Source organism: Cibotium barometz, chromosome 23 (assembly GCF_041138505.1).
Source record: "Cibotium barometz isolate CiBa-2024 chromosome 23, ASM4113850v1, whole genome shotgun sequence".
Taxonomy (NCBI): domain Eukaryota; kingdom Viridiplantae; phylum Streptophyta; class Polypodiopsida; order Cyatheales; family Cibotiaceae; genus Cibotium; species Cibotium barometz.
This window is the reverse complement of record NC_141068.1, coordinates 1,986,277-2,130,455: the sequence shown is the minus strand read 5'-3', so window position 1 is coordinate 2,130,455 and position 144,179 is coordinate 1,986,277. Positions and strand designations below refer to the sequence as shown.

The 144,179-nt window shown below is 44.0% G+C and overlaps 1 protein-coding gene across 1 annotated transcript; it reads right to left on the bottom strand.

The window, feature by feature from the left end:
- Positions 1 to 57,043: 57,043 nt before the first annotated feature.
- LOC147625536 (golgin family A protein) lies at positions 57,044 to 131,833 on the bottom strand. Its single transcript, XM_086817038.1, has 6 exons — positions 131,429 to 131,833; positions 120,692 to 120,814; positions 120,331 to 120,519; positions 120,147 to 120,228; positions 119,996 to 120,060; positions 57,044 to 57,564 (listed from the first exon to the last, which is right to left on the bottom strand). The coding sequence occupies exons 1-6, from the start codon at positions 131,720 to 131,722 to the stop codon at positions 57,172 to 57,174; spliced, it is 1,146 nt and encodes a 381-aa protein (XP_086673164.1). The 5' UTR covers positions 131,723 to 131,833; the 3' UTR covers positions 57,044 to 57,171.
- Between the last annotated feature and the right edge of the window lie 12,346 nt (positions 131,834 to 144,179).

The window sequence follows — 144,179 nt, the reverse complement described above, 5'->3', positions numbered from 1 at the left end:
TTCTCAGGTCCACCCGACCATCCCTTTTCGGTGTTTAATCCTTTTCTACTTCGATCAGGCTCAACCAAGCCTCATCCAATCGCATGGGTCTAGCTTGCCACCCTCCGCTAGACCTATGGAGTTGGTGTGAAGTCGTACACCCATAATTAAACTTGCCACTTTACTCACATTCCACTTATAGAAAATATAAGAGTTCACATATACACTCCTTTATGAAAACAATCATTTTTTAAAAAAAATATAGTTCACATTTAAATATCTTTTCAAAATTATGTGTATATATAAAATATATCATCACATAAGTATCACATCAATGTTACCTAAACCAACATAAATCTCCTTACACACATGATCCTTAAACCAAGACGATATGCACCAATGAGCCTCAGTACTCTAGCAGTTGCTTCTATTGGTCATCACCTATCCCAAAAGCATGAACACTCTATGTACCAGTATTAGACGTCCTATAATGTCAAGTACCAGCACACATACTCAGTCCTGTTTCACTCCGGAGCTACTTCATGTTTTCACACCAACTGTACTAAGAGCATATCCACGTTTGAGCGATCGAGAGGGATCAAGGTCTCATATGAGTAAACCATCATAAGCTCCACGAGAAATCACAACTCTCTAGTCAAAACTCTAAACAAGTTGAATTCCTTCCATAACCTCACGCGGTCTTCCCTTCTAAGGGATTTTTCCAATCTTAACCAATCTTTAGATAAGGTCTTCCTAATACAAAGGTGGTCATTTTAAACTCTTATAATCTAAACCTTCTCATATATCAAGAATTCTTTAGTGAGTCTTGAGGATTTTAAGGACATTCACTCTTTAAGAGTCCCTTTTCATGTTTCTTATGGAACATGTCATTTTTAATCTGGCATAACAATCTTCAAAAGATTGATTTCGGGGTATGACACACTTGCTTTAGAGATACACCTTTTTCCTTGATTAGAATGTTCCCGACTTTAAAAGTTTAAGGAGATATCTAGGGATTTCTCTCTCTAAAAATATTCCTTTTTTAGACTTAATCCTAGATCAACCATACTTCTTTGCGCTAATCCTTGTCTAACCTTAACCTTAGTCTCTCTTTGTAAGTTCCATTCTTCTCTCTCTAGAATTCTACTTCAAGAATTATTTTTTATCTAAAATTCTTTATACTAATGTTCAATACATATCACTAATCAAATTTGATTGATCTAAGGCTTTCCGATCTACCTAAAAACTACTTCCTCACTCTAAAATCTTAATTCTATCTCTATGGATAGGCCTTTTCCAAAAATGATTTCTTTTTCAAGGATTCTACTTTCTTAATGATTAATAATCTTTGAAAGCAATTTCCTTTGCAAGGTCCATTTGTACACATTTGTGCAATATGTTCATATTTATGTGTAGCCCTAAGGCATACACATATGTAAAATGTTAAAGAATTAATCCCTAAAAATCAAGACTTTTATTTCCATTCTACCCTAGGTTTATCCCCATAATTCAAGAGCAATTTCTCTACTTATTGAGATCTTATTCTTGCCTAGATTTCAAACCTAAGGCTTAACTTAATCAAAATCTAGAGCATAGTTTTTCAATTCACGAGTTCCTAAATGCACATTCACTTGTATTATTAAGCTATATGCCCAGCTGTAGTCTGGTTCCAAAAATTAATCCAATATTGTTAACCTTGGGATATATTAATCAATTTATATCATGTGCCTTTAATAGATAGGTTACTATAAATAAACCAAAGGGTATAAATGATAAAGGTCCACTTCTAAGGTTAAATAGTCTTAATAGATACACTTGATTTGATGACATTCTATTCCCAAAATTTAGTTCTTTTTCTTAGTAAATTCTCTAAGAATTTTATTCGAGACTAAATTAATCTAAATAAATAAATCTAAGCCTTATTTCATTTAATATTCAACTAAGGACAACTTAAAATTCAAAAGAGACATAAAATCAACTAATTGATTATTATTTTTTATTTGTTAATGAGAATTTAAATACAAGAAAACAATTTAAATTTCAACTAATTCAATTCAACATGGAGGGAAATACTAGTTGTACTTTCAAAAATTTTAACTAATTCAATTCACAATGGAGGAAAGTACATATTGTACTTCAAAAAAGTGTAATTTTGGCTTAAGAGATAATAACCAATCTTGATACGTGCTTGAATGTATTAACTGAGGATTGTAAGGAGTTGTTGCACACCTCTCCATTAGCTTGAAAGCCCATGAGTTTTTCTCCTTGATTTTGGTGTTCAAAGTAGTCTAATTTCGTAATAACTATGCAAATTGTCAAGTTTCCAAGTACCAATCATTGTACCCAATGCTCACACTAGCTAGCCTAAAATGATAAAATCATAGCATAATGCTCCTAGAGGCAGGCATGGAAAAAATGAGAGAGAAGAGGGGTATTTATGCTTGATTGGGGCCCTCCAAGGCATGCACCAACCAACTGCGAAGTGTCAAGTTAGCCCACAACTTCTTTTTCACTTAACTAGTTGCATAAAATTGACCTTAACTAGTTCTCAACTCCACTCAACTCAAGCACAGATTTATTATCTCTTATATCCCTTATTTTTAATCCTTTAAATTTTGACCTTTATATCCCTTATTTTTTAATCCTTTAAATTTTGACCCTTAGTCCTAGACCATTCACAAGGTTCATTTAATAAATTTCTAAGACTTTATACTCAACCTTTGCGATATCTTTAAAAGATATACATCAATTTAATTTCTCCAACCCTAACACAAATTAATGTCCACAATATAAATTATTCACTAGACTTAGATTAATCCAATATGGGTACATGAGTTCATATAGGTAGGTTTCACATGGAGATATTAATTCTTGATCATTTTCAAATCCTCAATTTCATAATCTCTATTAAATCTTTCCTTGACACCCAGAGTCTTGGAAGTGTATTTATCCACATGTGCACATACACACCACATGTACATTTCTTGAACATATTAATTTGCAAGGATTAATCTTTAAAACTCCCAATAATATTTTTATACACATCAACCATAATTTATTATATTCTTAATAATTCCATATCATCTAATCAAAGTCAAGCTTTCAGGTTCAAATACACGCATGTACACCCTATGTGCACCTATCCATATTTTTTACAATTGCTTTATTTCAATTCACTCTTGCTTTCTAAAATTATTTTTATTAATAATTATAAGAACTTTAGATTACTTCCATTTTATTTTATTTGACAAAAATTTTAGAAATGAAATCTTTTCTCATTAGAATCTCACTAGAATAAACTAGCTTTCCACATACCCATGTAAAACTGGATGTACAGGGGGAGGGATCTTAAATTGTCCCCCACTTGAAAATATGAGATGTCCTTATCGCACAAATTGAAATAATCTCTTACTATATCTTCTTCCTTTCCCTATATAGCATCTTCAACAAACTGGGAAGAACATTCATTTAACCAGATAGTCTTTTAACATTCTATTCTTGAGGAGCTTTTCTTTGGACATCTAGAACCACTTCATGTTCCAATTTCACTTGGCTTGAGCGGGAAAGGCAACCTCCTCTCATCATCCAATATATGACTTGAATCCGGTATATACTTCCTAATAAGCTTACATGAAAGACATTGTGGAACTTTAAGTATGGAGGAAGCTAAAGCTCATAAGCTTGATATACAATTCTCCTTGTAATTACTGTAATATCCAAGTGATAGCTTCTTGTACTTTCCCAAAGGAAAGAGAACTCCTCTTGGGTCCTACTCCAATAAAAACCATATCACCTTCCTCAAATTCTCTAGAAGTATGCTTCAGATCGGTATATTGCTTTATTTGTCCTGGAGCAACTTTGATATGTTTGTTATTGACTGCATCTAACAATCCATTTTATTTTACATGCTTCGATACTTCTACTCTAATCAGTGGGTTGGATTAATTCACACCCCATTTCGTGAACTATGACCTTCTCTCTCTCTCTCTCTCTCTCTCTCTCTCTCTCTCTCTCTCTCTCTCTCTCTCTCTCTCTCTCTCTCTCTCGTTAATGGATGTGGTACATATATGGAAACTAACAAGTAAGATGTAAAAAGTCTCAGAATGTTACACTTATAAGCTACAAAGAAGGTAGAACAATGTGCTAACAAATCAATGAACTAGAGCTGCACCTCCACAGCAACTAGAAGGCATTAAGAAGTACCTCAACTATGCCAAAATTCCTCTTGTATGTTGGCAAATTTGGTTTGCTCTTTTTATCCCTTTTCACTACTAGGAATCCCCATCTTTTACTCTTTTTTTTTCAAGCTACACATGCAACTACATAATCCCAACTCTTATGTCAAACCCTCTCATTACTTTTATGACCAGGTTTGTGTCCCCACTCCTATATTTGGCACTCCTCTCACTAGATTCTTGTCCGTGTCTTCTTGTAATCTCCCTAAAGATACTAGATTCACATTTTCTCCTTGTACATGAGTTAGCTCCATTCTCTATATACTATTCCTATAGACATCTATGTTACGGGTAGTAGTGTGTGAACCTTCTAGGACTAGCTGGGGTACTTTTTCCCTCCTTAGAAAGTTTTCCCCCCGTGCATGTGAACACCCTTATCATTTAGGAGTGTACTTATCCTTTGTACCTTGTACCACTCATTCTACTCTGTGATCATCATCGAGTTGTGTGCGTCTCACTCTCTTGCTTTGTTTGAGCTCTATTGTGAGTGTCTCTTTGCTTGCTAACCCCAATGTTAGAACCAGCGTAGCTACGATGCGTACGGAGGAGGAGTAGAGCTTTGGATCACCACCCAGTTTGAGAGGGAATGAGGAAAGCTATATCCTCATTGTTGCAGGGACATATGTGGGCTTGCTTGCCCACATATGTCCGACCTCGCATAGGACTTTATCTTGGGCACCCTCACCCCTGAACCCTGGTAGCACTCACTGGCCTGCGCTCCAACATGCGATCTCGTCGATTAACTGATGGAGCTCCATCCCGATATGAGAACCCACGTATTCATTACAGATTAAGTGGCATTACTCTTCCCTTAAGAAGAGTTTTTGTTTATGAAAACAAACTCTGGAAAGTTTTTGGTAAGCGTACTCAAGTGTTCCCATGTGGACGCTTCATCCTCTTTATCCTTCCACTTAGTGCCTTGTGGTACATAGTATGATTGGTCTTTTGTTCTCTAAATTCAAGAATCTTCTCGGGTTCATGTGGAAGAGATGGTATTCAACAAGTTCCACCAAAACATTAGGAGTAACTACCTTCTCCTTATGGTTAATAGTTTTTTCGAGTCTATTGACATGATAAATAGGATGTACTCGAGAGCTCTCCAACAACTCAAGTTTGTATGCTATGCGACCAATCTTCTTAAGGATTTTAAACGAGCTGCAATATCTAGTAGAAAGCTTTTGACACCTTCTTGTCTTGAGAGTCTCCGACTTCATAGGGACTTTTAAGAAAATAAAGTCACCTTCTTCAAAGTTCACTTCTCTGCAGCTCTTTTCAGCATACGTTTTTGCATGACCTTGTGTACTACGAATGCTATCTCAGTTGAAAACCATAAATTAACATGAATGGACTAAATCTAGTCGCATAATGTTTCAAATTATTATAAGCAAACTCCAAATGTGGCAGGTCCTCCCAATTGGATTGCTTTTTATTGACATAATCTCAAAGCATGTCCTCTAACACTTGGTTGACTCTCTTGGTTTGACCATCAGATTGCGGATGATCAGCCGTACTCATACTCATAATAGTGTCCAACTTTTTGAAGACTTCCCTCCAAAAGTGACTATTGAATTTTCTATCCCTATTAGACACTATATGTGCGGGTAGGCCATATAGCTTGTAGAGACGCTCGATAAACAACCTAGCTAACTCAAGAGTTTTCACCTCCTTTTTAATAAGTATAAATTTGACCATCTGGGTCAATCTGCCAACAACCACTACCTAAACCAAATCATTCCCTCAAGTCGTTTTTTAGGTAAACTCGTGATAAAATCCATGAAAATACTCTTCCATTTTCCTTTGGGAATATCCAATGGATGTAGTAGACCTCCAAACGTGAGGCACTCATGTTTATTGACTTAAAACATTTTGCATTTCAGCACAAAATCCTAGACGTCCTTAAATAAACTTAGCCAAAAAATTATCTTTTAACTAGTGCATAGGTCTTATGTATGTCGAGATGACCAGCGCTCGGGCTATCGTGACTTTCAATAAGAACTTGGTGCCGAAAGTCACCGATACTTTTGGTACACAAACTTTACCCTTGTAGAGTAGGTACTCATCATTAATGGAATAGTGTTTACACTTTTCCCCTTGACGAACTTTTTCACCCCCAAATGAGCCAATGTCAAGTGGTCATGGGAAGGGTCCACTCTCGAGCTCTCCGTCTTGGTACACAACCCAAAAGACATGCCTAGTCTTCAGACTAGTTTCTCACTCTCCTTCTCATCGTTCGAAACCTCAACTAATCTCTCTCAATTGGCACTCCTTTCGAATGAGGAAGGTGTAGGATGTTGACTAGTGTGTCTGCGTACAACAAGGTATACCTTTGAAAAGACTTGATCATGCTCACACATACCACATAGTGAATCCAATAATTTATTCTTGATTGTGCTGAAACTTAACTTGTTCACCATTGGTATGCAGCTCAGCGCATCCACCACTACGTTAAATTTACCTTTCTAACAGAGCTGCAGGTCAAACTCTTGTAGGATCTCTGCCCACTGAGCTTTTCTACCTTTTAACTTAATTTTACTAGAAATCTATTTCAAACTTTCTTGGTCTGTCCGGACCTCAAAAGTAGTGCCATACAAATAATGTCGCCACTTTTTTAGAGCATGAATAATAGCTAGTAACTCTCGCTTATAGGCCGCAGGGCGCAGTCAAGCTTTTTGCTATCAAATACAACAACACATCCCCTTTACATTAAAACCGCCCCTATGACCTCCCCACTTGCATTTGTCTCCCCCTATACTCAAAACAGGTGCTGTAGCTATGACCCTCTTGAGTTTTTCAAAACTTTTTTGTTGGTTATCTTCCAAACGAATAGTTTTATCCTTTGTCATTTAAGAAAACTACAATCTTTGTATAGTCCTTAACATACTCTCGATAAAACCCCGACAAGCTTGCAATTCTTCTAGGTTCTTTGGCTCTAGCCATTTGATAATAGATTCAACCTTCTCAAGGTCCATCCATGTTCCCTCTACATATATAATAATACCCAAATATTGATTTTTCTTAGCAAAAAAATGTGCATTTACTTTCCTTCGCAAATAACTTATTTTTCCTAAGTAATTTGAACACCAAGTGCAAATGTTGTAAGTGTTTCTTTCTGGGCTTAGTGTAAACCAATATGTTACCCAAGAAAACTACTACAGATTTTCCTAAATATGGACGTAACACATTGTTCATCAGTGTCATAAATGTCGTTGTGCATTCATCAAGCCGAATGGCATGACTAGGAACTCATAATATCCAAAACGATTCCTAACTGCGGTCTTGGGAATACCTTGTTCCCTTATCTTGGTGATACTCCGATCTTAGATCAATATTAGAAAAGTATTGCGCACCATTAAGTTGGTCAAACAACTCGTCAATGCCTGGCATTGGGTATTTGTTCTGAATCGTAATCAGATTAAGAGCAAAGTAGTTTATACACATCCACATAGATGGGGCATAGACCCATCTTTCTTTTTTTATACCAAAAGAATAGGTAATGCCCATGGTGAAGAGCCTGGTCTTATGAGTTCTTTCTTCACACGTACTTGGCTAACTGCCATTCCACTTCATGTGCTTTGGAGTGGCAAATTCTATAAGCAGACTTGTTTACAAGTTTCACACGAGGGAGCACCTCAATGCTATGGTTAATATCCCTAGATGGTGGAGCACCATCTGGCACATTATCGAAAAAAAACATCCTTAAACCCTTGAATTAAGGAATTAACATAACTGCGTACTTGTTAGCTTTTATTATCTCGATTTCTACCTTGTATTTTTGGTTTTGTTCACAAGATGACAAAATAATGTTTAACAAACATGGGTCTCTTTCAAGGCTATTTAAGTTCTCATTACTTAAACTAGTTTCAACTATGGAAGTATTAACTTTAACGTCGTCAAATCGATGGCACAACAACTCTAGGGACGAAATAAGGGGTGCAACTGGTTCCTCACGCTCACCCTGTAGCCTCACTAATCTCTCCAATTGCATGAGTAGGGCCTAGGTTATATAACCACTTCCTGCCTAGATAAATATCAGCTCTAGCCAAATGCATGACCTAAAAATTTAATGAAGTCTCGTAGTCCTACATAGCTAGTGACACTTTTAAGATCATCGTGTTTCAAACAGTACTATCGTGACCATTAGCTAACGAGATTGTATACTTATGGTCACTCTTAGTCTCAAGTAATCGCAACTTTTTAACCAATGCTTAGTTAAGGAACTTGTGTGTGACACCATCGGCAATCATGACAGTGACTCCACGACCACCTATCTTGCCATATAATCGAACCAAATTATGTGGTTTGAATGATGGTTGCCACATAAACTGTGTCACACAACAAGCATGGGCACTATTCGTATGATAAACAGTGACCTCTCTGAACTCTGCAGAATGAAGAGGTAATCGTTGGATAGTATCAACCTGTCTCGAGGATTTTCCATCTTTTTTGGCATCACTCCCTCTAGTGCCCAACTTAGGGCATGTTATCTTGTTATGTCCCGCCTTAAAGCAATTAAAGCACAGATTTCCTTCCTGGGTCTTTCATATTGTTGCTGCTTTTGGATCTTCGCTTGGTTTTTCTCTCTAGTATGGCATGGTTCTTCGACCAAGGCCCACTATTTTCCCTCTTATCACTGTAACTCCCTTGCCTCTTGTCACTTCGAAACAACTTTCTTTTAAAATTACCACCCTTCTCGTCAATTATCTTACTAAGATTAGATTTGGATCGACGTAAAATGTCATCACAAATCTGGGCATATTTAATTGCTTCATTGAAATCTTTGGGTTGCTTAAGCTCAACATAAGCCTCGTAATTAGGAGATAAACCTCTCATGAACCCACATAAAGTTTGGAATTCATCGATTCCCTTTAATTTCAATATGATCTCGTTGTAGCTAGAGAAGTATTGGGCGAGGGAGATGCCCTATATCGAGTACTTATCCCACTCTCGTCACTTATGATTTGTCACTCTCGTCACTTACTAGCACAAATTCCTTTCGAAACATCATCCACCACTTGTATGCCTAATCTATCAATGACAAGTTGGCCTTTATGGGCCTCACCTCATCTAGTAATTGTCTGAGGTTATATGAACATCTGACCACTTCTGTAGGAATATATTCACCGCATCCTTGTTGCACTTTCTCTTCCCCCCCAAAGGTTGGCATCTTTAGATCCTTGAGGAAATTAGCAGATGCTACGGATTGCTTTGCAAGCGCTGTGCCCTCCTTACTCGCACGACATCCTACGTTCTCTTTAGAAGGAAATTGCACCCTCCTCTACACAAAATTGTGCGTAATAGTGCTACTCATGGGCGTGGCCGGGTGGCATCCAAAAGAGTGTGAATGCTTCTAAGCATGGTTATGATCTCACCCTCATTTTTCTCTAAAGCCTTGGTCCTAGCCAAATAAGTTGGCAAGGGACTCATGCGAGATTTCCATCTCGTCAATGTCTATACAAAGAGAATCATATCCATACTTATCCTCATCAAGGAGATCATCATTACCGTTGCCAGCCTATACGGATTGGTTGTAATTTAACGATGTGTCATCCATTGCTATGGATGCACCGACATGATCGTTAACGAAAAAGGTATGTGGAAGTGGATCCACTAACTTACGTGAAATTGACCGGAAGGCGAACCCCATTAGTATGGCGGACTGCTACAGCTTAGCACATATGCCCAAGCTTGGCCTGAGAGGCTGAAAATAGGACACAGGAGCCTAGAAAATCCACCCGAAGTATGTGGAAGTGGATCCACTAACTTACGTGAAATTGATCGGAAGGCGAACCCCATTAGTATGGCGGACTGCTACAACTTAGCACATATGCCCAAGCTTGGCCTGAGAGGCTGAAAATAGGACACAGGAGCCTAGAAAATCCACCCGAAGTCCTTATCAAATGGACTACCCCCATTGGATGTCATTTAGAGCTTTTTTTTAATAATTTACTTTTTAAAAAAAATATATTTTGAATATATGAAAATAGATATTTAGAGCAAAGATAAATAAATAAAGTAATGCAAGGGCGAGAATTGGAACTAGCCACTAATCCCTAGGTGTGCCAGTCGAGTCGATGACCCGTCACAAAATTGCATCGTGACTCGCTATGCTCACTGATATGGACATCGTGCGAATGCCTAGGAAACTGTCAAAAGGCTCCTCGAAGCATGTGAATGCCCACACAGACGCCCCTATATTTTTTTGTGTGTCGGTGTCGGGCGGCCCAGTTAATGTTGCTACACTTGGTTGGCCCCTTATCTGGCTAGTCTACCCTGGCTGGCTTTGATTAGAGTGGTCAAGCTTGCCGCTTGGCTTCGTCAAGCTAGCCGCCTGGCCCCACTGCTGTGTGTGTGTGTGTGTGTGTGTGTGTGTGTGTGTGTGAGAGAGAGAGAGAGAGAGAGAGAGAGAGAGAGAGAGAGAGAGAGAGAGAGAGAGAGAGAGAGAGAGAGAGAGAGAGAGAGAGAGAGAGAGAGAGAGCTGCCCATGCAAGCAAAATTAAGAGAGAGAGCTTGGTGACTTTTGCCCCCAGTCATCTAGCCTAACCACCTTCCTCCCACCTCCTGAGGGATGAAACCCTGAGGTTGCATGTGCTTCTTCTGGTCAAGTGCAGTGCTTCAGGCCAATCTCTCAATGGTGACCAATGAAGCACTGCACTACTAGAAGAAGCACATGCAACCTTAGGCTTTCATCCCTCAGGAGGTGGGAGGAAGGTGGTTAGGCTAGACGACTAGGGGCAGAAGTCGCCAAGCTCTCTCTCTTCATTTTGCTTGCATGGGCAGCAACAACTGCTCTCTCTCTCTCTCTCTCTCTCTCTCTCTCTCTCTCTCTTCTTTGACATTCTCATTAGCATGTGTTTATGTGATGCTTACTGGTGACCCTTGAGTACATTCCATTGCTCATTGCCATTGCTCATTGGTCACATCTCATCTCTATCTACATGGTTGCATGTGTTGCTCTATTGGTGTGATAACCATCTCCATTGTGTGATGATTTAATCATTGTTAAGCTTAAGCTCACACCATGTCTTTTAATAATCTCATTAACTTGTCGCTCCATCTCGATACAGGAACCCTAACCTACATGTTCCAACATTTGGCATCAGAGCTTTTCGTTGATTTTGCCTTAAAAGCGGTAGCGCCCTGTCCATACATTCTCCACCACTGTACAATCCATAAATGCATGACACCTACACCCGTTCGTACACATGTGACATTCGTACCTATCCATACATCCCCGCGGGACATCTCGCTAGTTAGGCAACAGCTAGCTGCTCCTACTACTACAGGCAGCACAGCTACTTCATGATCGTCTGTGGTTTAGGCACCCACACCTTCTATAGTGGATAAGTGATGGCTGGATGCCAGGGATGCACAAGCCTATGCACTCACTACCCTCTCAGTGAAGAGGAGCTTCATTCCTCGTATACACTCATGTGTCATTGTGATGTTAGCGTGGGACGCCCTTTGTAGCACTTTATCATGTGCGCAATGAGGCACGTGTCCCCTACTCAAAGAAGTAGTTAGACACGTTAAATATGAATGAGAATGACTCTCTAACGAAGGTGAAAGACCTTCGAGAGAAGTTTGCAAACATTTATGATATTATACCAAATACTTCTCTTGTCTAATCTATCCTCAATGCATTACCTTAATCATATTAAGGTTTTTCCACGACACTCACGTTGCTTATGAAGGGCAACCCCAACATGTTCTCTTTTGATGAGTTGGTGTCCTTACTCTTACAAGAGGAGCAATCTAGAGTGAACAGGTCTAACGTAAGGACTAGAGATCATGCTTTTGCTGCCTATGGCAACGATAAAGGCAAAGCATCTGGTGATAGTGGCTATAAGTCAGAAGGTGGATTAGCCACCTCTTCTAGCAAAGATGCAAACATTGGGGATAATTAGAAGCCAAGGAAGAAGGGAAAATGCAATTACTGCCACAAGCGAGGTCATTACATCAATGAATGTAGGAAGAGGCTTGCTAAGGAAAAGGAGAAGAAAGACTCTAGATTGTCTATGGTTGAGGCATCAACACCTAGTGTTGAAAAGAAGGAACAACTAACTATGCTCAAGACGATTGGGCATTCCAAGTTCAATGTAGATATGACCCTTGTTTAGATGATGCATGCTTATCAGCGGCACAATCTCATGTATGGTGCTTTGACAATGGTACTAGCAAGAACATTACATCACAACGCCATTTATTTACCTCATTAGGAGATGCACCCAAGGGGGTAGTGTTACATGTGCTCACAACTCTTATGCTATGGTAGTTGGGAAAATTGTGCCTCACTGCCACCAATGGCGGGACAATCATGCTCTCAAATGCATTGTATGTGCCAAGGATGAAGAATAATTCTCCTGTCAATTTCGATAAATGCTACATTCAGCCTAGTGTCCATTTTGATGATGATAGATGCACTATACATGATTGTAGTGATGGAAATATCATAGTCACATCTAGTACTTTATGTCATGGTGTCTAGAGGCTTGATGTATATGAGAGAGCTTCACATGATGTACTTGCAGTTGCTACCACATCCAGGATGACAGATACTAAGCTAGGACGTGCTCAGTTTGATAACCTAAACCAATGAGCCTTGTACAATTCAATCTAACCTCTTGGGCTCAACTAGAACAACTTATGTAGAAAGTTCCTCAAGTTCATTTGGATGTGGCCGTCAAGGTGAATCAAGCAAAGACTCTGGCCGCTCTTTGCTCCATATGCCCAGAGTGGATGTTTGCACTACATCTCTCAAGCAACAAGTGGTCTCCTAGGATCTCCAAGTGGGTACCCGACATTAATGTGGTGGATAACACGTCCAATCATTTCCTTGCCATGCTAGCCAATGCTTATGTCACATCCCATGCCATGGCAATGTAGGTCCACGCTCTAATGGCAATGGGGGCTAAGTAACATGACCAATATTGGTCTTGCAGCTTCTCATGATGAGGAGGACATGGCTATTGGCTAATGTGGGGGAGCTTTGCAAGAGAACATGCACAAACACACACAGTTGAGGTCAGAGAAAAAACGTGAGACTCATGATGGAAAATGTACTTGATTATATGGAATGAAAGTCCAAAGTACTAAATACTATGGCTCAAGGCCCAACACACAAGGGTGTGTTCCCATGGAGAAAAAGCCTCTTTCCAGCTAGAGTAAAAAGTGGCGATGGGTAGAGGTGTTCACACTAGGACTTCTCGAAGGCCAAATGGCTGACAAATCCCCCTGAAGAGTGAATGGTGTAAACGTGTACAAGGTGTAGCATACTACACCTTAGTAGAGGTAATAAGTTTAAAGCTTTGCAGAAAGCTTCAAACTTCTCTCTCGAAAGAGACTTGGTAAACCCATCTGCCACATTGGCCTGTGTAAGCATGTAGGTCAAGGCTATCTCTTATGTATGGAGACTCTCCTTGACATAATGATAATGCACCTCAATGTGCTTTGTATGCCCATGAAAAACTAGATTCTACGCCACTACAAATGCACTATGGCTATCATTGAAAATGGTGGTAGAAGACGGTTGTCTAATACCAAGATCTGCCAATAGAAAGTGGAGCCATACACACTCCAAAGTAGTTATGAATGTTGCCCTGTACTTAGCCTCACAAATAGAAGTGGCCACTGTTGTTGCTTCTTTATTGAACCATGAAATGCATGGACTTCCTTAAAGGAAATAGTTACCACTGGCTAGTGTCATAACATCCTGCCCAATCACTATCAGTGTATGCGGTCAAGCATAAAGAAGACACATTTCCATAAAACAACACAAAGTTCTGAGTGCCTTCAAGGTAATGAAAGACACGCTTCACTGCTTGCCATTGCCTAGTGCCAAGGCAATGCATAAATTTTCGCAATTGTGACACTGCATACTCATATCAAGATGGGTAGTGCATAGGTAAATAATATATCCCACAGCCCACTGATAGGTGGCAACATCAAATGGCTCAAAAGAGTCCTCAAGTGATAGTTGTAAGCCTAAAAATGGTGGTAGAAGACGGTTGTCTAATACCAAGATCTGCCAATAGACAGCGGAGCCATACACACTCCAAAGTAGCTATCAATGCTACCCTCCTGCACTCTCTCTCACAACTAGAACTGGCCAATGTCGCTGCTTCTTCCTGAGCCATGAAATGCATGAACTTCCAAGAAGGAAATAGTTACCACTGGTTGACACCCTAGTGTCATAACATCTTGCCCCAATCACTATCAGTGTATGCGGTTAAGCATAAAGAAGATGCATTGCCATAAAACAATACAAAGTCCTGAGTGCCTTTAAGGTAATGAAAGACACGCTTCACTGCTTGTTTGCCATTGCCTAGTGCCAAGGCAATGCATAAATCTGCTCAATTGTGACACTGCAGACTCATATCAAGATGGGTAGTACATAGGTAAATAATACATCCCACAACCCACTAATAGGTGGCAACATCAAAATGCTCAAAAGAGTCCTCAAGTGATAGTCGTAAGCCTGGTTCCATACGAGTAGAAATAGGTTTGCAATCTGCCTTTTTTACCTTTCTAAGAGCTGCTCAATACATCAATTGCATGTTGTAACTTAGCTCCTACGAAAGCTAAAATTTTATCCTCATCAGGGCCACTCACAAGTAAATGATCCATATAAAGATTCAGGATTATGAAATCATCCCCTTGTTTGCAAACATAAAGAGTACTCTAAGTAGGATCATTCTTAAAAATATGAGAGATCAAGTACGCATGAATCGTTTAATACCAAGCACGAGGGGCCTATTTAAATCCATAAAGTGATTTACGCAATATGCACCTTTATCCTCTGCACCTTTGAACAAAGCGAGGAGGCTTTGATACATAAACCTCCTCCTCTAATTAACCATTTAGAAAAACAGTATTGACATCCAACTAATGCACATTCCAACCTTTATGCATAGCCAATGCAACAATAGTGCGTATGGTAGTCGTATGTAAAGTAGGTGCAAAAGTCTCCTCATAGTCAATGCCCTCTCACTAGGCATACCTTTTGGCGACTATATGAGCATTATCGTGATCAATCGAGTCATCAGGCTTGCGTTTCAATTTATACCCCCACTTTGTGCCGATGGCATGCTTGCCTCCTTCAGAGTCAAGTCACATAACTCCCACATAGCATTCTTTTCAATGGAGGACAACTCCAAATGCATGGCTGTAACTCAATTATCATTCTCTAATGCATCAAAATGAGAAATTGGCTCCTCATTACATGCGGTAACAATAAGAGATATGTCAACAAAATGAGATGCATGTTGAGAGGTAGTGCGTGTACGACCTAGCATAAGTGTAGGCAGCTTGCTCTCACACATGGTGTCAATGAGGCACTGGGGAACTCTTTGTGAGTCACAAATGGCTGCATCCTCTTCAACAAATGCATCACCCATGGCATCCTGATCAAAGTGTGGCAGATCTAGAGCAATATGGGGATGTTGGGCTACTGGCTTTGGTTATTTTCACGAGTTAATAGGGGGCTGATTTGCAGCCAAAGCACGCTCAACAGGTTCAGCACCTGTACTAAATAACGACAGCAAATGTATTAAAGACATCTGGGGAATCAAGTGATGGTTGTAGCCTACATGATGAAAGCATGCATTGAGATGTATCTCCATCAAAGATGACACCTTTGGACACAATAATCTTCCTGGTGGAAGGTACATAAAACACGTATCCCTTGCTCTCATTGCTATAACCCACCAAAATACATTACAATGCTTTTTCTTCAAGTTTATGTCTCTACTATCCGAGCACATGCATGTAAGCCACACACCCAAAAACATGCATATGAGTAATTATAGGAATTCTGCCATTCCAAGCTTTATAAGCTATCATAGACTTCAATGCTTTAATGGGATAGCGATTCAGCACATAGTTAGCACAAATGACTACCTCAAGCCAAAATCTAGATAGCAAATCCTTGCTTTTAAGCATACATCTAGCCATGTCCATAAGTGTACAATTATGATGCTTAACCACACGATTCTGTTGTGGTGTATGAGGAGTAGTACATTGATGAGAAATACCACATGACTACATAAAAGCTGTAAACTCATGTGACAAATATCCCCCCCCATCTGTACACAATGTCATGAGCTTATGTGGCTGCAAGCATTTTTAGCCATAGGAGAAACTGTTGAAAAGCTGAAAATGCATCTGATTTAGCTTTCAATCCATACACCCAACAAAAACAAGTGTAATCGTCGTCAATAAAAGTCAAAGTACAGATGTCCTCAAAAAAATGGTGGTCTCATAGGGCCACATAGATCACTATGTATGACCTGTAATTACCGAGTAGCTCGCACAGTGCCATCCTTTTTGGAAAGAACTGGCGATGCATCTTTCCCAATATACATCCCTCTCATACATGCTTGTGTGGTAGCTGCATAGGTGGCAACTCATGAACCACAGACTAATGCTGTAAACACATAAGAGAAGGGAAATTAAGGTGACCAAACTGAGCATACCATAACTCAGTGTCATGCATAACCTATGATGTGGAAGCAACCATAGCATCATCATGAGAATCACTACTCCTGTCATACATATCAAGCCTGTAAAGGTCATTGCTCAATGTACTAGAGAGCATAACTATATCAGAATCTATTATGCCATAAATGGAGCCGCAATGATCGAAAAATTGGATTTTGAGACCATCTTTTGCAAGTGCTGAGATAGAAACAATATTCTAGCAAATTCTAGGTACATACAAAGTATCTACAAGTAGAAGTGTCTCCACTGCATTACATCAACTCCACATTGCCAATGCCTTTAATGGCATATGATGCATTATTAGCACACATAATTGTACCACTTGATGTTGCATCTCTCAAGGTAGAAAACAACTTCTTGCACGAAGTGATCTCTTTTGTAGCACTTGAATCAAAATACCAAGCACCATCCGACAATGATAAACAAGAGGTAGGCAAATCACTACATGTGACTGTTATGGCATAGCCATCATGTGCAAAATTTTCCTTCTCGGCACTATCACTTGTAGTTGCAGCAAGACCTTATTGTTGCTTCTTTTTCTTCTTCTTTTGAGTCTTCTCCTCTTTAGACTTAGGAGGATCTGAATGGGCTTGTGCTCATATGCTCCAAGTCAAGTTTTTTTCGAAGATATGCTACACGAGCTTCATTGCAAATCTGATATAAAGAGGCAAGTATATCCCATACACTTTTAGAAGAAGCACATGAATAGATATGAGGCATGACTTGCTGTTTACATGAAAGAGCACTCAAGGCATGAGCCTGCATAGCATCCAATCTGAGTTGTTCTTATGTAGAAGGAGCAGGTGCAAGCGATGGACTTTCACTCAAACTAGAATCACTCGTTCCAATAGTGCATCCCCCTTACATGCTAGCTGTAGATGCAGGACCAACAGGCCTTAACTGAGCACCAAATACATATACCCACAAATTCTCTGCAAAGAGATTACCTGGTGAACCGCAACTGTCGTGAGGATCTTTCCAATGGCCGAGCTCGTAACCCTTGAGGACCCCAAGGTCTACAACTCCTTGAGAAGCAATTCCACCATGTCTCTTGCGAGCGTTGTCACACCGCCGCGTTGCACTATGGGTCCTCGTCCCTCCTCTCATCTCATTTCACTCACACACACTCACACTAGCATGCATTAGGGAGAGAGATTAGCAAGAGGATTAGCAAGAGCAAGACTCAATTGCACAATGGGAGAGTATATTGTATTATGAGAGAAATTCACTTATATTACAATGACTACTCTCATAATATATCCATGAAGTACATCACTTAGGACTTCATCCTAACTTGCTCTATCGTACGCTCTTGAAGCGGGAATCGCCATAAATACTACATCATACCATTACGGGCGCCCGTCCAAGTTGTAGCTTTGGACACTATTGCCTCATATCTTGAATGTATGACCCTTTGGTGTATCCACCATGACTTCTTGATGTAAGATAATGGCGGTAGCTCTTGTTAATCCTAGAATTGGATTAACATTCCCCCCTTCCTGATGACGATCACGTCTGCGTAATCGTGTTAAAGACCTTTGTTTGGGGAGAATAAACAAGCTTTGTCGATGGCTTTGATGTTGAATGACGTTCAATGGTCTTTGTTCCTCTAGAAGGAATAAGAAAAGCTAATTAATGAATAAAGAGGTTAGTGGTGTATTGGAAATTCCTAACGAGGTGGGGAGGCTTTTGCGAATGATTGCATTTTTTATATTTGTGTGAGTTTTTTTTTTTTGGCTCACTTTGTTTTTGGCAATCATCGGTAAGGTTACATGTAATTTTTGTTAGTAGGGACACTAAGAGATGTTAATAATGGGAGAGAAGAGAGAGAAGGTTCCAGAGGAACGTAGACTTAATCATCAGAATGAGATGATGACTCTTATATTCTCATTTGATTCATTGAAACGACATTCATCATTTGAAGTAATTGGCTTGTAATGATGTCCCTTTGTGTGGTTGGATTCTTGTCAAATGTTGTTGCATAGGACCTGATCCTATCTTCTTTTGTCCATGTGCTTTTTATGTTTTTATGCATATTTAAGTGCTCTTAAAAGCAAATTTTTGTGAAGTACAAGAACTAAGTCATATAGACTCTTATTGAACTGCTCTGTGTTGAAGTAGCCACTTGTTGGGGAGGATTGATAGAATTACATCAACTTACGAGGCTAATATAGATATCTTTACTAAGGATTAAAGATCATTGATTTGTGAAGTTGGTGGTGTCATTTGGAGAGGTTTGTAATTTGAACGAAAATTTCAAGCGATGGGTTGTACCATTGACTAGGCTTTCGCCCACCATGGCCCCTCCATCCAGAGATGTACCTGGAAGTTGTCGATGGTGAGGCTTTGGTGCAAATGTTCTCTAGTGCATGAGTATGGATACGTACTCATGGAGTAACTGCTACATTAATTGAGCTAAAAGAATAGTAAGCAATAAGCTTAACAAATATAAGTGGCTATTGCATGATATGGCTTAATTCGTTGATGAGGCATAAATCGTGAAAGTGTAGGTTCTTTAGCCATGAGATGGAACTCCTTGAATTGTAATGCTGTGAATTTGCATATTTTGACCCCCTTTTTTAATTTTATTTTATAGGTTATCTAGGTTTGAGTTCCTTGTTGTTAGAGATAGATGGTTTGGCTATGGGAACCTCTTCACGAATAGCTGTTGATTGCGAGGTTTTGGCATCGAACTTCGTAGGTGAGGATGGGGTTGAAGGAGTAGAGGAGTTATCGGAGTCGTTTGTTGATGCAGATGGTAGAGGGAATTTTGTGGAAGAGGCATTTATCCTTTTGCATTCAGCATCATAGATATCCATTAAAGTTGGATCCGCTTCGTTGTTACAGTATGGTATTGTTAACTTTTTGTTGTTGAACATCATGACTCTATTGCTAGCAAAGCACAGTGGTGCTTGGGCAGCAATAGTCCATTTATGCCCCAAGATTAAATCTACTTCCAACACATAACCATAAAAAAACTTGCAAGTGAGGGAGTTAGTTTCAATGTACATTGTATGTTCAAAGTACCCCAAACATGGCATGTTCAAGTCTTGTGTAAAGTTTATTCTTTCATGATGTGCCGTGAGTGTTGGTTGACCTAACAAATCCCATAGCTCGAGGGTCATGAGATTGTGTTCTCGTTGTTGGATAAAGGTGTGCTTGAGCTATGGTGATTTTAGTTGAAATTTCCAATCCCACCAAAATCCTAGGAATCTTTTCAGTAAGATATGTTGGAAGTTCCAGCTCCTCCTGCAAGGTTTCTTCCTCCCGTAATAGCAATTATACATTGCCTGCGGGAGTGTGCAAGAGGTGACTATTTGCATGGATTCATCTAGTGAATACAATGATTCACTTATCCAAGGTCCACCAAAGATGACATCATACTCAAGGGAATCTAGGGTAACATGAAATGTAAATTCCATATGTTATGGCTCACCCTAACCCTCCTTGAAACACATCCAAAAAGAGATTACTTGGTGAACTGTAACTGTCGTGAGGATCTTTCCAATGGTCGAGCTCATAACCCTTGAGGTCTCCAAGCTCTATAACTCCTTGAGAAGCTATTCCACCGCGTCTCCCCACGAGCGTTGTCACACCGCCGTGTTGCACTACGTGTCCTCGTCCCTCCTCTCACCTCACTTCACTCACACACACTCACTAGCATGCATTAGGGAGATAGATTAGCAAGAGCAAGACTCAATTGCACAATTGGAGAGTATGTAGTATTATGAGAGAAATTCACTTATATATATGGCCATAAGTGTTCACACTCACTTAAATTATAGCCGACCGGGCACTTTAGGCTCATAAGAAACCTAATGCTATTATAACAACTACTCTCATAATATATCCATGAAGTACATCACTTAGGACTTCATCCTAACTTGCTACCACATGCTCTTGAAGCGAGAATCGCCATAAATACTCCGTCACACCATTACGAGCACCCGTCCAAGTTGTAGCTTTGGACACTATTGCTTTATATCTTAAATGTATGAACCTTTGGTGTATCTACCATGACTCCTTGATGTAAGATAATGGTAGTAGCTCTTGTTAATCCTAGAATTGGATTAACATTCCCCCCTTCTTGATGACGATCGTGTCCGTGTGATCGCGTTGAAGACCTTTGTGTGGGGAGAATGAACAAGCTTTGTCGATGGCTTTGATGTTGAATGACGTTCAATGGTCTTTGTTCCTCTGGAAGAAATAAGAAAAGCTAGTTAATGAATAAAGAGGTTAGTTGTGTATTGGGAATCCCTAATGGGGTGGGGGGTTTTTATGAATGATTGCATTTTTTTTTTGTGTGAGTCCTCTTTTTTTTGGACCCACTTTGTTTTTGGCAATCATCGACAAAGTTACATGTGATTTTTGTTAGTGGGGACACTAAGAGATGTTAATAATGGGAGAGAAGAGAGAGAAGTATCTAGAGGAACGTAGACTTAATCATCAGAACGAGATGGTGATTCTCAGTTTCTCATTTGATTCATTGAAGTGACATTCATCATTTGAAGTAATTGGCTTGTGATGATGTCCCTTTGTGTGTGGCACGATTCTTGTCAAATATTATTGATTAGTTTGAGACTCATTGGCATTGTTTTGATGATGAGGTTAGAGTCTTTTGTGGAGTGGCTGTCGATGACGAGGCCTTTGAGCATGTGGTTGTCTCCTTTGGTGAGGTTTATTGATGAAGATGCATAGGAGCCAGGGCCTTTCCTTTGAGTTTCTTATTAGAGTTAGATGGTTGGGCTCTGGGAACTTCTTCAGGAATAGCTACTAATTTGCGAGGTTTTGGCATCAAACTTCATAGGTGAGGATGGGGTTAAAGGAGTAGAGGCTTTATCGGAGTTGGATACTGACACAAATTGTAGGTCAATGTGTAGAGGGGCTTTTGTGGAAGAGGCTTGTATCCTTTTGCGTTCAACATCATAGATATCCATTAAAGTTGGATCCTCTTTCTAGCAGTATGGTATTGTTAACTTTTTGTTGTTGATCGACATGATGACTCTATCGCTAGAGCAAAGCACAGTGGTGCTTGGGCAGCAACAACAGTCCATTTATGCCCCAAGATCAAATCTCCTTTCAACACATACTCAACCACAAAAAACTTGCAAGTGAGGGGGTTAGTTTCAATATACATTGTATGTTCAAAGTACCCCAAACATGGCATGTTCAAGTATTGTGTAAAGGTAATCCTTTCAGGATGTGCCGTGAGTGTTGATTGACCTAATAAATCCCATAGCTCGAGAGTCATGAGATTGTGTTCTCGTGTTGGATAAAGCTGTGCTTGAGCTGTGGTGATTTTATTAATTAATGCGCGTTTACGTTGAACATCATTGCCTATAGGGAAATCTAACCATACCATGATAGAATCTTCCAAAGGAACCATGGGTATTTCGGTTATTGTTTTAGCTTTTGATCCTGTGTCTGTTTTTTAATCCTCTGTTTGGGTCTCAGCTTTTTCAAGAGTACTCGTACAATGGCACACTTGGCCCTCTAACAATTCTTAATGAGGGATGTTTGGAAACTTGCAAATCTTGACATTCCTGTTTTATGTAGTTCATTATGTCCTTGTATAACTCAGGTTGAGTCATTAATAAAGGTGCAAGTGTTGATGTGATGCTGGCTTTATTATGAGAGAATAGCATTCCTCCGAATGAGGTTTTGAGAGACTGTTTTAATCTTGTAAGGGAATTATCGAATTCCTCACGTGCTTTCTCAAGCCTATAGTTCGTACAGTCTGTTTCAAATGACTCTTCTGTACAGAGTATGTCTTCCTCTCTTGAAAGGGAAAGTGGTACTTCTCTAGGCTTTGTATTTTGGTTGCTATTTTAGGTTTGGCATTATGAGGTTCAATCACAATCGGTGACCCTGTAAGACATTCAACCAAGCTAAGCATGCTCTCTTGAGCTTGATTTTTGCATTTTGCATATGTCATATGATCATTATTATCCATTTGGGGTGGTTGGGTGGGTTCTAGTTTCTTGCTTGGTCTATGTGATGCACTGAACAAAGAGTAAGAACTTGTTTCCTCCTCACTTAATGATGTACTAGAACTTGAATCAGTCTCTACTTTTCTTTGGTTTTTCAAATTTTCATTATGTTTACCCATGCGACGAGATCGAATTTTCTTTTGGGTTTTTGTATCTTGTGTCGTATATATGCGTGTTGTGGTTTTTGAGGTGGATGCTTCTGCATCATGTATAGCTTTTGGCTCTTTCGTGTTTATGTTCCTTTTTGGGCTTATATCCTCTACAGGCTCCTTTTCTCTGTCTTTTAACTCGACCTTGGTTTTGACAATTTGTTGTCTTTTGTTTTTCTTGGGTTTAGAAGGTTTTGTTTTCTCTTTTGGGTTCTATTTTAAAGCATGTTCTTCTACCCATGTTGAGGTATTGTCTTTTACGTTCTTTTTGACTGTTTGTCATGCCTTGGCTTGTAAGCATGTAAGGGCATCATTGGACAATTGCCTGTTTTGTACACTTAAGATGTTAAGAGTTGTATTTTGTGAGACAAGTTGCATTGAAGCAACTCGTCTTGGGCAATCTTAGAACATGTGATTAATACCACATCGTTCACACATTGGTCGGTGTTAGTGACTATGGGCATGGAAGTATTCCAAACTGTGCAGTCTGCCACCTTGTGAGGTCCACGATAATAGAAATACTGAAGTGTCCGATTAACTACTTCCTGAGCAGTTTCTACCCATTGGACTGTTTTTTGTTTGGTGCACGGGAGATGGAAGTTTTGAGTCCATTGTGGATGAAGCGAGACACTTTTTACTACCATGGTCAAAGGTTTTACAATATATACAGTATAGAAGAACAGGTGCCTTGTATGCACAATGAGGATTGGGATGGTCGTATTGATTGCATTCAATACAAGGCATTTTGCTCCTCACTATTAGAGGCATTAAGGATGTCTGGTTTTGAAGGTTTTCATCCTGTCTTATAGATGCCTGCTATAATGTTTTAAGCAAGGTTGCATAAAATTCTGGGAATATCAATTCCGAGATCGATTTTTCTTTTGCCATTGCTTCACTTGGTTTAGATGAGGAACACCTCGTAGCATGATCATCTTCTAGCATGTTGTCATCTAAACGTATTGCTTCTTTACAACATTGATCGAATGCTTCCGGATTGGAAACAATGATCAAGTTGTGTAAGCTGTTATTCTTTAAGCCCATCATGAAACATCTCCTCAATTGAACATCGTTTAATTTTTTCCATGACTTACAACAACGCGAGTCCAAGAGTTTAATCCGAAGGATAAAATCTCTAATGGATTCATTGGGTTGATGTTTAATTGAATAGAGTTCTGTTGTTACACTCCACACCGATCACCTTGTCTGGAAAAGCCATGTATAAAGGTTGATTTCTAGGTTTTGAAGTTGGTCTTGATCGCCGGCATTAATGATGCGATGAACCATCGACTAGCTTTTTCCTCTAAGCATAAGTTCAACGCATGTACCTTAGTGGGGTAGTTGGGATTTCCAAAGGCTTCACATCTCTGTTCAAACATTTGAATGAATTGAATAGGGTCTGTTATTCCGTCGTATTTGCCCATAATTTTAGAAATTTGTACGGTCGTATTTCTTTATGAGTCACTGAGGCCGTATGTGAGTGTTCTTGTTGGAAGACACTCAGTGAGTCCTTGGGCCACCCCCCTTCCTAGACTAGTTAGTATGTCCAAGGTGTGGGCATCCAGGAAAGGGTTGGTACTTATAGGACTCGCCGGGAATGTTAGGCAAGAGACTAAAGCCCAATGAAATCGAAGTGACAGGGGGTGTAAAACCCGATGACACGCTTGTTATAGGCATGGCCAATGGCATTGGGAGGTGAATTTGCGGCATAGATCTCAATGGCTCGAAGATGTCAGCCATTGGGTTCGGTCCTTGTGTGATCGCTGGCAATCCCTCTATCGTGGTCATATTAGAGTGTGCCTAAATGCTTCTTAATGAGCAAACAAAAAAAAAACTTTTTATACTTTCCCACAGCCCGTTACAGCCTCAAAAGGCTTGGCGTACCTATTTGTTGGATCAAACCGGTGTCCGTTCACCCAAAATAGCTTAGGCACTATACGCACATGAACGACCTCTGAGATATTTTTTCAGAAAAAGCGTATGCTAGGAACTTCCCAGATGAAAGAGGAGGTTCTAAAACCTATTCTCCATCACTGTCTCAAGATGAAAAAAAATTTTGAGAATTTTTTTCTTGTTTCGCAACATGTTTTTGAGGGTGTTCCAAAAGGAATTTTGAAAAACTTTGTATGAGGGAGTTGTAGTAATCTTGGAGTACTATAAATTTTTTTTTACCTGAGTCGTCCGTGATTTTGTCATTTAGACCCTTAAAAAGTAGCCTGAATATGGCTCGTCATCGTTTTTTCGAGTCAATTTTTGTGATTTTTCATGGTTCTTGGGCTGTTTTTTGCCTCGATTTTCGGGTCGAATTTTGAGGCTGCTGGTCAGAGGCCAAAATGATCGATTTTGACTTCGGACGACCAATCGAAAGTCGTAGCTTTAGAGAGCGTTCATCGGGTATATGGTTTGGAGATTCGGGCCTCCAAACAAGGGTGGTGTTTTCTCGAGTCTTTTTTTTGGGCCGCGTGGAACTCTGATGTCTCACGCCGTGAAAGAATCGAACTTTACGAAAAATTAAATTTCATTTTTTTTTGCCGTGTGAAACTCTGGTGTTTCACGTCGTGAACCGAACTTCACGAAAAATTAAATTTTATTTTTTTCGCCATGTGAAACTCTGGTGTTTCATGTCGTTAACTAGACTTCACGATTTTTTTTTTATTTTTTTGTCGAGTGAAACTTTGGTGTTTCACGCCATGAAACGGTTTTCACGCCATGAAGCGGACTTCACGAAAAATTCAAAAAAAATTATCGCATGAAACTTTGGTGTTTCACGACGTGAAACGTTTTCACGCCGTGAACTGGACTTCACGAAAAATAAAATTATTATTATTTTTACCGCGTGAAACTAGTGTTTCAGGCCGTGAACCACCTGATTTTTTTTTATAGTCTAGTGGTGGGAAATACGAATTTCCCTTTTTGGGAGAAAATATTTTTTTAATTTATAATGAAAGGGATATGGGCCTTTTTCCAAAAAAGCTAAGTGGAATAAAAAAAGTCAACCTTTTAATGACACCCCTTACACCCTTCATAAAATGACCCCCAAAATGGACAAATTGACAACTCATGAGCATCTTCTCAGTATGTAAAAAAGTGATTAAGGATTAATCCAAGATTAATCGTTTCACTAATCTTTTTCTCTTTTATACTGATTAAGGACTCTAATTAACCACTAATCTCTCATTAATTCACACAATTGAACACATCATTGGATAGAGCAAGGAAAAACTAATCTATGTGCATCAACAATTGTGTAAATTAATCTAAAATAAGAGATTAATTAGCTTCTTAATTATGGTCTCCTCTTTTAAGGTAAAATTAAGCAAAGAGAGTCAAATTTCTCCAATTGATCAAAATTTTGATGTGATTAGGTGTTTTGATGTGATTAGGTGTTTTGATGCATCTAGATGCTCTTAAAACACTCAAAAACTCCAATTTCGACTACTCATATGATCAATTTAGATCCCAATTAACACATTTTCTAAATTTTTAAGCTCTTGAATAAGATTAATTACTCTTAATGACAAAAACCAATCCATTAAGAGAATTTAGTCAAATTCAAGGATTTTTTGATGGTTTTAGGGATTTTTTTGAAAGATTAAGCTACTCCTATTGCTTTCTAACACTTTAATCCAAATAATTTCAACAAAAAACACATAATTAAACTAGAATTAATGATCTTCGATCTATATTTAAACTAAAGAGAGCTAACATTCACTAAAAATTACATTCTATTGCATTGTTTGATGCAATGGATGCAAACTAAGCGTAATACAAACTATGTGCAAGCCCTAAGAGCATGAAAAACCACCAAAACAATAATAAAAATAACAAATTAATTTAAAAATTAAGCAAAAAACATTCTTTTCAAAAACAAAAAAGAGAGCTATTCTACACCAAATCTCACACAAATTCCATCAAATCCACATCTTTTTCATGGGAAACCATTAATCAAGATAATGGGCAATGGGTTATACATAGATTAAAGGCAAAACGATGGAAAAAGCCAAGGGATGGCTCCCCCCTAGCAGCGGTGCCAAAAATGTTATGGCTCACCCTAACCCTCCTTGAAACACATCCAAAAAGAGATTACCTCTGTCGTGAGAGGATCTTTCCAATGGCCAAGCTCGTAACCCTTGAGGTCTCCAAGCTCTACATCTCCTTGAGAAGCAATTCCACTGCGTCTCGCGAGCGTTGTCACACTGCCGCGTTGTACTACAGGTCCTCGTCCCTCCTCTCACCTCACTTCACTCACACACACTCACACTAGCATGCATTAGGGAGAGAGATTAGTAAGAGGATTAGCAAGAGCAAGACTCAATTGCACAATGGGAGAGTATATTGTATTATGAGAGAAATTCACTTATATACATGGCCATAATTGTTCACACACTTAGACTTTGGTCGACCGGGCACTTTAGGCTCATAAGAGGCCTAATAAAATTATAATGATTACTCTCATAATATATCCATGAAGTACATCACTTAGGACTTCATTCTAACTTGCTATCACACGCTCTTAAAGCGGGAATCTCTATAAATACTGCATCATACCATTACGGGTGCCCGTCCAAGTTGTAGCTTTGGACATTATTGCTTCATATCTTGAATGTATGACCCTTTAGTGTATCCACCATGACTTCTTGATGTAAGATAATGGCGGTAGCTCTTGTTAATCCTAGAATTGGATTAACATGCAATGATGTATTTCAATGCCGAGTGCATTGAGAGAGACCACGAGGAATGCCAGATTCAACTCAAGGCTTGATTCAGCTTTGTTTTTGGAGCAATTGAAAATTTGCAAGGAGGATTCGATGGCCTAAACGAGCTTCCATTCAGGTGTGCTTTACCTTGGGAGACTTGGCAAAGGACGATGAATGCATATGTACAAAAAAAAATTTGGTCTAGAAATTTGGCTTTGCAACAGTATCACCATCGGTGGGCGGAATAGGCGACTCAGCTAGAGGATGCGACGCTGCTATGATGACGTTGGCGGGAATCCCTAAATCAAAATATTGATTGTTAATTAGATGCTAGGTGAAGCTCCTGGAGCAGGCAACACTGAGAAACAAGTGGTAGAGCAGGCACAACGCTGAGATTCTTCATGGTGGCAGATGTTGCAAATCTATGAAGTGGCGACTAGAAGGCAGGCATGCAACTCTAAATGACAGGCAGGCTACTATAGATCTGAATGACAGCTGTAGTGAGGTGAATGTTGACAACCAGCTCACACATGCGATGTTAGCCCACAGTGGGGCATGCCATGACAGATTCCACAACATATCAAAGAGATTGATATATATATATATATATATATATATATATATATATATATATATATATAGAGAGAGAGAGAGAGAGAGAGAGAGAGAGAGAGAGAGAGAGAGAGAGAGAGAGAGAGAGAGAGAGAGAGAGAGAGAGAGAGAGAAGGGTTTAGGGAACTTTGCACAGCACACGCATATTGAACAATCCACGAGCTCGCAAGCCAAGATCAATACATTAATGAATACAAAAGCAAACAAATATGCTAATGTAGAAACCCAAATCGAAGTCAATGTCGAGGCACGAGATCCTAATGCCGAGCACATCATGGGGATGACCCACAAGAATCTCTCATCGAGCTAGTACGAGATCCAAATCTAAGTCCAAGGGATCCCTAGCTTGTACACAAGAGTCGTGTACATGATGAAGTGTTTGATGTTCAATAGTAGGTTCAATGCCCAATTCGGAGTAGAAGGAACCCTCTACTACAAGGTCGTACAAAAATATATAGATTATGTCAATCCTCAAAAAAGCACGGCTTCCGGTACATAATTAACATGCGACAGCTAGGCTGTACGGTAGCATAAGAACAGGTGCACAGTCAGTGGTTGGTGGTGGCATTGGTTGTACGCGATGGTTGGCATACAGTAGCACGCGCGATAAGGCGCTCATGAAAGAAGAAGGCCACAAAGATAGGCTAAGGGGGTAGTTGTCAAAGGACATATAAACCCCAAACAACTACCCCAGATATTAGCCGAATATCCTAACCCCGTTGAAGAGAAAGACAGGCTAAAGGCGGCTCAAGAGTTGGTCAAGGACTCAATCGGAGGAGGAACCTCAAACAACATCCCTCGATTTCTTATGTAAGACCAACTAAGGAAGCCCAAGAATATAACGAAGGTTCCTATGACCAAGTAGCCTCTGAAAGACTTCCTCGAATGGTAGCACCAACAGTTGTAGATACCCCCACTAGTGAAACCCGGTTGCGGAGTATCTCAAAAACCTAGGAGATGGTCGCCCAAAAAGAATAGACATGGAAGTCGAGGTTTCGATACCCTACACCCGCAAGAGCCTAAACACAGAGACAAGGGTGATCTAACTGAGGAAATTGCACCCATTCCTAGAGACATTGCAGATCTCTCCTCCTTCATATCTTCTCAAATCCAAATCCCTATTGGCACCTTACTCCAAGGCAGCCCAAGCTTACGGAAAGATTTAAAGAAATGGATGGAAGGATGCCTAGGAGTAGGAATGCAAGAGCTCGCAGAACTAGAAAGCTTTGATGAGACAGATGAGGATGGATTCATAGAGTCCCGTGGAATCATTGTTGGCATGCTTACTGTCAAAGTCAACAAATTAGGGCAAGACTTTGTAGGAGATGAACTCAATGCCACACTACCCCTAACCTTTGATGGCCTTCAAGTCACCGCCATCCTGGATGGAGGAGCAAGAGTGAGCATTGTTACTAAACAATGTTGGGAGAAATGGGAAGAACCTACAATGAATGACACGGCTTTACTTGTGAAACTTGTTGGATGGAGCCACCGCAAGGCCCATAGGCCTCCTGAGGGATTTGAAGATCAAGATTCTTGGGACCAACTTTTGACACACCTTTGTAGTGATGAACTTTGGCCCAACAGCCTTTTTCTTATGATTGCATCTTAAGACGTCCCTTCATGAGAGAAACCAAAATGATTCATGACTGGGACACGGATTATATCTATATCCAGAAGAAAGGCCAAACAATAAAGGTCAACTTGCACACTTGGAAAGTCCACCCTATGAGTGGCCAACCCTTCATAATACAGGATTTAGTAACAACAACCCGATCCAGTGTAGTGCACTTATGCCAAACGTGTCATAAGACAATTAATGTGAGGAGAGGGATAACGTGGAGTTTGCACCCCTCCCAGCGCATGAAGACTTTGAGAATTGGATGCATATCCTTGCTACCTTGGACATACCTCCAAGATGCACAGGCACCAGATTTGCTACAACTGACGAGCAAGAAATCACATCCCTCTACATGCTAAGTGCCGTGTGTATGCCCGAAGTCACAAGTCATGAGCTTGGGAATGACAATAGGGAGGAACCATTATGGGGAAACCATCCACACAGAACTTGTAAACCCAATGGTTTTTTTTTGAAAAGAGACATATGTCTTCCCTATTGACTTAGAAACACATTTGTTGAAATATGTAGGGGCTATTGATGTGCATGCATACTTTAGCCAAGTTTGGCAAAAGGAGCTTGCCAATGTCCCCATTCCATTCAATACAGTCACCTCCAAACTGAAGGAACCCGTTGATTCGCAACCTGAACCTCAAAAGCTTTGCTACTTTGTGTGTAAAGCATGCAACAAAAAGTTAGCGCTCGTAGAAAAAGAAGCCAAAAAACTAATAGAAGAAGAAGGCGCTAAAGCTAAGGAGACTAAACAAGTCCCCAAACACTTGAGGACCTTCAAAATGGCAGATCATTTTGTACAATATGACCCGGCCCATGATAGAGAGCCAAGGACATCTTATGATGGTCCGACAAAAGTTAAAGATGTTAACTTGGTAGGCCAAGGTGAAGATCCTAGACCTATCTACATAGGGAAAGACCTCTCCACCGCGCAGAAGAAGAAAAAGACATAGTCGCTCTTCTCATACACATACATGAAGGGTGTACCTCCAGAAGTGGTCAAACATACCATCCCCATGGTAGAGGGATTAAGACCAGTAAAGCAAAGAGTGTACCCTATGAACCCCAAATACTCAAAGATAGTCCGGGAGGAAATTGAAAGACTTAGATGCCAGATTCACTTATCAGATAGAGCACACAGAATGGGTTTCACCCATAGTGATAGTGCCCAAAAAGAACCGTAAAGTGTGAGTGTGCGTGGACCTCAAAAAGGTCAATGCCGCCACAATACATGATCACTATCCACTCCCTTTCACATAGCATGTGCTTGAGAGAGTTGGGAAAGGAAGCCTACATCTTCCTTAATGGATTTTCGGGTTACAATCAAGTGTTGATCAACCCAAAGGATCAACATAAAATAGCTTTCGCTCTACTGAGTGGGGCATGTACACATACCGTGTCATGCCATTTGGGTTGACCAACGCCCCAGGCAGCTTCCAATGCCTGATGTGCACTACTTATAAGGAATATCTTGAAGTCTTCATGGATGACCTCTGTCTCAACTCTACGTGGAAAGCACATTTAGAGTGTTTACGGAAAGTACTAGAGAGATGTTGACTCTGTCCAATCTCTCTCAATCCTCTCAAGTGTGCCAATTTTGGGTTAGGCATGGAGTAATCTTGGGACACATTGTGTCAAAACATGGAATCTTCATCATCACGGGCGACAACAAGGTGCACCTCATTCTTGAGTTGTGACTGTCGAGCCAATTTCAAAGGAGTCCAGTGCTTCATGGGACATGAGTCCATCGCTTTATGGGATATGTCGGGTATTATCGATGTTTCATCTTCATGTACGCCAATATTGGTCGTCCCCTATATGGATTCCTAATCTTTGAATGGACAGAGGAGTGCCAAAAGTGGTACAATACCTTGAAAAAAGCCTTGGCAAGCGCTCCCATCTTTAGGTCCCCCCATTGGGACATCATATTTCACGTTCACATTGATGCCTCCACCTTTGCAATTGGGTGTGTAGTGGCTCAACTCAGCAAACACAATAGGGATTTCCCTATTAGCTTTGCCAGTCCCACGAACTAAACAAAGCAGAACGAAACTATACCACCACAGAAAGGGAGGGGTTAGCCATGGTCTACACGGTTAAAAAGTTTTGCCATTATCTTTTGGAAACTAAGTTCATTTTCTTTGTGGACCATCAAGCTCTCCTTTACCTAACCCTGTACCATCGAAAGAATCACCAGATGGTTGCTAATTCTACTAGAGTTCGACTTCATTGTTGTCACGATGCGGAAAGGCTCACAACATATTTTGGCTAACCATATATCACGCATCCCCAATGGTGAACCACTAGTGGGTGTTGATGATGACCTGCCAGATTCCGCCTTGTTCAAGCTATGCTTAATCCCTAAATGGGGAGAGGAAATTGCACACTTCGTTGCCAATGGCATACCCATCGACCCACTCCTCAATAAAGATCAAGAGAGGCATCTCATAAAAAAGGCTACCCCTTATGAGTTGATTGCAGGGCAACTCTACAGGAAAGGGAAAGACAGAATCATAAGATGCTATGTCCGTGAAGACAAATATGTCTTCCTTCTAGAGTAGGCCCACTTTGGAAGTGCTGGTGGGCATTGTAGGAGACATTACTGCTCGAAAAATCCTCCTGGCAGGACTATGGTGGCCCACCTTAATTCGAGACGCTGCGGAATACATCAAACGATGTGATGAATGCCAACAAGTTGCAATCCCACGATTTACGGATAGAATGCCCCTGAACCCAGTCGTGTCCTTACAACCATTTGAGAAGTGGGGTATTGATTTCATAGGACCTAGTAGTCCGGCAGCTCAGCACACTCAAGCGCGATACATCATAGTGGCCACGGACTTTTGCACTAAATGGGTCAAAGCTAGCAAGCCTGACGCGAGATCCTTAGCAAAATTCCTTTACGAATCAGTGTGATCACTCGCTTTGAGTTTCCTCTTGAGCTGGTAAGTGACAATGGCACACACTTCATCAATGAAGTGATACAATTCTTGTTACAAGAATTGTAACAAGAATTCCTCGTCACCCACAGGAAATTCTCTCTCTATTATCCCCAAGCCAATGGCCAAGCCGAAAGCACAAAAAATATATATAATAATATAATATAAATAGGTTTTTAATAAAAAATATCAAAAAAAGAAAATTAAAAATATATAAATCAATATACATATATTAAATATATAATAATATTATATTAATGATAATGATATATAAATAAATTAACATATAGTAAATATATAATACTATTATATATAAACAGAAGCTACTCTTCTTCCACATGGCCAAAAGAGAGAAGGGAGAGAGCCAAGGAAGAAAGGGAGATTCATGCTACCCCTTTCTCAATTTTGATTTTTCTTTTCTCGTATCATTTTAATTTTTGAAAAGAGAAAAATCCATTCTTACCTTATGATTTACTTGACATAAAAATAAGAGGCGTCCCTCTTAAAAGATGAGATTCATGATGATGAGAACTTCAAAGTATAGGTATCTCTCTCTTTCTCTATATCTCCATGTAAAGAAAAGACAAAAGACATTATAGGTAAGATACACTTATTTAAGAGTGAGCATACCTCATCACGCATCCCCACCCAATGAAATTTAATCTAAATTAAAAATTAATTAGTAAGTTTATGTGTGTGTATATATATATATATATATAAATACATACACACACACACACACACACACACACACACACACACACATATGTATGTATGTATGGGTATATATGTCTATATATAATAAAACATAATACTATATATAATATACATTTACATATGTGTGTGTGTGTGTGTGTGTGAGAGAGAGAGAGAGAGAGAGAGAGAGAGAGAGAGAGAGAGAGAGAGAGAGAGAGAGCTCTATGTGTGAGCTCGAGTGTATGTGGAGGGAGGAGAGTGTTGTTTGCATTGGTGCATGTATGGGTGTGTACGTGTGTGTATGTTTGTGTGTTTGTGTGCACGTGCTTTATCCAACCCAATCATGTGTGTGTGTGTGTGTGTGTGTGCATGCGTGCGCATGCTTTATCCAATCCAATCACCATGAATTTGTCAAGTATCGTTTTTATTGAGTGTAAAAAGTCAGGATTAATCCAAGAGCCATCTTTTGATAGCCATTTCTTGGGGATCCATTTTTTAAAATAAATAAGTGAGGCACAACATCTACAATTGCATTAGGTTGTGAAGACATTAGTTGGAGTTTACTGGCAATGTTTTTGAGACAATCTAATATGGCACCGAGCCTCTTCATCCTTTATGCATTCCAAGATATGCTGGCAAGCTTTGGACGGGGTATATTCCATCGGAATCTCGACACCCCTTAGAAGTGGTAGGATCTAAAATCAAAAGAAAGTTATTAGAGTTTGAGATGAGTATGAGATAAGGACTACCTCTTCAACCAGCATGCAAATCAAAATTGTTGTGAGTCCTGATCTCGCCCTAAAAGTAAAGCCACCTACTTGAAACCTATTCACTCATGGAGCATAATGATAGTGATGAGGAGAGCTAGACTTCTAAGGTCAAGAATATCATCTCCCACTTAAAGAGATATATACTGCAGTTATAGTGTGTGTTTTCAATCTTCTACATCAACAGTCAGAGAAACTCCAAAAATCTTATCCAACTTGACTAGTAAAAATGTTAAACATGATTATATAACAATAGATTTGTGTACAATAATCATGTTACAAGTACGGGGAGCCAGTGACTCTATTAGGTGAAAAAGATATTTTTGTTGTAGAGCATAAACCACAAAAAATATTTTGAGAGAATAGATCATGTTACCTGCATCCATCCAAACAGAAAAACAAAGAGTTAGCCTGTGTGTGTCTTGCAGGTGTCAAAGGACCTATCACGTGTTATTGATGTCACCCAAAATAGCTTATGGTTTATGCAGTGATGGGATCAATCCCCTTGATACATCTTGAATATAGTATCATCCAAAGTAAAAGGGTAATTCACCAATTGAAAAATAATTGGTTACCTAGTGATCTAAATTAGAGAGATCCAATATTAAAGTTTCCTATGAAAAAATAAGTAACATCTTAGTTGTCCTAAAAAGAATCAATAGATATCTCTAATCATATCAACAGAACAACCTATCAAGGTATAGGTACTCAGGTATCTCAAAGGATAGTCCCTAGAAAATATCACAACAATCCTCATGTTGTTCATCATGTTAAACTTGTCTTAGGAAAATTCAGAAAACTACCTATATGTAAAAAATCATCATTATCACTACATTTCAGTAGTATTATGAATACATTCTAGTGGCGGCTTCCAAGCAACCCTATTTTGACAAAAGAAGCTATGTTCATTCTTATATGCACATGACCTCTCTTTATCTAACTAACCTAAGGGTTAAATTCTCAAATTGTGAGTTATTTTAACTAATTCTTTGGCCTATACTGAGGTCTAATAGAATTTCTAGAGTCCGTCTAGTGTATCAGCATTGGGTACCATCATTCGTGCATGACCAATTAACTATATGCTAGTTATCATAGAAAAAGCAATACACATCCATATTCGGTGTGCCATCCGTTTGGGGCTAATTTAGCTTTTGAGGATAAATCTCCACATGCCAGTATCATTCCTCATCTACTTCTAAACAGTTTGTATTAATCCAACAAAAAACCCACAAAATATCATAAATGATATTGAATCCCTAGTTAATACAACCCAAAAAAAACCAAAAAATATATCATAAATGCCCTGCTCATCCCTCGGTAGTAATACAAGATTATCATGCACAGAAAACCAAAGATATCATATTAAATCCATGTAATGAGCCATGCACAAATTTATTTAAATTTTTTGAAAAAATAGAGTGCATAACAAGACTCATTATACCAGCGTAGCCTATTTTATTCAAAAGATATGCACAACCAAGTATCATCAGTTAAATTTGATTATTTTAATACTTGATGCTTGCATAAAGACTAAGAATCTTTTCTGAAAAATAATTTAGACTTAATTGTGGCATAAGAACTAAGAAACATCTCTAAAAACCAGCATGTATATTATCCAAAATCGAAAATATATCCCGTGTAGGATTCCCCAAAGGTCATCATCCAATCACGCAATAGAAGTCATACACAAGCGTATGGACACATCACAATACGAGTTTTCATACAGTCATTAACCCATAAGTCTGTACTAAGCACAGAGTTGCTATTTCTAATTATAAAGGGATTCAATCATCATGTGAGGTAGATCAACAAGAGTTACCTCAGAGGAGGAACTCCCGCCTAATGCTAGCACAAGAGACATGGCAAAAAACCACAAGACACGATACACGGGCTAAGTGAGTGTCTAAGCACTCACCTTGCTCCATTTATATAGGTAGAGCTTCAAGGAAGCTTCAAAAATGCCATAACCGCACCTCGCCAGCGCATCTGCAGAACCATATCACACCTTCAACGGCTCCCACCATATTATGTGCAGGGTCATAAACAATAGCCAGCTGGAGCCAGCTCACCAAAAAGAAAGCACTCTCATGCGGCTAGAGTTGGCCCAACGGAGATGAACACCTTGTCAGGTGAGTTAATCCTCGCATGCATGAGATTAGCTGTGGTTAATTATTATAGAGTCGTTGTATACGAATGGTCCCAAATTACAAGGTCGTATGTGTGAATCAACTTATCAAGGATTAACGCTAAGGGATACACCCAAAGTAAGATGTGCAAGTGAGAGTGTTTGTGCGTGTTTGTGTGTGTGTCTGTGTGTTTGTGGGAGATGGAGATGGAGGAGTATTTTCTAGTGATTTTTTTTAAAAACATGAGAAGCATATGTATGTTTGTGTGTGTGTGTGTGTGTGTGAGAGAGAGAGAGAGAGAGAGAGAGAGAGAGAGAGAGAGAGAGAGAGAGAGAGAGAGAGAGAGAGAGAGAGAGAGAGAGAGAGAGAGGTTAACGTACTGGAGACCCAATGGGCCTATGAGATCAACCTACGAATACAATGTGTCCCTGTCATAAACACCATGGAAGATGAAAAATGAAATGAAATAGCTAACTATTGATATACAACTCTGTATTTGTCTAGATGAGATGTAGACTAACTAGCATGCTATAGGGTGTACAATCATGAAATGCATCCCAGCTCCGCCATAGCAAAGCGAGGTCGTCTCGATGTTACCTCCATAGCGCTGTGCTAGAATCACATCAATATGGGTTTGATGTGGGTGCGGTGGTCTAGGGCCTGGTGGACGTGGTCTAGAGAGAGAGAGAGAGAGAGAGAGAGAGAGAGAGAGAGAGAGAGAGAGAGATACACAGACAAAGAATTTCTATATGTGAGAGAGTGTGTTTGCATTAGTGCATGTGCATGCATGCGTGCGTGCGTGTGTGTGTGTGTGAGAGAGAGAGAGAGAGAGAGAGAGAGAGAGAGAGAGAGAGAGAGAGAGAGAGAGAGAGAGAGAGAGAGAGAGAGAGACATACACAGACATAGAATTTCTATATGTGAGAGAGTGTGTGTTTGCATTAGTGCATGTGCGTGCATGCGTGCGTGCGTGTGTGTGTGTGTGTGTGTGTGTGAGAGAGAGAGAGAGAGAGAGAGAGAGAGAGAGAGAGAGAGAGAGAATAAAAGTAGATTTCAATAAAATATAAATATTTAAATAAAATATGTGTGTGTGTGTGTGTATACATGTGTGCGTGTGTATTTGTATTTACATTTATACATATACATATGTATACACACACACTTCTCATCTATTATAAAGCTCACTTCACTATGGTCTCTTGAAGTGGAAACTCTCTCTCTCTCATCTCTCTCTCTCTCTCTCTCTCTCTCTCTCACACACACACACACACACACACACACACACACAAAATCACACATCTCACATTTTTTTAGAAAACCATTACTAATGGTTTTGAAGGCTTCATGAGTAGCTTTACACAAACACCTTCACTAAGGGGGCTATTCGCATTTGCACGAATTTCTATTAAAGAAGCTAAACATTAAAACTCTTGCATGTGAACTCTGCACGCCTAACAAGGTCTTCATTCCAGGTGCACCTGGCTATGACCAGCTATGGGTGAATACTTTGTGCATCAATTTGGTGCTGGTATGGTGCTTTCATGGAGAAGTCTGGCAAGAGACAACTTGGCTTCGCCTATAAAAACCATGCAAGTTGAGTGTTTATACACTCACTTAGCCCATATATATCGGTGTTCTTCGCCATGTCTGTTATTTTGGCATCAGCTAAGAATTCTTCCTCTCAGGTATTGCATATTGAAGCTTTCGTTATATTACTACTAAGATAATGATTTGAATCCCACTTTTGCTATTATGATGCTTTTTGCATGTGAATTTCTTGACTCTGTACAAGATTATGGGTTAATGACACCGTTGAAACCCATTTTGTGCTTATACTTCAATGCTTTTGTGATAGTATTAGATAATGGTTTTTTTAGGGAATCCTATCCAGGATTAAAGTTGCGGAATTTTTGAATGATGATTACACATGCCATTATGTTGCGCTGCGAGTGTTTTTTGATGTGATTAACACTATGCTTAATCCATTGACATGGCATATCCTTTAAATCTATGGATGCCTTATTCTTCTATGCACACAGATTATCAGATTATTGTGGATTTTAGGCTGCGCATAATGTCTATGGTTTTCCTCTAAGATTGATATAGGAGGCCTAGTTTTCTTGGTCACGGGCTTATAATTAGATTTAAGCATAAATAGCTTCTTGACTTCTTTAATCTCGATTGTGGATGGCTAACTGTACGTGGTGGTGATTCACTATCAATGATGGATCAAAACAGTCCTTATCTGGTCTGATTACACGATGGAATTTCTATAAATGTTAATAGCACGACGTTAAAAATGCATGCATTAAGCTTTTTGGTCTTTCTTTAAATTCTTGCAAGACATTTCAATCATATGGGTTATTTTATTGTGTTAAGTTTTTCGGTCTTTCTCTCTGAAGTCTTGTTGAGATACATGGTGTGTATATTCGGGAAAGTTTGAACAAATATACATGTTCTGGTTTCTGTTGATACCATATGATTATGATACTAAGATTATTAAGCAAGTTTACAGTCATTAATCTTTGCATATTAAATGGGACCTCTATTAAACATCATGTTTACAGTTTCTAATATGCTGATGGTATATAATCTTGAGCTACTATACCTAGACATGCATTGGTTTAACACCATGAACGCATACTGTCAACCGTGCCTCTGTTTATCTGGTAGACGGGGATATATACAGAGGAAAGCTCCGGCTCTCTAAAGTTGAAATATGAATTATAATGTTTTAAACCTATATACATGTCCAGTACACGGGGCTCTGTAGAAATATCGCGAATTTTTGTATACACCCGACTTCTCATTTTTGGTCTATGAATATAAAAAGAGAGAGAGTGAATACCATTTGGGATTATTCTCTTAAGCTATCATTATATGCACATTCATGGTCTATGAACAAAAGGATATAGCTCTTAATCTATGTACCTTGGGCTAGGACTATGTATGCAAACCTTGCCTATACATATACATATAAAAATACATACATATGTGTGACAAGGTAACTGACCCTATTATAGCATAAAACTGAGGCTATTTTGACTGACATCTATAACACGTGACAGGTCCTAAGACACCTGCAATACACACACTGGCTAATGATTGGTTTGTCTGTTTGGATGGATGCAAGTAACATGATCTATTCTCTCAAAATATCTTTGGGTTTATGCTCTACGCCAAATATTTTCAAATATTGAATCACTAGCTCTAGTTACTTGTAACATGATTATTATATACAAATCTGTTGTAATATAATCATGTTTAAACATTTTTTACTAGTCAAGTTGGATAAGGTTCTTGGATTTTTCTAATGCTGATGTAGAAGACTAAAAACACACATTATAGGTGCAATATATATCTCTTTTAGAAGGGAGATATATGGAACCTCTAGCTTGATATTTTTGACCTTAGAAGTCTAGCTCTCCACACTATCATTATGCTATATGAGTTGATAGGTATCAAGTAGGTGGCTTTGCTTTTGGGGTGAGATCAGGGCTCACAGCAATTTTGCTTTATAGACTGGTTGAAGGTAGTCGTTATCTCATACTCATCTCAAACTCTAATAAGTTTCTTTTGGTTTTAGATCCTACCACTTCTAAGCGATGTTGAGATTCCGATGAAATATACCCCATCGAAAGCTTGCCAGCATGTCTTGGCATGCATAAAGGATGAAGAAGCTCAGAACAAGATTCCGTCATCTATAAATCCACAGATTTTCCCTCTTGGATCCATCTTGCAGTTCCTCTCATTCAATGATTGGGTTCGTGTCTTTGCAACAGGAGAAGGATTCTTTGTACCGAAGATGAATTGCAAAAAGATAACTTCTTTCATTACCTCTTCACTAACAAATTATTGGAATACACTTCTCCAAAAGAAGTATTACTAGCAGCTTTTTGACTTGGTTTTAGGAAATCATGATGCTTTACTAAACGTTAAAATAGGTTGGAAATATAATGCTAGTCTAAAGAAGATTTTTTGCAAGCATGAATTCCTACAAGGAGAAACTAAACCCCAATGGTTTTCTTCTAATTTCATTACATATGCTAAAGAATTCTCCAACTTTGGTTCACATGTTTGCACGACAAATCTAAACATTGTTCCAAATGTGACCATTAGAAGTTTACTTTCTAAAGGGCTAAATCAGTGCCATACTAAACTGTTTGGCAGACATTGCCAATAAACTCCAACTGGAGTCTTCACAACTTAATGCGATTGCCAAAGTTGTGCCCCATTTATTTGTGGAAAAAATTCAAAGGATCCCCAAAAAATGGTTATAAAACGAGAGTTCTTGGATGAAACCTGGCTTTTTACACTCCATAAAAACGTTGCTTGATAAATTCGTGGTGATTGGGCTAGATAAGACACCCAACAACGTATCAAGCATTTGTAAAAAGCTTACCTACATGGTTGGAAGAAGGTGACTATTAGGGGACGAGTTCTACAAAGTTGCTGATGATCTTTTCAAGATTGATAATGAATTACAAGAGGAGTTAAGAATGATGAATATTGACACTCCTAACATTAGGATACCAATATTGGTCCCCACATTCAAAATCCACAAAAACAAATTTAGATAGATTTCCAATGCCGCTAATTGCATCTTCACAGAGATTACCCTAGTCATTACACCAAAGTGCTTAACTTGGTACTTTATGACTTTCATAAGATTTGCGGTATAAAGCAACAAGAGCTTAAAACCTTCCTAAATATACATTAGAAACTCAACGGAGGTGATCCTCAACCTTCCAAGTCCTATTTTTCACATATTCATTGTAGATATCTTACAATGCTATGCGAACATCCCACTTATTGGGAATATTGGACTCATGAACATACTATACAAGGTATGCAACATGATATTTGAAAAAACAAAGATGGAGGGATTTCCTAGGATATCCCTTAGTCAAAGTCTTGCCTGATGGGTTAAAAAACCATCTGCCGAATTTACAGTAACAATTGACGAAGAAGAAATTCAACATCTGCTCTTCTGGCTCTTTAACCACAATTTTATTCAACTAGGCTCACACGTGTTTAAACAAACTAAAGGCATTCCTATGGGATTCTCATGTTCGCCCGTTTGTGTAACATATATTTTGCCTATTTTGAGTATTGCTTTGTCACATGTTACACACAAAAATATGATGGAAGGAATTACACATTTCTTTAGGTATATGGATGATATTCTCAATCGTAATTGTCCTATGTTTGGGTCTTTTCTCAAAGAAATCTATCCAACCAACTTTATCTCAATAGAACCCACCTGCATTCATGGGATAAATATTGATGATACTTTTTTCATCACTAAAACTAACTATCTAAATATAGAATTCTCCCTCATAAGCCCTTACACAGGTAACTCTGTTACAATGTATACCTGGAAACGTGAAAATCTCCCTCTTATACCTTATGAGTATGGTGCCCAGGTAGGGGTGGGCACACACACACACACACTTCTCATCTATTATAAAGCTCGCTTCACTATGGTCTCTTGAAGTGGAAACTCTCTCTCTCTCTCTCTCTCTCTCTCTCTCCCCACACACACAATCACACACATCTCACATTTTTTAAGAAAACCTTTACTAATGGTTTGAAGGCTTCGTGAGTAGCTTTACACACACCTTCACTAAAGGAGCTATTGACATTCGCACGAATTTCTAAAAAAGAAGCTAAACATTAAAACTCTTGCATGCGAACTCTACATGCCTAACAAGGTCTTCATTCTAAGTGCACCCGCCGGCTATGGCCGATTGTGGGTGAATACTCTGTGCATCGATTCGGCGCTGGTATGGTGCTTTCATGGAGACGACTGGCAGATACAACTTGGCTTCATCTATAAAAACCATGCAAGGTGAGTGTTTATACACTCACTTAGCCCGTATATCAATGTTCTTCGCCATGTTTGTTGTTTTGGCATCGGCTAGGTGTTCTTCCTCTCAGGTATTGCATATTGAAGCTTTCGTTATATTACTACTGGGATAATGTTTTGAATCCCACTTTTGCTATGATGATGCTTTCCGCATTTGAATTTCTTGACTCTGTACAAGATTATGGGTTAGTGACACTGTTAAGACCCATTTTGTGATTATTCTTCAAAGCGTTTGTGATAGTATTGAATAATGGTTTTTTTAGCGGATCCCTGTCTAGGATTAAAGCTGCGTAATTTTTGAATGCTGATTATACAATCCTTTACGTTGCACTATGAGTGTTTTTTGATGTGATTAACACTGCTTAATCCATTGACATGGCTTATCCTTTAAATTTATGGATGCCTTATTCTTCTATGCACACACATTATTATATTATTGTGGATTTTAGGTTGCACATAATCTCTCTAGTTTCCCTTGGAGAATGATATACGAGGCCTAGTTTTCTTGGTCGCGGACTTATAATTAGATTTAAGCATAAATAGCTTCTTGACTTCTTTAATCTCGGTCGTGCATGGCTAACTGTTTGTGGTGGTGATTCACTATCAATGATGGATCAAAACAGTCCTTATCTGGTCTAATTAGACAATGGAATTTCTATAAATGTTAATAACACGCTATTAAAAATGCATGCATTAAGCTTTTCGACCTTTCTCTGAATTCTTGCAAGACAGTTCAATCATATGGGTTATTTTATTGTATTAAGTTTTTTGGTCTTTCTCTGAAGTCTTGCTGAGATACACGGTGTGTGTATTTGGGAAGTTTTGAACAAATATAAATGTTCTCCTTTCTGTTGATATCGTATGATTACGATACTAAGATTATTAGACAGGTTTACAATCATTAATCTTTGCATATTAAATGGGACCTCTATTAAACATCATGTTTACAGCTTCTAACATACTAATGGTATAAAATCTTGAGCTACTATACCTAGACATGCATTGGTTTAACACCATGAATGCATATTGTCAACCGTGCCTCTGTTTATCTGGCTGGCAAGGACATATACAGAGAGGAATTCTTTCTTGAAAACGTCTTCAAATTGTGCCCAAGTTGTTGGCTTAGGGTTGAGTTCCTTCCACCAAAGCAAAGCTTTGCCGGACAGGAAACCTGCTGCTCATTGGATCTTCTTTCCATCATCATATGGATGAAACTGAAAGTGAACTTGCCACTTGTGTAGCCACGTGTCCACGATCTCCTTGGTTCGCTGCTTTTGCTCGCCCCCAAAAGGTTCCGGAGTAATACTGGGGCCTAAAGCTGAAGCCAAGGTATCCATACTCGAGAAAGTAGAGAGGGTAGTGGTCAATAGAGCGATGGAGTTCTGCAAAGCTTGCATCTGAGCGGCGATTTGTGCCTGACGTTCCGTCGAAGAAGCTTCGAGAGCTACTTTAAACTCTTGGAAATCTGATTTTGACACAAAATCGTCAAAAAGATCGGCATCGGTACCTTCCGTAGCCGGCAAGCCTTCGCGTTCCACGAGGGGCTCCAACTCTGATTCTTGGGTCGACATCGTGAAGAGGGTACGTGGAGAGAAAATTGGATCTTTGCACAATAAGAGTGCACGAGAACTTGAGAGCTTGAGAACTTGAGAGATTGAAAACTTGAGAACTTAAGAGATGTGTGGCAAGAAGCCCACTTCAGGGGGTTTATAAAGGTTTCCCAAAAGCCAAAAAATCCCCAAAAGCTAAGTTTTGCTTTAGCTTTTGTGTTTTTTTTCCTTGAATATATATATATATATATATATGGATATATATATTCTCTTTTCTTAAAAAAATAAAACACCTTTGAAACCTTAGAGAGTTCTTTTAAAACTTTTTTAAAAAAATTTTAAACTCAAAAAAGAAAACGAAAGCTTCCAAAAACGTGCTTTCCTTGTTTTTTCTTTTTTTTTTCTCTCTCCTGGATTAGCCGGCGCTGTCTGTTGACGTGGAGTGCTGCCGTCAACCCGACCGTCGCTGCTGTCGTCACTGCTGCCGGCGCTAGAACCATCGCACCAGCCTGCGTGTGCGCCTGCGCCAACCGGCGTGGGCTTGGGCAGCACAACCGCTGGCAACATGGGCCTCGGCGTTGCCTGCGTAGGCCTGGCCTAGGCGCTGCCTGGCCGGCTGCGCTGCCCTGGCCTGGGCGCCGCTGCCTGGTTGGCTACGCAAGCCGCCTAGCTTGGCAGGCTTGGCTGCCTACACGCCCGCCTGCATACGCAACAAAACTTGGCCAGCAAACCCACTCGCCAGCGATCCAGCACTTCTCTCGCTCTCTCTCTCTCGTTCAACAAAAGCAAACGTGCTTTTTCTTCCTTTTTTCTGTTTTCTCTCCCTGCAGGTTATGCGACTGCACAACAAAACAGGCCTCTTCTTTGCAAAAGCAATCAACCCTACTTAACTACCATCTCCCATCAATATGGGGTTCTTTGATGAAGAAAAAACACATACCAAATCTGAAAACTGCAATATGCACAGAAAAAACAGCAAGCTTTTTTAACACATACCGTTCTTCGACCTCTTCTTCTCTATCTACCGACTTGCTCGTTCACGAGGTATGCTCTGATACCACTGTCAAATCCCCACGGATCCCCTCGTGATCGACCTTGGTTCGAAACTCGAATCCTGCAAACAAACGAACAAACAAACAAGCAAGGGGTTGCAGGCCTGACTCACCTCCCAACCATGACAGCCGTGGGCGAGCCCACAGTCTTGGCTATCCCCACCGAGCCACGAACTGAGCTAACTAGGATGACGTACCGACCAATCTCCTCCTCGCGACGTCCCATACAGCCACGAAGCTGCCCTCGTGGGCCTCGAGACTGCTGTGCCGGCCTCGGCTGCGCAAAGCAAGTGCACGTCTGCACTAGATCCAGGCTCCAAGACCATAGAGCTCTCACAAACTCGCGAGACTCTCTATAATACAATAACTAACCTTGGCCACCCTTTTATAGGCTCTTGGCCGGTCATCGGGCGTCCACACTTGGTCGCTCGCCCGTCCATACTTGGGTGCCCGCCCGTTAGTATTTCCCTAACTCAGCTCGTCAATCAGCCTGCCTAGTTCCAAGCTTCCCCAAGCCTCGAAACTAGTCTTGCATGCGTATGGCACACGGTAGATACACACTGTGCACATGACACTCCTCATCCGACATCGGCGAAGAGCCTTGGTACTTTGTAAGCGGGATGCAATAAGGCCGCAAGACCATGGATAGGTCTATGCATCCATCACCACCTCCTCTCCACAAGCGCCACGATCGAATCGCGTCGCGGAGTGGGTGGAGGCTCAGTGGGATCCCTAGAATGCAAAAATTTCACTTTAAGGTTAAGTCTTTAAGGAACAAGAAAGAGATGTGAAAACGAGATTTGAAAACATGGGACATGGGTTTAACTAATCCCCTCCATGGGAGTGTCGAGGTCCTCCTCATCAAGCACGGTGGTCGTACGATTCTCCGCTAGAGCCTCTTGCATCATGAAGTGGGTGAGTAGCCCCAATGTGGAGCCCTCCATGTCGGCCATGCGCAAAACCTTATACAAGGGAGTCACCGCAATGACAATGGCACACACCTCGCGCCAAAAGGACTCTCTCATGCATAGCCGTTGAACGGCTCGGGCCTCATCTGCACTAGTCACCAACTCCTCTCTTAGCCATGCGACGAAATCCGGGGAGACCAAGGTCATCTGGAGCTTCGGTTGCACGTCGTATAGCCTTTATGCAACCACCCTCTTCACCCACTGTAGCTTCCCCACATCCTCCATGAGTAGGTCTAGACAATGGGAGGCACAAGGAGTCCATACAATGGATGGGAACTCCGCCTCTACCAAGCGCCCCATTTTGCGGCAATTGGATGCATTGTCCGTGATGACTTGAATGACATTTTCATGTCCGACCTCAAGAATTTGGCAAATGCAATGACATTCTGAGAAGTTAGAAGCTTGAACATAGTACATAGTACATACCTCTATGACGGCGCGTAAGAAGTATGTGCCGAGAGCACATGAAACAAGGATGTTCATGATACCTCTCTTCTTCCGATCACTCCATCCATCAGAGAGGATAGAGCAACCATACTTCGCCCATCCTTCCCGCACAGGTGTGAGTTTGTCGTTGATCCTTTGCCTCTCGTCATCAAGCGCGGTGGTGCCCATCTCATGATGGTAGGTGATACCATGCCATTCACCATGGGATGGCCCCACCTCCGCAATGGCCTTCACCATTTTGTGCCATTGTGGAACCTTGAGCACATTGAAGGAGAGATTGCAGTCTATCACCATGCGTGCAATCTCCTCATTCGCGGCTTTCATCTTCGCCTTCACATAGGTGAGGTCGTTCATGTTTGCACCGATGGCAGTTTGCCTCATTATCGGAGAGCTCTCCTCCCTTCGCCTCTTTGATTGGAAGTTGGAACCGCCTGAGGCGGAGCCGGAGCCGGATGGGACGGGCGATGGAGTCACGGATGCGGAGGTACCGGACATGGAAGCTCCCCCACGTCCACCTTTGCCTTGGTTGCGGATGAGCGAGTACTTCTTCACTATACCATCCGCAATTTCTTGGGGAATCTCCTTGCATGTGCAAGGAGCCTTGTGATGCTACTTGTGTAACCCTTCCCGCAAAAGCTACACGTCCATTTCCATGACCCCGAATTACCGATAGGTTTCTCACCGGTGGTGGTATATAGGGCAAATGCCTCATGCTTGTCCTTTCCTCCGGACCTCATTGCCAAAGTCTAAAGAGAGAGAGAGAGAGAGAGAGAGCTTGAGCCTTGGCCCTTGACTCTTGAGCTTGAGCCTTGAAAGTTGAGGCTTGAGCCTTGAGAGAGAGAGAGCTTGAGAGCTTGAGCTTGAATGATGAGAGAGGGAGAGACCTTGAGAGCTCTTATACAAGGCCAAGGTTCAAGCATGGAGGTGAAAGCCTAAAGGGATCCAAGGCAATGGCACATGTGACATGCCCAACTTCCAAGGGCCAAACGGCTACAACAAACGGGCAAAAGACACGCCAAAAACCGAGCGCAAAAAAACGATAAAAAACGGCGTTTTTTTTCGTCCCATTTCGCATCTGTCCGGTACGGTATGGTAAGACGGTACCATTTCGCTTCGTTTCGCTGGACCGAAACATCCACCGGCCTGTAACACGTTTCGGATACGTTTCGCTCTGGTAGTTTCACTCCGTCCCGTACTTTACGTACCTATGCTGCGGTACGCGTCCTGCTGCTGCAGACAACTATGAACCCTAGCCCCTTTGATAGAAGCCTCTTGACCTGAGGCAAGGGAGCCATCTTGCTATTGTCCATCTGAGGAGCATATCACTCTTAGCCAAGGCCAGCAAAGGGGAGTTGTACTCTCATGCAACAAAGGCAAGAGAGAGGAAGATAACGCACCATTCAAGGGTCTAGTGGCTCAAGGCAGCCCCATCATCAATATAATTGTAAGAGGCCTGCCACAACTCTCTAACCAAGATCTCCTAAACACATACCAAACAAGATTAGAGAAGGGGTGCAAGCAAGCTCGATACCCAACCATAGGATTAGTACTTTGATTCACCCTTGAGCCAGGGGCTAAGGTTCCACTCCACGGATACATGCCAGTCAACACTGGCATCCCATACCACCAATGCCTACCCAAGGGGCCCTCGGCAAGACTATCTGTGATCTACCATGTCCACGGACGGAGTAGAAACTTTGGTCCAAGCATCAACCCATCAAAAGTGCACTGCACGACTGACTACATAAGGCATCACTTAAATAGCAATAATTGTCACTATAAATAGCTAACATGTTATAGATAGCCATTTGCCTAGTTTTATTAATTCTAAACCTGAGCCCTCTGCATCTAGGCACAGTGGATAGAGTTGATGTAGGATTTTGACCTATAAATTCGATATCAGAAGGGGAGCTTGAATAGGGTTGCAGATGTATTGAGTCGGATTGTGGAGGTGAATCTTTTGAGTTTCACCGAGATTCAAGCTGACCTTTATGATTCCCTAACTTGAGGAGGGGTGAGCCTAGGGGCATTAGATATGTTGCTGCTTTGTGGATTTCCTTAGGGCTTTTGATACCATCTGTAAGCCCAGCGGGAAGTGCCGTGACAAACTCAACCACATGTCCAAGAGATAAATATATATATATATATATAGAGAGAGAGAGAAGGGAATAGGGATCGTGCACAATACACCACATTGAGCTAGAAACAGGCCCCGCCCCCTTTCAGGAATTTATTCATGAACAATCCACGAGCACGTTGGCCAGGATCAATACAATCAATGAATACAAAATAGACAGACATGCCAATGTAGGATACCCAAGTCGATGTTGATGTCAATGTCGAGGCACGAGATCTTTGATGCCGTACATACCACAGGGATGACCCACAAGTATCTCTCACCGGGCTAGTACCAAATCCAATATCCAATATCCAAATCCAAAACCAAGTCCAGATCCATGTCCAGATCCATGTCCAAGCTATATGTCTAAGTTCCATGTTCATGTTCAAGTTCCATGCCCAAGCTCTATGTCCAAGTTCTCCATGCCTATGCTCCATGTCCAAGCTCTATGCTCCATATCCAAGCTCTATGTCCAAGTTCAAGTAGTCCTTTTTATACTTGAAAAGCGCTCTGCTTTTTGTCAAAAGCTTGTCCGTGCTTTTGCTTTGCCTTTTTATGATTTGCTTTTTCCCTTTTTCTTTGCTTTTGCTCTTTTTACTTTTATTAATAAAATATTATTCAACTTTTGGTGCTTTGCTTTTCTGGCTTTAAGGCCTTGCTTTTTGGCCTTAGAGTTGCTTTTTGAGAAAGCGCCTTTTAGCTTTTTGGTCCGGCTCAGTCTCCTCTTTCCAATGGTACCCTTGGCTCGCAGTCAACCCTGTTTGGCTTTTTGCTTTTTCCTGTTTTTTAAACCAAGAATGGTGCTTTTTCTTAATCAAATCTTATGGACCCTGTCCCCATGTCTTCTTTCACCTATCCGATGTCCGTGCATGGGTTTCGTCATGTGAAATAGAGCTAGAAGGGCCAAATAGTTACACCGTCCCACGAGCCAAATTGATGAGAAGATTGCAAGATATGGGGGTACCCGGATTCTCACAAGTCCGTCACTAGCAGAGTACAGGCCACATGGGGGCAACTCAAAGGTCATACATACATAGCGCTATCAGGGTGAAGCACGGCTGCCCCCTGCCTCCCACTCTTTTGGGCTATACATTGATGGGATATCTGACTACATAGACAAGGAGGACCGACAGCACGACTAGCAATAGTCTTGATCCCCATCCTACTATATGCAAAATGCATTGACTTTCGTGAGATTATAACGAAGACTTACTTTCCCAGTTTTCTTGAGATATACATTGGATCTTCTCTTGGCAGTATTTCTCTTTAAAGAGTAATTATACTTTCTAATTAGCTTCAATGTGATCTTTCTAAAAGGATCGTCATATACTTTTAGTAGCATTTCTGGCATAGAGGGATGATTTTGGAAAGTAATAACTTGACATGTATGATTTTGCACCCTCAAAGAAGAGGAGCTTCCTTCCCTCTAAAATTCGTTAAGTTACGTCCAACTAGTCTTCTAGCCCTCATCACTTTGACAAGGTGTCAAAATATAATCTCTACATAGCCTCCTTCCTTTCATCAACTATTGCAAGACTCATTTCAGATGATGTGCTGACTAGCCACCTTTATTAACCACCACCACTGCCCGTCCATGCTTATACTCCGTGTTGGCTCATGAGTAGCACACAAGGTACAAAAGAGCTCTAAAGTTTGAACCTCTCTCTCTTCTTTCTTTTGTAGTTAAATCTGCAAAACTATAACTTTAATGCATGATCCTGCTTCCTGTCACCAGCCTGGACATTTCCTAGTATGAAAGGGGGTTTGGTGGACTCCAGGATGTCTAAATATTTGGAAAGTACAAGCTTTGGGAATGGGGGATTATCCTAGAATACAAAGGACCACACTCCTAAAATTTAGGAGAGTTGCTATTTTTGGCCCGACTCTGATGGAAATTCTGTTTGCGTCATTACATCTGGAATTGAGCAGATACCAAGAGTTGGCAAAGTGCCTATGATAGAATGTCTACCAGTTGGGATATTTATAGAGATAAAGTTTATGGAAGGACCCATCTCTTAGATTGGGACATGTGGCAAGAAAGTGGACCAAAGTGAGACAAGTGGCTTGACACTCGTTAGAAAGTGGATCAAAGTGAGACAAGTGGCCTCACACTTGTCACTTCAACTATTGTGTGGCTCTCCACTTGTCATTGTAGCCTTCTCTTGCCATTTTAGCTCATGGGAGACACAAATCTATAAATTGAAGCCCTCTCTCTTCATTAATAGAGGCTCTCTTGCTGCACACTCATGTGTCCCAACCGGCTATGCCACATAGAGATTTCCGGCAGCTCGGTTGCATTTACATTAGCATGGTGACAAACACCTGCATGCATAAAGTAAAGAGTGTCCACCTTAGAGCCTCTGGCAACAACCAGTGAGCCCTTACTAATCTTCCACTTTCCACGACCAAATGTGGTAACATAATCACCATCATCAAGCTGTCCAGTAGAAAGCAGGTTCTTCTTGATCTCAGGCACATGCCTGTCATCATGGAGCATAAGCTGTGAGCCATCTGAAAACACAAGCCTCACATCACCTCTGCCAAGAATCTTGCATGCATGGTTATCACCCAAATAAACCACTCCTTCATTGCCAGCAATATACCTGACAAACAAGTCTCTGCAACCTGTGACATGAAAGGAGGCACCTGAATCAATGATCCATGAGTGCATACCATGACCACCTGTAAGAAGAAGTGAATGGGCATCAAGTGAAGACGTAAATAGGACCTCATCCTCACTGTCACCTGCATGTGACACATTGATTTCTTCAATCTTGACTCCACTTTTGCCCTTTGGCTTTACATCTTTGGCTTCATCTTTCTCTGTCTTTGCCTTTTCCCTTTTGATCATTTTTCCATTTGTAGCATTGCTTTTTAATGTGTCCCTTCTTGCCACAATAATGGCATTCCAAGTCCTTTTTGGAGCGGGACTTGCTCCTTCCCCGTTCTTGGCTTTTTTCCCTTTGTTGGGATCTCCCACGTGCATTCATTGCATTGGACTTTCCAACAGAATTGTTCTTTCTGTTCATCTCTTCTTGAAGAAGAGCACCCTCAACATCTGCATATGACAGCATAACATTCGAATTGCTAGTGGCTGTCCTGAATGTGTCCCAACTCTCTGGCAAAGTGCATAAGAGAAAAGTGGCTTTGAACTCATCATCCACTGCCAACTTTTGATTTATAACTTGGCTGACAATACCATTAAACTCATTTAGATGGGCTGTCATAGACGCCCCTTCCTTCATCTGAAGACCTATGAGTTTCTTCAACCAATACACTTTGCTTGAGGCACTTTGCTGGGCATACAAGTCCTGCAATCTCTGCCACATTCCCCAAGCTGTCTTCTCTTCACGAATGCTGAAAAGTAAAGAGTCTGACACAGACAACATGATAGTAGATCTTGCCAGCTCATCCATATCTTCCCACTCTTCAGCAGTAAGAGAAGCGTGCATTACACCCCTTTCTTTGATAGGCTTGTGCTGCTTCTTCTGGAGCAACACATTATAGCACTGGGTTTGCCAAATATCATAGTTATGTGAGCCTTCAAGCTTCTTGATGTGAAGCAATGAAGAGCTCTCACCTGTGGTTGCCATAGCAATATGCAACCTGTCAATCATGCCAAAACTTGCACAAAGCTGTGCCAAATCTGTACCAGCAGGTACAAAAGCAATAAATGCTCTCCTGGCTGTCCAAATGAGTGAAAATCAGACTTTTACAGTCCCGAACACTGCATACAACAGTCCCGAACAAAAATTGGGCAAAAGCCCCTTGACTGCAAGCTGATTTCTGAGGATTCAAGGCATAAAAGTCTTGCCTGCTGCTTTGCCAAGCTTAACAAGCATAAAATCTTGAAAAGCCCCTTGATTTAAGATCAATTGCTGATCATACATGGTACATTGACGCACATGAAGGCATCCAAAGTCTTCACAGTGCTTCCCCCTGGCCACATATACATCCAATACATGAAAGCCCCTTGATTTACAGGCACATTGAGTGCTTGTAAGGCATCAACACATTATCCACAGCATCAAATGCGATTGCCTGCATGCAAATCAATCCAATCGGCACAAAAGTCCCTTGATTTGCACTGCAATTTGCTGCAATTTTGCCCGAATGTGCGATTTCTCACGTCATACAGCATGTATGAATGCTTAATTGCACAATTACATCAAAAGCCCCAAATTTCGACATCCAATTTCCTGCAAATTGATCCTGATTGTGACCAATGTCACCCAATTTTGCCAATTTTGCTCAGAAATTGAGCAATTTGGCACCTGTACCTGCTCAATTGATTGAATTGATAAGAAATTCCCAAAATTGAAGGCAAATACCTCTAATTTTTTGAATTTCTCTGATCTGCAGGCTGAATTTCAGTTGTTGCAGGAGAAAGGGGGGGGGGGGCACGTCTGATGCTGCTGAATGCTGTTGAGGTTGATGCTGCGCTGAGGTTGATGCTGATACCAAGAAGAGGCTGATGCTGCGCTGAGGTTGATGCTGCGCTGACTGGTTGGGCAGCTTGGCTGCGCCTGCTCGGCAGCGTGGCTGCTTGAGACGGCAACTCTCCCATGACAGCACAACTAGCCGGGACCAGTTGAAATCGCCCAGCGATAACAACCTGGGCTTCGACGGATCGCTTGTAGACGTATTCGCCTTCGCCTGGCCAGCGCTACACGGGACAAGTCCTGTTTTGTTGACGCCGCCTTCGCCTGAAAGCCAGTCGACGACTTCGCCTTGCTGCCTTCGCCGTGTAGCGCTACACGTGTTTTCGCTACACGTTCACCGCTTGTGTAGTGCGTGTGTTGATTCTGCTGCTCGCTTATAGACTCTCCGCAGCCTGTTCTCTTCACGTGCTCGCCCAGCCCTAGACCACGTGCTCGCACAAAGGCTCTTCACGACTGCTGGCTACCTTCCTAAGCCGATTGCTACTGCACAGAGATTCGAAGGCTGTGAAACGAAATCTATTGCAGCGGAGAGATTCGAAGCCTGTGTGAAACGAAATCTGTGCAGCAGAGAGATTCAAAGGGCACCGGCTCTGATACCAGTTGAATGGGAGAGATGGAATTAGGGTTAGAGTTCATGTGGGAGACATACACACAGAGAAGCAAGGGAGAGAGAGAGAGTTGTGGGGATAAGTCAACTCATCAAGGAATGAGTGTGTGACTCCCCTATCACACATGTATATTGCACTAGTACACATAGTGCACTTAGTACATTAAAAGTACTAAGTGTACTATGTACTATAACTTATGGGCTTGTACACACTATAAGGGTGGACATAACGCCTTTACCCCATGAGACCACTGGAGGCCTGGTGCAATGACCATGACGACCCCTGACTGACACAAGCAACGACTGCAGGAAAGCAGACTGGAGCATGGTTGACGAGGACACAGACTTCTGCTGCAGGGGTGCCCAGTGACCTCTTCAAGTTGCCATTCGAAGTCACCACCAGAAGTGTGTGAAGACATAAGAACTGTGATTGTAAGAAAGTCTAATATTCCAAAAAAGAAGAAGATCAATGCTCTTCTTAAGTAGAGCACACAGCAATGTCGCGTCTGCTTGGCCATATTTATAGTTTCTTCTTTCCTTTGAAGGAATAAACTAAATGCATGATTGCTCTAATGTCGGGGATAGTTGATGCCATGCAGAACCACGACATCACAAACATGCGAGTAGCACAGTCACTGAAATGCATGTTCCATAGCTTCAAGTGTGATGAAGGTCGTTGGAGGTAGAACCTAAACATCTTCAAAATGATCCGAAGAATCTTGAGAGAGCCTGAGAGGGGACTGCTAGCATGTTTGAATCAACACAAATGCGAAGTCTCTTGCACTCCATGTAGACAGCCCTTATCACGCTTTGATTCTCTCTGCAAAGATTTGCCACTCTTTTCATTTCTACCCTTCTCTTTTCTACCCATGCGGCGGGATTCCTTAACTTCTTCAGCATTCTCTCCTTGGCACACAGAAGAGGGACACCTGGCCGTGCGACCTATTTCTTGTTTTGCATTCTTTGCAGGCATGTTGCTGCTCATCTACATGTGCATGGCAAGGCTTCGCACCACTATCCAAAAGTTTACTATGAATTGGCTTCCACAATAAATCAACCAGCTTATGTTCTTAGGCATTGAAACTCGGTTGCTGTCAAATCATGACCGGGGAAGAGACTACAGTTCACTGTTCACCACAAGCAATGCCACCTTTAACTCTTTATTTCTTCGGATTCACTTGCATCCACAGATAGACCGCACAAATGCTATGTTAAGGACAGAGATCATGTACAAGTTGATGATCTTAAGTTATGTTGGTGTGCTGGCGTAGATAGAACACAGCAAGGAAAAGAGAGAACTTCCTCCAACCAGCCTTCCTAAACAACCATTGTCCTATAACCACAAGCTGATGATCTTAAGCTATGTTGGTGTGCTGGCGTAGATAGAACACAGCAAGGAAAAGAGAGAACTTCCTCCAACCAGCCTTCCTAAACAACCATTGTCCTATAACCACAAGCTTGGGTGAAGATCTACGACTCCTATGCACTCTGCAGGGCTTTTGCATCTCTCTTGGGGTGCACAGTTGTAGGTGCGACGATGCAAGCTTGTCATGGGCTGACTGTGTAGGGTCTCTTGTGCATGATTGTTGATGCTCTTCTCCTACCAAAACGTCACCAAAGGTTTACACCATGCGCGTTAAGGTATGATGCCAAGGATGTGCACAGTGTGCTTGTAGAAAGATGGGATGGAGGCCTATGGGATAGGACTCATCATTTGTCACAATGCAATCGATATTACACATAGCAGCAGGTACTTGAGAACTTACAATGCACATGGTCTACCTTCCAACTGGAGTAAGGAAGAGTTTGTCTCACCCCACAAAGAAGAAGGTAGCACCTTGAATCTCGATACCAAATGTCAGGCCTCCATGGGCTGAACCTACATAGGGTCATGCAGGACCATAACCCTAACATGCAATCCTCAAACTCCATGCACGAACAAGAAGTAGACCCAAAACAGCAAACATACAAAAAGAATAACACAAACTAGCATGGCATAAGCAGAATGTTCCACCCCTTCTGTCTATACACTAATAACACAGGTGCCCAAGTGAGAACCTACTTGTCCACACAGGATTTTAGGCCACCGTCATTAGCTCCCGTGCACATACACACCCTTGGGTTCTCTTGCCAGCTTGGCTGAACCCATGAACCCGGCCCCTTCAGCAACTTGCCTCAGACCAGCATTCCCTTACAGCTTGCAAGTGATGGTGTGCATCCTCATGCCACCATGTGTGTTGCTTTTCCTCAGACCACTAGTCCTCAAGCCTTTTGCTTCATCTCTCACCCTCAATCTTTTAATGCTCGTCCAAAGCATTAATCCATTGGCCTTGATCCACTTGATCCTTGCCAACCAATCATTCAACTGATTAGGGTCGTGACAGATACACACAAAAAATGCTTGAGATGAGCTTCCAGATCCAAGACAATTCAGCTTCAATTTCATAAGCTGCATTGACCACTTTTCATAATAGGTAACCTCCCTTTAAAAACCCAATGTCTTGGCATTCAAGTTCCTCACCTACCCTTGTTCACTTGCATTGTCCTTTAATGTATGCTTGCCACCAAATGTCATCTTTGATGACTCTACATACTTCTTCTTGGCTGCACAATGTTCTTGCTTACCAACAAGTGTCTACTCCCTATGAAGCCGACTTCATCGATAAGGACAAAGCCCGTTATGAAAAGAGTTGTCTACAGTATTAACGTTTACAAAGGCGCATACCCTGTACATAAGTGACTGCTGAAATAAGGCATCTATGTTAAGCAGACAGGCTGCAGACTCTTATTGAATAATGAGATTTAGGATAGAAGGTTTGCCACAAATCAAACGTGAAAACAGTATGGCTGCAATCCCTATGAAGTGCCAAACTCGTCATGCGAGGTCAACTGCTTGTAAAGTACCATGCTGCTGGTCAGACTACTGAATCAAAGACATAGGAGTTTATTTACCAGTACTGAAAAGCATTTGAAAGCATTTCTCTCAAGTCAAGTTACAGCTGCATACCCCCTGGCCAATTTTCTCTCTATTCATTCGATATAATACCATGCTTAAGTATGTGTTTTTCACTATCCCCACACTTTAATTCTCAGTCACGAAAGTGTCTTCTTATAGCCCGCCCTGATAACCACAACCTCGGTCTTATCCAATATGGCGCTCAAGTCTCTTCAGAAAATAAGATCACATAAGAGAGAAGAAGATATAATCAATAAGACCGTAACAGTTTCATCACCCATCCCCCTATGCATAATAAAAGACTTGAGCGTTCAGGTGGCGCTGACCTTCTCTAGCTTTCTGCTTTCAACTGTGCTCTTCAGCACAATCCACATGGCAGTATTCATATAGGTTTGATTGCCTGCAAGGTTTTCGATGTATCTATCTCACACGCACACACACACATGCACACGGACAGACGCGCACGTGTACGTGCACACACACACAAATTTCGGATCCTGATTTACATCTCTTCATGGTCAAATTTCTTCTGCACATAGGCTGTGGCTACACACAGTACTGCAAAAAAAAAAAAGCAAACAAGTCCGAGGAGAGTTGCAACCTCCTCTTACTTCACCCACAGCACTCAAGAGAATGCATGTGATTCATAAGTTTGGTCTAACATTGTCTGGGACACGATAGGCATACCTGCTAATTTCACTCGAGTTTTTCCGAACAGAATGTTAAAAAGGACATCTATTTCTATAATTGTATTATTTTTGTAGACATGCCTGAGTGATAAATACATCTGTGCAAGCTAGGCTTCAAATCCATTACTTTGGTGTTGTTTTAGCAAACTACAAGCCACAAATTCTAGCTAGCAAATGAAATGACTGCAAAAGCAATCAAATGAAGACTGAGAACATAAGCCACAACAAAAGCACGCAATACTGTGGCTGTGCGCAATTGAGTGCCTGTTTGCCTGTTCCATTTTTCATTGAGACCTCCAACATTCCAAAATGTCTCTGATATTTGTTTCAGAGCCCTTTGTAAGACTGCCATGGTGTTAGATTGAGTATGTACCTTCGACTCTTCAGTCATGAAAACACTTGCCGAGCTAGATAAGGACAGTCCAAAAGTCCCCATCTTGGTTCTCTTCACATTAGCATCTGTATTACTCAACAGAAGCTGCCGGCGGATCTCATTGGCTTCACTGAGTCGAAGCTCCAGAGCATTCCGTTCTTTTGTCCAAGCATCGGTCTGTGCCTAACAGAACAAAAGAAACCTCGTATGTTCATTAGACAGCTCAATTCATGATTAGATCATACCAGCAACCAGAAAAAATACCTTACTTTACCCTACAATCTTTGGAAAAAAGAGTCAATATGGAGGAAAAACAAATCAATTTTGATTGCAGACAAAAGAGTATTGCATAAACTTAGCTTGACATGCCGCCTAAAGCTTTGCCACCCCACGTTATGAACCTTAATTATAACAAAGGTCGCAATTGAGGTATGAATGCCCAATGAATACATAAATGCTTGATTTGCACTAATAGTAAGAACAAATGAAACAATCAGCCTTCATCATGCCTGAGTCTGCCCCTTCATTTCCAAAGAAGTGATAAGTCAGGATCTCAATTTCGTTTTTGTTAAGTTTGAGAAATAACCTAAACTTTCCATTGGGATATATTTGTTGCCATTGACCAAAACATAGTTAAAGCTCTTGTTCATCCCAATCCCAAGGCACTAGCTATTTTCTTTAGAAAAGCTATATTCTTAACAAAGCTTTCCCTAAAAAGCATCAGCTGTGTGTCCATGTACATACAAGATTCTTGACTCTAGCTTCTCAGGTTTGCACCTTTCCAAGTGCATAGTTGCCAGGCATTTCTGAAACGGGAGGTATGAAACGGGTTTCATAGGTTTCGTACAAGTTTTGTAAAATGTAAGAAACGGGTTTCATTTGGACTGAAAATAACTGTGGAAATTTATACATATACAGAATATGACTCATGTCATGACTCATAAATGATACATAGCAAACACAAATTGATCATGATTCATCATTGTATACAAAAGCATGCAAAGTAAAGATAAATGTAAATAACACAAGTCAAACTGTAAATGAAATCCTAAATCCTGAGTCCTGATTCCTACACAGACGACTCAAGAGTCAAGACTCATCATCGTCTTGACCCTCAAGCCAGATCCATGTCCTCTCTGTATCATCAATATCATCAGCCTCATCCTCGCTACTAGTGCCACTCCCAAAAGACTCCTAAAATGCATCCTCATCAGGTGGAGATGTATGCGAAGTACTGGCACCAGCTGAAGCTCCTGCCTGAGATCGTGTGCCGCGAGATGGAGCAGTGATTTCCTCATAGAGCATGGTGCATATATCCCTCTCCTCCCGTGGAATATCGGGTAGCTCATTGCACTTTGTGATGTCTATCTTGTTTGGGTTGACTTGGCAGGGCTCTATGGGGTAGTCCTTTTGCTCAAGCAATCGTAGATTGTAGTGGCAAAAGACTAACCTCTCCAACTGTGTTGTGAACAGTCTGTTTCTCTTCTTGGTATGAAGCTTTAAGGCCCATGTACTCCAGTTTCTCTCACAAGGCCCGGAGCTACAGTTCTGAGGGAGAACTCGCATAGCTATCTGTCTCTAAAAGAAAACAAGATAGACATCCTCATTGCTTATATTATAGGAACATGCTTTAAATTTCTAGTAAAAAATTATTGGGGCTAAATCCCGAGTCCCGAGTCTTACCAAGTGAGATGCCTCAATGCCGTATTTCTCCCACCAAGAAACTGGCTGCACCTGAGTCTCCTCTCTCTCTCTAGTGTGCGACCCAAAAACACCGCTGCGATTGCGGAATAGAAGACGTTCATCCTCTAGCTTCAAGAGCAAATCATCGTGATCTCCCACAAGCCTGCTCATGTAGGCTGTCCATCCATCTTCTAATTCTCTATTCACATACTGCTCCTCACTCCTCCATAGAGGTTGAAGGATATGGGCAACGGCATGGATGGGCTTGTGAAACCAATCCCAACGCTGGTTCCATATGCCTTTTAGATCCTGAACCCTTTATAAGGAAATCCAAGAGTAACAAAGTCTAGAGAGAATGAAAACATAAAGTTATAAATATTCTTTAGCCATAGGCAATTGCTAAGAATAAGTACCTAGTTGCAGACAATGCAGCACTTAAGTCAAGAGATTCTCCTATTTTGTCCATGAATTCATAAAGAAGGCCAATAATGCTCCCCTCCATGTCTATCAATCGGAGAGCGCTGTACATGGGGTTCATCGTCTTCACTAGGCTTGTTGCATCCTCCCACCAAGCATCTCTCATGCCCATGCGACAAAAAGCCAGTGCCTTGGGATCATTCTTATCCTACCATTGTTGCCACTCATGGCAAATAACTCTACGTAGCAAGCCATATCGTACTCTAACAAGCCATATCGTACTCTAACAAGCCTCTCTAACACTATGAACATATTCGCAAACCTTGTCTTCGAAGGCTTTAGAAGCTCAAGGTCACTGTTTGCCCTGTACATGCTCAAGACCTTGGGTCTCTTGTTGCAGACAAAATTGACCATGCTTGATCCCGCAAAGAAAATACGAGACACCCAAGGTAGCTTCCCCACATCCTCAATCATGAGGTCCGGGCTATGCTGCACCTATTTCATTGATTGCCTGGCGTAAGTGAGACCGTATAAATGCACCTGTAACCCACAGTCCCTACAGCTGATGCATCTATGGCACAGAGAAACATGGTTCCTTTGCAAGAAGAAACCAAAATATTGTATACATTCCTCTTTCTCACATCTGACCATCCATCGCAAAGCAAGGTACATCCATACTTCTCCCATGTTGCCTTCAAAGGCTCCAGCTCTCTTGTCAAAGCTTCCTTCTCATAGCAAAGCTCCTTGGTGCGCAATGTCTCTTAGCTCGGACCCTCCCACTCACACCCTTTGTTCAGGAAAAATGAGCCTTCAATCTCTGAGCAACTCCACGGTGCTTCTCAGAACAAAACTTGCAAGTCCATTTCGTTGTGCCACTCCCACCATATCTTGCATTCACAGCATTGAAGATCATGTTGTCCCACAGAGGAGAGCTCTTCCTTGGAATGATGAGATTCGAGAGAGAATAGGCTGCACACAAGAACAAGAAGAGAGTGGGTGAAGGCCCAAGGGTGACAGGCAACAGGCTCACCTTCGCTTGGTCCTAGGAGTGCGAATGCCAGAGGTCGATGTTCTCAGGAAGAAAGGTGACGGGTACTTAACGCGGGTGTACTTTCACAATCGCTTGTGGCAAAAGATGCAGCCCGTACCATTCGTTTTTTGTTTTTAGGTTTTTTAAAAAGTTTGTTTGAAACCACGTTTCCAACATATGAAACATGTAGACATTTCATACACGTTTCCTAAACGTTGGAAACGTAATTCATTGCTATTGTGTCCAAGTGGCACCATTGAAGGTGGCCTTTAAATTTTTAAATTTAAAATTCATGAAGTATTTTCATGTTTCTAACATCCAGTTATTCATGGATCATATGACCCTTCAAGTGTTTCTTAGACATTAAATCTCTCTCTCTCTCTCTCTCCATCCAGTTTACTCATGGATCACATGTAACAGCTTTTTGGTCTCTCACACCCTTTGGGTCTTTCGTAGACATTAATACTCACGGCTCCGCATACAGAGAGCCTTGGGAGCCATCACAGAGCAGGAGTCGAGGAGAGAGATGAGGAGATTTACTCGCCGCAAAAGGCGGGCCTTCGCAGAGATGCAGGAGCTAGAGATCTTTCATTTCTTCATGAGTAGAGATAGCCCTGTCTCATGGCGGCACTTCAGAGAGCCCCGGACCCCGACACCTATTGCAGACCCACAGACATGGCACACATATGGAGAGGGTCTGTACCATGCCCCACAGCAGCCACCTATACCTCAGCCACAGGAGCCTCGACCTACCACAGCTAGCTTCTTTACCCACTCGATGGTACAAGAAGCTATCCGCCGCCTACAGCATGGACGGGCCGCCGACCATATGGGCCTGCAGGATGAGCATCTCATATATGCAGTAGATTCTTTAGCTCCTTTTCTTGCACACCTGTTTAACAGGGCACTAGCAGAGGGTTTGCCTGCGGGGTGGACGATGCACACCATTGTGCCAATTCACAAAACAGGGGATATGCTTGATCCGAGCAACTACAGGACGGTTATGGTTGGCCACCTGTTGGCCAAACTCTATGGTGCAGTGCTGGAGCAAGAGCTTAGCTTATATGCTGAGCGAGCAGGTTTACGCTCATCAGGGCAGGGAGGCTTCAGGAGAGCTTTCTCTACCACTGACCATGTATTCACTTTGAGATGTATGATCGATCCGGCCAGAGTGAGGAAGAGAAAGCTCTATTGCTCCTTTGTGGATTTCCGCAAGGCATTTGACACAGTACCATGAGAGAGGCTCTTTCAGCGCCTGCAGTCTCTTGGCATACCAGCAGATATGACATGGGGCATCTATGCATTATATGAGCAGGTTTTTGGGTGAGTGAGATGTCCAGGAGGTATGTCCGAGACTATTGCTAGCACCATTGGTGTGAAGCAAGGATGCCCACTTTCCCCCACGCTATTTGGGTTATACATTGATGAGGTGGCTGACTTCATAACACGGGGAGGCGAAGATGGAGTTGATTTAGCAGGTACCTCAGTACATATTATGCTCTATGCTGATGATATTGTATTAGTGTCTGAGTCCCCAGGTGGTCTACAGCAGCATCTACATGCACTCGATGATTTTTGCACACAGAGGGGTCTTACTGTGAACCTTGGGAAAACCAAGGTTATGGTCTTTCATACATCGAGACAGGGCAGGAGTCAGCTGACATTCACTCTCGTAGGATGCCAGGTGGAGGTGGTGACATCATACGTGTACCTAGGGGTTACCTTCTCTGCAGCAGCCACACGCTTCACCATGGGTTCAGCAGCCAGAGCTAGATTGACACGGGGATATGCAGCATTGGCTATGCTAGAGAGACAGTGCCACCAGGCGCATTTTCAGGAGCCCCGGACGAAGGGGTGGCTATTTGACACATTAGTCACACAGGCATTGATGTATGGAGCAGCACTATGGGCGCCAGGCCTTGCTACCCATTGGTGGACACAGATAGAGAGACCACAGGCCCTCATGATGGCACGCATGATACGCAGCAAACCGTCAGTACCTCATGACATTATCCGAGCAGAGCTTGCTGCGCCTCCTATGATGGTAGAGGCCATATTTCAGACTATATGCCTGCTAGACAGATTCAGAGAGATGCCACAGGACAGATTATCATACAGATCTTTTGAGGCATCTAGACAGCTGGCTGAGGCAGGAGACAGAGGATCATGGTATGCACAGGTCACACATTGGTTCTCACAGCATGGCCTAGACATGGATCATCTACCACCATTCCAGTATGACAGGGATGCACCACATATCCGTCTCTCTCATAGTGAGAGGAACAGAGTATTGAGACAGGATCTATGGCAGCTCTATACACGAGAGACATGGATATCGCCTACACAGCCTCTTCCACCGAAGATGCTATACTACAGAGATCACTTCATGAGTATCACTGATGATGGATTTATAGAGAGGCCTAGATACATGGAGGGTTTTTTACCACACGGCTCCCGAGTTGCTATTGGTCAGCTCAGAGTTTCATCACACCGATTGGAGATTGAGACTGGCAGAGCAGCACGGATCCCCCGAGAGGAGAGGGTATGCAGATTGTGCAGAGAGGAGGTGGAGAGTGAGGAGCATTATGTATGCAGATGCAGAGCATATACAGCCATCAGAGAGAGAGATCCCATTTTATTCAGAAAGCCACATTCCCTGCGCCAGATCTTTGAGGCAGCAGACCAGCGCATACTGGGGAGATACATTCTAGACATACAGCGCCACAGAGAGACATTATTACAGGCTCAGATAGCTCCAGAGGGGGGGGCGACAGACACAGATTACTACATTTTTTCAGAGATCCATCCCCCTCCCAGCCCCTACATGGCAGGGAATTACTCTCCAGAGAGCAGAGACACTTCGAGCCCGCAGGAGACAGAGGACACCTGGCTTTCGGACACCACGCCTATACCAAAGAGAGATGACAGAGCACACCCAGGCATGTTCTTCAGGGAGCTGTGGACACCCCCTTCACTGATGTATACCATTTTATACCCCCAGTATGGTACAGGATGGAGCTAGCTAGGTTGCATATCATGATTGTATACTCCATGCATATAGCTTTGCATTCTCCTAGTAGTAGAGCTCCATCCCTTGCACACCCAGATTCAGCTTTTTTATTCAGCACTTTTTCATTTTGTTGGGATGACAGAGGATACCCCATACAGGTACTCCGATTTGTCTCATAGGCCGAGTTCGGTCTTTTGGAAGACGTTAATAAAATCTCTCTCTCTCTCTCTCTCTCTCTCTCTCTCTCTATATATATATATATATATATATATATATATATATATATATATATATATATATATATATATTCACACCTTCTAGTTCCAGTTTCATTTTCTAGGTGCCAGTAGTATCATCTTTATTTTTCATTTTCTGGTTTTTTTATCTAGACATTGTATCAGATCCACCATGATGTAACTTTTTGGTCTCATAGGTCATTATGGCCTTTAGAAGACGTTAATATAACATTTCATTTCATTTCATTCTCTCTCTCTCTCTCTCTCTCTCTCTCTCTCTCTCTCTCTCTCTCTCTCTCTCTCTCATTTCATTTCATTTCTTCAAGGAGCTGTGGACACCCCCTTCACTGATGTACACCATTTTATACCCCCAATATGGTACAGGATGGAGCTAGCTAGGTTGCATATCATGATTGTATACTCCATGCATATAGCTTTGCATTCTCCTAGTAGTAGGGCTCCATCCCCTGCACACCCAGATTCAGCTTTTTTATTCAGTACTTTTTCATTTTGTTGGGATGACAGAGGATACCCCATATAGGTACTCCGATTTGTCTCATAGGCCGAGTTCGGTCTTTTGGAAGACGTTAATAAAATCTTTCTTTCTTTCTTTCTTTCTTTCTCTCTCTCTCTCTCTCTCGCCCCCTCTGCGCCAGCCTGCCCTCTCTCTCTCTCCCTCTGTTCGTTTCCGCCCCCCCCCTCTCTCTCTCTCTCTCTTCGTTGTTCGCCCGCCTCGCCTGCTGCCCTCTCTCTCTCTTCGAACCTGTGTCGCCTCCCTCTCCCGCCTACTGCCCCGCTTGTTGCTGACGCTCGCTCTCTCTCTCCCTCTGTTCACGCCTAGGCATTAAATCTCTCTCTCTCTCTCTCTCTCTCTCTCTCTCTCTCTCTCTCTCTCTCTGTTCATGCCTAGGCATTAAATCTCTCTCTCTCTCCTAGTACCGTACTTTTCCTCATAGTTGTTTCAGTTTCAGTTAGTTGTTTAGTTGTTTTTAGCTTTCCTTACACAGACATTGTATCAGATCCACCAATTGTTGTAACCTTTTTGGTCTCATAGGTCATTTTGGCCTTCTGAAGACGTTAATATATCATTTCATTTCTCTCTCTCTCTTTTTTTCGTGAAATAATGTTTTATATTATATGTAAAAATGTACATCAGCCACATGGTTCACACAGAACCTATGGCCCCAAAAAAACCGCACAAAAGATCCTCTAAAGGATCATGACCATGCAAACCTGTACACTAATAAGAAAGCCTCCTAGCCAAATAAGCATCCCAGATAAAAGCATCAAAGATGAGCCAGTCGAGCAGCCGTAGACCATAACGAAATAACATCTGCATCCAGTAGCTGAGCTGAGAGAAGAGAAGAAAATTGCCAAAGCAGCAAACCGCGGATACGTAGAATGTGCCCATGTATTCCAGACAAGCAATCAAAGATGAACCCATTCCGTGTAGTCCAAATATGTGAAAGTCCTGTCCATCTAAGGAAATGGAATATCACAAGGTGACTGTCCGAAGTAATGACTTGAGGACAAATCCCAAATATCCACTGATGAGCCGAAACAGTAGACCTCTCTACTGCCTCCCAAACGCGAGCGACAAAAGACCAAATCTGACGGGCCACTAGACAAGTCATGAACAGATGCATAATTGTTTCAGTGCATGTCGTGCAGAAGAAGCAAGAGGCCAATGTAATTTTACGACGGCTGAGCTGATCCCGTGTAGGTAACCCTCCCACCAACATCCTCCAAATGAAAACTTTACCTTGGTAAGGGAGTTTAGACTGCCAACCACGCATAAGAGTTTTCTGCCACCATGATTTCGACTTGTGCAATCCCCACACCTTATTGGCCTTGGCTCTGAAACCCAATCTTTCTATGATACGAGCTTATGATAGACCTGATTAGCTGAAAGTGATATCAAGTCACCAGATTTACATAGTGCCCAATCAAGCCAAGGCTGATCTGCAGATGGCCGAGGCAATGGAGTAAAAGGCTCAACTGCATGCATGATGTCAACCCATAGTGGCTGAAATGTCCGAGGAACCCTAAAGTGCTGCCGAATACGACGAAACGAATATGGCCTGTCACGACCAAGTATCACAGCATCTCGGATTCTAACCAAGCCCAACCTGACCATGCGGTTGAGTCGTATGCGTGAAGCATCTCTGTCTGGCCAAACAATGACACGCAACTCCACAAATGTTTCGAACTGCAAAGAGTTCAAAAGTAGTTTTTCATGACCAGGATCCCACCGAGCCAATAGTAGAACTTCATGCCAAGAAAGGAGAATATGCGATAAAATGTGAGATAAGCGAATACGGACAGGATGAGCTGCATTCACAATGTCCCACCATGAAGCCTGCACACGTGTCCGTCCATGTGACAATCCCTCCAACTCAATCAAGTCACTAGCCATGAATACCCAAGGCTGCTCCTGCAAACACATATCTTGAAAAAGCGCCCACCTACGCGCAACCATATGCAAGCGGACATCCAGTAAAGCAGCCCCACCCATTCTTTTGGGCGTCGTAATGTGATTCCAAGCTATCCATGTTTGACCCATAATATTTCCTTGCCTCTTCCACAGCATAAACCGAATGGGAGCAACCAAACGGAGAAGAGATTTGTGCGTCCAAGGTAGCAAAGGCAAAAAATAGGAAATCATGCTAAGCATAATAACCTGAGCTACCTTAACCCTCACGTGCATAGGCCACCCTTGAGCTTTCCAATACACAAATTTATCCGAGATCCGAGCAGAAATCCAAGCAAGAAGCGCTTGGGGGTCCACACCCACACCCACCGGATACCCAAGATGACGAACAATGTCTCCTGTATACACCACACGGCCTTGCCACCCTAATGCCTCAAGATCAAATTCCGTGCATATAATGAGGGCTGACTTTGTTGAATTTATTTTCAGCCCAGAAGCCAATGCAAAATTATTCCAATGCTTGATCTATATTGGCTTTTTCGGCCCTGAGAAACATAAAAGTGTCATCCGCAAGGGCTTGAGCAACCAATTGCTTGCCATGAGGGAGATGCAAACCAACCACTTCACCATGCGATGCCATAGCATCTAGGCGAGATAACATAGGATGAGTGGCAATGGCAAAGAAAAGAGGGCTAAGAGGACAGCCCTGCCGGAGAGAACGGGTGAGAGAAATACCATCCGAAAGTCCTCCATTGAGCATAATCCGCGTGATAGAGCCAGAGCCAAGTAAATGCACCAGATTAGCCATTTTGGGACCAAAGCCCATAGCTGTCATTAATAACTGAGAAAGGAAAGACCAGCTGACATGATCAAAAGCTTTTTCAAGATCCAGCTGCACCATCACAATCTCTTGCTTCTTTGCCTTGGCATAATCCACTCCAATTTGAACATTAAGAATATTATGCAAAATATTCCTGCCATGCACAACTCCATATTGATATGGATGAATAAGAGTAGGAAGCACCTTCTGCAAGCGATTCACAAAAATCTTTGTAAAGATTTTATACATAATACCCATAAGTGAGATCGGGCGCCATTGAGCCAAAGAAGTAGGCGAAGGGACTTTGGGCAATAAACGAAGTATGCCCAACTTCCAATCGGCAGGCATAGATCCCTCATCCCAAACCCTTTGACAAATAAGCGTCAAAGGCTCTGCAAGCTGATCAGCATATTTTCGGAAAAACTCATTTGTCAAACCATCCCAACCAGGGCTCTTTCCCATGGGAAGTTTGGAGAGAATAGCTTCCACTTCCCCTTGAGTAACAGGAGCATCAAGCTGAACCGCCACATCAGGGTCAACTTGATATCGTACTTCAGCAAACAATGACTCCCTTGCAGCCAGGACAGCCGGCGAGACATCCTCTCGAGGGACAAGCAAATCTTCATAAAACCTGATGCAATGCTGAATAACCTCAGAAGGTTGAGTAACAAGGTTGCCTTGGACATCCATCAGCCTAACAATATTCTCACGCATATGTTTTTGATGCAGCTTATCATAGAAGCGATGAGATTGACAGTTAGCATCCCGCAAAGCATAAAGACGTGCAAGTAGTTTAAAGTGAACATATTGTGCTTCCTGCACCCTAGATAGCTCCTTTTTCAGCCATTCTATGGCATCCACAACTTCAGCATCCATAGAGTCAGTAAACATGAACCCCTGCAAGCCCTTTAAAAGCGACTCAAAAAGAGCCACATGCTGTTTTTGTATAGAGGCATTAGCAAGACCATAATGCCGCGCTAATTTTCGAGTGTTGGTAAGGAACACTGGCCAAGCATGCCATGGACACTCTTGTGGAGAAATGTCGTATCAACTGACGCATATAAACATCAAAAACTTCATGCTCCAAAAAAGTGTGATTTAAGCGCAAAGACAAGCGTCCCAACAAGCCTTTATATGCATCCACAAGATGATAGACCATTTCAAACACAAGCGGCCAGTGATCCGACAAAACCTGTTGCTGATCAACCATCATAGTAAGAACCTCTGGCAAAAAGAGATCTTGATGTAAAATATACATCCTATCCAATTTAGCATAAGTGCCCCGAAACTGTTGTGAGGCATAAGTGTAACCCCTTTCATCTGGATGCAACCAAGACCACATGTCTTGTTTTAGCAACCTTGCTGCAAAGCTTCCCACGCCATTCTCTCCGGGCTATCCATTACAGAATGAGGCGACGTGGCTTGCTCCTTGGAGACACACATATTAAAGTCTCCCATCACAAAGCCAGGATGAGAGATTGAAAGAGCACACAAGTCATTCCACAGCAAACGGCGTGCACGAGCATTATTTGAAGCATACACCCCTAACAACCATAAAGGCGTATCATCCGAAACAATCTGTATCACTAGAAATCTTCCATGAACATCTTGAATCACAAGAGAAGGCTGAAACTGCGAACGAACAGCAAACATAACACCTGACTGCGAAGCGGGATGTCCGCTGTAGAAAACATGAAACCCCTTATATACATAGGCTTTAACAGCCAACTTATGCTGCTTATGTTCAACTGCACACAAAACATCCCAACCATGACAAAAAGTTGTACGCCAAAGCGTGAACTGCTTTTGGCGCGAAGAAATACCCTTTACATTCCATTGTACAATTTTCATAAGCCTTCCCAAAAAAGGAATCAACAAGGCCGTGTACTAGGCCCAGGACAATCTGCCAAATCACCAACCTTTTGAAGCATTGCATTTTTAGACATCGTATTTGTGATCTCAGACTGCCCTTGGAGTTCCCGAGCACGTGCCAAAGGGTAATGACCATCCCATGGCGAGATGACCTCACCCTTCGAACCAAACACAAGAGGCAATTGTTGTTGTGCTTCTTTTGTTAGGCGACTTCTAATAGGATAGGGTTCTACTCTATCCACCCCAAGAGCCCCTGTACCCTGAGAAAGTTGGCCTCCCGGCCTCTCAATCTTGGTCTGTTGCTGGGCACCTGAACCCAAAGGGCGACGAGCATATGTATGTAAGGGCCCCTGATGAGTACGAAAAGGCCCCCGCCAAACAGCATCTGAGAAATCCCCCTGCGGGGCAACAAATCCTGTCTTTTTACCACGTACTTCTACCCATGGCTGCTCAACCTCATTCTGAACATCCACATGTACATCCATGTGCTGGGCATCATGTAAAGGAGCATCATGCTCATCTTCCACGGGCAACTGCCCAACAACGATATCCTTGGTAGCAACAACTTGTTCTTTCTTAGGACATTCGGAGACAAAGTGGCCCATCTCACCACATTTGAAACAGTGGCCAGCAAATGTATCCCACCTCAATTCATACATTAAAGGTTGCAGCCCAACCATATTGACACGCAAATGTGTCGGCCTAGGTCTCCCAGTATCCCACAACATGCATAGACGATTTCGGTTTCTAGATGTCATTCGAGGCACCACCAAGACATCACCGATACCTCGCATGAGACCTGGTAAAACACGCCAAAACATTGGTGGGAATTGTTTCACTTCAACCCAAACTGGGCAAGCCTGGCGCAACATATCTTGGTACTCAGCTTCCACGGAACCACATGAACCAACTGCCCATCCAAAAAGAGTGGCACCTGCTCCAAGACTGCCCTACGGCCTTCCGAAGTGCGAAAAAGTATTTCATAAAAGCCTCTCGGACCATCATAAATCTCCTCAAGTGCCTCAGGCGACACCAAGCGGCCCAACCATACTCTAAGACGAGGCAACAACGGAATACGTCCAGTAAAGAAGAAGATAGCAGCACGATCATGAAAATCTACTAGCTGTTGTAGCAACAAAGGAGTCTCCATGCATACATCAGCCACACCACCATTATCTACTGCAGCCATTTGCACGCTATTTGCCTTCACATATTCTTGCAGAAGCTCACCAGTGATCTGCAGCAAACGTGCAAACTCCGGAGAAGGTACCTGAGAACTTTCCTCTACATTCTCTCCAACATTCACCGGAGTGTAGCTTGCATCAACATCAAGCCTTTGACGTTTTTGTTGCTCCGAGGCATCTGAAGCATAACCCACATCCTTCTCGATCATCTCCTCAATAAGATCCATGTTAAGGCTATTGGCAGCCATGCCACCAACAGCAGCAGCCGGGTCATCCAAATCCATGTACGAAAGCAAAGAAAACCCGTTCTCTCAAACCCTAATTCAGCTCCTGAAAACCCTAATTCAGCACCTGCAAACCCTTGAATAGTTGCTTGAACCCTTGCTGCACCCTTGAGAAAACCTGCAAACCTGAAATTCTTTTATTTTTTATTTTTTATCTTTAATCTTCTTCCACTACTGCCTGCAAACCCTAATTCAGCAGTCGTATCTCTGCTTAGCAGCCTGTTGATGGCGACTCTGCCGGGGGTGACGACTGCCTGCCTGCTGATGGCGACTATCTGCTAAGGGCGACAACTGCTCGCTCGCCCCTGCTCGCCGCCTGCTGTCGCCTCCCTCTCTCTTCGAACCTGTGTCGCCTCCCTCTCCTGCCTGTTGACTCTCTCTCTCTCTCTCTCTCTCTCTCTCTCTCTCTCAGCTTGCACATATGAAGGAAGTTATGCCAGAGATTAGAGCGGCAAGAGAAAAGGGAAAGATAGCATTTTATAGAGAAGGGAGGGTGGTCATCGTGGAGCGACGCTCTACATGACGGTGCGAGACCTATGGGACCAAATTAAAGCTGGCAGCCTGGAACTGCAATGGATCCCTCAGACTTGATGTAGGTGCCTTTGAGGACAGCTTTAGAGATAGAGATATAGTCTTCTACTCGGAGACTCACCAGGCTCCTAGTCAGATGATGCCACAGGTGACAGGATACAGATGGGAGACAGCTTGCAGAGCAGGGACGAGATCGGTACACTAGTAGAGGATCAGGAGGGGTGGCAGTTCTTTTCAGGGAGGAGCTGCAACCGCTTCTACACATTGTTCGGAGAGATGATCAGGCCAGATATATGTGGGTGAGACTGAGGGCCGACACAGGCAGATTCCTGTATATTGCCATATGCTATTTTGCTCCTAGTACATCGACATATGCAGCACCTAGAGGGCAGTCTCCTTTCTCTGTGCTAGATGATGACATATGGGAGTTCTCTAGGGATGGAGACATCATCCTGTTAGGGGACTTTAATGCCTGGACGGGCAACCGCCAGACAGCCTTTTATGATACCTCGAAGGAGATGCTGAGAGAGCTGGACACTCTAGATATGGGATTAGACAGACGCTCACAGGATGTGGAGTGCACAGAGTATGGGAGATATTTGGTAGATATGGGGACTGCACATGGGTTGGCCATACTTAATGGCTTGCAGAGGTTTCCGTTAGCAGCTGGATTTACTTGCTTTCCACATAGACATGGTGCTAGCACAGTGGATTATGTTATGGCTATGCCCAGCTTTGTTTCATGCATTGAGGACTTCACAGTTGGATCTCGGCCCATTGGGGTAGTAGTGGATCATGCATTGTTGACATTGACTATCTCTTTTCACTTTACCACAGCTCAGAGGACACGAGGGGCAGATCACACTCGATATACTTTTACCTCAGAGACTGATGCTGTCTACACAGATGGGATTTACAAACGTCTGTACACAGAGGAGCCCGGGAGACCTTTGGAGGAGTTGACCCATATACTGACAGAGACTTTACATGATGCAGCGAGAGAGGCATATCCACATACTCAGCCTGGACAGAGACAACGTTCTAGATGTATGCCCCAGAACAGCTGGTATGATGAGGAGTGCAGAGAGACCAGAGCCCGACTGCAGCAGGAGGTTGCTTTGGGAGTCACTACTCACCGACAGTCACGTATTGCCTTCCGACGTCTTGTGCGAAGGAAGAAGCGGGCCGGCCTTGCTCAGCTAGAGCAGGAATTATACCACCTGTTCTTGAGCCAGGATTCGAGGGAGGCTTGGCGTCTGTTGCACCATGCCCACAGACATGTACTTTCTTTACCGCAGAGATGGTAAGGAAGGCCATTGATAGGATGAAGACTGGGAGAGCATATGATCATGATGGATTGGTCGCTGAGCACTTTATTCATGCGAGAGACATGCTGGCAGAGCTTCTAGCAGTGATGTTCAATCGTGCTATGTGCGAAGGCTTACCTGAGACTTGGAGTAGGTCCACCATCGTGCCTATCTTCAAGTCAGGGGACCCTATGGAGCCAGGGAATTATCGCACTATTATGATTGGTCACACACTAGCACGATTGTATGCATCCATTCTTGAGCAGCAGTTCAGTAGATGGGCAGAGAGAGTTGGCATTCGAGCAGAGGGACAGGTAGGGTTCAGGAGAGGTTTCTCTACTCTTGACCACATCTTGACTCTCCGGGCCATTATTGAGGAGGGCAGGTCGCATGGGCGACGGATTTATTGTAGCTTTGTGGACTTCCGCAAAGCATTTGATACAGTGCCCAGAGCCAGATTGATGAGGCGATTACAGGAGATGGGGGTACCCACAAAGCTCATATGGGGGATTATGGCTTTATATAGATCAGTTGCAGGACAGGTACGCACCCCAGAGGGGGTCTCTACTTTGGTTCACTCCACTATAGGAGTGAAGCAAGGTTGCCCGTTATCTCCTTCACTGTTTGGTATGTATGTGGATGAGGCTTCTGACTACATTGAGAGATTGGGGGACAGAGGAGCCCAGCTAGCAGGTACATGGATCCCACTATTGTTATATGCTGATGATATTGTGTTGATCTCTGATTCCCCTGAGGGTATGCAGCGTCATCTGGATGCTTTACATGAGTTTGCACATGATAGTGGATTGTCTGTCAACCTTGGCAAAACCAAGGTTATGGTGTTTAACACCACGCCACAGTGGGTTAGGCGATCAGCTTCCACATTTACATATGGGCAAGAGATTGTGGAGTATACAGATGCATATACATATCTTGGGGTAGTATTCAGTGGGCCAGTGTTTTCGATGAGGAGAGCAGCAGAGACTAGATTGACTAGAGCACATGCAGCCCTGGGTGGTTTGGAGAGGATGTGTTCGCAGGTTCAGTTTCAGGAACCTCGAACGAAACTTTGGCTTTTTGACACTCTAGTGACATCAGCTATGCTTTATGGAGTGCAGATATGGGGACCTTCAGTGGGCCATCACAGCGCAGGCGGGTGGAGAGGTATGGAGAGGCCTTTGGTATCTATGATTGCTAGGATTATTAGAGCCAAGGCCGTGGTACCTCATGAGATTATTCGAGCAGAGCTGGCAGCTGCCCCTCTGGTGATTGAGGCTCTTACGAGATCAGTCTCCTACATACATGGCTTGTGGGATCTCCCCCGAGACAGATATGCACGCCTCGCCCTGGAGTCCTCCCGACAGTTAGCTTTACAGGGAGACACGGCTTGTTGGTATGGACAGATGACATCTTGGTTCCAGGCACATGGTTTTAGCATGGACAGATTGCCTCCCTTCCAGTATTCTCTGAAGGCACCCTCTCTCACTCTCACACGGACAGAGATTACCAGACTCATCCGTCAGGATTTAGTTCAGCTGGACATTAGGAGGACATGGATACAGCCGACTGAGGAGCTGGGCACGAAGATGGCTTTCTACAGAGAGCATTTTCTTCAGCTCACAGCAGATGGTTTTGTGATCAGACCCAGTTACATGGATGTACACTTGTCTCATGCAGTACGATGTGCTATTGGTCAGATTCGCACATCCTCACACCAGCTTGAGATTGAGATTGGCCGATATAGAGGTATACCAGCTGAGGCCAGGATATGCCGAGTATGCCATGGGGAGCCAGAGACAGAGCTGCATTATATATGCCATTGTACTGCATACTATGAGATACGTGGTCGTTTCCACTGTTTATTCAGAGAGGGTTTTGGACCACTTTCCAGAGTCATGGGATACCAGGACCATAGGTGTTTGGGATTGTTCTTGCTTGAGCTGCGGAGACATAGAGATAGCCTGCTTAGGCGCACAGAGAGCCAGACTCAGAGGCACATTACAGATTTCTTTAGTCCAGCCATCACTGCGCCAGATGGACCACAGCAGCAGCAGCAGGACATGGATACCGCCCACACCAGGGGTACACTGATTGATCGTGCGATTGAGCTTGGGTGGTCCAGATGCCCACGACTACAGAGGGGGGCATCCCAGCATAGACGGAGGTTGCAGCGGCAGATTCGGATTATTCTTGCGAGGCATGCGGGACACCCAGTCAGGGTGCTGACCACAGAGGATATTGAGGAGATCCGCCAGTGTCCGATGCGGCACATATTATGAGATGGAGGCACCTCCATAGTGTACCCCTCCGTCCCACATGATATTGTATCCTCTCACTATATTCCACTCACCTCCATAGCGTACCCCCCCTCGCTATATTCCAGTTCCAGTTTCATTTTCTAGGTGCCAGTAGTATCATCTTTATTTTTCATTTTCTGGGTTTTTTAATCCAGACATTGGATCAGATCCACCATGATGTAACTTTTGGTCTCATAGGTCATTATGGCCTTTTGAAGACGTTAATATAACATTTCATTTCATTTCATTTCTCTCTCTCTCTCTCTCGCCGCCTGTTTGCCTCACTGCGCTACTGTTCGCTGCCCCTGCTCGCCGCCTATTCGCTTCGCTCCGCTAGCTAGTAGCAATTCTTTAGCTTCTGTACCTGATTCATGATCTCCTCTCTCTGAGTGGCACTCTCTCTCTCTCTCTCTCTCTCTCTCTCTCTCTCTCTCTCTCTCTCTCTCTCTCTCTCTCTCTCTCTCTCTCTCTCTCCCTCTGTTTACTCATGGATCACATGTAACAGCTTTTGGTCTCGCACACCCTTTGGGTCTTTCGTAGACATTAATAACATCTCTCTCTCTCTCTCTCTCTCTCTCTCTCTCTCTCTCTCTCTCTCTCTCTCTCCCTCTGTTTGTTTCCGCCGCCCCCCTCTCTCTCTCTCTCTCTTCGCTGCCCGCCCGCCTCGCCTCGCCTCGCCTCGCCTCGCCTGCTGCCCTCGCTCTCTCTACCCCCCTCGCTATATTCTAGTTCCAGTTTCATTTTCTAGGTGCCGGTAGTATCATCTTTATTTTTCATTTTCTGGGGTTTTTTTTTTTAAATCCAGACATTGTATCAGATCCACCATGATGTAACTTTTGGTCTCATAGGTCATTATGGCCTTTTGAAGACGTTAATATACCATTTCATTTCATTTCATTTCTACGAACCTGTGTCGCCTCCCTCTCCCGCCTACTGCCCCGCTTGCTGACGCTCGCTCTCTCTCTCTCCCTCTGTTCACGCCTGGGCTGGCCCCGTCCCTCCGCCTCCCTATTCCCACCCACCCTTGCTGACGCTCTCTCTCTCTCTCTCTCTCTCTCTCGCCTGGGCTGGCCCCGCCCCTCGTTATTCCAATTTCCCACCCACGCTCCCTCAAGCCCCCAAGGCAGCAACATAACTCTCTCTCTCTGCTGAATCTCTTCTCTTTTCTCTACATGGCTTGACCCCCCCCCTGCTGCTGCTGCTGTTGTTTCGGGTGCGCGCAAGTGTCATGGATTAATTTCCAGTCCATTGGCTGTGGGAAGTACTGCAAAAGGTCATGGCCAAGACCGGAGTTAAAGAGGAGCTCGTGAAGGTGGAGGACAAGCTCAGCACAATTATCAAAGAAAACAAGAAGATGGTCGACTCTTCCGTTACCGCAATCATAAACCGCCTCTCCAAACTCGAGAAAGAGAACATCCAAGCAAGAGGTTGAGATTTCAACCTTAAAGGAGGAACTAGTGGAGGCCAAATTGCATGCTAAAAGTCAAACGGCTGAAATCTCAGCCCTCAAAAAGGAGTTGGAAGCCACTTCACAAGGCAAGCTTGAGAATGGAAAATTTCAGCCCTCCTTTATTGAAGAGCTGAATACCATCAAGGAACAAATGAGGATCATTCGAGAGGAGGAGGAGCAACATAAAGAGAAGACATCTTCATGGGTGGAGGTGATCACAGAGACACAAAAGAAGATGGACGAGGTGGAGAAATGGATCGAGGTCGCCAAGAAAGGGAAAGGTAAAGAATCGCCACCCATCCCCACTCCCACCATCATCAACATGACCCTTGAAGAGGAGCAAAGGAGGAAGACCCGGGCCTTACATGTACAAGTGTCCGGTCTAAAAGACCGTGATGATGCAGAAGGGGAAACCAGGGAGCTCTTCTCTATGATGGGCATTGAAGCCACGCACACAAAGGCATGGAGAGTGGGAAAGAAGAGAGAAGGTAGTGGCGAATCTTCTAAGGAGAGAGCACTATCATTCGTTTCCCCTCTATGGAAGCGAAGGACTTCTTGAAGAGACGTCCTACACTCAAGAAGGCGGGAATATTTCTTGGAGATGACCTCACACTCTCGCAACTTGCCCACATGAAAGAAGTTATGCCCGAGATAAGGGCAGCCCGAGAGAAAGGGAAAGTGGCCTTCTATAGAGATGGTAGAGTGGTGATTACGGAGAGGCGCTCTTCATGACACCGCGAGACCTATGGGACTACACTCAAAGTTGCTACTTGGAATTGTAATGGATCTCTACGCCTTGATGTAGGGGCTTTTGAGGATAGTTTCACTGGGAGGGACATCATCTTCTACTGTGAGACGCATTAGGCTCCTGGACAGTCCATGCCACATGTTAGTGGATACCGATAGGAGAGCTTGTAGACAGGAGACTCGTTCAGAGCATAGAGGACGAGGCTCAGGAGGAGTGGCAGTATTGTTTAGAAAGGAGCTGCAGCCACTGATACATATAGTCCGTAGAGATGAGCAGGCTAGGTACATGTGGGTTAGACTGAGGGCAGAGACGGGCAGATATCTCTACATTGCTATATGCTATTTTGCTCCTAGTACATCAGTGTATGCATCACCTAGCGGGCAGTCTCCCTTTTCTATTTTGGATGATGACATTTGGGAGTTCTCCAGGGATGGTGACATCATTCTCCTGGGGGAGTTCAATGCCAAGACCGCCCATAACCAGACAGTATTTTATGATACCTCAAAGGAGATGTTGAGGGAGCTTGATGTTAGGGATATGGGCCTATCTAGACTCTCACAGGATGAGGAACATACTGTGTATGGGCGGTATTTGATAGACATGGGGACTGCACATGGATTGGCCATCCTGAATGGCCTACAGAGATTCCCGACAGCGGGCGGTTTCACTAGCTTTCCACATCGGCATGGTGCTAGTACAATGGATTATGTTATGGCTCAGCCCAGTCTCATTCCTTCTTTTCAGGATTTTATGGTAGGCACTAGGCCGGTTGGAGTAGCAATGGATCATGCTATCTTGTCCTTCACTCTCACATTTCAATTCAGCACAGCTCCATTGGGACAGGTCTCCACACACACTCGTACCATCATGATTGGTCACACATTGGCTAGATTATATGCATCTATTCTTGAGCAAGAGTTGAGTAGATGGGCAGAGAGAGATGGCATACGTGCATCAGGGCAGGCAGGGTTCAAAAGAGGTTTCTCCACTCTTGACCATATCTTGACACTCAGAGCTATTATTGAGGAGGGCAGATTATATGGCAGGAGGATTTATTGTTGCTTTGTGGATTTCCACAAAGCTTTTGACACAGTTTCGAGAGCCAGACTGATGCGCAAACTACAGGAGATGGGAGTGCCCACAGAGCTGATTTGGGGAATCATGGCTTTATACAGGACAGTTGTGGGGCACGTACGTACTACTCAGGGTATATCTGAGATGGTTCACTCCACTATTGGGGTGAAGCAAGGCTGCCCCCTTTCTCCCACCTTATTTGGGATGTATGTGGATGAGGTTTCGGAGTATGTAGAGCGGGAGGGTGACAGAGGAGCACAGCTAGCAGGGACATGGATTCCGCTGTTATTGTATGCTTATGATATTGTGCTGATCTCAGATTCTCCAGAGGAGATGCAGCGTCATTTGGATGCATTGCACACGTTTGCACAGGACAGTGGATTGTCTGTTAACCTTCGTAAAACCAAAGTGATGGTGTTTAACACCATCACAGTGGGTTAGGAGGTCAGTACCCACCTTTACATATGGTCAGGAGAGAGTGGGTTAGGAGGTCAGTACCCACCTTTAACACCACAGCACAATGGGTTAGGAGGTCAGTACCCACCTTTACATATGGTCAGGAGACAGTGGAGTATACAGATGCATATACTTACCTTGGTGTGGTTTTTAGTGGCCCACTATTTTCCTTGAGGAGAGCAGCGGAGACCAGATTGACCAGAGTTTATGCAGCATTGGGGAGACTAGAGAGGATGTGTTCGCAGGTTCAGTTTCAGGAACCTCGAACAAAGCTCTGGCTCTTTGACACTTTGGTCACTTCAGCCATGCTGTATGGAGTGGAGATATGGGGACCCTCAGTGGATCACCACAGCCGAGCTGGTAGCACTGATGGATGGAGATGTATGGAGAGGCCCTTGGTTTCTATGATTTCCCAGATGATTAGGGCCAAGGCCTCCGTACCACATGATATTATCCGTGTAGAGATGGCTGCCCCCCCATTGGTAGTAGAGGCACTCACTCGATCAATCTCCTTTATACATAGCACTTGGGCTCTCCCTAGAGACAGATATGCTCACTTAGCCTTGGAGTCTTCACGACAGTTGGCATCACAGGGAGACGGAACATGTTGGTATGCACATATGACAACTAACTGCATGGCTTTCGTATGGACAGGCTATCTCCATTTCAGTACTCCCTGGATGCACCCTCCCTCTCTCTCACACGGGCAGGGATTACCAGACTTATAAGGCAGGACTTGACTCAGGAGGACATGGATACAGCCGACACACGAGCTTGGTACGAAGATGGCTTTCTATAGAGATCATCTTCTCCAGCTCACGGAGGATGGGTTTGTGATTAGACCCAGCTACATGGATACTCATCTTTCTCATGGGGTATTGGTCAAATGCGCACATCCTCACACCAGCTAGAGATTGAGACTGGCAGATTCAAAGGAGTACCAGCTGAGGCCATGATTTGTCAGTTGTGCCAGATGGAGCCAGAGACAGAGTTACATTACATATGACACTGTCCAGCTCACGGAGGATGGGTTTGTGATTAGACCCAGCTACATGGATACTCATCTTTCTCATGGGGTATTGGTCAGATGCGCACATCCTCACACCAGCTAGAGATTGAGACTGGCAGATTCAGAGGAGTACCAGCTGAGGCCAAGATTTGTCAGTTGTGCCAGATGGAGCCAGAGACAAAGTTACATTACATATGACACTGTCCGGTATATTATGAGATACGATGTCGTTTTCACTGCCTGTTCAGAGGGGGTTTCGGACCACTTTCCAGAGTCATGAGATACTAGGATCAGAGATGCCTCGGATTATACTTGCTGGAGCTGCGTAGACATAGAGAGGGTCTCTTGAGAGGGAGGGGATCAGAGAGGGGGAGACACCTACAGAGGCAAATTACAGACTTCTTTCAACCAGAGATTGAGCAGTCAGGCCAGCAAGCATTGCAGCTAGCCCCAGAGTATAGCTGCACTAGAGGTACACTGATTGATTGGGCTATAGAGCTGGGGCGGTCCAAGCGCCCCAAGATGAGAGGCCCATCTCGACACCGGCGGAGACTACAACAGAGGATCAAGACCATACTAGCACGGCATGGGAGACGTCCAGTTAGAGTACTCACCATGGAGAACATTGAGGATATCTGCCATCGACCGATGAGAGACATCTTTGGATAGTGATGTATATGTTGCTTACCTTTGTTGCTAGAGTTTTCCTCCCCAGATGTTATCCATTAGGAGCTCCTAGTACCTTACTTTTCCTCATAGTTATTGTTTCAGTTTCAGTTAGTTGTTTAGTTGTTTTAGCTTTTCTTACACAGACATTGTATCAGATCCACCAATTGTTGTAACCTTTTTGGTCTCATAGGTCATTTTGGCCTTTTGAGGACGTTAATATATCATTTCATTTCATTTCTCTCTCTCTCTCTCTCTCTCTCTCTCTCTCTCTCTCTCTCTCTCTCTCCCCTTGATGGCCCCCTCACCCTCCCCGGAGGTTAGCTCCATAGGTTGTACGATGATGATGGTCCCACTTTGTATCACATGGCTCGGATTTGACATTCCACGCTCATAGCTCTCGTCTTTGTTTTCTTTTGTACCATGATGAGATTACATGGACACTATTGTATCACTTTTGGTCTCATAGACCCACTAGGTCTCATACCCCGACTCCGTCACCGAGAGATAGCAACTATCCGAATGAGACACCAGATGGAGACACAGGAGAGGCTAGCTCGCTTTCATTCAGACTCAGGGTACATGTTCATGCCATTCACAGCCTCAGCATCGGCGATGTATGATATCTTATATCCCTCTTATGGCACTGGATGGAGTTAGACATAGATCTGCATAGCATGCTTGTACCACCCCTTCAGCATATAGAGATGCATCTTGCCTTAGCACTCCATCCACATCCCCACCCCCCTTACATTGTTTGTATATGGGCTCCACCGATCCATGATGATTCACAGTTGTATCCAGACACATGCACACTTTTTCTTTTGTTTCTTTTCTTCCGATGACCGGAAGAACACAGTTGTATTATTTTTTGTCTCATAGGCCGACTTTTGTCTCGTAGACGTCTCTCTCTCTCTCTCTCTCTCTCTCTCTCTCTCTCTCTCTCTCTCTCTCTCTCTCTCTCTCTCTCTCTCTCTCTACATGCACTCGATGATTTTTGCACACAGAGGGGTCTTACTGTGAACCTTGGGAAAACCAAGGTTATGGTCTTTCATACATCAAGACAGGGCAGGAGTCAGCTAACATTCACTCTCGCAGGACGCTAGGTGGAGGTGGTGACATCATACGTGTACATAGGGGTTACCTTCTCCGCAGCAGCCACACGCTTCACCATGGGTTCAGCAGCCAGAGCTAGATTGACACGGGGATATGCAGCATTGGCTATGCTAGAGAGACAGTGCCACCAGGCGCATTTTCAGGAGCCCCGGACGAAGGGGTGGCTATTTGACACATTAGTCACACCGACATTGATGTATGGAGCAGCACTATGGGCGCCAGGCCTTGCTACCCATTGGTGGACACAGATAGAGAGACCACAGGCCCTCGTGATGGCACGCATGATACACAGCAAACCGTCAGTACCTCATGACATTATCCGAGCAGAGTTTGCTGCGCCTCCTACGATGGTAGAGGCCATATTTCAGACTATATGCCTGCTAGACAGATTCAGAGAGATGCCACAGGACAGATTGTCATACAGAGCTTTTGAGGCATCTAGACAGCTGGCTGAGGCAGGAGACAGAGGATCATGGTATGCACAGGTCACACATTGGTTCTCACAGCATGGCCTAGACATGGATCATCTACCACCATTCCAGTATGACAGGGATGCACCACATATCCGTCTATCTCATAGTGAGAGGAACAGAGTATTGAGACAGGATCTATGGCAGCTCTATACACGAGAGACATGGATATCGCCTACACAGCCTCTTCCACCGAAGATGCTATACTACAGAGATCACTTCATGAGTATCACTGATGATGGATTTATAGAGAGGCCTAGATACACGGAGGGCTTTTTACCACACGGCTCCCGAGTGGCTATTGGTCAGCTTAGAGTTTCATCACACCGATTGGAGATTGAGACTGGCAGAGCAGCACGGATCCCCCGAGAGGAGAGGGTATGCAGATTGTGCAGAGAGGAGGTGGAGAGTGAGGAGCATTATGTATGCAAATGCAGAGCATATACAGCCATCAGAGAGAGATATCCCATTTTATTCAGAGAGCCACATTCCCTACGCCAGATCTTTGAGGCAGCAGACCAGCGCATACTGGGGAGATTCATTCTAGACATACAGCACCACAGAGAGACATCATTACAAGCTTACACAGCTCCAGAGGGGGGACGACGACACAGATTACTACATTTTTTCAGAGATCCATCCCACTCCCAGCCCCTACACGGCAGGGAATTACTCTCCAGAGAGCAGAGACACTCAGAGCCCGCAGGAGACAGAGGACACCTGGCTTTCGGACACCACGCCTATACCAGAGAGAGATGACAGAGATCAGAGCTCAGTTTCACAGAGAGGGTGCGGAGCGACTGGCTCACTTCAGAGCACACCCAGGCATGTTCTTCAGGGAGCTGTGGTCACCCCCTTCATTGATGTATACCATTTTATACCCCCAGCATGGTACAGGATGGAGCTAGCTAGGTTGCATATCATGATTGTATACTCCATGCATATAGCTTTGCATTCTCCTAGTAGTAGAGCTCCATCCCCTTCACCACTCATTGTACTTATTGCACACCTAGATTCAGCTTTTTGGTTCAGTACTTTTTCATTTAGTTGGGATGACAGAGGATACCCCATACAGGTACACCGATTTGTCTCATAGGCCGAGTTTGGTCTTTTGGAAGACGTTAAAAAAATCTCTTTCTTTCTTTCTTTCTTTCTCTCTCTCTCTCTCGATTGATCTAGCACAGATTGGGAGATATCTTGCCCCTAACCCGATGTATGACATCCTACACCCAGTCATTGGCACCGGTTGGAGCTAGATGCTTTATTGGATGTATTTACCCCCCCTCCCTCCCACCCACCCCATAGTAGTTAACTAAAGCCCTGTATCAGATTTATCTCCACATTATAGAGTACTTTGAACTTTTTTTTCTTTTGTATCCATTTGATGTCCATTGAGACATGATGATGATGTACACAGGTTTTGTCTTATAGGCCGTTTTTTGGCCTTTAGAAGACGTTAATAAAATCTTTCTTTCTTTTCTCTCTCGTTTGTTATTTCAAAGTTGGTGAAGTTTTTCATGTTTTTGATATCCAGCTATCCATGGACCATATGTATTCATTTTCAGCCTCATAGAGCCTTGGGGTCTTTCTTAGACGTTTAACACATGCAATATGAAGACCAAAGATGTTTAGGCATATCTACTAGAGCTTCGCCGTCTTAGAGAGGTCATGCTGAGGCAACACTACGAGAGACAGAGCCAACAAGGGACCTCCCGTACCTCCACAAATTTCTTTGGGGCACAGCCACTGACTATAGTGCACCAACAAGAGCAACAGCAGGATGACCAGCCACATCCACAACAGCCTACATGGATGTCTGATGCTCAAGCCCTATGTACACAGGGTGTCACTAGTGAGTGAGCACAATCCCTTTTGGAACCAGACGGCCCAGATCTTAGAGGCCTCATCCCTCCACCCAGCAGCTGCAGATCCAAGACATCCTTCGATGACATGGCGAGCATGCATCACAAAGCCGAGATGCTATGGCTGCTTTGCTTTCTATTCTCGAGGATGACCTGTATGACCATACATGTCAGCATCTAGCATCACATGGATACTTTACCTTGTGTAGCTAGTTTCATACAGTTTCTGTTTTCTTTTCATGGTTCAGATTGGACTCTCACTCCAAGACTCATGTCTTTGGGCTTGATGTATTTGCTTGTATGGGCCCCATAGGTCGTATTTGCCTTCTATGGACATTAATATCATCATCATCATCATCATCTCTCTCTCTCTCTCTCTCTCTCTCTCTCTCTCTCTCTCTCTCTCAGATTCACATGTCGCATGCCATGCAGATACCGATTGGCCAGCTGAGGGTATCTTCTCATCGTCTCAGAGTTGAATCCGGCTGCGCCGCGGGCATCCCATGAGATGCACGTATATGCAGACAATGAACCATTGTGAGGTGGAGGACGAGGAACACTATTTGTTATTCTCTTCTGGGACGGATTCGGCCCCCTCTTAGAGGTCATGAAATATAAGGAGGAGAGAAGGTATATTTTTAATGGAGCTTCGTCGTCACAGTGAAATTGAACCGTCCGGGGGACTAGGGCCTTTGACACACTTTTCGATACCATCAACGCTTATTACACATTAAACATGGCCACAACCTTAACACATATCCACAATCACTTTGCATGAAAGACAATATACTGAAAAGAAGAGTTGCGCATGTGACACACTAGGGCTGGAATGGGAATTTCATTACCAAGAAGAATTTTATATGTACAAGCTTTGGGGGCTTCCCAAATTCGGGCAAGCCGGATTATCCACATACAAGTGCCAAAATTACAACCCATAAATTCACTCACACAAGGCACTAAAATCAGGCCCCAATCTCCATTAAAATGGTACTAATTCTTTCCCAAATATAAACGCCAATATATACCAATATTCTTTTGAGAAAAGTGGTGCCAAAGCATAACACTAGGAGATTCCCACAAAATGGATAGACCGGAGGTCCTCCATTACCTTAAGGTTTGGGGTCTGTATGGCTAGACCAATTTGTGGAAACCTCCTAGTGCTATGCTGTGGCACCACTTTTCTCAACATCCCCCCTTGATGCTTAACTTGTTCACTTTTTCTTAGCTCACAGGTTGAACTTGTCTATGTTTTCTTAGCTCAGAAGATCAACTTGGCTTCTCTAGTGGCTCAGAGATTACACTTCAACCCATGGCTCTAATACCATGTTGAAATAAGAGAAGAGCAGCTAGTTGTGGAGGCTCATAGATGATAGCCATAGCTATGATGTTGGAGCTGACAGTGATAAGAGAGAAAGAGAGAGAGGGCTAGAGAGAGAGTGAGAAGTACACGACTCAAGAATGATGTGATAGTTGCTTGATTAATTTTCAGTGAAGTACATGTACCTTTTATAAGTACAAAGGTTCTCCTCCTAACATCACTGCTTATATCACATCACACATAAATATCTAGATATTATTAATACCCCTCTAAGATGGTTCACACACACACAACACATAAGTGGGTGTCCACTCCTTTCCTAGAGGACGTTCACACATGCACACACGTATTTAGGCTTAATAGCCTTTCACACACACAACCAGGCTTAATAGCCTTACACACAAACATACTACCACTTATATGAGTGGGTTCACACAGGTAAGACTTTCATTCCCAACATATTCAACCAATACCATAGATATTGATTCTTCCTCTTTCAATACTTTTTGTTTCCATGTTCATAATCTACACATGGAACTTTGGTAATACATGTTGTTCTCATAGACCCATGAGTCTTTTGTTACCAACCGATTATCCGATTAGATCTTCTCAGCCTCTACACACATTGCACATGGATCACACCTCCGGAGCTCCCCTTCGTGCGGGGCTCCTAGAAGTCACCCCTAGTGTGGTTGTTTGACACACTAGTCACCCCTACTTTGATGTATGCTACAGCAGTATGGGCACCTCGGCTCGCCACCTCCACATGGTCTCAAATAGAGAGGCCTCAGATTCTAATGCTCTCACGAATGATCCGCAGCAAACCCTCCGTCCCAAATGACATTGTCCGGACAGAGTTTGCTGCACCTCCTATGCTAGTAGAGGCCCTCTTCCAGACGATGTGCTTCATACAGAGGATCAAAGATATGCCGTCAGATCGACTCTCACATAGAGCTTTTGAGGCGTCCAGGCAGCTCGCGGAGAGTGGAGATAGGAGATCATGGTATTCACAGATGATACCGTGGCTCACTCAGCATGGTCACGACATAGATCACCTACCACCTTTCCAGTATGATATACATGCACCACACATCCAGCTCTCTTACAGTGAGAGGAACACAATCCTTTGCCAGGATTTATGGCAGCGATACACTGAAGAGACTTGGATTACACCCAGTCAGCCTCTACCGCCGAAGATGCTGCACTACAGAGATCAGTTTATGCGTATCTCAGCGGATGGATTCATACAGAGACCTGGATACATGGATGTGTACATGCCTCACACTGCCCGAGTGGCGATTGGCCAGCTCAGAGTGTCATCACACCAGCTTGAGATTGAGGCAGGTAGGGCAGCACAGATCCCCAGAGCAGAGAGGATATGCAGACTATGCCAGGAGGAGGTTGAGAGTGAGGAACATTATTTATGCAAATGCAGAGCATATAGTGTCATTAGAGAGAGATACACCACCATCTTCAGTGGACATCCCTCACTCCGCCAGATCATGGAGTCCGCAGACCAACGCAGATTTGGCCAGTTCTTGTTAGGGACACAGCGCCACAAAGAGACACTGATACGGACTCATACCACAAGGAGAGGTGGGCGACAGCTCCACATCACTGATTTCTTCCAGAGATCTATCCCAGTGCCTACCCTGACACAGGAGGGGGTTACACTTCAGCGCGCTGCGGACCTCCGAGCCAGACGAAGACCGAGAGCACCAAGCTACCAAACTCCCAGACTACATCAAAGGGACATCACAGAGATACGGGCTCAACATCAGCACCATATCCAGGAGCGGCTAGCTCACTTACACCCGAAGATCATGCTCCAAGGTATTTTTGCCTCGTCATCGCCTATGTATCACATATTACACCCCCATTATGGTACTGGTTGGAGCTAGACAGATCTGCATTGCATTCTTGTATACCCTACGCATATAAGTTGCATACTGAGCCTCTAGCAGTAGTGCTCCATATCACACCCCCCCACTAGCTGAGTACTTTCATACTTTATTTCATGTTCATTTTGTCCTTTTTTTTCTGGACAACCAGAAGACATTGACAGTTGTACTCTCTCTCTCTCTCTCTCTCCCTCCCTCCCTCCCCCCCCCCTCTCTTCCCCTTACAGGTAGTGCCGAGGAGTCACTTTGAGGAGAGCAGAGGAGATTCGAGCATTGCGGCGTCCACGAGCGCCCAAATACCGACCTTCCCACAGACATCGACATATGATCAGGGACATTCATGCACGACACCAGAGGCGACATTAGGGGAGAGGACAGCCGGGACCCATTGATCTGGCAACCGTCTTGCATATCATTACAACTGGAGCTGACATGTATGACATATTACCCCCCCCCCCCTCACCACAGGATGGAGCTGACTAGGAGCATGCCTGCATTGAGAATCGTTTTATCACCCTGGCATATAGTTGTGCATTTACCCCAGTAGTGCTTCATCCTTATACATGTACATACATCCCGACCTCACAGTGGCAGTTTTCTTTCAGTTTTCTTCCAGTTGTTGTATTGTGCACTGAGCACCATCTGATACTTAGAGATACCACATATATTGTACATGGTTTTGTCTCATAGGCCAGTTCTCTTTGGCCTAAGAGAGACGTTAATACAATCTTTCTTTCTTTCTTTCTCGTGATCCGTGGGAGGTTTCATTGTCTATTTCGTGAGGGATTTGGTCCACTCTCCAATATCATTGACTTCCAGGACCAGCGTTGCCTAGGCCTCTTCCTGCTTGAGCTCTGCAGACACAGGGACACCTTGAGAGAGATTCGGCCCCAACCACCCCGCCCCCTCCCTCGCCAGCCACCCATCACCAGTTTCTTTTGGACCCAAGAGGTGGAGGACACCGACATAGCGGATCTTGTGGACCTTCCACGAGCTGCTCCGGACCTACCTTGCCCGAGAGGAGTTACCTCGGACCGAGTCTCCGCACTCCAACGTGCCCGGCGCCCCCGGCCATAGGCCACAATCACCTCATCAGCTCCAAATCCAAGACATGCTTCACCACCATCGAGCTACCTTCCCACGTGACATAGCTGAGGGAGACCTCTTGGCCATACTCATTAGCCCCATGCTTGATATTTTGGAGAGTGGTATACTCTACTCGGAGCTGATGCTGCTCTCATGTTTCTATGTTCTTAGTATTCCATGATGAGTTTCCATGGACAGTTTTGTATCACCCCAGTGAGATAGCTATGTTTATGTTTTCTTTCTTTTTTATTTTCCATTCCACGATGAGATATGCTATGGACATTATTGTATCACTTTGGTCTCATAGGCCCATTGGGTCTTTAGTAGACGCTTAATCTCTCTCTCTCTCTCTCTCTCTCTCTCTCTCTCTCTCTCTCTCATAGGCCAAGTTCGGTCTTTTGAAAGACGTTAATAAAATCTTTCTTTCTTTCTTTCTTTCTCTCTCTCTCCTTCACTCGTAATGGGAGCCGTTTCTCCATGAGGCAAGCATCACAAGACAGGCTCACCCAAGGTTATGTTGCCCTTGCATTGATGGAGCGACAGTGTCATCAAGCTCACTACCAGGAGCCTCGCACCAAAGGATGGCTATTTGACACCTTAGTCACCCTAGGTATGATGTATGCAGCACCGGTATGGGCCCCTAACCTCTCCACATATGATTGGCATCGGATGGAGAGATTACTAGGATGATTCACAGCAAACAATCAATACCACATGAGATCGTCAAAACAGAGCTTGTTGTGCCCCCCATAATGGTAGAGGCTCTATTTCACACCATAGCCTACATCAGACGCATCAAAGGCATGGGTCTAGAGAGACTACCCCGCTTGGCCATGGAGTCCTCACAGAGTATTGCCACGAGGGCCATCACCCATCATGGTATGCTGCAGTAGATGAGTGGTTCTCAGCACATGGGCTTGACATGGATAAGATTACCGTCCTTCCAGTATGATGACGACTCCCCATACTTTACACTCTCCCGAGAGGAGAGGAATAGAGTTCTGAGACAGGATTTGATCCAGATGCACACCAGGGAGACTTGGTCACGTCCCCTTCCCACCAAGATGCAGTACTACAGAGATCATTTCCTTAGATTCATGGAGGATGGAATTGTCAAATGCCCAGGCTATATGGATGTACACGTCTCACGCTACTATGAGAGTGACTATTGGTCACATCAGGTTTCTTCTCACACTCTGGAGATTGAGGCAGGGAGAGCAGCACGGACCACTAGAGAGGACAGAGTATGCAGATTATGCCACAGAGAGGTAGAGACAGAGGAGCATTACATATACAGATTGTATATTATGAGATCAGGGGGAGATACCACTGCTTGTTCACAGAGGGTTTTGGCCCCCTTGGTCAGGTGATGGAGTATCTTGATCAAAGATGCATAGGCCTTTTCCTCCTTGAGCTACACCGACATAGAGAGAGGCTTCTACAGGTGCAGAGCCATACATCACCAGCTTCTTGAAGCCTATCAGCGAGCCACATCCCCCTCCCCCTGTATCATCTATCTCCCGACGAGGGCTCACACTACAGAGAGCCTCGGAGATCAGAGCTGCAAGGAGACCGCGACTACCCGGACGCAGACCATCACTACTCCATCAGGCCCAATCTGCCCAGATCTAGGCATGATACCGCAGAGCTATGGAGGAGAGAGTCCAGAGGCTACACCAAGGCACAACAGATGTGAGAGTCCTCCTCGCCCCATGCCCCATGTATGATGTACTACACCCCACCATCTCCACTGGGTGAAATAAATAGTATACCACCTATCATGATTGTACCCCTCCCCCACCCCACTCCCGCGAATAACCAAAAAGGGAGGGGAAAAGAGGATAGGGTCTTGTATTGTGTCCCATCGTTCCGATACGAGACTTTGTTGGAGCGATTGATGTTGACGCTTCTAATGATGACCCTCCATAGATTCCCCAATATAAGCTACAGCTCCGCAGTCACTCGACCTCCCCATGCTATCTAGTGGATGCACCTCACCCTTCCACTGGGCCAACGGGGACTGGACCAATGTAATCTCGCCTTGATGTTGGGGGTCCAGCTTATGGAGAAGGGACCAAAGCATCTATAGCATGCTAGACAGTGACTCCATAGTGAGCTGCATATGACTAGGATTAGCTTTTCATTTCAGTTTTTCTTTCCATGATACTCAAGACATGGACTTGTTGTATATAGATTTGTCTCGTAGGCCAAGCTGGCCTTCCGTAGACGTTAATATATCTTTTCTTTTGTTCTCTCTCTCTCTCTCTCTCTCTCTCTCTCTCTCTCTCTCTCGCGCGGTGAACCCATCCTCAGGGAAGAGAATGACCCGATCAACAAAATGGGAAGGCCACTTGGCAAAACTGATGGAGGCCTTCACCCACATGGACACATACATTGCAAACACAAGGAAACCGGGAGTCATGGCTTTGCAAACACAGGACGCCTTCACAAGCAACAAAGAGATTTTATTGTTGCAGGAGGAACACTTTCACAAGATATGCAGGACCTCCACGAGGTGGAAATGGCAGACATGAAGGCCCAACTCAACAAAGAAATAGCTGACCTATATATATATATATGTGCAGCAACGAGGGATCCCTTGCCACTAAGTTGGCTTGGCTCAAAGGGGAAAATGAACAACTCCGGAAGCGCAGGCAGCCAAGCTAGAGATCACAAAGAGGCTCCCCCAAAAGGTGGAAGACACCAAATGAGAAATCACGGAGGAGTTTCACAACAAGGTAGAAGCCACCAAGTCAGAGATCGAGGTGGAAAATGTGGGGCTAAAGGAAGGGGTTGGTGCCACCTCCAAGTACGCGAAAGCAGCAAAAAAGATCTTGAGGAGACCTCGAAGTGGGTGGTGTTCTCCAAGAAACAAAACCTGGCCAAACCACATCTACCTTTGAAGAGGAAAGCGAAGACAATCCCAGACACTACTTGGAGGTTGATGCCACCTCCAAGTAGGCGAAAGCAGCAAGAAAGACCTTGACAAGACCTCAATGTGGGTGGTAGTCCTCCAAGAAACAAAAACTGGCCAAACCACAACTACCTTTGAAAAGAAAAGTGAAGACAATCCCAGACACTACACATGCAGGTCATCGGTCTCCCCACGGGGAGCTGCTCGAAAGAAGACAGAGAGAAACTATGCAAACAAATGGGCATCATTGGGATCCCCTTCGTGGGATGCTTGGCAGGCGTGGAAGGACTTGAGCCATGAGAGGCCTCAGCTTCTCAAATTCAAAGACATGGAAACCTGCTAGACCTTCCTATTAAAGAGGGTGACCCTTCACTCTACTAAGATCTACTTGAATGATGACCTCACCACCTTGCAAGTGGAACACACGAAAATTGGGATGGGTCATGTCATGGAAACAGGGAAGGCTGCCTTCTATAGAAATGGCCATGTCATCATTACAAAGAGACGCCCCTCATGATGGGGCGGGGTCTCTGAGAACATAGACATGCTTCACATGGTCACATGGAACTGCAATGGGACCTTATGGTCTGACCTCAGTGGCTTTGTCGACACTTACATAGATAGAGCCATCGTCTTCATTCAACACGGAGACTCACCAAAGCCCTGAGAGAGGGCTACCTATGTATGGGAGTTTGCTTTTAGAGGCCACACTATGGGGGGGTTGTGTGGCTAAGGAGGTGTGATGCATGTATGTTTAAGCCTTACCTACGTAGAGCACTCATAGTGGTCAAACAGGATGAGGAGGCCTATTGTATGTGGCTGCGCCTAGCCGGGCCTTGCTCACAAACTTTGCATATTGCAGTATGTTACTTTACGCCCGAGACATCTGCCTTCACACACGATGTGTTCCAAAAAGAAGTCCGCATATGCCCCATTACTTGTAGACATAGTGTTGTCGTCCCGACAAGGAGACGTCCTATTGTTGGGGAATTTCAATGCATGGTGTTAAGCTTTTAGCTTAATTAAACATGATTAAAATATCTTAATGTTTAAATACTTGAGTAAACTTGAGGCAAAGAGCGGAAAGCTGTGTTGTTTGCATTGAGACACAAGGCCTTGTTAAATAGGGCTTGAAGATGTACAAATGAAGAGGCACATCCCTGATGAAAGGGTATGACTCTTGAATGAATAGTTATGTCCTTTGGAGGTAGAGATGTGTTCTTTGATCAATAGATGTGTCCCTTTGAAGAGATGTGTCCTTTGGTGATGACCCATGTGACAGGTTGTAACCCTTCACTGGTGTCCCTTCAATGACTAAGAGTAATTAAGAGAGATTAAGTCACAATCGTGACATTCTCTCCCACTTAAAATAAGAGTCCGGCTAAATAAGAGACTTCTGTTGAATATCTTCGTCATTAGGCCATTTATGCTTGTGGTGAAGCTTGCACTGAGAAATATTAAAGACGTTTCCTCTATTGTCTTGCTGTCGTGCTTCAAATGCTAAATCCCAAGTTGTAGCATCATTCTTTAATGTCTTCTTCTTTGTCTGCTTCCCAATGTTGGGCTTGAAGTTGACTTGGCTATGTTGCGATGTAGAAGAATCTGAAGGTTCAACCATGAATTCTCTCGAAGATACTTGAATAGTATCTGTTGAAGTGTTCCGCTTCATAGTAGTGCAGTACTCATCCAAGTTGTTAAAAGAATGCTTGAAATTCTCTGCAGTGTTGAAAATTTTATCCACTTGCTTGATATTGATTGTGTCATTCCATGTGGGTAAGGTTGAAACTAGTGTTATATCCGCTTTTGTAATCTCTATATCTTCAAAGAAGTCCATCGTTGGTGACTCATCATCTTGAGATAAAGAATCCAAGGTCTTTTCAACATCATCTTGTTGTTCTTCTGAAGTCATGCTAGAAGAATCCTCGATCAACTGACTCAATAAAGTTTGCCATATCTGTGTCAAGGTTAGGACTAACATGCAGTGCATGAGCTACTACATGTTTTCCTTTTGAATTATCGGAGCAGTCTTCTGAAGTTGAAGATTCCACATTACGGTTTTGAGAAGCATTGGTTTGTTTAGGGCATTCAAACGATCTATGGTTGCCACTACAAATTGTGCACAATCCTATCTTTTGTTGTTCAAGAGAAAGTGAGGCTATTGCAAGACGACGAGTGCGAGATTCGTCATGTTCACGGTCCCATCCACAATCAGATGCACGTGGTTGCAAGAACTGCTGACGCTGAGAATGATTAAAAGATGATCCTTCTTGTCGGCGAGGTTGCTACGAATGTTGCTAAGGGGAATTGGGTCAGAATTGAAAGTTATCCGCTGAGGATTGTTGAGAGCCATACGTGAACCATTGCCATAATAACCTTGAGAGGTCGATGTTTGAGAATTCGGATTCAGATCCTGTATACGCTTGGCATAATGAATGGGAGTAGCAAGGTCGACAAGGTTGTACTTCTGCACATCGGTACGAAGTGTGGGATTTAAACCTTCAATGAAGGCACGAAGCCCATCCGCTGGGAACAAAGAATCAATCTCCAGCATCACATTAGTGGATGAGCAATCAGTCAATCTCCAGCATCAGAATCAATCTCCAACAAAGAAGCCAAAGAACCAATGTGGTCTAAGGGGCGTAAACAAGTTCAGGCTTGAAAATCCCCATTGGCAAGAATGAACCGCTTACGAATGAGCCACTCAAATTTTCACCACGTCGTAACCGTTTTTCCAACATGTTGTCGCCGTTGCCACCAAAGTAAGGCAGTATCTTTAAGTAAGGATGCGGCAAATGTAATCTTCTTGGCATCGGTAAGGACCATCGAGTCAAAATATAGGTGAAGTTTGTAAAGCCATTGTTCAAGTGTACGCTTATTGCGTTGTCCTCCATAGGACTCAAGGGGGTTAACTTCCAATTTCTTTCTTTTACTAGCTTGCAAAAGACAATAGAGAGTCTTAAGATAGTCACCTTCCATCTCAGGGGGAATGTTGTCTTCATTGTTTGGTAGTGATGTTGTAATGTGGACTGCTAGTACAGAACTGATATGAGAATGACGATCCATCTGTAACTGTTGGATTCGAGAAGCCAATGTGGCCATGGACTCTTGAAGTTGCTATTGCATCTGCCGCAAAGCTTGTGCCAATCCGCTAGAGCTGGATTGATAGGCTGGTGGGTTTCGTCCTCCATAGTAGTAGGCTGAGATGAAGACTGCAAATTGAGGCTCCGAGGGTTGTCGTTGTTGACGCCTTTAGGCCCTAGTGAGAACCATCAGCAAGTAGAGGGAGCAGATACATTATGTGAATTGGAGAAGGTAGGTTACAAGCTCTGTTGGTGTTGGACTCACACACTCACACACACACAAACCTGCACATTAGGGTTAGGTGTAGGATGGAGAAAGAGAGAGAGAGAGAGAGAGAGAGAGAGAGAGAGAGAGAGCCAAAAGTGTGGTAGCTACAAAATGCAAGTCAACACTTACATGTGTGTCACATTCATATAATATAGAAGTACAAAATATTATATGTAGAGTGTCCTTTCACACTTGATATCCAAGGGAAAAAACCACATGGGAAAAAGTGCCCTTGGTTAAACCATGTTCACACATAGCACTACGGTCTACCATAAGTGAGCATATGCCTACAAATCTCCCCTGTAGTGGAAGTGTGAACCTGTACAAGGTAGCAGATCACTCTCTGTATGAGAGTAAGCCCAAAGCTTTGCGGAAAGCTTCAAACTTTTCTCGAGGTAAAGCCTTTGTGAATAGATCTGCAACATTATCCTGTAGAGCAGTAAGATAAACTGATCTCCCCTGCATGTAACCTCTCTCTGACATAGTGATAATGAATCTCAATGTGCTTGGTACGTGCATGAAATACTGGATTTCATGCCACGGCCATAGCACTCTGACTATCAGTGAGAATGGTGGTGGGTGTCTGCTGACACTCACGAAGATCAGCCAATAATCTCCTCAACCATACACAATCTACTGTAGCTGTGAAGACTGCCCTGTTCTCAGCCTCACAAGTAGATGTGGCAACAGTGGGTTGCTTTTTACTCAACCAAGATATGCATGAACTGCCAAGAAAAAAACAATTCCCAGTGGTGGATTGCCTGGTATCATAATCACCAGCCCGTACACCCACTTTGTTCCAATGACATGCTTGCCTTTAGGCAATTCCACAAGATCCCAAGTATTGTTCTTCATGATAGAAGAGATTTCACCTTGCATAGCTTGCATCCAATGCTCATTCTCATGTGCTTCTTCATAAGAAGAAGGCTCTTCTGAATCAAAGAGACCACCCATGGCTAATGCAGACTCCCCACGATGTATATTCAATGCATGGCTAGAACTAGCCCTTATTCTACCTGTGAGTGGAGCTACAAGTTTGCTTCCTTGCAAAGTTTTCAGCAACCATCTTGGCACTGACTTGGCTATGTCTATGGCTGTTTGCTCTTCCCTGACAAGATCTTCCACTTCTTCCATAGAAGGGGGCTGAATGGTTGGCTGTTCCACATGTTCTACATGAGGATTTTCTTGTGTAGGGGCTGGCTGATCTGAATCCCCCCTAATTGTAATGGGTAATAGTCCATCAAACATGTCCTTTATGCATGTATCATTACTTTTATACAAGCTGTACATGGGCTGTTCTGAATTTTTAGCAAATACCACATCTCTACTGACAAAAATCCTTTGTGTTGTTGGATTATAAAGACGGTATCCTTTGCTCTCATTGCTGTAGCCCACAAAAATGCATTTCATTGCTTTGTCATCTAGCTTTGTTCGGAGTTGTTCTAGCACATGTGCATATGCCAAACACCCAAATGTACGCATATAATCCACTGTTGGCTTTCGGCTATACCAAGCCTCAAATGGTGTTATGGTTTTCAAAGTTTTTGTTGGACACCTCTTCAACACATGAGTTGCACACATTATAGCTTCCATCCAAAAATTGTGAGGCAACTTTTGTGCTTTCACCATGCATCTTGCCATCTCCATGAGAGATCTATTTTTCCTCTCAGCTACACCATTCTGCTGCAGTGTATAAGGCACAGTACATTGGTGTTTGATGCCCTTTTGAAGCATATAATCCTTGAATGCATTTGACATGTATTCTCCACCTCTATCTGAGCGGAGTGTTTGGATTTTACATCCACACATATTTTCAGCCATTGCTACAAAGTGTCAAAGTATGCTAACACCTCTGGTTTCGCTTTCAAAGGGTAAACCCAAGCAAACCTGGAGTAGTCATCAATGAATGTGACGAAGTAAAGATGGCCCCCCTATGGATGGTGTCCGCATTGGACCACACACATCACTATGTATGAGCTGTAATTTACTTTCAGCTCTAACAGCTCCATCTTTGGGGAATGGTTTTCGTTGCATCTTTCCCAAAATACACCCCTCATATACATGTCTTGGTGGAGACTCAAGAGGCAGCATATTATCAACCATATGATGCTTCTGCAAAAGCATCAAACACCGAAAATTTACATGCCCAAAACGAGCATGCCATAGCTCTGCATCATGCATAGCAGGAGTGTGGACAGCCACTGTATTTGCATCATAAGTACGCTTGTCATAGCTATCCAGCTTATACAAGCCTTTGTATCGTGTTCCAAAAGTGACTATTTCATAACCCTTTGATGGGTCTTTCACCAAACACTTCCCATCTTCAAATTCAACCTTTAAACCTTGGTCGTTTATGGCTGAGACGGAGAGCAAATTTTTCTTTATGCCTGGAACATACAATACATTTTTCATACATATATTGGCACCATTGGCTGCAATAAGTATGACATTGCCAATTCCCTTTACTGGATATGTGGTATGATCTGCACATGATATAGTGCGGCCATTTGAAGCATAAACCAAGTGCTGAAATACATCTTTGCATGAAGTGATGTGGCTCGAAGCACCACTATCAAAATACCATGATACATCCTGTCTATCAAATGCAATGCAAGACATATCATTGTGTGAAGCACTTGGTGTGTCACTAGTGCATGTGACCAAAAAAGTGTACTCTTCTTGAATTACATTAGCTGATTGCTGTGCTTTGTCATCAGAAGAGTCTGCTACTGCATTGCGTGCTTCTTTCCTTTTCTCTTTTGCAATCCGCTTCCTACATTCACTGATGTAGTGTCCAAGCTTATGGAAGTAGTGACATTTGCCCTTCTTTTTGGGCTTGTTTGCATCCCCTTTGTCAGACTTTTCACCACCAGAAGAGGGTTGTCCATGACCACCCTTGCTAGACTGTTGTCCCCCATGCTTAAAGCTCTTTGCTTTACCCTTATCCTTGGTTGTAAATGCCTTGTCTCCACCACGGTTGCTCGCTAAGTTTGCTCCTCCTGCAAGAGTAAACCCACCAGCTCTTCAAAAGTGACGGGATCACCACCTCCTCTCATAGAGAGGTTGAGAGAGGTGTGAAAGCCCAAGTAGGAATATGGTAAAGAATGAAGAGTGTTGGTGACCAGCTGTCTGTCAGGGATAACCTTATCAATGTTGAGCAATTGTTCCTGCAAATCTTTCACTTTGGTGAGATGATCTGCCATGGAATCACCCTCATCCATAGAAAGAAGATCCAATTGCCTCTTCAAGTAGGCAACTCTTGCCTCGTCGCATACCTGATACATTGCTTCCAATGTGTCCCATGCAAGCTTCGATGTCTTGCAAGAACGAATGTGCGGAATAAAAGTCCTTTTCATAAAAGGGCTATCAATGACATGGCCTGTGCATCGCTAGAGCCCCATCTCTTCTGCTCTTGTGTGGGAGCAGGTTCTGCCCCAAAGCCCTTTGGCTACCAGCAAATTACGGATCATGAAACTCCAGAGGGAGTAGTTAGATCCATCCAACTTGTCCTCCTGGGTGAGCACACCAAATACATCTGTAGCATTTTGAGCCATGTCAACAAAATATGCCTGCAAGCAAACCAAGCACCAATGTGCACTGCCAGGCAACCAAATGTCCTGTGCAAATGTTTGCCTACAAACTGAAGCAAGTGTAAACCTACACCAAATTGTCCAATTACACACAATGTGTATACATATGCGACAAATCACAGCTGTAATGTCCAATTACATGCTCCAATCTGAAAAGCCCCAATTTTTATGCACTCCAATCGCTTCAATGTGTAGTTAATTGGCCAATTTTCACAAAAGCCCCAAATTCTGCAACTGAAAGAGGCTCAATTTGCTGATTTTGACCTCAATTTGGAAAACCCCCAAATTCCAACCCAAACAGCATGAATGGCACCGCCTGCAAGTTTTTCTGGCAAAGGGTAATTTTTGGCAAACCCCTAGAATTTTGTTTGAATCTGACCTGCCCTGAAATGGCTGCAAAATTTGTATTTTCATGTGAATGTTGGACTCACACACACACAAACCTGCACATTAGGGTTAGGTGCAGGATGGAGAAGCTCACACACAAAAATGAGAGAGAGAGAGAGAGAGAGAGAGAGAGAGAGAGAGCCAAAAGTGTGGTAGCCACAAAATGCAAGTCAACACTTGCATGTGTGTCACATCCAGAGTATAGGAGTACAAAATATTATATGTAGAGTGTCCTTTCACACTTGATATCCAAGGGGAAAAACCACATGGGAAAAAGTGCCCTTGGTTAAGCCCTGTTCACACATAGCACTACCATAAGTGAGCATATGCCTACAAGCTCGAGAGGCTGTATTCGACCATCATGTATAAGGAGGAAGTTCAACTGGAACCAAGAGCACTGGGACTAGTTGTTGTCGATGAAGAGGGCGTAGAGGGGGTTCTCATTTCTATGTAAACCATAAATCTCGATTTGCACACCTGAAGTGCGTGGTACCCAAATGATCATGAATTGTGGCTTTCTAGAACATTAAAGTGCCACATTATCCTGGCTGTTGTTTGTGCTGTATTTTGTGTATTTTTTTAATGATGAAAATAGCAAGGTTTATGGCTGATCACACTAAGATGTGTGTGTTTGAAGAAGCTCGGCTGAATCCGGGTACTACAGGAGTCAGGCCCTAAGCAAAGTTGCAAATAATGGAAACTTGGGGAAACTTCTGCTGTGTATGTGACAAGCCAGATCTTATGTTTTTTTTCTTTTTCCTTTTTCATTGGACTGGCTGCATTTGCATACGTGAGGATTGTTGGCCGTTTTTTTTTTAATGCTAGCGATCACTAGTCAACTGGTCGGGCTGGCCGTTTGTGTTTTTTTGTTTTTCGTTGGTCGCTAGTTGCTGGTCGGCTGGCCGTTTGCTATGTGTTTTTTTTTAACCATGTTCGCTGGTTTCATGCGAGGTTGGCTAGGCTGGCCAATTCTCTTTTCCTTTCTGTTTTTCATTGCCTTGCAGGTGCGTGGGCGGATGGCAGGCTACTTTCGTAGCCGTGGGAAGGTGTCATGTGCATAGTGTGTATCTACCGTGTGCTACACGCACACAAGACTAGCTTCGAGGGTGACTGGCGAGCTCAGTTAGGGATAGACTAACGGGCAAGCTGATTGGCGAGCTCAGTTAGGGATAGACTAACGGGCGGGCACCCAAGTATGGACGGGTGGGTGCCCAAGTGTGGACGCCCGATGACCGGCCAAGAGCCTATAAAAGGGTGGCCAAGGTTAGTCATTAGTCATATAGAGTCTCCGTGACTTTGTGAGAGCTCTATGGTCAGGAGCCTGGATCTAGTGCAGACGTGCACCTGCTTCATGCAGCCAAGGCGGGCAGCAGTCTTGAGGCCCGCAAGGGTAGCTTCGTGGCAGTATGGGACGTCTCGAGGTAGAGATTGGTCGGTACGTCCATCTAGTTAGCTCAGCTCGTGGCTCGGTGGGGACAGCCAAGTTTTGTGGGTTTGCCCACGGCTGTCGAGGTTGGGTGGTGAGTCAAGCCTGCACCCCCATTTTGTTTGTTTGTTTTGTTTGCAGGTTTCGAGTCTCGTATCAGGAACGTTCTACGAGGAGATCCTATAGGGTTTTGACAGCGGTGTCAGAGCATGCCTCGTGAACGAGCAAGTCGGTAGGTAGAGAAGATGAGGTCGAAGAAAAGGTATGAGTTCAAGAAGCTTGCTATTTTTTGTCTATGCATACTTCTGTTTTTCAGATTAGTATGTTGCTTTTTCATCGAAGAGACCCGTGATGATGGAATGATGGTCTAGAAAGGGTTGTTTGCTTAGCAAGAAAAAGGGCTGTTGTTGTGCAACTGTTTGAACAGTAGAGAGAGAGAGAGAGAAAACAAAAAAGCATGGTGGCTGTTTTTTGAGAGAGAGAGAGAGAGAAAGAAAGAAAGAAAGAAAGAAAGATATATTAACGTCCTGTCGAGGCCAAAGCTGACCTATAGGACAGATCAGAATACAGATCAGAGAGAGAGAGAGAGAGAGAGAGAGAAGTTCACCGGCTGATTGTATGCGCAATCGGGTACTGCCCGCCGGGTCTTGCACGGGCTGTAGGTGCAAGTGTACAGGCGGCGCAAGCACGCATGGACTGTCGACGTGGGCAACATAGGCCGACAGGCGCCTAAGCCTAGGAAGGCAGGTGGCCAAGCCTAGGCACATGCAGGCGGCCAAGCCTAGGCGCAAGCAGTCGAAGGCACACGTGTGCAGGCGGCCACGCCTATGCGCTGACGGAAGGCACACGTGCGCAAGCAGCGGAGACTTCAGGCCACGCAGGCGTCAGGCGGCACTAAATCCAGGTGGGTGAAGGAAAAACACGGAAGCATTGCAGCGTCGATTTTAGCTTTTGTTTTTTTTGAAAAAAAAACAAAAAACGCACGTGGCTTTCGTTTTTTTTTTAAATTAAACCTTATTTAAGGGTTTAAAGACCCACCTTTTCTTGTGCAAGATCGAATTTTCTCTCCCCCTTGCCCTCTTCAAGATGTCGACCCAAGAATCCGAGTTGGAGCCCCTTATCGAACACGAAGGCCTACCGGCTACGGAAGACACCGATGCCGATCTTTTCGATGATTATGTGTCAAAAACAGATTTCCAAGAGTTTAAAGTGGCTCTCGAAGCTTCTTCTTCGGAACGTCAAGCACAAATCGCCGCGCAGATGCACGCTTTGCAGAACTCCATCTCTCTGTTGACCACTACCCTATCTACTCTTTCAGGTATGGATACCTTGGCCTCTGCTTTAGGCCCCAACATTACTCCGGAACAGTTCAGGGGCGAGCAAAAGCAGCATACCAAGGAGATAGTGGACACTTGGCTACATAAGTGGCAAGTCCATTTTCGGTTCCATCCATATGACGATGGGAAAAAGATCCAATTAGCAATAGGTTTCCTCTCAGGCAAAGCTTTGCTTTGGTGGAAGGAACTCAACCCTAAGCCAACGACTTGGGCACAATTCGAAGATGTCTTCAAGAAAGAATTCCTCAAGAAAGAGGATGATAATGATGTTATTGCCCGGTTTACAGCTTTGACCATGACCTCGCAGCACCTCACTTATGAGATCTACCTCCAGAAATTTAGAGACTTGCAGATGAAAGCTACGAAGATGGATCCCACAACTCTTTTGGGGTTCTTCATAGCCGGTTTACCCGACTCATACCATTTACAGGTTAAAAATAACAAATGCAAAACTTTGAACGAGGCCATTCATTCCGCTCGTATCTATGATGATACAATAGTCTCTGCCAAGTCTAAACCCGTTACCGAGCAGGAGAACAAGCACAAAAGAAAGTTCTCCCCACCAATGGCTAACACAACTGAAGGAAAGTCTTCGGACCAACCTTCGAAGAATTCAAGTTCGACACCAGCGAAGAAGAATCGTCTCCTTAAAGCTTTGAAGCTCAAGAAGGAGGGGCGTTGCTTCATCTGCGAAGAAAAAGGACACATGCGTAACGAGTGCCCGAAGCAAAAGAGTGCAAAGACCAATGCAGGACCCAAGCCAAAGACAGCTAACCAGTAGTCTTTGACAGGTACGTCAATTTTTGTACTTTCTCGCCCTAGTACTTGTTCTGATTGTCTGTTCAATTCTAAAGTATTTGGCTTGCATGATCTTCTCTGAGTTTATGGAGAAGTGAATGGCCATAAGATTCACATTCTTCTAGACCCTGGCAGATCACAGAACTTTGTTAACTACAAACTTGTGCAGAAATTGAGTCTTTATACGACACCCAGCGATCATACCTATGAGGTACGCCTACCTGCGGGAAGGCAAGTATGGGATCGAAAGGTGGAGATGCTTCCAATCCAGATTCAGGACTACAAAGATACTCTGGAATGCTATGTAATGCATCTAGAAAATGTAGACTTGTTATTAGGGATTGAGTGGTTTAAGACTCTTCAAGTCCAGATAGATTGGTCTAGTCATATTTTTTCTTTTCAGCATAGAGACACCAAGTATAGTATTTTAGGTGATTGTATTCATCCCTCTCAGGGACCTCTTGTAAATACAATTGATTTTGGAAATATAATGGATTTTTCTTTGTATACCGCTTTCCATTGTGTATTGATTCCACTTTCTTCCTTTCTCATCTCTTCCTTGGATGTACATGAATTAAGTGTGTTTGAAAGCAAATAATTACAGAAGATACTTGATTCGTTTCAAGATGTATTTCTTAAGGAACTGCCATCGGGCCTACCACTTGAAAGGGCAGTAGATCATCGTGTTGACCTGATCCCTGGTGCTCATCCTGTTAGTATTCCACCTTACAGGATGAGCCAAGCTGAGGAAGATGAGTTGGCTAAACAACTCGAAGATTACTTGAGGATGGGCCAGATCCGTCCAAGTAAATCACCTTGGGGTGCACCTGTGTTGCTTAGGAGAAAGAAGGACAACACCTGGAGAATGTGTATAGATTACAAGAGATTGAACAAGTTCACAATTAAGAACCGTTATCCTCTCCTTAGATCAGATGACCTGATTGACCGGTTAGCAAGAGCGAAATATTTCACGAAGATAGATTTACGTAAGTGCTATCACCAGAAACGTATTCATGAAAGGCATGTCGAACGAACCGCCTTTCGGACTAGGTATGGCCATTACGAGTTTCTCGTATTACCTTTTGGGTTAACCAATGCTCCAGCCACTTTCCAGCAAATGATGAACGATCTTTTTCGTGAACATTTGGGGAAATTTGTGGTTGTGTTCCTGGATGATATTTTGATATATAGTCGTACTCTTGAGGATCATGTTAGACACCTCACGATTGTCTTATCTATTTTAAGACAGAATCGACTATATGCTAAATTAAGTAAATGTGAGTTTTTCATGACAGACATCATTTACTTGGAACACAAGATCACTAGAGATGGATTGAGCATTGACTATGACCGAGTTCAGAAGGTTCTGGACTGGCCTATACCGCGAACAGTGAACCAACTTCGTTCTTTTCTCGGTTTTGTTGTTTTTCTTCGAAAATCTGTGCGGGAATACTCTCAGCTCACACTACCGATGACCGACTTGTTGAAAGGTCGTGGACGTAAGTCAAATCAGCCTATCACTTGGAATAACGATCTGGATATGGCCTTCAGACTTTTGAAAGATAAAGTCAAGGAAGCACCTATCTTAGCATTACCCGATCCTAGTCGGCCTTATGTTCTTGAAACTAATGCCAGTGACTATGCCATCGGGGCTGCTTTATTTCAAGATGGTAGACCTGTTGCTTTTGAAAGTAAAAAGCTAGACGACACTCAATCTCGTTGGCCAACCCTTGAGAAGGAGCTTTATGCTGTGATTCACGCTCTCAAGGTTTGGAGACATTATTTATATGGCTCCAAGTTTGTGGTATTGACTGATCATCAATCAATCAAGTATGTGTGTGATGCGGATGATTTGAGAGGAAGGAAAGCTCGTTGGGCTGAGTTAATGCAAGATTTTGATTTTGAGATTCGTTATCAAAAAGGGTCCATGAATAGTGTTGCGGATACGCTTAGTCGAATTAGAGAGGTGAATACTTTGTCGTTCACCGAGATTTCTACTGACTGATTTCAGTCATTGAGAGGGCTTTGCAAGACTGATAGTTATTTTGATCCATTTTGGCAGAAGATCCAGGACAGGAGCTCATTGATTGACCAAGACTTGATGACTGAACAGCCTACCATTCAGGCTGCAGGAGGCCAATGGATGATTCGGAATGGTTTACTATTCCGTAATGACAAAATTTGTGTACCACAGATCCCGGACATTAGGTCCAAGATTCTTAAGGAGTGTCACGACGCCCCTTCTATTGGACACCCTGGGGTACACGGACACTATCGTTAGTGAAACACACTTTTTATTGGCCAAAGATGAAAGGGTATGTAGAAGATTATGTTCTCAAGTGTCAAGTTTGTCAAGCAAATAAAGCTAAAGCTTTAGACAGGCTAGTTTGTTGCATCCTTTGCAAATCCCAGGTAATAAATGGAAAAGTATTTCCATGGATTTTATTACCGGATTGCCAAGAACACATCAAGGCCACGATTCTATTTGGGTTGTGGTAGATCGCTTGACAAAAATGGCTAGATTTTTACCGACCCGGAAGACTATTACAGCTACGCAATTAGCACGACAGTTTATCGAGCAATTGTTTAGACTGTACAGGTTACCGCAGGTCATAGTCAGTAATAGAGACTCTAAGTTTACGAGTGATTTTTGAAAACTTGTTTTTGAGAAGTTGGAAACAACTTTGAATTTGAGTTCCTCAGATCATCCTCAATCTGATGGCCAGACGGAAAGAGTGAATCAGATTTTGGAGGTATGCTTCGAGCATATGTATCCAAAAGACAGAATTCATGGGAGAATTATCTTCCTATGTTAGAATTTGCATATAACAGTACTAAGCATACGAGTACAGATTTTAGTCCTTTCATGCTTATGTATGGTTTTCAACCTAGACCACCTGTTGCAGTAGGATTCTCAGGACTTCAGCATGATGCAGCACGTAATTTTTTGCAAGATATGCAAGAAATGTTACAAGTTGCGAAGGAATCTATTAGAAGTGCTCAAGACCGAGACAGATTTTATTCTAATAGACATCGTTCACCCAGAGAATTATCTGAAGGAACGATGATGTATTTGCGAGTTCCGAAAGATTTCGAGACTTTACGGACAGGTCGATCTCCGAAATTATCCCCTAGATATTGTGGACCATTTCGTATTACACGACGGATTGGTTCAATTGCGTATGAATTGGATTTGCCTTCTCATGTGAAAGTTCATCCTATATTTCATGTCAGTAGACTTAAGGAAGTACTGGGTGGAACAGACCAGTTAGTTACTCCTCAAGAAATCATAGATGTCAAAGACATGACATTTGTTCCATACGAACCTCAAGATTCTTGGATTTCGTGAAAGAAGATTGCGTAATACGCTTATCACGGAATACAAGATCAAGTGGAAGGATCATGTTGAGGACACTATATGGGAGACATTGACTACTCTTCAGAGAGATTACCCTAGCTTTTTAGTGAGCTCAGGAGTGAGCTCTTAGAGCAAGGGGAGTATGTCATGTGCACAGTATGTATCTACCGTGTGCTACACGCACACAAGACTAGCTTCCAGGTTTGGGGAAGCTTGGAGCTAGGCAGGCTGATTGGCTAGCTGAGTTAGGGATAGACTAACGGGCAGGCACCCAAGTATGGACGGGTGGGCGCCCAAGTGTGGACGCCCGATGACCGGCCAAGAGCCTATAAAAGGGTGGCCAAGGTTAGTCATTAGTCATATAGAGTCTCGCGTGACTTTGTGAGAGCTCTATGGTCAGGAGCCTGGATCTAGTGCAGACATGCACCTGCTTCATGCAGCCGAGGCCGGCAGCAATCTCGAGGCCCGCAAGAGTAGCTTCGTGGCGGTATGGGACGTCACGAGGTAGAGATTGGTTGGTACGTCCATCTAGTTAGCTCAGTTCGTGGCTCGGTGGGGACAGCCAAGTTTTGTGGGTTTGCCCACGGCTGTCGAGGTTGGGTGGTGAGTCAGGCCTACACCACCATCTTGTTTGTTTGTTTTGTTTGCAGGTTTCGAGTCTCGTATCAGGAATGTTCTACGAGGAGATCCTATGGGGTTTTGACAGAAGGAGCATTAGTTTATAAGGCTAAGGCCAATAGCCTTATGTTTTTTACACATCACATTTTTCTTTTTCTTTTTTTAAGTGAAAAGTCGTGGCTTTTCAAAGTGAAAGGGTGGCGGCGCCTCACACATGACGATTTAGCCTAGGCGAGAGTAAATGCACCAAACGATGCCTCATACAGGTGGAGAGGGAGCCAATTAGTACCGTGGAAGGAACCCATGTTGCCTAGTAAACCCAAAGCTTCCCATCGTTTTTTTTTTAGAAGAGGCTTACTATATAATTGGGGAAATGGAAAAATCAAGTAAAATTGGGCATTTTGGGCAAAATTGAAAGGGGCGTTCTCTCTAGTTCTTCCATACAATACTCGCTAAGGCTGATTTGAAGGTTAGGGCTGGTTGGTTTTTAGGGTTATGGTTTTCTTATTTTTAGGATCAAAGTTAGGGTTTTTTGGATGTGGACAACCTACAAGTTGGAACTTGTTTGCTCTAATACCATTGTTAAGCTTTTAGCTTAATTAAACATGATTAAAATATCTTAATGCTTAAATACTTGAGAAAACATGCGCCACAGAATGGAAAGCTATGTTGTTTGCATTGAGACACAAAGCCTTGTTAAATAGGACCTGAAGAGGTACAAATGAAGAGGCACATCCCTGATGAAAGGGTGTGACTCTTGAATGAATAGTTATGCCCTTTGGATGTAGAGATGTGTCCTTTGATCAATAGATGTCCCTTTGAAGAGATGTGTTATTTGGTGATGACCCATGTGACAGGTTGTAACCCTTCATTGGTGTCTCTTCAATGATTAAGAGTAATTAATGATAATTAAGAGTAATTAAGAGAGATTAAGTCACAATCGTGACACATGGACAACAGGTAAGTTTTCTTTCCCTTGGCATTGCTCTTGGAGTGCTACTTCGTGATTGAGAAGAGGATAAGGAATGAGTAAAGAAGAGACAAAAATTGGTGTGTTTATTAAGTTTTTGTTTGAAGTTGTGTTTGTGAGTACTTGGGGAAGCTTTGAGGAAATAAAACATGTTAGGTTTCATTTGATTTGTTCAGTTTTTGCATTCCAAACGTCACAATTGACTTTACAAACTTTTGCCTTCTTTTTCAAATTTTCTAAATTTTCAAAAATAGGTGAACAATTGAGTTCAACTGGTAACATCATTGCATTCAAAGGGCTCAAACTGTACCATTTGCGTAGAAAAGAATCTTCAAAAACTCCCAAAAAAATCAACTCATGCCTTGCGTCTCTTCAAAGAAAACAATCCAACGACTTACATCACCAATCACCTTAAGTGGGAAGCTTATCCCCACCATCTCTATGATGTGCCAAATTAGCCCATAACACAGCCATACACCCCACGCCCCACTTCAGCCCATATTTTCAACACTACTAATGTCACTGAGGCTCTTCAAGAGTACCTTTAGGAGTACAACCTTGATTCATCTTTTCTTGATCTCTCCCGGCAAGAGATCCCCCACCTTATCCACCTCGATTTGTCATGACTAACTATGGTCCTAGCCTTTTATACGCTCCTTATGCACAGGTTGGCCAGATTTCTACTGTCGGCCAATTCCCTTTTTGTCCACGACTAAAATGCTAAAAAAAAACCCAGAATGCTCATGTCGGCGAGCCTTGATGATACCCATATGTGAGCACCTGCTGTTGACCAGCTTCCTGAGGCCTGATGCTTGCGGACTTGCTGCTACTTCCCTACCTGAACCTGTGACTCGTGAGTGCCCTAAACCCTACCCTAAATCACATATTAGATCTAAGGTTAGGCCATGTTCACGGCGGTGCATGTGACAATAGGAAAGTTGGAGCCATTGAATTTCTCCAATGCAATGTTGCTTCTTTTTCTCCATAGCTCATATAATTTAAATCACCAAATCAGTTGCTCACGTGGCATTGCAGGTACAAGCTGCAGAACTGACAGAGGTGGTTGGCAACGTCAAACGGATGGCGACATGCAATGTCTGACGGACGTCAAACTGCTATTGGTGGTCGTGGTGATTCTTGTGGTGATCTGCAGATGCTGGAGATGGGTTTTTTGGTGTCGACTTGGGAAGCACGGCGCACAACGGACAGCAGGGAGGTATGGTGACGACGACGGGCAGCAGGGGGAGAAGCAAGTGATGCGGTCACGGAAGCAGAAGCAGCAAGCTGCAAGGTCAAAGGCCTGCCCTGATACCATGTTGGTTTACATGTGTCATGCACACACACCAATCACCAAGCTAGTCCCTGATAGGGCAGCAAATAAACAGTAGGTTTAAGGCACTTAGGGCAGCCTTGTGACAAGCCCAGGACCCTGTCGGCCAGTGTAGCTCACCAGCAGCAAAAGCTCACACGTGTGAAGGCGCCTCTTTAAATGCAGATGTCATCAGACATCGCGAGCACCGACAGCAATAAGGACAGACCGACTAGCATGTTTGGGGCCTATAAGAAGGCTAGGCCAAATATCATTGTATTCATCTGACCCCCTTTTGGGGCAGGTCAAGAGTCAGTCCTTAGGTTATCTTTTGGGAGGCCAAAGGCATAGATTTTGTACAGTCCTATGGACAGCCTTTTGTACATAGCTCTCTCTCTTTGTTGGTGACTTGCATCAAGGTTCCTATTCAGTTGCTTATGGTTGAAAGAAGACACAGAGAGCTTCCACGCATGTGACATTGGTATCAGAGCATCAGGCTCAGCAAAGCCAAGTGCTGAAGCTGTCCCAAAAAGGGGGTGCACAGGTCCAAAGAGAGTAATAAACAGGGTAGAAATCCCATGGGGATGGTTAGTGTCAATAAAACCCAAGGAATGGCAGCCCTCAGGGTCAAATGCCAACCAAGGAAGGCTCTCGGGAAAAACGTTCCAAGGGGTTGGAGCAAGGATGCCCTGATCAACCTCACGAAGCAGACCATGGTAGTTTTCAGGGACATGGCATGAAGGCAAGGGGAAAAGTGGAACAGATGCCCAGATCTCAACACCAAATTTGAAGCAAAATCAGAGACATGGCAAGGTTTTTATTGAAAAGGTTACCAAGAAGGAAGGATGACAAGTTTACGAGTTCAGGAAAGAGAGAAGGGGATGATAACAGTCATCCAAAGTCAAAGGTTGTAATCCCATCATCAAGTTTAGCAGGAGGGGATGTCATGTGCACACAAGGACATGGCCAAAATCTCCAAGCTAATCCCTGAGAGGGCTGCAGATAAACAGTAGGTTTAAGGCACTTACGGCAACCTTGTGACAAGACCAAGACCCTATTGGCTAGCGTAGGTAGCAGTTGGCTAGCAGCATAAGCTCACACGCGTGAAGGCGCCTCATTAAATGCAGATGTCATCAATCGTGAGCAGGTCGACAGCAATAAGGGCGGACCAACTAGCATGTTTGGGGCCTATAAGAAGGCTAGGCCAGAAATTATTGTATTCATCTTATCCACTTTTGGAGCAGGTCAAGAGTCAGTCCTAAGGGTTCTTTAGGTTATCTTTTGGAAGGCCAGAGGCCACAGATTTTGTACAGTCCTATGGACAGTACTTTGTACTATACAATATACTGAAACTGTAGATCTCTCTCTTTTTTCTCTCTCTATGCTTGTTGGTGACTTGTATCAAGGCTCCTATTCAGTTGCTTAGGGTTGAAAGAAGACACAAAGAGCTTCCACGTATGTGACAACATGGTACAAGGGTGATGGCTATATGGGCAAGAGAAAGAGAGAGAGAGAGAGAGAGAGAGAGAGAGAGATGACAAAGCTGTAAAGTGAGAGCTAGATTGCACGACTCAATGATGATTTGATTGATGTGTTGAACCTTCACCAAGTACCTGCTTTTGTAGGCTTGAAGCCTTACCTTTTGACACACAGAAATCACACACACACTCTGAACTGATGACACATGATGGCACACTTATCCTATCCACACACACATGGTATTCACACCTAAGAGGGTCTCTCTCTCTCTCTTTCTCTCTCTCTCTCTCTCTCTCTCTCTCTCTCTCTCTCTCTCTCTCTCTCTCAACCTTGGGAAAACCAAGGTTATTGTATTCCACACCTCCTACCCAGTTGCATGCCATACAGAGATCACTTACATGGGCAGCAGGGTTGACGTGGTGCACTCATATGCCCATCTCGGAGCTATCGTCACTAGTCCACGCTTCTCTATGAGATAGGCAACAAAGGATAGACTCACTAGAGGATATGCAACTCTAGCCTTACTAGAGAAGCAGTGTTTCCGGGTGCATTTTCAGGGGTCGAGGATGAAGGGTTGGTTTTTTGACACCCTAGTCACCTTGGCACTTACGTATGCAGCTCCCTTTTGGGAAGATTTATCCCCGACACTTATGTATGCAGCACCAGATTTATCCCCAGCAGATTGGCAGCACATACAACATCCTCAGATCAAGATGCTATTATGGATGATACGCAGCAAGCCATCTATTCCCCCACCAAATCATCCAGGCAGCGTTTGCTGCGGTTCTTATGTTGATGCAGGCCATGTTCCAGACAGCCACTTATATATAGAGGGTGAGGGAGATGGATCCACTTCGACTACCCCGAATTGCACTACAGTCATCACAGCAGATAGTGGCCAGAGGAGAGCATTCATCTTGGTATGGCACAGTACTCACCTGGTTTCAGGTACATGGATTACAGATGGACTATGATCCACATTCCCCATACATCACGCTTACACATGAGGACAGGAACCGGGTGATCCAATACGATCTATTGGGGCTATATTCATGTAATACATGGATCACACCGGTAGGCTCATTGCCTACCAAGATGCAGTACTACAGAGATCATTTCCTGAGACTTACAGCAGATGGTTTCATTTAGAGAAAAAGTTATCTCGATGCCTTCATGTCCCATGCTATGAGGATAGCCATTGGCCAACTTAGGGTATCATCCCATAGACTGAGGATAGAGGCTGAACATGTAGACTCTGTCAGACGGGGGTTTGAGACGGAGGAGCACTATGTTTGACAATGCTCACCAGTTTTTTCCAGCCTAGAGGGGTGGAAAAGGAGGCACTAGAGCCCACCACAGTGGATACAAGAGCCTATACCACAGTGCCCCCTTGCAGTACGCCCATGGGAGTCACATCAGATCGGGGACACAAACTCCAAAGAGCTAGACACCCTCGTCCCATCGGACCCCGACCACCCCCCAGATCATCAGCCCCGGATTCATGAGATCCTGCCCCACCATCGAGCAAGCTCATCCTCACAGCAGACTATTGACATCTCAAGACTTCTTGTATCACCCATGATGGACATCCTGGATGGGCCCTTGCCTGACATACAGGGTTTATTGACTGTCTTTATTCAGCTCTCCCATATCCCATCACTTATTGTGCCCTATACCTAGCATAGAAGGATCTAGATTTTTCATCTTCTATAATCTCAGAGTCTGAGATCTTAGCTTTCAGTTTTCAGTTTTAGTTTACTGTTGCTTTTTCTTATTTCATCCATACTTCATGGACACTATGTACACATCATTTTGGTCTCATAGACATCTTTGGGTCTATTGCAGACGTTAATATAGCTGTCTTTCTCTGTTTCTAACATGACCGATCAGGTCTCTGACAGCCTACACGCACGCATGTGATCCTCCAGCCTCACCGTACACAGGGTGTCCCAATGAGTGAGCACGATCCCTTTTGAGAGCCACCTGCCCCAGATCTCAAAGACGTTATCCCTCCAGCTAACAACTGTAGATCTAGGATGGAAAGCTCCCATCATGATTCATCACAGAGGGGAGATGCTATGGCTGGTTTGCACTCTACCGTATGACCATCATGTAGAATCACATGGCTATGTTAGCTTATGTTGCTAGTTGCATTTAGTTTTTCTTTTCCACGGTTCAGTATTCATCATGGATACATTATGCTACCTTCTACAGGCTAACCCCATGCTCGATATCCTTGACGGCCCCCTCCCCCTACCGGGGCGTTAGCTCCATAGGTTGTATGATGATGGTCCCACTTTGTATCATATGGCTCGGATTTGAGTTTTCTTTTTTTCATGATGAGATTACGTGGACACTATTGTATCACTTTTGGTCTCATAGACCCACTGGGTCTTTTGAAGACGTTTAATATAACTCTCTCTCTCTCTCCCTCTCTCTCTCTCTCTCTCTCTCTCATCTGGGGTCCTAGCTTATACCATAGGAGGAGACCAAGGAGAGAGCCGGCCGAGACAAATATAGAGGAGGTATATGTGTCACGTGCATCCCGCACTTGCATGCCACGTAGACATTTCTGTACAGAAGGTGCAGGACCTGGGATGGTGAACTGGTCCCATGTGAGCCCAGTCCGGGACGAGTCAGCCAGGGATCCATCTCAATCATCCGAGGCCACGTGTGCATTGTCCTGCACATGAGTCCAAGGTCAGGTGTGTGCACTGTCCTGCACATGAAACAGTGCCAGTCCGCGCTGTGAGTCTCCCTCTAGAATGATGTAAGTGATTCTGTGTATCTGGTATGGTACCGGATGCCTGATCACTGAGTAGTTAGTGTTTAGAACAAGGGGCCCAGCCCATAGGGCTACCCCAGATCTTAGTGTGGGCATGGGAATGGTGTGGAACCACCCCCATGAGGGCCAGGAAGGCCCCTACTGAACCCACCAGCCATGAAGGGGCTGTAGGACAGCCCTAGGGCAAGCAAAAGGCAGATTCCAAGAGTTTACAGCCTTTGCATGGCTGTAGGGCAGGTATGGGGCAGGGTATGGGGCAGCCCATACAGGCTGCCCAGCCCTTGGAATGTGGGCAAAGGCTGTCCCAGCCCTCTGGAAGCAGGTGCATCATGCCCAGCCTTTTAGGAAAAAAAAAACGCAGCATTTAATGTGAATATTTTCAGCATTTTATGCTCAATTTCTAGTCATGGGAGCATTTATTGCTGGCCGCCTGCAGTAGTACTGGCCGACTGCTGTAGTTGGGCTAGTATAAAAGGGAGAGCCCATGTTCCCATTCATTTTATCTCATTCTCCACGAAGAGCTCAAGCATAAGAGGCTAGACAAAGCCAAGAGGGTGCTAAGCAAAGAGGTGAAGGATTCAGGTCAAGGGCAGGGTATTCCCAGCCAAGAAAAGATCCAAGATTGCTGTATTTTCTTTCAGATTTCTCATCATTCTAATAAAGCAAATACATCATCCGTGGTGGGGGCCCTACAGAAGGTAATTGGGACCCAATACTGTGTCCTCTCCATCTCTCCCTCTCTCTCTCTATTTTCTGCACTTCTCCTTTCAGTTTGTGCGTTAATATCCGTCGCAACAAGAGTGCTGATTTCTGAGTATTGAAGTCACCGATTCCTCTCCGAAGCTTCCGCATATTACAGTGGTATCAGAGCCTACTTCAAGTACAAAGATTCAGCAAAGAAACCAGAATTTTTTCTCGCTCGTGTGGTTGGTTTTTAGACGCCGGTGGACTACCCCTTTCGGAGTGACTCCTGTCCCTCGAAGCACGGTTGGTTTTTAGCCTCCGGACATCTCCCACACAGATAGTGGATGGTCAGATTGCGTTCCAGAAAGGAATTGCATTTTCCTACTATGGCGAATTTCGACGACGAGAGAGACCAAGAACCATGGGACCAAAGTGCACCAGGCAGCCCAGCTAGGGCACCAGCCTTGAGTGTCATAGACATGTTCGAGCAGATGATGCGAGGAATCGCAGAACAGACAGCCAAGTTGGATGAGCAGAAGGCGCAGATCTTGGCTCTGGAGGAGCGTACCCGCTCTCCAGCGTCGCGTTTTCCATCTCCTCCTCCCTCTCCTTCCGTATCCCAGATACCAGATCCTCGACACAGGGACCCTCTCGCGGGGTCACAGCCGCAACCAAGCTCTTTGCTTGAGTTGCAGATGTGTGCATTGGAGATCCAATAACAAGAAGACGAAGCCATGCGACGCGTGGAACACGAGCGTTACCTCAGAGCTTTGGACGCCAGATTGACATCGGCGGCGCCCTCAAATCATTTTCCCGAGAAAATGAACTTTAGTAAGTATAATGGTAAACTCGATCCCACAACTCTTTATTCATGGTTACATCATTTGAAGCTTACTTTGCCGCAGTTAGGAAAACAGATACTGACATAGTGATCTTAGCCAGTTGGTACTTGGAAGGTGAGGCCATTCCTTGGTGGACTTAGTGGGCTCATGCCCACACCAGAGCAGGTATGGCAGCTTGTGTGTGGGACGAGTTTGTCCGCGACCTTAAGCAGTAGTTTCTACCCCCCCACTACCTTGAGCGACTCAAAGACGAGTTCAGGGGAGCGCGTCAGAACGCGCAACCAGTCCTTCAGTTTGCCAATAGAATTTCGACTTTATGTCTGCAATTAGGCTTATCTGATACCGACAAGAAAGGGCAGTTTTTGTATGGCCTGGACACGCAAATCCAATGGGAGGTGCGTATGTTTAGGCCAGCCACCTTTGAGGACGCACTCTCGCTTGCGCAGAGTGCAGAAATGAAACATAATGGTGGCAAGCCCAAGACTTCCCAGCCGGCTTCTCCAAAGGCTACCGCCTCGGGCGGCAAAAGCCAGAACCAGACGGGATCTTCCCCAGGACAGAGCCCGCGAGCCTCTGGCTCCAAGAACTCGAACAATGCGTCAAAGCTTACTCCAGACCAGAAAGCGGAGGCAGGCAAGACAGGTGGCAAGTTGAGTGCTGAGGAGCTTTCTCAGTACAAGAAGGAGGGTAGATGTTTCTTTTGTCATACAAAAGGACATACTTCTCGAGATTGTCCAAAGAAGCCTCCAAAGGCCGCCGCCGCCTCCACAGCTTCCGTGGTGAGCTCAGCTCCCACACAGACCCCAGCGGCTACCCCTAGTTCTTCACACCCCGGTGCTTTAGTTGGAGCAAATATTAGCCGGGAGCTCGAAGATAAGCAGAAGGGCGCCCATGACCAGGAGCATGAGCGCAACGAATTGCTCAAAGTCCTTTGGCTTCATAGGTGGCCAGAGAGTCGTTGTCTTGTTTGACAGCGGCAACACGGACGATGTGGTCACGGAACAGGCCGCTAGGCGTGCCCGTTTCGAGCTAACATCAGTGGACAAACAGGTTGAGGGTTTTAGCACAGGTATGACAACGAGCGTCAAGTATGAAGCTCTAGGTGCTAAGTTAGTCATTCAGGGCATAGAGTTTGTGCGTGACTTTATGGTTGCCCCTCTTGTAGGAGCAGACATAATTTTGGGTATTCAGTGGTTTCACAAGTTTCTTCCTGATGTCAAGTGGGACAAGCACACGTTCCAGATCAATCGGAATGTGTCAAACGCCCCAGTGACCATTAAGTGTGAGCCAAGAATTCCGAACTTTCCGCTCATAAGCCACTTACACACTAAGCGAGCAGTCAGGAAAGGCGCACAGTGTGCGATGATTTACATCCAGACAGCCCAGACAGTGGCCAGTGCTTCTAAGAAGTACTCGGTTCTCCATGAAAACTTCCAGAAGATTTTTCTTCGGGACAGCCTCCCTCCCCAGCCCGTATCGCCTTTCTAAGGCAATGAAATCGGAGTTGGACCGCCAACTCCAAGAATTGTTGCAATCTGGCTTCATCCGCCCCAGCGTGTCGCCATTTGCAGCACCGATCTTCTTCCCGTTTGTGTGTCGATTATCGTGCACTCAACAAGCTGACTATCAAGAGCAGATTCCCGATGCCTCGAATTGACTATATTCTCGAGAGGCTGAATGGGACAAAGGTGTTCTCAAAACTGGATTTAAAGAGTGGGTACCACCAGGTGCGGATTGTGGAGGGGGACATCCCCAAGATAGCCTTCCGTACAGAACGGGCCCACTATGAATTTGTGGTCATGCCATTTGGTTTGACGAACGCCCCAGCTACATTTAACCGCATGATGATGCGTGTTTTTCGGGGTTTGATTGGAAAGTGTGTGTTCATATTTCTGGACGACATACTAATATTTTCAGCTACGGTTGAGCAGCATGACGTTGATGTGGAGAAAGTCCTTAAGTTGCTGGAAAGCAACGAGCTCTACGTCAATGAAAAGAAGTCGGAATTTTATCTGTTCCACGTGCATTACTTGGGATATATAATTAGTGCTGAAGGCAATCGACTTGATTCGGTTAAAGTGGCCGAGATTATCAACTGGGAAGTACCTCAGACAGCCTATGACATTAGATCTTTTGTGGGTGTATGCCAAGCATACTCCACTCACATCGACAAGTTTTCTGACCTCTCGACAGATCTCACCGATCTGCTAAAGGGAGTGAAGACAAGACGGCAAAAGATTCGAATGACTCCACGAGCGTTGGCATTCCAGAACCTCAATGTGGCTTTGTCAGAAGCACCTTGTTTAGCACTTGCCTCGTGGGACGAACCATTTCAAGTGATCACCGATGCGAGTAACATCCCAATCGGAGGTGTTTTACAACAGAATGGTCATCCAGTAGCTTACATGTCTCGTAAGTTACTGCCCGCCGAGAAGAACTATTCAGTCTATGATCGCGAACTCCTAGCGGTGATACACGCCTTGAAACATTGGAAACATTTCATGTATGGCCGTGACTTCAAGGTTCGCACTAACCATTAGGCATTGCGCTGGATTCAGACGATGCCAAGTGCACAGTGGAGTGATCGACAACACCGCTGGAGTCAGATATTCCAGCAGTTCGGTGGTATGATTGAGTACCTTCCAAGAAAGGCCAATCCAGTGGCCGATGCTTTGAGCAGGAAGGGACAAGTGTCTACAATTCAGACCACTAGACTTGACCTTGTTGGTACAGGACTAGAGGACATGAAGCACACGTACGCGGATTCCGAGGAATTCGGTACACAGTGGGAACAAGCATTGGATGCCACAAGACCATGCCATTTAAGCGTAATACGCAATGCTTAACTATTGTTGATAGGTTTAGCAAATTTGTTATGCTTATTCCTTGCAGGGCCAATGTGACTGCCGAGGATGTTGCCCAGTTGTTAATTCGGCATTGGTACCCGATTGGCGGGATTCCTAGGACCTTAGGGTCAGATCGAGATGCCAAGTTTACCAGTCGTTTTTGGAGGGCATTGTTTGATAATTTTGGTACTAAGTTGAATTTTTCCAGTGCATTCCACCCACAGACAAACGGCCAGACAAAGATCTACAACCAGTTGGCCTTTGATGTGCTGAAGTGTTATGTCCACGATCAACAAGGTAAGTGGGAATCGTATTTGCCTTTAGTTCAAGCTGTTTTGAATGATTCTTTTTCTTCAGCTATTGGCAGGACTCCACATGAGGCAACATTTGGAAGACCTTTCCAATTGTTGTTAACCAAGACTTCGTCTTCAGTACCGGAGGCGAACAGAGTGACGGAGTCTTACCAGGAGATCTTAGAGTCAGTAAAAGACAGATTGGCTAAAGCGCAAGAGGCCTACACTCAACAGGCCAATAAAGACCGAAGGGATATGAAGTTTTCGGAAGGGAATTGGATTTATCTTCGGATTATGAAGCAAAGATTGAAGCAGGTGGGCAAGCGATGCCCAAAGTTGTCTTTCAGGAGCTTCGGACCTTTTCCCATCAGGAAAAAGATTAATGAGGTGTCTATGCAGTTAAAGCTACCTCCGAGTTGGACTATGCACGATGTATTTCATGTCAGTTGGTTAAAGCCATATGCAGGTCCAACCCCTTCAGAGGTCCAAGACGCTCAGGCCGAAGACTACAACAATTCCTCATGAAGTTTCAGGACCAAGGAACTCATGAAGCGGAATGGCTCGACAAAGAGTTTTTCGAAGACTATCCGGCATTATTGACGGATTATTTGGAGGCTATGCAGCTTCCGTCAAGTTAAGCAGAAGGGGATGTCACGTGCATCCCGCACTTGGATGCCACGTAGACATTTCTGTACAGAAGGTGCAAGACCTGGGATGGTGAACTGGTCCCATGTGAGCCCAGTCCGGGACAAGTCAGCCAGGGATCCATCTCAATCATCCGAGGTCACGTGTGCATTGTCCTGCACATGAGTCCAAGGTCAGGTGTGTGCACTGTCCTGCACATGAAACAGTGCCAGTCCGCGCTGTGAGTCTCCCTCTAGAATGATGTAAGTGATTCTGTGTATCTGGTATGGTACCGGATGCCTGATCACTGAGTAGTTAGTGTTTAGAACAAGGGGCCCAGCCCATAGGGCTACCCCAGATCTTAGTGTGGGCATGGGAATGGTGTGGAACCACCCCCATGAGGGCCAGGAAGGCCCCTACTGAACCCACCAGCCATGAAGGGGCTGTAGGACAGCCCTAGGGCAAGCAAAAGGCAGATTCCAAGAGTTTACAGCCTTTGCATGGCTGTAGGGCAGGTATGGGGCAGGGTATGGGGCAGCCCATACAGGCTGCCCAGCCCTTGGAATGTGGGCAAAGGCTGTCCCAGCCCTCTGGAAGCAGGTGCATCATGCCCAGCCTTTTAGGAAAAAAAAAACGCAGCATTTAATGTGAATATTTTCAGCATTTTATGCTCAATTTCTAGTCATGGGAGCATTTATTGCTGGCCGCCTGCAGTAGTACTGGCCGACTGCTGTAGTTGGGCTAGTATAAAAGGGAGAGCCCATGTTCCCATTCATTTTATCTCATTCTCCACGAAGAGCTCAAGCATAAGAGGCTAGACAAAGCCAAGAGGGTGCTAAGCAAAGAGGTGAAGGATTCAGGTCAAGGGCAGGGTATTCCCAGCCAAGAAAAGATCCAAGATTGCTGTATTTTCTTTCAGATTTCTCATCATTCTAATAAAGCAAATACACCATCCGTGGTGGGGGCCCTACAGAGGGTAATTGGGACCCAATACTGTGTCCTCTCCATCTCTACTTGGTTTGGTATGCACGGTATGCAGATGGAGGCACTCCCCTTGTTCTTGTAAAGCATAAAGGCCCCGTCATTTGCTCTCAGCCGCACAGAGCGGAACAGGGTTACTTGGAAGGACATTGTCAGACTGGATACTCAGAGGACATGGAGTTCACCTAGTCATCCACTGGGGACGAAGATGGCCTTCTACAGAGATCACCTCCTATGCCTAATAGAGGATGGGTTCATCATCCGCCCATGCTACATGGACACACACCTATCCTTTGGGGTGAGATGTGTGATCGGCCAGATACGCACCTCGTCCCGCCAACTAAGACTGTAGACTGCCAGATATGGGCCCAAGGCGGCCGCACCAAAGGACAGGATATGCCAGCTCTATCACACAGAGCCCGAGACAAAGGATCATTACATATGCTGATGCCCTATATACTATGAGATTCAGGGGAGGTTCCACTGCCTCTTCCGAGCTAGGTTCAGACCACTTTCCAGGATCATGGACTTCCCGGCTCAGAGATGCCTGGGACTTTTTCTTCTAGAGCTCCGTAGACACAGGGAGTCCTTAGCGAGATCCAAATCAGCTGTACTTGCTGGAGGACCAGCACAAAGAGCTCTCATCGACTTCTTCCATACCAGCACTCGAAGGGCAAATCCACCCATCATACCTAGACCACGGGCTAGTGCAGGAGCTCGGCCGAGAGGTGAGCTAGCATGATTTTTTTCCCCCAAAAAAATTCCTTCTATTAGTTAACAAGAAGCATCCAACCGTGAGGGATTACAACCCTCCGTAAAGGTAAAGTGCTCAAAGGAAGGAAAGGGGGTGCTCTCCCTCCATGGCTGCCGCTCTCGGAGCGAGACTGCATCCCAAGGGGAGAAGGGAAAGGCCACACTGGGGGCCTATAGTGCCAAGTGATGTCACCATCACTGCTGGTGAGAGACAGTCAGCCTGTCCAAAAACTGCCCTCCTCTGCCAAGAAGGCAGCCCACACTGCCTAGCATCTATTTATGGGCTGTCCAACTGCTTGTGGGCCATGTTAATTGTCCACACTTATGCCTATTGCCCACTCTTGGCCTAAAAAGCTGCCTGAACACTAGTAAAGACTACATAGCTATGGGGGGCAGTGCCCTGACGGACTAATTGTTTGGCCTGATCGCAGTCTGGCTGGCAACTAGCGACTCATCCCTGGACTAAGGCTCACAAAATGCTCAGTGCTCACCTCTAACAAAATTGCAACTGTGCACATAAGTATAGATATGTCCACATGGCACCCTCGTGCAACGGGTGTGCACTAACTTTTTCCCTCACTAAGGTAGAAAATTATCAGTATCAAGATGTTGCAATGGTCTTCTCATCAGGAATATAAAAACCATCCACATCCTTGGCACCAATACATCTGAGTACGACATTTAAACACAAAAAGTCCAAGTTTATTTTCTAGTCTTTTTCTGACTCTAATCAGCTATGACCCAAAACATCCAAAATTTGAAGGAAAGATTTGCAGGGAAACCTTCACAGGAGATTAGGAAACAGTAAACAAAAACGGCAACTTAAGAGAAACAGCGTTTCCATATTTTTGGCTAGGACATGGTTGTTTCTTGTTACTATGCATAAAATGAGAAAATATGTACGCACCCCAACAAATTCAAAAATTCAGTGATTTATGAATTCAGTAATCTGTGCACGACTAACTCCCCCTTAATACGTCTGATAGTCATGGTGGACTTCAACTAATGACATACTTGCTTTGCCGCCAGCTGCTCTGAAAGGCTCCTCAATCTCCGCTCCAGTTCTTTCTCTCGTTGAGCTGCAAAGTCAGCCATGCAGATATTAGACCAATAGCATGAACCCTGCAGACAAGGACAACAAAGAATATACATGATCTAATCCTACCTGCAGAGGGCCATTTTGTAGAGTTCTGTAGTAGCACTGCCCACTCTTGTTCAAGTGTTACAAGCTTATCTTCCCATAACTTCTGAAGCATCAAATAAACAAATCAATGATAAGGTAAAATTCCTGAAAACAAGCTATCTTTCAGAGGTTTAGCGAAGCTAGACAGCAACATGGTAGCACATACAAGTTCTGCCCTTGTTCTTTGCAACTCCTCCCCTTCCATCAAGGCCTTGTCACTAGACGACATGAGTAACACAACTGCTTTCTCCTTGTCTTCAAGAACTGACTGACCTGTGCGCTCTTTTTCTGCAAAAGGACTTTGTAGGTGATCAAGCTCTTTATTCCTCAAGATCGCCTCCTCTCTTCCCAACTCCTAGTAAAAGTACACCATGAACGTAAGGTACACAGTATGAACATTCAAAGGCATAAAATTTGTCATGATTTTTTGAAATAAAAGACAACCTTATTCTGCCTTTGCAAGTCTGACACTATCTTCCTGATAGCTATACAGCTGATAAGGATCTGGCATACAAGATCAAACAAACCTGTAGCCTAGCTTCAAGTTGATTTCTCTCTTGAGTTTTCTCTTGCACTTGCTGTTGGACAGATGTCATTGCTTTGGTGTAGGCTGCATTCTCCGCCTGTAAAGATGCTTCCCTGGTCTTTGCCTGCAACATGCTTGATGCTCATAAAAGCCATCCAGGGAACTTCAAACAATAAAACACCAAACTGTGATTCTTAATGATGCGCGGGCTATTTGTTGAAACCCACTTCATATGCGTAGCAAGATCCTTTCTCCCTTTAAGTTACATGGCAAGCTATTTGTTGAAACCCACTTCATATGCGTAGCAAGATCCTTTCTCCCTTTACGTCTACATGGCAAGAGCAGTATAAAGCAGATTCAAGGTGGCACAAAAATGCATGAAGGTTATACTGAAAAGCAGCGCACAAGCACCGTCGAGCTGCGGCTGGAGCTCCCCCCATCTGCGCACCTGCCATCCCTCGCGCCATCGCCCACCTCCCTCTCCACGCTGCCCTTCGCCTTCTTGCACGCATCCCATCCTTCACCATCTCCCGCCTCCTCCCGCTGCCTCCCTCCTTGCTGCCTGTGTGCACCCCCCACCCTCCCACCTTCTTCCTTCACCCCACCTGTGGAGCCCTTGCTCCTGTCAGAATATGCAACGGAGATGATGACCAAATCTGGGAACACAAGAGCAAAAACGCAGGCAGAAAAACAGCACAAGAGAGAGACAGATGTAGGCGTGTAACTCTGCTCTATATACACAAGAAGATCCCGGGGAATGATACAAATAAGGCATGGGGGCTGAGGACCTATATATACTCCCCTAGAGGGCAGTCGGCCAACATCAGGAAAGCCCACGACTGAGGAATATGTCCACGACTGCTGAAAATAGCAGTCGGCCAGCTACAGATGCCTCCGCCTAGACAGAACAAGTCGGCCAGCACTCTGATAGCCCACGACTGATGTGAATCCAGTCGGCCAGCTTCAGAGTGCTCCTGGCATCACCTGGCAGCCCTCCCAAGCCTCAGAAAAATGGGAAAAAATAGGGGAAAAATGCGGAGTGTGGGGAAAAATGGGAAAACACCTCATAAGGGCGGGCACACCCACAACAAAGGCCCTGGTGTATAAAACTAAACAGGAGATGACTTCTAACACCCCCTCTCAGCTCCTGGCTGTGTAACCAACCACTGGGAGCTGGGGTGCCGCCTGAGCAAATCCTGAGAGCGACTTCGTGAAGAGGTCCACCGTACTGTCCTCCGTCGAACAGAACTCCAGCAAGATGTCATCAGCAACAATCTGTGCCTCTGGATGACCATGGGTTCCTCCAGTGGAAGCCCAAACCTGCAATGTAACCTCCTCATGCTCCGTAAAACTGCTCCTCGGGCATAAGTAGATCTCCTCGTGTCCGGATCTCCTCCCCAAACCGAGTCACTCCAACCGCGGAGTCGGACTCCATCCAACAATCCCCCTCCTGTGTACAAGAGTCCATGATCCTTCGCATGCCGCAGAAACCACAGGAAACGCAATCCTGCCTCCCAAAGAGACATCTGCAACCATGAGCTCAACCGCCTCATCAAGAAGCTCCCGTCCAATCCGGTGTCCATCAACCAGATCAATGAACCATACAGCTTCTGAGTCACCGAGACATCACACTGCTCACAAGGATCAACACCTGTTACGGTGCACAAACAAGTCCTGGAAGCCTGATGAAACCTGTCAACCACCCCCTCTGAATCCGGAACCACAAAGCCTGGAGAAACCACCTCCTTCTGCAAGTAAACACCTGTCACCTGCCTGGCTTTCCGAAAGGTCCCCGTGGAAAGAACATCCTCAACTACTGGAAGTTCTATGTCCCGAACACGACCAGACATCAGAGCATAAGTGACCTGTTCAGCTTCCTCTGACTCACGAACACAAGAACTACCAACCTCAGTACTGGAAAGTTCCTGCCAACTGCTGCCTTCTACTGGTAAGCTATCCACCACCTGGTCTCGGAAAGCCCGTACCTGCAGCGTGTCCACACCTGAGTAGCTATTACCACACTGCCACTCATCACAATCTTGAGGACCTGGGAGAGAGAGTGCTGAAAGCCTGTAGACTCCATTCTCCACTCCACCTTCCCAAACCACTTGGCCTGTTGCTTTGTCCCGGAGAGCAACAAAATGCTCATCAAACTCCACCCGTACGCCAGTCTTGCAAACCTGATGCACTGACAACAGATGAAAACCAAGTGTCGGAACATACAACACCTGGGAGGAATGCTTCCCCCCTCTGCCATCGGGAACTATCTCCATCCTGTCCTCACTGTGAACTGGGATAGTGGACGTATCCCCAGTAAGAATATGACCAGAACACCTGCAGAGATCCTGTAAACCGGAACGGGAAGGAGTCATGTGCCTGGAAGCACCACTATCGAGAATCCACTCCCGAGTATCCGTTGCGGAGAGTCCTCCAATCTCCTCCCTGCCTGAAGAAAATGAAGCATCGGTGTCCATCACCTCCAGGTGCACAAAAGCCGGAGTCTTCATGATTGCTGAGGAGTCTTCACCCTTCTCGGTCTTCCGCTTGGGACACTGCCTCCAGTAGTGGCCTTTCTCGCCACAATCATTACAGGTCCTCTCTGCCTTTAGTTTCTCGCGGTCAGCGTCGGACATCTTCTCAGAAGACTTCTCCGATGAAGCCTTCCCCTTGCCCGAGTTACGGCCTTTCGACCGTTGGCCAGTAAAGGCCTCCGAACCTCCACCCTGAGGAGGGTTCGTAAATCGTTCCTCCTGGTCCAGGACCATGGGCACAAGCTCCTCCCACGTGATGGTGCTGAGCCTGCCACTGGTAATCAAAGAGGAGTAAAATGCTGAGTACGAAGAGGGCAAATGTGACAGCAACGTGATGGCCATGTCCTCCGACGATATCTCCTTCCCAGCCTGGAGAACTTCCTGCTGAAGAGCCTGTAGCTTGTTAATATGCTCCCGCATCGTCGCCGACTTTGCAGGGCTCATAACCTGCATCTGTACTTCCAAAGAAATCCTCTTCATGGGTGATACCCTATTGTACAGAGAAGCCAAATGCTGCCATATACCTCTGGCCAGCGTCATGTGCTTTACATGATTGATTACCTGTGGTGTGCAGTTGAGGAAAATAAACGAACGGACCCTGGCGTTGACACGATCCCACATCTGTGTCTGGGCCTCCCGGTCCTTTCGGGTTGACGGTAACTCCCCTTCCTCTGCTTCCGGTCGTGGAATACCAACAACGACGAAATCGGCGAGATCGTAGGACTCCAGAACGGATTCCATCATCACCTTCCATATGCCGTAGTTGCTCCCGTCCAACTGACGGTCCACCGGGAACGTGGGGAGTGTCGGGATCTTCACATGTCTCTCGGCCATCTCCAACAGATCTGCCATAGCGGGGATGTACTCTGAAAAGGGTGGGTGGGTGGGAGCAAAGAAGAACTGATACCTGCAAGTGGCTGTCCAGCAAATCAGCCCGCCTTCCTCTTGCTTCTCCTCTTCCCGAACAGTCCAGAACAGTCCACCAATCAGCCACAAAACAGCCCCCCTCTTGCTCACACAAATCCCAAGACCTATCTAGAGCCTAGGCTCTGATACCATGTCAGAATATGCAGCGGAGATGATGACCAAATCTGGGAACACAAGAGCAAAAACGCAGGCAGAAAAACAGCACAAGAGAGAGACAGATGTAGGCGTGTAACTCTGCTCTATATACACAAGAAGATCCCGGGGAATGATACAAATAAGGCATGGGGGCTGAGGACCTATATATACTCCCCTAGAGGGCAGTCGGCCAGCATCAGGAAAGCCCACGACTGAGGAATATGTCCACGACTGCTGAAAATAGCAGTCGGCCAGCTACAGATGCCTCCGCCTAGACAGAACAAGTCGGCCAGCACTCTGATAGCCCACGACTGATGTAAATCCAGTCGGCCAGCTTCAGAGTGCTCCTGGCATCACCTGGCAGCCCTCCCAAGCCTCAGAAAAATGGGAAAAAATAGGGGAAAATTGCGGAGTGTGGGGAAAAATGGGAAAACACCTCATAAGGGCGGGCACACCCACAACAAAGGCCCTGATGTATAAAACTAGACAAGAGATGACTTCTAACAGCTCCCACCCTAGCCTTCCAGCTTTTGCGCCATCTCAGCCCACTGAGCCTTCAGCCCACCGCTTCTTCCCTCTTCTCCGCCAGCCCCATCCTCCTTGCCTTCTTCGCCATTCAGCCCCCATTTTTCAGCCCCCCCCCCCCCCCCCCCCCCCCCCCCCCCAGCCTGAGCCTCTTCGTCACCCAAACCCTATCCCCTTCAGCCTCCCCATCATCAGGTGTTCTTAGCTTACAGGCAAAAATTTTCTGTGACGAGTGTCAACTGTTAGAAGTCATCTCCTTTCTATTTTTATACACCAGGGCCTTTGTTGTGGGTGTGCCCGCCCTTATGAGGTGTTTTATCATTTTTCCTCACCCCCCGTATTTTTTCCCTATTTTTCCCCATTTTTTCCATGGTGTGGATGGATGCCAGATGGTTGGCAGGAGCCCATGGTGCTGGCCGACTGCACCCCATGGCTGGCCGACCTGTTTTACACAGTCATGGAGGTGCTGGTGGCTGGTTGACTTACTCCTACAGTCGTGGAGGCTACTGCTGCTGGTCGACTGCTTTATGCAGTCGTGGAGAGCCTCTAGCGCAGGCCGACTGCATCTATGGGGCATATAAATATGCCCCATGCTCCCCATCACTTTTGTATCATTTTCTCGGGATCTTCTTGTGTATATAGAGCAGAGTTACACACCTCTATCTCTCTCTCTCTTGTGCTGTGATTTTTCTGCACTGCGTTTTGCTCTCGTGTTCCCAGATCTGGTCATCATCTCCGCTGCGTATTCTGACATCAACATCTTCTGGTCTTCACTCCTGCAGGAGGACTCCATGGCAGCCACTCCCTCATCCCTGGCGCTGTCCCTTGCCTTTCCTTCTCAGAAACAGACCTCCATATCCTCGCTTCGACAGTCACCTCCCTGGGAGGCGGCCACCTTAGTCTGCAAGATTGTGGGTAGCCGGTCTGTGCGTGGACAGCTCATGGATCTTTTGCAGGCAAGCCTTATCCACGAGCTTGGAAAGATCACTGATGTTCATCCTTTGGGATGCTACCAGGTCGAGTTTGATTCACCTGCAGCATCGCATAGAGTCATGCAAGTGAGCCTTCTTTGCAAGGTGGCAGCATGGCTTTGACCCAGCATCCGACCCTTTGCTTTCCAGATCTCAAAAAGGAATACATTCCCCTCCTCCCATTGATGGGTGGTGTTATCGGGAGAGTGATGGGATCCCCCCCCAACGCCACTTCAATTCTAGCTCAGACAGTAGGGAGTCCCTCTCTTCATATCTGTATAGCCTCTCTCGAGTCAGTTCTTCATGTCATATCACTTCCTTGCCTCTGTGGAGCTCCTATTTTGCAAAGGGATGAGTACTCTGGGCCTCCACGGCCAATGCTTCATTTGCTAGTAGATGGGACACCTTGCTAGAGCTTGTTTGTCCCCAGCCGTGAGTCCAAAGAGTGCCTCCAGTAAGTAGTACCCCACCCGGGTCCCAGCTCAGCTCCTCATTAGGGGGGAGGGGGGCATCTCGGCCCCCAGGGTTCAAAGCACCAGGTCCTGGCACTTAAGGATCCCAGTGCAACAGGGTGGCAGACCACCAGTTTGAGGCAGAACCACCGTCAGACTTCCAGAGCAAAACGGCGCTGCTAGGCACGCCACAGGAGGATCCAGTTTTGTCAGAGAACCATTATGAGCTCTTACCTCAACAGCCCTCCAATAGTGATGGGCCCCCCAAGTCAATGTTACTGGGGAACGCCATTCCCCTCTAGGGAACAGTGGAATGTCATTCCCCCTCTAGGGAATGGGGGAATGCTGTTACCCAATCCTGGACATTCCGAAACATGGGGGAACGTTCCCCCACATTTCGAAATGTCCAGGGGGAAAACGTTCCCCGATGTTTCGAAATGTTCCCCATGTTCCGAAACGTTAAAAAAGGGCAAAATGTTTTAAAAAAATGCATTTTCCCTCTATTTTTTCCACTCAACCATGCATACATAACAAAAATTTTCAAAGTTTTAGCCTATCCTACTTAAAATTCATCATTTAAAATGACATTTTTCACAACTCCATTAGTTTTGTTTGCTGACATGGCATTTCGCCGTTCTCTTTCTCGTTCCCGTTTCGAGGGTTCAAAATGTTCCCATCCAGGGGTTCAACCTGTTCCCGTTTCTTGGTAACTATGCCCCCAAGGAATACTCAAGTTGATTCATTTCGACTTGAGTGGGCAATCCCCAACTCCCTCCTTGAATGGGTCCCTCTACTACATGTTGATTGCAGATGATTATTCGAGATACATGTGGGTGTACTTCCTAAAGCATAAATCAGATGCCTTCCAATACTTTTCCACATGGGTTCGGTTAGTCACTAACCAAATGGGTGTCTCAATTGGGATTGCTGGTGAGTTTCTTCCATCAATTTACCGAGTTCTTGCAAGAGCAAGGCATTCAACGCCAACTCACCTCCACCAACTCCCCCTCACAAAATGGAGTGGTCGAGCGCAAGAACTGCACCGTTATGGACATGGCATGCTAAGCCCGTAGGTGCTATACAATGATGAGAAGTAGTAGCAGCTGCTAATGACCTCAACTGAATGTTGAAAAATGAGATGAACTGAGGAAAAGGGAGCCAGCCCTTATATACTACCTCAGGATGCTGGTCAGCCAGCTGTAGCAGGCCGACAACATGGCTGTAGCATAAAATGCTACATAAAATGCCTTAAAAATACCCAAAAATGGTAGAAAATTGCTGAATAATCTCTGCTGAGATATGCCAATGCAGGGCCTCATAAATGGCCAATACAAGCATGAAAAAAAGATGATGTAGACCCTCTAGAGATGATATAATCCTACAATAACACCCCAACAAGAATCTCCGACTTTGCCACATGAACCCAATCAGTCTACTATTCCTCCGCCTCTTGAGGAGCCTTCCTCCTCCCGACAGCCACCCAGGGACCCTTTACGCCGCTGGTACCAATAGACCATGCGTGACTCTGGCAAGCTTCCTCATGATACTCCCTTGGACGGTCCTCGTCAGTCCACCAAGCTCAATCCTCGTGTCTCTTTTGCCTCTGTTTTTTCCGCAAACTATGTGGCACATGATGAGCCAACATCGTGAAAAGATGCTACCAAACTTCCATCCTGGAAATAGGCTATGGAACTCGAACTCCAAAGCATCGACCATAATGGCACGTGGTCCCTTGTGGATCGCCCTTGTCATAAGGTCATTGAAACCAAATGGATCTTCCCCACCAAATTTAAAGCCGATGGTACCTTGGACAAATACAAAGCCTGGCTTGTTGTGCAAGGCATTGATTTCAACGAGACCTTTGCACCCACTGCTCGAATGACAACAATCCGTCTTTTACTCAATCTGGCTGCTCACCATAAATGGCCAGTCTACCAGATGGATGTTAAGAGTGCTTTTTTAAATGGCATTCTCAATGAGGAGATCTATGTTGACCAACCTCCGGGCTTTCCACTCCCCGGGTTTGAGGACAAAGCATAAAGCTCTTTATGGGCTTAAGCAAGCCCCCGAGCGTGGTATCATCGCATCGACAAATTTTTTCGCAACCAAGGTTTTCAACCATCTCACTGTGACCCCAATATCTATATTCACACTGATCAGGGGATGTTTTGCTACCTAGTGCTGTATGTCAATGACCTCATTATTTCTGGTTCACATCAAGCCAAAGTGGCTGATATCATGGCACAGCTGAAACCAACTTTTGAGATGACTGATCTCGGTCTTCTCTCATATTTCCTTGGCATGGAGGTGATCCAACATTCTAATGGTATTTTTGTGTCCCAACAGAAGTACTGTCTTCAACTCATTACTTCCTGCTTTCCTGATGGTGCTATCCCTGTGGCTACTCCATTGGATCCCACCATCAAACTATCAAAGGAAGTGGACATGAAGAGCGTGTTCGCAGTCATCTCATGTCTGTATATTTACACCAAGGCCTCTGTTGTGGGTGTGCCCGCCCGATTTAGGTGTTTTCTCATTTTTCCCCACTTTCCATATTTTTCCCATTTTTTTCCTAGTGTGGGAGGCTGTTTTGTGCCTGTCGGCTGTTTCAAATGCTGGCCGACTGAACACTGGGGACCCGACTTGGTGTGCTAACCTAGCCGACTGCTCTGCTGGCCGACTGCACCAGAGCTGGTCGTGGGCGTTTTTGCATGCTGTCGACTGTTTTTCAGCAGGCCAACTCGACTAGCTACCTGGGGCCATATAAAATGGCCCCTTGCCCCCCACACTATTCACTTTGTACTCCGGGATTTTCTTGTGTATATAGCAGAGTTATATGCCTCTCTCTCTCTCTCTCATTTCTGCGTTTTTCTGCTCTTCCTTGTGGAGCTAGAGGCCTCATGGCCACGCCTAATAGCCCATGAGGGGCTGGCCATGCTGTCGACTGGGCCTAGAGGACCTAGGTAGCAAGGCAGCCAACCTCGCAAGGGCTGAAGCCCAGTCAGCCATCCCTTCTTATGGTTCCTGGGAAGGTTGAAAGAAGGGGTGCAAAGGGCCAGCACAAAAAGTCAGCCAGCATATGGGTAGTCCTACCCTAGGCAGCCAGCCACTTTGGCTGCCCAGCATGAGAAAGGGGCCTCTAGACACATGTGAAATAGGCGCCCATTTAAAGGCTGAATAAAACAAGTCAAGGAGAATCAATAAACAGGCCGACCCCTGTTCAATCCACCGACCAGCATTATTCAGGACTATAAAAGCATAGGCTAAGTCTAGGTTCTCACCATCTCATATTCACAAAGTGCTGAAGGTATTCAAGGCCCAGGACAGCCAAGGGAATCCCAAGCAAAAGGTGAACTTGAAGGTCAAGAGTCACCTAGTACAGGCTCCAGATTTACAACCAGAATTCAATCTTTTTCTCATCATTCAATAAAGCAAAAACACCAATTCTTGGTGGGGGCCATTCACAGGGTATTTGGGACCCAATCGGGTGTACCTTGTCTTTCTTCTTCTTCTTCTCTCTCTCTCTCTCCCCCTCTCTCTTGCACTCATCATACCTCTCCTACATTGTGCAATCGTCAAGAACCAAGGTGTTGAATATTCATTATCAAAGTATAATCCTCTTTGTAAGCGTCCGCATGTTATAGTGGTATCAAAGTATAATCCTCTTTGTAAGCATCCGATGTTATAGTGGTATCAAAGTTTTGCCTTTTGGCAAAGAGATTCAGCCAAGGAAAAAAAACAATCACTTGTGCGGTTGGTTTTCAGACACCGGTCGCGCTCCCATTCCGGTGTGACTCCTGGCCCTCAAAGGATGGTTTGTTTATAGCCTCCAAAAGCGACCGAAACGTCTCCCACATACATAGTGGATGGAATTATTGAGGTCATGGTAGAACTTAACTACTCCCACTATGGCGATTTCCGATGATGAGAGAGAATAGCAGCCCCCTATAGAAATTGTTTCTTCGACAATGACTGCTTCCAGAAGCCAAGTTATCAACGGTGACACAAACGCCATGTTCCAGAAATATGCACATCATACCACAACAAGGGGAACAGATGTGGGTATGTTCAAGCCTTGGAGAAATGGATACCTCTTCAAGAAACATCCCCCCCCCCCCCCCCCCCCCCCCCCCCCCCCCGTCCTCCATCAGGACATCACCGAGATCCCTTCCCGAATCCCTACTTCAGCTATCTCCCTTAAGGAGTTAACACAGCAGTCCCGTGCGTTACATGATTCGCAGGTACGAGAGGTAGAGCTTTGGACACAAGCGACAGCCCGCACTGCTCCACAGGAGAAACCATGTCTTGCAAGAGAATAGGTATCCAGTTGCTTACATGTCACTACCTGGTGCCTGTTAGAGCTACCTTCCACATGGGCCCACAATATCCGAAGTAGTGTCACATATAAAATGCGTCACATAGGTCACCAAACATATTCATATTGTGCCCAATAAATGTGCCTACATTGGTGCATGTCCTAGGCATCTCCAAGCATCTATTGGGCTGTAAAAACTGTCCCAATCGGTCCACACAAATCCTTGGATCTTGCCTAAAAGGCAGCTCCAAGTGCATGTCCATGTTCATCGGGTGAAGGTATGCACGTGACAACCAAGCTACACAAGACACACAAAAGGCCTCATCTAGAAACGTCCACACAACAACAACAAATTACTTGCTAAATGAAAAGATATACTTTTCTACTTTAATTATTGCCAGTCCAAGGGTTATTCACTTCCCCCTAAGAGAAATAGAACCTACCATCCAATCTACAGATCGGAACATTTAGTAGTAAGTAAAAATACCCCACTCCCTTGCTTCCTCCAAGCTTTCGCCACAAGCACTAAGGAGTACAATGGCTTTGTCCAGGAGTATGGATTCACCCTTAATTAATACAAAATTTCCCTTTTCTTCGCCCATTCAGCTGTTGAAGAGACCTTATTCCCCAATTCCATCATTTATGAAGCCCTTTTATAGTTTTTCCTTTCTTAGCTTCTCTTGGTTTGAGAGAGAGAGAGAGAGAGAGAGAGAGAGAGAGAGAGAGTGTGTGTGTTCAACGAACAAGGGATACAATCTGAGCATAAAGAACGACAGACAGGATTTTCGAGACTGAAGTGTTCACTTGAGTATGATTCTCCTCTCCTTATTATCCTGTGTGAGAGTGCTCTTAATATTTGATTGAGGAAAAGTATGTAAGTACCTCTTTCTGGGTTGTCTGGTGGGCGTTGAGCTCTAGGGTGAGGGCGGAGTGGGCTGCGAGGGAGTCTGCATGGAGCTGCGGCAGGCTGCGGGAGATGTCGGGGGGCGGGATGCGCTGGCGCAGGTGCTGGATGGTGTGCTGCAGGGTTGCAGCACGGGCGTCCAACTGCCGGACCTCATCTTGCTGCTTCGCGCTGAAACGGATGCGGAAGGACGGAGGGCAGCCTTCTTCCTGCAGGGGGGCGTTGCCGTTACCTGTCACCACGTCTGCTGCCCACGCCAGAAGACCCGCCATGGAGTGATCTTGTCTGGAGCGACTCTGTCTGACCAGTGACCCCGGTGTGGAATCAAAGTGCTGGCATTTAGCGACCAATAATGTAGTAGATCTGTCTCCCAAGTTTTGCAATTTTGCTAAACTAAATGCTTGGATTAGAACATGCACTACAAAGAAAATAATCATGCTTAATAAACTTTAAGCATCTCTCTCTTATCTATCTCTCTTATCTATCTCTATATCTCTATATCTCTATCCCTATATTATCTTAAGGAAGAGTTTCACAAAGCTGCCATGTGGCAAGAATTTGGAAGTTCGGGAAGGGGAGGAAGAGGTTTGAGGAGGTTTGGGTAGAATTTGATTTTGGAAGCCTCAAAAGACGTGCATCTCTATATTATCTTAAGGAAGAGTTTCACAAAGCTGCCACGTGGCAAGAATTTGGAAGTTCGGGAAAGGGAGGAAGAGGTTTGAGGAGGTTTGGGAAGGGGAGGAGGAAGCATTTGATTTTGGAAGCCTCAAAAGACGTACGAAGCACGGGTTCCCAACTAGCTCTCATAATACAAAACTTTTTTCAACCACATAACCAAGTAGGTGATCCATGTGTTACTGTGGTATGAAGTTTTTGCTTGTATGTATATGTATACGTAAGTATGCATGTGTGTATGCATCTATGCAAGCGTGTGTGAGTGTGTATATCTGTGTGTATGTTTGTATACGTATGTGTGCACGTGCATATATGTGTGGACATGTGTGCATGTGTCAATATGTCTCTCTCACATAGACGCATATTTGTGTGTCTCTCTTTCACGTGGATTTTCTCTAAGTCTATCACATGCAAAGACACAACCCTCTCTCACACACATACACGTGCACATGCACTCTCTCTCTCTCTCTCTCTCTCTCTCTCTCTCTCTCTCTCTCTCTCTCTCTCTCTCTCTCTCTTATCTAGCATACACACTCTCTCAGGCGGATAGATAGGACTAGTGCCTGCAACTACAAAAAGGAGTGAGTAATAAGGACTAGAGAAATGATTTGGGGTGGCATTGTCTACGGAGAAAGCACCCCAAAGCCGAGTGACTATGGTGTCTCCTACTATAGATACGGCAGCTGGTCAGCTTTACGAGTCTCGAGGGGTCTTCCTCAATCACAAATTACTGTTTTTTCTTAAAATATTACAGAGGTTGCTTCACACTTTATGGCATCACACATATAGAAAGTCTCTCCCTCTCTCTCGCACACACACACACACACACACTGCACACGCACGTGTTTGACTGCGTGTATGCATACATATATGTGTGTGAATGTGTTTATATATAATAGGAATAATATAATATTTACTATATATTTCTTTTATGGATATTGATTTATATATCAATAGTATTAATATAACATTGTTATACATTTACTATATCTATACTGATTTGCTTAATACATAATGCTTATGTATAATGGCTTATGCTTAATGTATTAATGCATTAAGCTTATGTATTATAGCTTAATGTGTTAATGCATTAAGCTTATAGACTATGGCTTAAAGTATATGCATAATGCATAAAGCTTATGCATTATGGCTTAAAACTTATGCATTAAGCTTAAGTCATTATGGCTTAAAGCATATGGCTTAAACTATACTCATCTTTTTCTTTTTGTGGCTAAGTTCTCCTCTTCTTTGGCTAGGTCAAGGCAATCTTCTTCAAACTCCCTCAACCACGTATAAACTTCTAAAAAGGATAAGAGGTAAGCCCTTGACCGAAGTCTTTGTAATTTTTAGCACCTTTATGGTGCCAGGGATTATTTCTTGAGTTTTACTTGCCTATGTATAATGCTCAAGCTTATGTATTATACATAATGCATAAATAAGCTTAATGCATTAATGCATAAGCTTAATGCATTAATGTATTATGCATAATAATACATTAATGCATTGAGCATTATACATTAATGCTTAAGTGAATGCATTAAGCTTATGCGTTATTGCATAATGCATAATGCAATAAGCTTAATGTATTATTGCTTAGTACATAATGCATTAAGCTTGTATGCATATGTTTATGCATAGCTCATAATGCATTAAGCTTGATACATTATGCATTATGTAATATATAAATATTGATTTATATATTTATTTTATGTATATGGATTTATATATCATTAGTATTAATATAACATTATTATACATTTACTATATTGATTTATATCTTTTTAATTTTCTATGCAAGTGTACGTGTGTGTATGCATCTATACAGGTGTATGTGTGTGTAACCGTGTGAGTGAGTGCGCGTACGTATGTGTATTTGTATACGTATGTGTGCACGTGTGTATATGTGTGTGTATGTGCGCGCGCACACATTAGTGAGTATGTGTGTGTGTGTTTGTGTGTGTTAACCAAATTGAACATGCTACCTTACATAACGGAGGGAGAGAAGAAGAGAAAGAAGACCATGCAAGGGTCAGTTCGGGAGCTAACACTTAGCCAACCCTATGTGAGGTTGCTAGGGGCTCACTCCACCTCCACTTGTGTCACTCAAATGGAGCTTCCACAAGCTAGGTAGTGACCAAAGAGGAAGGGAGCTATGGAGAGCTCAACCTCTACTCTATGCCTTTCTGTGTACAAGAGTGATATCAAGAAGAAGACAAGAACCACCACCTACATGCACACCACCATGATCAAGCAAGTATCAGCAAACACAAGCCTACTACCATAGCCACAAGAGAGTGAGAGAAAGAGAGAAGTCAGACTCAATTGTGATAATGGGACTATCCCTTTTCATATTTGATAAGTCACTTTAATACATGAGCTCTCTTTTTACAATGGTCGGCTGCCCATTTAGCAATTACGGATCCAAAACTGATTTCCTAGCTCTATGTATACCTAGGCTTATTCTTGTGGTGCTGCCATTACACAAGTTGTAAGGTCGGTCATCCTATATATCTTTTACATGAAGCGCTTAGAGCGGTTACATAAAAATGAGTTACAAGAAGCATAACCATGCTTTAAAATGATGTTAACCAGTGTAGTTAACATACCTCCTCCCTAATTCAGATCTATCCTAGGAGCTGGCAAGGAGACTCAGAGGTAGTAGATGGAGTAAGTTTGGATGAAGTCGTACTACGATCGGGGATGTCGATGAAAGACTTTGTAGCTCGTTCAAAATGTAGTCTCCATCATGTCTTCATAAGTTTGCAAGCGCCATGCGGGCATCCATTGGATGCGCTCATAGTAGCTAAACAATTGCTTCAGGATCGGGCCTTTGTTGAGATCGAAGGCATGGCCTTGGCTGCTCTCGTAGTAGTGGTTCTAATCCGGAAAGGCCTCCAGGAGCGCGATGATCAGGTTAAAGAAGCGGATGGTTGCCCCACAATGGCCAGGTTGGGGACCTGATCATATAGTGGTCGATGAATGCATGCATCTTTGTCAGCATGGTGGCCTATGTGCATGGGCTCTGGGGACGTCGATGAGGAAAACAAAGGAAAGTTATACTGTAGCTTGGGGTTCGCTGACTGCTCCTTCTGGAATAAGTCCCAAGCCCATCGCCTTCGGATAGACAGATATACGAGATTCATCCATAGGTGGCAGGGTGCCTTGTAGTATTGCTCCCAGATATAGGCTTCAGGAGAAAAGGTTGATGCCAAACAGGTTGCTCGCCCATGAGCTCGAAGGTTATGGGGCAAGCATTGAAAGGGGGCCGCTGGTAACCACCACGTTGTCGATGTGGATGTTGGCACTTCCAGGAATCATATTTGGCATCCAGATAAGGCCGAATAACATGGATGTCCAATCGGTCTGTAAACCTGATTGGGGCATGTTGGATTATCGATCGAGCACGATACTAATTTCCTGCTTGAACTCCTTGCAATCTAGTGGGTCACGCTAGTTGAGGGGGTTGAGTGGTGAGTCCACCTCTTCGTGCTTCTACGGGAGTGGCGAGGAAATCTTTGCTTCCTCCAAGGGTGTGGGGGAAGGGAGCTTGGGTGGTGAATGTGATTGGGGTGGAGAAGCAGTCAAGGGAGAGGTTATAGTGGTGAGGATGGCATCAAGGAAAGGTGGGGTTCTTGCTGATGTCAAGGGTATATCTTTGAGGTTTTTGGGGAGGCCCAAATGAATATTGAGGGTGGGGGTTGGTGAAGGAGGAGCAGGAGAGGGTATGTAAGGAGGTGTAGAGGATGGTGAGCGAAAAAGAGAAAGACTTGTGGTGGAAGTGGTGGGGGGTGCCGAGGTACGATGTTGGGTACCTGGGGGTGGTGGGGGGTGGAGGTTGTGAGCTGGTTCCGGGTTGGGATTGATGAGGGGGTGGAGGTTGGTGAGGAGGGGACGAGGGTGCACATGGATTAGTGGGGGGGTTGCTAGGACCGGCTTCGTTGTCATCATCATCGTCATCCTTGGAGCCGCGACACGGCACTTGGAATAGAAGAAGTCGCATGCTTCTTCAACTTCCTATGGGGAGATGTCAAGGGGGAAGGCCACATGGGAATCATCAAATTACATGATCCTAGTGGTGTGGATCACTTGGAGTTGGGAAGTAGGAGTAGTGGTATAGGACCAGAAGCCCGTAGGGGGTGTAGGGTGGGAGCTCATAGTGATGCAAAGATTTATAAGCCTGGTATATTGTCTCCCACCCCTGGTGTGCTGAAGGAGATGTAGGGATATTGCGGTTTTGGAAGAAGGGTAAGGGTATGGGCATAGACCCTCAGGAATGGCGAGGTCGAGGGTGTCATAGGTGGTGGGTTTCCCGTGTCTATTGAGGTTAGCCCAATTGATAAGGTTTGCATTAAGCGGGTGGACGGGGAGGTTGAAGAGGGAGACGGGTATTAAGAAGGAGATTTGGGATTAAAAAAAGAGGGTGACGAGGAAGGAGATGGAGTCAGAGGGAGGGTGACGAGGAAGGAGATGGAGTCAGAGGGAATTTTTGTAAGGATATAGGAAAGGGTTGGCGTGGGCGATAGGGTCATCGATGAAGATGTCATGTTAGAGGAGGTTAAGGCAGAGGGCATGGTGGTAGAGGTCGAGGAGGGCATGGTGGTAGAGGTCGAGGAGGGCATGGTGGTAGAGGTCGAGGATTTGGTTGGCATTTTGCAGAGGAGTGTCGAGGCAAGGGAGCTTGGTGTACTGGCCCGAAAGGTGTGGGTTGATGTTAAAACCCTAAGATCTCTCTAGATAATTGTTATGCATAAAACATGCATAAAACAGGCATAAACTCAACCACCCAACCACCCCCGAGCCCAAGGGATGCACACATGAATAATGAATGAAATACATCATACCTCTACCTTGATGTCCCATACCATCAAGAGGTATAACACAATCCAATAGCATGTAGCTATAGTGTGAAATGGTAGGTGAGAAGATATGGACCTCTACACAAGAGACCATAGCATAAGCCTCCAAGCCTCCAAGCTCCAAGCCCCCTTGAGTGTGCCCCATGCCCCTATTATATAGGAGGGCCCTCAAGTGACTCTTGACTTTCCATTCCTCATGTGTGACCCTTGGATGCCTGACCCTAACCTTAAACCTTAAGGTTAGTCCTAACCCATGCTCCACTAGAGCTTGTTCCCATGCTCCCATGCTCACAAGCCTAATGTGGGTTAGCCTCCTAGTATATGCACACATAATGTGTATATAACATAGCACACATAATGTACATATAACATACTTCCCCTCTCTCAAAACATTGCACTCTTGCAATGAAAAGAAGAAGAACTGCGCTGAACAAACTCAACCGACTCCCAAGTCGAATTCTCAATTTCCCTATCTTTCCACCTTATTTTAATCTCAGGGATTAGTCAACTACAAAGTTTCCTTTCCCTGAATTCAAGTACCTTATCAGGTTCATGTGGAACATAGGATAATTCATCGACTTCAACGAGTTCTTGAGGAGTAACTGTGTCATCCTCACCTCCCAGTTTCCCTTTCAATCTATCGATATGAAAGACTGGATGAACCCTAACAATTGGAGGTAGTTTTAGTTCATACGCAACTGTGCCAATCCGATATATAACTCGAAATGGACCACAATATCTAGGAGATAAATTCGAGCATTTTCCCATTGCCAAAGTCTGAAAATCTTTAAGAACATTAAAATAAACCAACGCTCCTGGTTCAAAAGACCGAGATGAACGTCCCCTATCAGCATAAAACCGTGCCCTATCATGAGCACTCCTGATAGTATCCCGAGCTTTGGTCAGAATTTCCTACATATCACGCAAGAAATCCCTCGATGCATCAAGCTCGATGTCCTTAAGACTGACATCAATAGGTGCCCTGAGTTGATACCCATACATAAGTATGCACGGACTAAAATAATAGCCGTAAATTTAGAACTGTTATAGGCAAATTCCATCATTGGAAGATATTTCCCAATATGATGATTTTCTAGAGACATATGCACAAAGCATATACACTATAATCTGATTCATACACTCTGTTTGCCCACCATCAGACTGCGGATGATCAGAACAATTCACATTCAAAGTAACTTCCTCGTTGTAAACCATTCGGAATAAAGTAGGAAAACATGGCATTATAACAGCAGAAACCAGGGATTCATCGGCGCCCCGACATATCCACATCTGCATATGGAATAATCAATGTCTCGAGTTATCCATATCAACATAGAGAATCATCAACGTCTCGATGAGTCACATATGTCCATCTGTAAACCTATCAGGTTGATTGTGTAAATCACCTAAAGTACGGAACTAGAGAAAGAAATGCCAACAAAGGAAGAATCCAAATTTCCTTATCCGAACACAACAAGATAAACTTGTTTGAACTCTAAAGAAAGAGATTTCAACAAGTGAAAATGCCGATGAGATTACCCTCATCAAAACATGCAGGCTATAGATAAAAGAAGTTTATCTAAAGAATGCCTTCTAGTGAATTTAGAAAATAAGATTGTCTTTGAATGTTGAGGTCAACATGCTAAGTGATGTAAGCAAAGCAACAATCTTGAGCCCAAATTATCCCATAAGATAATATATGTGAGGGATCCCTAGCGTCCCATACCACCATGATACCACCCATACATACCTTAACAATTTGAAACTCCCTAGTATGCCGTCTAGGAAAATATGAATAAAATCCTGTATAAAAGGAATAAGATGGCCTTATCCAGACTTTCACATACTAAACCTGTCTCTATATACTTGAGACTACATCAAGGAATAAATCCTTCTGAGTACATCATTAGAAAAGAAATTGAATTATTGGCGCCTTTCTAATGATAACTACCCAAAACACAATAAAGTTAGGGTAGACAAATAACTCACCTAGATATATAAGCAACTAGGTATCTGAGTTGGAATATATACAAGAGTATTAGAAATATACTCCAAAATTACGTGCAAAAAACGAAGGCAAATGCTACCTTCAAAGCACATGTAATTATTCAAAAGATCAAAAGATCCTTATAAAAGCATGGATAAAAGCATAGAAGCTCCTTAAATCCATAAAAACTATAGTTGATCATAAAAAACAATGCATACCATCTAATGGACATAAATCATGCCAAAAGAAGCATTTAAATTGGTGGCCAACTCATCAATTTGGAGCATATGAACGTTATGTTGTTCAAATAAAACTCCAAAGTAAGAAAGTGAAACACGTGTGTGTAGCACTCAATAAGAAAAACCCCTAGACACAAGTGATCTAGGCAAAACCTGATGAGTCCTTGTAAAACTTGGAAAACATCCAATAGAAATCCACCAAAACAAACCGATCAACTAACCCATGATAGAGGCTTAAGAAATTAAGCACAAGCCACACTTAAATAAGTGCAAAATAAATTATCATGGAAAAGTGTCAAAGGTGAAACACACTTTGAACGAAAATTATAGCCATCAAAAGAAATTAAGGAACATGTCCAAAAAGAATGGCTAAACAATGGTAAAAAATCATGAATACATCGTTTAGAATTAATCCAATCATAAATATCCATTAATACGAGATATAATCGTATTAATAATATGCGAATAACACGCATCTATCTAATGTCAGTACGAGAAAACGTACTTCAACATTAAATAACCCTCGAAAATATTAAATTCTCGAGAAAAAGAATTATCATGATTTTTTTCTAATTTTTCCAAATTTATAGGGCCTCAAAATATAATAATTTTGAATTCCACCAAACCCATCTCATGGCATTCCAAACCTATATTTTCCAGAAAATTTTTAGCAATTTAATTTACCAAAATACCATTGATATTTTAAAAATACCAATTTTTAGGATTTCTAAATATAATATCTAGAATATTCCTAATTTTCCCTGAGAATCCCATCGTTCACGAAATTTTCAATTCCGCCCGACAATTCTCAAATCCAATGAAAATTTTTAATTTTAATGGATTTTTCTAATTTTCTGGGTCAAAAAATATACTTTTAAAGGAATTTGAATGGTCGCGGGCGCCCGAATGGACACACCACATGCCAAACACCAACCCCACATTTTTCCAAAATTTAAAATAACCTTTGTCTAATTTTCCACTAATTTTCAGGAATTTTTTGAAATTTTTAATCAACCCCGAACGCATTTAGAATACGAACGGTCAAAAAATTTCAGAATTCCAACGGTTTTCCCGGAATACGGAAAGCCAAAAGTTTTGGGAAAATGAAAAGACAAAAAAAATTCGGAATGTGAAAGGTCAAAGGTTTCCGGAATACGGAAGGTCAAAAGTTTTTCCGGAATTCGGAAAGCCAAAAGGTTTCGGGAAAACGGAAAGCCAAAGGTTTTCCGGAAGTTGAAAAGCCAAAAATTTTCAATAAGAAATTTTCAGGAATTTTTCAGAGTTTTTTTACTCAAATCCTGTAATTTTCAGAAATTTCTAGGCTTTTTTTCCAAGCTTTTTTCTTGAAAAATATCAAAAAGCCCTTTTTTTGGAAATAAAAAACTCATTTTTAAAAAAAATGAAAAAAATAAATATAAGCTTTAATTAGCTTATAATCACTTTTGATTTTTTAGGGGGGGGGGGGGGGCGATTTTTCGCCGGCGGCTGCTGCGCAGCCCCCCCCCCTCCCGTCGTCGACTGCGCCTGAGAGAGAGATGGAGAGAGTCATAATCTTCTTCTCCCCTCTTTCCTCTCCTTCACCTCCTTTCCATTCTCTTTCTCCACCCTTCTCTCTGTTAATCAGAAATTAGCTTAATCCTCAATTAAGCTTTTTCAATTAACTCCTTAATCATAATTAGCATTAATTATGATTAATGTAAAAAATTCATTTTTAAGAGAATTTTCACCCGGAAAAGAGAAAGAAAAATCAGATTTGAGAGGCGGAGAGGACCCCACGCACACGGGAGAGCAATTTATGCATCAACACGCTGTCCCCTACTGAATTTCAGTAGCAAATTGACAGAAATTTGATCGCATTCCCGCGGAAAAAACCCGCAAAAATGTATAAAAATACATTTTTAATCATAAAAATGCTCAAAAAATTCCTAAAAAATTAGGAAAAATTTCTAAAAATTTCTAGAAATTCAGGGAATCCATCCTACAAAAATATTCACCATAAACTTTATGGTATTTTTGTAAAAAATTCCATTAATGCTCGATTTTAACCATAAAAAATAGGAAAAAATAGCATTAACTCACGGTATTCCCCCGCAACGTCGATTCGTCCATTGAATTGAAGTACCACACGTTCCAATCACCATAACGATGATCCATGTGCATTTCATCAACACAAATCAACAAAATAACATTTCATTAGTAAATATTAAAATTTACTAAAAAAATCAACAATTAAATAGAGATTGCTCTGATACCACTGTTAAAACCCTAAGATCTCTCTAGATAATTGTTATGCATAAAACATGCATAAAACAGGCATAAACTCAACCACCCAACCACCCCCGAGCCCAAGGGATGCACACATGAATAATGAATGAAATACATCATACCTCTACCTTGATGTCCCATACCATCAAGAGGTATAACACAATCCAATAGCATGTAGCTATAGTGTGAAATGGTAGGTGAGAAGATATGGACCTCTACACAAGAGACCATAGCATAAGCCTCCAAGCCTCCAAGCTCCAAGCCCCCTTGAGTGTGCCCCATGCCCCTATTATATAGGAGGGCCCTCAAGTGACTCTTGACTTTCCATTCCTCATGTGTGACCCTTGGATGCCTGACCCTAACCTTAAACCTTAAGGTTAGTCCTAACCCATGCTCTACTAGAGCTTGTTCCCATGCTCCCATGCTCACAAGCCTAATGTGGGTTAGCCTCCTAGTATATGCACACATAATGTGTATATAACATAGCACACATAATGTACATATAACAGTTGAGGGAGAGTGGTGTAGGCCTCTGCGGCTTGTAGCTGTAGATCCTTCTGGTGAAGTGTGTCCTTTACCACTTCTAGGTATTTGTTGAAGGAGAGGCGGAGGCGGTTGCCTTCATCCTTTGTTGAAGGAGAGGCGGAGGCGGTTGCCTTCATCCTCGATTGAAGGAGAGGCAAAGGCGGTTGCCTTCATCCTCGATTGAAGGAGAGGCAAAGGCGGTTGCCTTCATCCTCGGTGTGAGCAGCTCTGTGTTTGAGTTGGTGGGTTTCGATTTGGGCGAGGGCTAGGGCTTGGATTACGCAAGCACTAATCAACCTCGGGCGGCTTATAGTTGCTGGAGCTTGTTGACTGTAGCGGCGAGGGTGGCCTCGCGGTCCTCCAAGGCCACTAGAGTTGCTGGTTGGCGAGCGTAGCTTCGTGGAGAGTTTCTTGTGTTTGCTAGTTGGCCTTGGCGATGAGCATTTTCTATTGGGTTGCTGACCTGCTCCTACTGTCTCTACATGTAATCTGTCTCATAGATGTGAGCAGCTCTCAAGCAAGGCTGGAAAATCTATGTGCAAAATCTGGGACAGTGCCATGGGTCGAGCGAATTGCCCGCATGGGAGGAAAAACCGTCTGCATAGGATTAAAAATTGCTCGTGTGAGCCCAATGCAAGGTGTCCTTGATATTTCGTTGAGAGAAGGATGGGGAAGAACGGACATGGTTCAGAAAAGGGAGGGTGCAGAGAGAATAAATGAGGAGGGGGGGTTCAAAAAGGTTCACTTCCAAAAACTGGGTGGTGCACTAGAGATCTTCCTCTTCCTGTGCTTTTCTGCGGGCTTCGGCCTCCTGTTACTCCTTGAGTTGTGCCTCGACCACAACAACAGCTTCGTGGTGGGTGGCCTCCTATTCTTGGGTGTCAGTGTGATGGCGTTTGGGGGTGGAGAGGTCGGGGAGGGTCGGGGTTTCGGGAGAGGAGTGGGAATGGGGGCGACACCCTGGAGTCCAATGGGCTAGGGGAGTTCTGGCTAGTCATCGACGTGGTAGATCACCTTGGTGAGGAGGGGAGGAGGTCGCGAGCTTGCCCTGGGGGTTGGCACATACTGCATGGATCTCCTTGTGTGGATGAACTCCGCCTAGTTGACATGCGCCCCTTGACAAACACGAGCGAGGGTGGACATGTGGCACGTGTTGAATCTATCGGTCCATCGGTGGTGAGGAGGAATGAAAGGGCTCGGGCTAGCATAACAAGCTCTAGGCAAGAAATATTATGCCATTCCACACTGTCCTTTTTTATGGGCCGCTGGTATGTACTCCTTACGTGGCGCATCACATTTGCCAACCAGACGTAGGGCTGCCATGTGAGGAAGATGAAGTGCCTCCCGAACGAGGTCTAGACTAAGGTGGAGAGTCTGGGTTTGGCCCTCGTTGTCTCGATAACCTACCTTCTTGTAGCTTGGTTTGCATCATATGTTTCGATGAAAGTAGAGGCAGTTGAGAAGATCCAGGCCCCAAGGCTGAAGAGGGGGTAAACCGTCGAGCCCTATCTGCTCCAAGTGGGCCACTATGGCAGGATCGATTATGGCCCTGTAATAACAAGGTTTTGTATAATAAAGCAACTTGTGCTCAACCTTGTGGTTTCTCTTCATGAGGTTGTGGGACAGTGTGGCCGCTCACTTGGTGCATAAGGTTCTCACCTAGGTGGGAGAGCTGGGTAGTGTGCTTCCCGTACTCCTCAAAAAACGGGGACCGATAGGTTACTTCTTCTTTTGGCATGTATAAGGGAGGACCTCATAAGAGGAGTCAGAGTGAGTGAGGGTTGCCATGTTGTTGAGGATAAAAAGCTAGTATGGGAGTGTGAAAGCTTGAGGGATAAAAAATTGCAAGAGTTTAGCTAGGGGAGAGAGAGAAAAGTGTGTGAAATGAAGGTGGTGGCCCTCTTTCATAGATTTCCTTGGAAGTGAATGGCCGTGGCTTCATGAGTGAACGGCCATGGCTAAAGAGTGTATGGCCATGGCTAAACAAAGTGAACGGTCGTGGCTTCATGAGTGAACGGCCATGGCTAAAGAGTGTACAGTCATGGCTAATTAAAGTGAACGGTTGTGACTTCCTTGATTGAATGGCTATGGCTAAAGCAGGTGAGGAGTGAACGGTCATGGCTTCATGAGCGGACGGTCGAGGCTAAGAAAATGATGAAGGAATGGTTGTGGCTTCATGTGA

Excerpts from the sequence above, each read along its gene's own strand:
- LOC147625536 (XM_086817038.1), bottom strand. The coding sequence starts at position 131,722 with ATGGCGGGTCTTCTGGCGTGGGCAGCAGACGTGGTGACAGGTAACGGC. Across the intron at positions 120,815-131,428 it reads ACCAGACAACCCAGAAAGAG|GCAAAGACCAGGGAAGCATC; the intron begins GTACTTACATAC and ends AGCATGTTGCAG. Across the intron at positions 57,565-119,995 it reads AGCAGCTGGCGGCAAAGCAA|GCACAGACCGATGCTTGGAC; the intron begins GTATGTCATTAG and ends TTGTTCTGTTAG.